The 144,179-nt window shown below is 40.1% G+C and overlaps 1 protein-coding gene across 1 annotated transcript; it reads right to left on the minus strand.

The window, feature by feature from the left end:
- Nucleotides 1-31,342: 31,342 nt before the first annotated feature.
- LOC128640476 (uncharacterized) lies at nt 31,343-113,558 on the minus strand. Its single transcript, XM_053692953.1, has 5 exons — nt 113,298-113,558; nt 71,412-71,596; nt 62,057-62,115; nt 31,449-32,905; nt 31,343-31,359 (listed from the first exon to the last, which is right to left on the minus strand). Exons 2-5 carry the CDS (start codon nt 71,436-71,438, stop codon nt 31,343-31,345), a joined length of 1,560 nt encoding a protein of 519 aa, XP_053548928.1. The 5' UTR covers nt 71,439-71,596; nt 113,298-113,558.
- Nucleotides 113,559-144,179: the final 30,621 nt, after the last annotated feature.

Raw genomic sequence — 144,179 nt, forward strand, 5'->3', positions numbered from 1 at the left:
TCCCTCAGTCCCATCTCTCTGTCCCTCTCCCTATCCCTCTGTCCCTGTCCCTCTGTCCCTATCCCTCTGTCCCTATCCTTCTATCCCTGTCCCTCTGTCTCTATCCTAATTCCTCTATCCCTATCCCTCTATACCTGTCCCTGTCCATCTGTCCCTATCCCTCTGTCCCTGGCCCTTTGTTCCTATCCCTCTGTCCCTATCCATATGTCCCATTCCCTTCCCTATCCCTCTGTCCCTATCTCTCTGTCACTATTCCTCTGTCCCTGTCCCGCTATTCCTATCCCTCTGTCCATGTTCCTCTCCCTCTGCCCCTGTCCCTATCCCTCTGCCCCTATCCATCTATCCCTCTGTCCCTATCCCTCCATCCCTGTCCCTATCCCTCTGTCCCTCTCCCTCTGTCCCTATCCCTCTTTCCCTATCCCTCTGTCTCTCTGTCCCTCTCCCTATGTCCCTATCCCACTGTCCCTCTCCCTCTGTCCCTATCACTATGTCCCTATCCCTCTATCCCTGTCCCTCTGTCTCTATCCCAATTCCTCTATCCATATCCCTCTATACCTGTCCATCTGTCCCTATCCCTCTGTCCCTGGCCCTTTGCTCATATCCCTCTGTCTCTATCCATATGTCCAATTCCCTTCCCTATCCCTCTGTCCCTATCTCTCTGTCCCTATTCCTCTCCCTCTGCCCCTGTCCTTATCCCTCTGCCCCTATCCATCTATCCCGCTCTCCCTATCCCTCCATCCCTGTCCCTATCCCTCTGTCCCTCTCCCTCTGTCCCTATCCCTCTGTCCCTATCCCTCTGTCCCTCTGTCCCTCTCCCTCTGTCCCTATCCCTCTTTCCCTCTCCCTATCCCTCTGTCCCTGTCCCTATTCCTCTTTCCCTTTCCCTTTGTCACTGTTCCTGTCTCTATCCCTATTCCTCTATCCCTATTCCTCTATCGCTGTCCCTGTCCATCTGTTCCTATCCCTCTGTCCCTGGCCCTCTGTCCCTATCACTATGTCCCTATCCCTCTATCCCTGTCCCTCTGTCTCTATCCCAATTCCTCTATCCATATCACTCTATACCTTTCCCTGTCCATCTGTCCCTATCCCTCTGTCCCTGGCCCTTTGTTCCTATCCCTCTGTCTCTATCCATATGTCCAATTCCCTTCCCTATCCCTCTGTCCCTATCTCTCTGTCCCTATTCCTCTCCCTCTGCCCCTGTCCCTATCCCTCTGCCCCTATCCATCCATCCCGCTCTCCCTATCCCTCCATCCCTGTCCCTATCCCTCTGTCCCTCTCCCTCTGTCCCTATCCCTCTGTCCCTATCCCTCTGTCCCTCTGTATCCCTCTTTCCCTCTCCCTATCCCTCTGTCCCTGTCCCTATTCCTATTTCCCTTTCCCTTTGTCACTGTTCCTGTCTCTATCCCTATTCCTCTATCCCTATCCCTCTATCGCTTTCCCTGTCCATCTGTTCCTATCCCTCTGTCCCTGGCCCTCTGTCCCTATTCCTCTGTCCCTGTCCCTCTATCCCTATTCCTCTGTCCCTGTTCCTCTCCCTATCCCTTTGTCTCTATCCCTCTGTCCCTCTCCCTCTATCCCTGTCCCTATCCCTCTGTCCCTCTCCCTCTGTCCCTATCCCTCTGTCCCCATCCCTCTGTCCCTCTGTCCCTCTGTCCCTGTCCCTATTCCTCTTTCCCTTTCCCTTTGTCACTGTTCCTCTCTCTATCCCTATTCCTCTATCCCTATCCCTCTATCGCTGTCCCTGTCCATCTGTTCCTATCCCTCTGTCCCTGGCCCTCTGTCCCTATTCCTCTGTCCCTGTCCCTCTATCCCTATTCCTCTGTCCCTGTTCCTCTCCCACTCCCTTTGTCTCTATCCCTCTGTCCCTCTCCCTCTATCCCTGTCCCTTTCCCTCTATCCCTGTTCCTCTTTCTCTATCCCAATTCATCTATCCCTCTATCCCTGTCCATCTGTCCCTATCCCTCTGTCCCTGGCCCTATGTCCCATTCCTTTCCCTATCCCTTTGTCCATATCTCTCTGTCCCTATTCCTCTGTCCCTATTCCTCTGTACCTGTTCCTCTCTCTCTATCCCTTTCCCTATCCCTCTGTCCCTATCCCTCTATCCCTGTCCTTATCCCACTGTCCCTATCCCTCTGTCCCTCTCCCTCTGTCCCTATCCCTCTGTCCCTATCCCTCTGTCCCTCTCCCTCTGTCCCTCTCCCTCTGTCCCTCTCCCTATCCTTCTGTCCCTATCCCTCTGTGCCTGTCCCTATCCCTCTGTCCCTATCCCTCTATCCCTGTTCCTCTGTCTCTATCCTAATTCCTCTAACCCTGTTTCCCTGTTTATCTGTTCCTATCCCTATGTCCCATTCCCTTCCCTATCCCTCTGTCCCTATCTCTCTGTGCCTATTCCTCTGTCCCTGTCCCTCTATCCCTATCCCCCTCTGTTCCTCTCCCTCTACCCCTGTCCCTATCCCTCTGCCCCTTTCCATTTATGCCTCTGTCCCTATCCCTCTGTCCCTATCCCTCTATCCCTGTTCCTCTATCTCTGTCCCAATTCATCTATTCCTCTATCCCTGTCCCTGTCCATCTGTCCCTATCCCTCTGTCCCTGGCCCTATGTCCCATTCCTTTCCCTATCCCTCTGTCCCTATCTCTCTGTCCCTATCTCTCTGTCCCTATTCCTCTGTCCCTATTCATCTGTCCCTGTTCCTCTCCCTCTGCCTCTGTCCCTGTTCCTCTCCCTCTAACCCTTTCCCTATCCCTCTGTCCCTATCCCTCTATCCCTGTCCTTATCCCTCTGTCCCTATCCCTCTGACCCTATCCCTCTGTCCCTCTCAATCTGTCCCTCTCTCTCTGTCCCTCTCCCTCTGTCCCTCTCCCTATCCTTCTGTCCCTATCCCTCTGTGCCTGTCCCTATCCCTCTGTCCCTGTTCCTCTGTCTCTATTCTAATTCCTCTATCCCTATCCCTCTATCCCTGTCCCTGTTTATCTGTCCCTATCCCAATGTCCCATTCCCTTCCCTATCCCTCTGTCCCTATCCCTCTGTCCCTATTCCTCTGTCCCTGTCCCTCTATCCCTATCCCTCTGTTCCTGTTCCTCTCCCTCTACCCCTGTCCCTATCCCTCTGCCCCTTTCCATTTATCCCTCTGTCCCTATCCCTCTGTCCCTCTCCATCTGTCCCTCTCCATCTGTTCTCATCCCTCTGTCCCATCCCTCTGTCCCTCTCCCTATCCCTCTGTCCCTCTCCCTCTGTCCCTATCACTATGTCCCTATCCCTCTATCCCTGTCCCTCTGTCTCTATCCCAATTCCTCTATCCATATCCCTCTATACCTGTCCCTGTCCATCTGTCCCTATCCCTCTGTCCCTGGCCCTTTGTTCCTATCCCTCTTTCTCTATCCATATGTCCAATTCCCTTCCCTATCCCTCTGTCCCTATCTCTCTGTCCCTATTCCTCTCCCTCTGCCCCTGTCCCTATCCCTCTGCCCCTATCCATCCATCCCACTCTCCCTATCCCTCCATCCCTGTCCCTATCCCTCTGTCCCTCTCCCTCTGTCCCTTTCCCTCTGTCCCTATCCCTCTGTCCCTCTGTCCCTCTCCCTCTGTCCCTATCCCTCTTTCCCTCTCCCTATCCCTCTGTCCCTGTCCCTATTCCTCTTTCCCTTTCCCTTTGTCACTGTTCCTGTCTCTATCCCTATTCCTCTATCCCTATCCCTCTATCGCTGTCCCTGTCCATCTGTTCCTATCCCTCTGTCCCTGGCCCTCTGTCCCTATTCCTCTGTCCCTGTCCCTCTATCCCTATTCCTCTGTCCCTGTTCCTCTCCCTCTCCCTTTGTCTCTATCCCTCTGTCCCTCTCCCTCTATCCCTGTCCCTATCCCGCTATCCCTGTTCCTCTGTCTCTATCCCAATTCATCTATCCCTCTGTCCCTGTCCATCTGTCCCTATCCCTCTGTCCATGGCCCTATCTCCCATTCCTTTCCCTATCCCTTTGTCCCTATCTCTCTGTCCCTATTCCTCTGTCCCTATTCCTCTGTCCCCTATGTCCCATTCCCTCTGTCCCTATCCCTCTGTCCCTCTCCCTCTGTCCCTCTCCCTCTGTCCCTATCCCTCTATCCCTATCCCTCTGTCCCTCTCCCTCTGTCCCTATCCCTCTTTCCCTCTCCCTATCCCTCTGTCCCTGTCCCTATTCCTCTTTCCCTTTCCCTTTGTCACTGTTCCTGTCTCTATCCCTATTCCTCTATCCCTATTCCTCTATCGCTGTCCCTGTCCATCTGTTCCTATCCCTCTGTCCCTGGCCCTCTGTCTCTATCACTATGTCCCTATCCCTCTATCCCTGTCCCTCTGTCTCTATCCCAATTCCTCTATCCATATCACTCTATACCTTTCCCTGTCCATCTGTCCCTCTGTCCCTCTCCCTCTGTCCCTATCCCTCTTTCCCTCTCCCTATCCCTCTGTCCCTGTCCCTATTCCTCTTTCCCTTTCCCTTTGTCACTGTTCCTGTCTCTATCCCTATTCCTCTATCCCTATCCCTCTATCGCTGTCCCTGTCCATCTGTTCCTATCCCTCTGTCCCTGGCCCTCTGTCCCTATTCCTCTGTCCCTGTCCCTCTATCCCTATTCCTCTGTCCCTGTTCCTCTCCCTCTCCCTTTGTCTCTGTCCCTCTCCCTCTATCCCTGTCCCTATCCCTCTGTCCCTCTCCCTCTGTCCCTATCCCTCTGTCCCTATCCCTCTGTCCCTCTGTCCCTGTCCCTATTCCTCTTTCCCTTTCCCTTTGTCACTGTTCCTCTCTCTATCCCTATTCCTCTATCCCTATCCCTCTATCGCTGTCCCTGTCCATCTGTTCCTATCCCTCTGTCCCTGGCCCTCTGTCCCTATTCCTCTGTCCCTGTCCCTCTATCCCTATTCCTCTGTCCCTGTTCCTCTCCCTCTCCCTTTGTCTCTATCCCTCTGTCCCTCTCCCTCTATCCCTGTCCCTTTCCCTCTATCCCTGTTCCTCTGTCTCTATCCCAATTCATCTATCCCTCTATCCCTGTCCATCTGTCCCTATCCCTCTGTCCCTGGCCCTATGTCCCATTCCTTTCCCTATCCCTTTGTCCATATCTCTCTGTCCCTATTCCTCTGTCCCTATTCCTCTGTCCCTATTCCTCTGTACCTGTTCCTCTCTCTCTATCCCTTTCCCTATCCCTCTGTCCCTATCCCTCTATCCCTGTCCTTATCCCACTGTCCCTATCCCTCTGTCCCTCTCCCTCTGTCCCTATCCCTCTGTCCCTATCCCTCTGTCCCTCTCCCTCTGTCCCTCTCCCTCTGTCCCTCTCCCTATCCCTGTCCTTATCCCTCTGTCCCTATCCCTCTATCCCTGTTCCTCTATCTCTGTCCCAATTCATCTATTCCTCTATCCCTGTCCCTGTCCATCTGTCCCTATCCCTCTGTCCCTGGCCCTATGTCCCATTCCTTTCCCTATCCCTCTGTCCCTATCTCTCTGTCCCTATCTCTCTGTCCCTATTCCTCTGTCCCTATTCATCTGTCCCTGTTCCTCTCCCTCTGCCTCTGTCCCTGTTCCTCTCCCTCTAACCCTTTCCCTATCCCTCTGTCCCTATCCCTCTATCCCTGTCCTTATCCCTCTGTCCCTATCCCTCTGACCCTATCCCTCTGTCCCTCTCAATCTGTCCCTCTCTCTCTGTCCCTCTCCCTCTGTCCCTCTCCCTATCCTTCTGTCCCTATCCCTCTGTGCCTGTCACTATCCCTCTGTCCCTGTTCCTCTGTCTCTATTCTAATTCCTCTATCCCTATCCCTCTATCCCTGTCCCTGTTTATCTGTCCCTATCCCAATGTCCCATTCCCTTCCCTATCCCTCTGTCCCTATCCCTCTGTCCCTATTCCTCTGTCCCTGTCCCTCTATCCCTATCCCTCTGTTCCTGTTCCTCTCCCTCTACCCCTGTCCCTATCCCTCTGCCCCTTTCCATTTATCCCTCTGTCCCTATCCCTCTGTCCCTCTCCATCTGTCCCTCTCCATCTGTTCTCATCCCTCTGTCCCATCCCTCTGTCCCTCTCCCTATCCCTCTGTCCCTGTCCCTCTGTCCCTATCACTATGTCCCTATCCCTCTATCCCTGTCCCTCTGTCTCTATCCCAATTCCTCTATCCATATCCCTCTATACCTGTCCCTGTCCATCTGTCCCTATCCCTCTGTCCCTGGCCCTTTGTTCCTATCCCTCTTTCTCTATCCATATGTCCAATTCCCTTCCCTATCCCTCTGTCCCTATCTCTCTGTCCCTATTCCTCTCCCTCTGCCCCTGTCCCTATCCCTCTGCCCCTATCCATCCATCCCACTCTCCCTATCCCTCCATCCCTGTCCCTATCCCTCTGTCCCTCTCCCTCTGTCCCTTTCCCTCTGTCCCTATCCCTCTGTCCCTCTGTCCCTCTCCCTCTGTCCCTATCCCTCTTTCCCTCTCCCTATCCCTCTGTCCCTGTCCCTATTCCTCTTTCCCTTTCCCTTTGTCACTGTTCCTGTCTCTATCCCTATTCCTCTATCCCTATCCCTCTATCGCTGTCCCTGTCCATCTGTTCCTATCCCTCTGTCCCTGGCCCTCTGTCCCTATTCCTCTGTCCCTGTCCCTCTATCCCTATTCCTCTGTCCCTGTTCCTCTCCCTCTCCCTTTGTCTCTATCCCTCTGTCCCTCTCCCTCTATCCCTGTCCCTATCCCTCTATCCCTGTTCCTCTGTCTCTATCCCAATTCATCTATCCCTCTGTCCCTGGCCCTATGTCCCATTCCTTTCCCTATCCCTTTGTCCCTATCTCTCTGTCCCTATTCCTCTGTCCCTATTCCTCTGTCCCCTATGTCCCATTCCCTCTGTCCCTATCCCTCTGTCCCTCTCCCTCTGTCCCTCTCCCTCTGTCCCTCTCCCTCTGTCCCTATCCCTCTATCCCTATCCCTCTGTCCCTGTTCCTCTCCCTCTGCCCCTGTCCCTATCCCTCTGCCCCTATCCATCTATCCCTCTGTCCCTATCTCTCTGTCCCTCTCCATCTGTCCTTCTCCCTCTCCATCTGTCCCCATCCCTCTGTCCCATCTCTCTGTCCCTCTCCCTATCCCTCTGTCCCTGTCCCTCTGTCCCTATCCCTCTGTCCCTATCCTTCTATCCCTGTCCCTCTGTCTCTATCCTAATTCCTCTATCCCTATCCCTCTATACCTGTCCCTGTCCATCTGTCCCTATCCCTCTGTCCCTGGCCCTTTGTTCCTATCCCTCTGTCCCTATCCATATGTCCCATTCCCTTCCCTATCCCTCTGTCCCTATCTCTCTGTCACTATTCCTCTGTCCCTGTCCCGCTATTCCTATCCCTCTGTCCATGTTCCTCTCCCTCTGCCCCTGTCCCTATCCCTCTGCCCCTATCCATCTATCCCTCTGTCCCTATCCCTCCATCCCTGTCCCTATCCCTCTGTCCCTCTCCTTCTGTCCCTATCAGTCTTTCCCTATCCCTCTGTCTCTCTGTCCCTCTCCCTATGTCCCTATCCCACTGTCCCTCTCCCTCTGTCCCTATCCCTCTGACCCTTTCCCTATCCCTCTGTCCCTGTCCCTATTCCTCTTTCCCTTTGTCCCTGTTCCTGTCTCTATCCCTATTCCTCTATCCCTTTCCTTCTATCCCTGTCCACCTGTTCCTATTCCTCCCTCTGTCCCTGGCCCTCTGTCCCTATTCCTCTGTCCCTGTCCTTCTATCCCTATTCCTCTGTCCCTGTTCATCTCCCTCTGTCTCTGTCCCTATCCCTCTGTCCCTCTCCCTCTATCCCTGTCAGTATCCCTCTGGCCCTCTCCCTCTGTCCCTATCCCTCTCCCTATCCTTCTGTCCCTATCCTTCTGTCCCTATCCCTGTCCCTATCCCTCTTTCCCTGATCCCCCCTCAAACAGTTCTCTACCCCCCCCCCCCCCTCTAACTATTGCAGCCATTTTAGGTACCGGCAGCTGTCTAACAGTACCTATAACCCCCTTTTTTATTCTTATTTTCTGTAGTGTAGTGGTCCCACCACCTCCCCCTTCCCGCGATCACCACCCCTCTGCTGCTGAACAACCCACCCACCACCCGTCTCCTGCCCAGACCTTCCGCCAGCACCAGCAGAAAATCGTTAGACAGTGACACACACAGTGTCACCGTCTGTAATGATCAGACATCTGCCCTCATATGGAGGCGGAGCACCGATCACGCTCCGGCTCCATATGTGGCAGATGCCTAAAGCTTCAGGAGCTCCAGCTCTCGGCTGTAACTTAACAGCTGAGAGTGCTGGAGCTTCCTGAAGCTGTCCAAATTCCTGCAGCGCACGCAACCTATGACGGCGACGGACGCATTACAAACGCGATTATAGTATAGATATGAATATTACATCATCATACTTTAACTAGAAACCTGTTTTTTTTATTATTTGGGACAGATACTATATGCAAATCTTTAAAGGGGCAGTCTACTCATACATTTTTATATTTAAAAAAAGATAGATAATCCCTTTATTACCCATTCCCCATATTTGCATAACCTGCACGGTTATATTAATACATTTTTTTACCTCTGTAATTACCTTGTATCTAAGCCTCTGCAGACTGCCCCCTTATTTCAGTTCTTTTGAATGAGTCAGTGAGCACAATGTTATCTAAAGGCTTTCATGAACTAGAGCTATCTGTCTGTGAAAATTCCCTTCAAGGGCTTAATTATTAGCATATGAGCCTACCTAGGTTTAGCTTTCAACAAGGAATATCAAGAGAACAAAGCAAATTTGATAATAAATATAAATTGGAAAGTTATTTAAAATTGCATGCCCTATCTGAATCATGAAAATTTAATTTTGATTAGACTGTCCCTTTAAAAAAGGAAATACATTTGTAATATGAAAGGTAATAAAAATAATACAAGTAAAATATTTAATCACTCTATATATTTATTTATTTATTTATAAAATATTTTACCAGGAAGGATACATTGAGATTTCTCTCGTTTTCAAGTATGTCCTGGGTCCACAAAACATTGCATTGATACAATAGGGTACAATAAAACTCAAAAACAATAATAATACACAATAGATGCAAACATTTTACATAGAACAGGTAGGAAATATATAATCAACCATGACAGGTGCATTCTGTTTTGAGATATGTAGAGAGGGATCTCTTAAAGGATATTAGGCATGGGGAAGGTTTGAAAGTGTGCGGGAGGTCATTCCATAATTGTGGCGCTCGGTAGGAAAAGGAGGATCGAGCTGCTTTCTTTTTGTATTGAGGCAAGCTAAATAATGTGCTGGTACTGGATCGGAGGTTATAGGAGGTGGGAATAGCAGGGGAGAGCATTCTGCTCAGGTAGGGTGGGAGCTTCCCAGAAAGGCTCTTAAACACAAGGCAGGAAAGATGGAGGGTGCGTCTGGATTCCAGCGTCAGCCAGTTTAGTTCTTTTAACATGTCACAATGGTGGGTCTTGTAATTACATTGTAGCACAAAGCAGCAGGACGAGTTATAATGTATTAAGTTTATTAAGGTGAGTTTGCGGTGCAGGTACATATACTACGTCCCCATAATCCATGATAGGCATCAGCATTTGCTGTACAATATTTTCCTTTACTGTAGGGCTTAGGCAAGATTTGTTTCTGTACAGGGCACCTAATTTTGAATAAAGTTTAGATGCAAGTTTTTCTATCTGGAGGCCAAAAGATAGATTAGGGTCTAAGAACATACCCAAGTATTTGAAAGAGTGGGCTGCTGTAAGCGTGCAATTGGATTTTGTTTTGATGCGTAGATGGGAATTTTGTAATTTGTGTAATTTAGGCCCAGTTCCAAAGATCATTGTGACAGTTTTGTCAGTGTTTAGGAAGAGTTTGTTTTTTGAGATCCACTTTTCTACCTCTGTGAACTGGTCTTGGAGCACTGCTTCAAGCTGCGGCAGATCAGATTTGTTTGCATAGATTACCGTGTCGTCTGCGTACATGTGTACAGTTGAGGATTTGCAGACATTAGGCAAATCATTTATAAATAATGTGAATAGTAGGGGGCCGAGAATGGAACCTTGGGGAACACCACACGTGACTGGGAGAGGGAGGAGTCACTGTTAGAAACAGAGACATATTGTGATCGATCCGATACATATGATCTAAACCAGGTTAACGGACGATCAGCAAAATTTTTTTAGTTATCTATCTATATGTATATAGAGAGAGAAAGATAGAGATATAGAGAAAGAGAGAACATTTTTTAATAGTGTTTAATTCAGTGTAATATCACTTTAAATATTTTGATTAAAGTATAGGGTTATCATTTTAATTATGTTTGTTTAGTTATTAGATATTAAATAACATTACTATTTTCAGTCATTTGTTGATGATATTATGGCATAAATCACTTGTAATATATTATTATATATTTACAATGAACATTTACAGAATTTATGTATTATCAATTATTATTTTTAAATTTAACCTATTCATTTAACTACAGTATATATAAGGATGGATGATATAATCATTTGATATAATTACTTCTATTTTCTTCCTTTTTTGTAGTTTAAAAGTAATGTATGTCATAATGCATGCATTTTCCTACGTACTAATGGTTTTAGAAAGTGAAAGTTATATCTCTTATGTACAGTGGCGTATTTAGGTTTTGTGCTGCCCTAGGCACTCAAAATTATGCTTGCTGTGTGCCTGCTGCTGCTACCTCCCTCTTAGCCCTCTTCTCGCGCGCGTGTGGCTACATAGGAAGCTGTCACGCTGGGAGGAAGTAATGAGGGAGCAGGAGTACAGTGTCTTTTTCTCACTCAGTCATTTCCTACCAGCCAGCACAGATCTCGGAGGCCCCTGTTTAGGATCTATAGCAGGCAGCTAGCAGCACCTGTCTCTCCTGCATACAGCGACTGTTAGTGAATACTCAGTCTCACAGCCGCTGTATGCAAGACAGTATGTCTCCTGCTCAATAGGCAGTGCGGCTGTTGTATAGTGGATCAGGTAATGCCCCTGACTGTTAAACACAGCGGCATGGCACACACAATAATAAAAAATATATAGCACATTTTTTTTTCCAAGTTGCTTTATTTAGTTTCTCACTCTGACTGTAGAGTGAGAAAAATTGCCGCCCCCTCCCAGGCTGCCGCACTAGGCCCGTGCCTTGTCTGCCTAGGCGGTAATACACCCCTGCTTATGTAACTGCATTATTTTTAATATGTATCTAATTTTTGGTGAATTTAGTCATATGTGTTGCCATTAGGGATGGGCGAATGTGCTGCAAGTGTAATTTGTTTGGTAGAACAAATAGTCCTGTGGACATTCGTTTTAGACAATGAAAATCTATTAAAATTTTGGGATCGAATGTCACTTTCGTTTTTCGAATGTTCATAATTAGATTGAATATCCACATTCAAAATTTTGAATGTAACTGTCAATTTAACAAATACTTTTCAGAAGTTTAATAGTTCATGTAGTAGGGAATTTATTAAATTGATACATAAAAGACACAAATATATCAATTTTAATGTTTCTATTTCGAATCTTGCATAATTTGCATATTTCATTTAAAGAGAGCATTAGAAATACTATTACATTAAACAAATTTGAAATGAATGAACAATTGTGTTAAAATTTGTGTCATTTTTTTAATGTTGCTAAACATTCGTCCATCCCTAATTGTCGTGCTCACTGAGCCCTCAGTGTTTAGGACTACAAAGTGTCACTTCCTAGGGGTTCCTTCTTCCTATCCAGATCCTGGGGACTCCATTGCACTACAGGCAATATTAGAAATTATTATAAACACTATAAAACATTCTAATAAATCCACAGAATATATGTATGTGTGTATATATATATATATATATATATATATATATATATAACAAGTAGCGTGTATGCACTCCCACCATCAAACAATATCCACCAGGGTGCTGTAATGTTCAAATGCAGATTTGTAGAAATAAGCACTCACTTCTATCCAGGCATCCGTGACAAAACTAAATAAAGTATTTTTGTCACGGATGCCTGAAGACCAGTGAGTGCTTATTTCTATGAATATATATATATATATATATATATATATATATATATATATATATATATACACAGGCACTCGCTGACATGAACTTCATCAGTTTTTGCTCATTTTTGGTGCTTCTCGTACATGGGCACCAATCAGCTAAGTTGTGGGTGGGGCGTATATACAGTATACAACAGAAGTCAATACACCCCAGTGCAATATCACTTAAATGATTAAAAATTGTATAGCCTAACAGTAACTGCATTACGTCTAAGTTTTACAGTACGGTATTTGCTCTTATGTAAAATTAAAAACTAACAGTTTAGATTTAATATATTAAAAATACCGGCCCCAAAGCAGGAAATCAATCTAACAAAATTCAGATTCAAATCTTTAATTTTTTTCTGTACTTGTCCACCTTTATTTTTGATTACAGACTTAACCCTCCTTGGCATGGAGGAAACTAGTGCCATACAAATTTCTGGAGAGATGTTCTGCCCTTCTTCAGAGATATTTTTTGCAGTTGCTCTTTGCTGGAGGGGTTGTGTTGCTCTACCATTCTCTTTAAAATACCCCAAAGGTGTTTTAATGGATTCAGGTCAGGTAACATACTTGACCAGGTCATAGTTTTAACTTGTTTCTACTTTAGAAACTCCTTTGTGATTTTGGCAGTGTGCTTTGGATCATTATCATGCTGGAATATTCATCCTCTGCCAAACTTCTGGAGACTGGGAGTCATCTTGTCATCCAGTATTTTGGTATATTGCAGGCATGCATGGTGCCATCTATAAATGTCATCTCCCAACACCTTTTGCAGTCATGCAGCACCATATCGTCACAATCCTGCCTCCATGATTCACTGTTGGGACTATGCATTCACTGTAATAATCCTGACCAGGTTCACATCAAACATGCTGCACCCCCCATCTGAGCCGAAAAATTGTATCTTGGTCTTGGCCATTTTATCAAATAATCTGCTCCCAGTATTCATCAGGCTTTTCATGTTGTTTAGCAAAGTTTAATCTTGCAGTTTTGTGCCAAAGACCAAGCAAGGGTTTTTTCCTTGGATGCTGTCCATAGAAGTTGACATTATGCAATGTCCTTAGCACTGTCTGAGCTGTCACAGAAACTCCAATTTCTAATGATAATCCCTGAGCCAAATCTAAAGCACTTACCTTGATGCAAATCTGAAGCACCTGCCTGTTTTTCAGAGCTAGATTGTGCAAGAAGCGCACTGTTTGTGGCATCATTTTAGGAGGACAGCCACTGCGGCTCTGATTTTTGGCACTCTGTATCGTTCTATACCTCCTGATCACTGCTGCAACTGCGTTTTGACTGATTTTTAGTTGGTCACCAATCTTCCTGTATTTTTTTCCATCTTTGTGAAGTCTCACAATCAGATTTTTCAACTCCTCTGGCAATTCTTTTCCATGTGGGACATGATGCAAACTTGCAGATAGACACAGTCCATTGGTCAAAAACTTAGACTGTTCTGGTAACTATGCTCAGCAATTAGGCTAATTGGAAATCTCAGGTGTACTCAATTTTTTTTCAGTGATCTAACTTGTGTGTCAGTGACCACAGGTGTATTCACTTTTGTTGCATTAAATTTCTACTTTGGGGCCTGTATTTTCAATATAATCTTTCTAAAGTATTTGTTTTTGATTGTTTATAATAGGAAAAATTTCAATATATGAATAGTTTTTATCAGATAGTGTTTATATGAGCGTAACTATATTATAAAATGTATTTATGTTGTGTTTAGTGCAACTTTTCTTAACGTGCTACCCTTTAAGATAGGTTTTCACTTGCGCTAATCTGGGGCGCGATCCGATATCGATCGCAGTTTGCGGCGCAAGCGAGGGAACCGGCGTCGCCCGCAGTTTCAGCTCGCAACTCGAGCCATCCCATATAGGTCGCCGTCAGATGCTAACGTGCCGTAAGTCTCACAAACCAGCGATGTCCAGAAATCTGCGTAAGTACAAATTTCTGGCGTCGCCAGTGACTTGCGCCACGTTAGAATCTGCCGGCGCCTATAAAACCTGACTAAAGTCTAAAACACCCGCACTGTCTAACACGCCTCCCTAACATAGCCCGCACTGTCTAACACGCCTCCCTAACATAGCCCGACACGTCTAACCCTCTATCCGCTATCCCCCCTCACTATCCTAACAATAAAAAAGCTATTAACCCCTAAACCGCCGCTCCCGTACCCCGCCGCCAGCTATATTATATCTATAACCCCCTAAAGTGAGCCCCTAACACCGCCGCCATCTATATTAAAATTATTAACCCCTAATGTAAGCCCCTTACACCGCCGCCATCTCTATTAAAATGATTAACCCCTAATTTAATCTACCTACCCCGCCGCCAGCTATATTATCTATATTAACCCTAAGTATATTATAGTTAATATAGGTATTACATTATATATATTAACTATATTAACCCTAATTATATTAGGGTTAATATAGTTACTATAGTATTTATATTAACTATATTAACTCTATCTAACCCTAACTAAATTTATATTAAATTAATCTAATTCATTTATAAACTAAAATGTTCCAATTTAAATCTAAATACTTACCTATAAAATAAACCCTAAGATAGCTACAATATAATTAATAATTACATTGTAGCTATGTTAGGGTTAATATTTATTTTACAGGTAAATTGTTAATTATTTTAACTAGGTATAATAGATATTAAATAGTTATTAACTATTTAATATCTACCTAGTTAAAATAATTACCCAATTACCTGTAAAATAAATCCTAACCTAAGTTACAAATACACCTACACTATCAATAAATTTAATAAACTACTAACATCTATCTAAAAATACAATTAAATTAACTAAACTAAATTACAAAAAAAAACAAACACTAAATTACAAAAAATAAAAAAAAGATTACAAGATATTTAAGCTAATTACACCTATTCTAAGCCCCCTAATAAAATAATAAACCCCCAAAATAAAAAAAATTCCCTGCCCTATTCTAAATTCAACAAATTTCAAAGCTCTTTACCTTACCAGCCCTTAAAAGGGCCTTTTATGGGGCATGCCCCAAAGAATTCAGCTCTTTTGCATACAAGAAATACAATACCCCCCCCCCCCATTACAACCCACCACCCACATACCCCTATTCTAAACCCACCCAAACCCCCCTTAAAAAAGCCTAACACTACCCCCCTGAAGATCTCCCTACCTTGTCTTCACCACACCGGGCCGAACTCCTGATCCGATCCGGGCGATGTCTTCCTCCAAGCGGCAAAGAAGAATTCTTCCTCCGGCGACGTCTTCCTCCAAGCGGCAGCAAAGTCTTCATTCTTCCGGCGGCATCTTCAATCTTCTTTCTTCGCTCCGCCGCCACGGAGCATCCATCCCGGCCGACTGCTGAACTTGGAATGATGTACCTTTAAATGACGTCATCCAAGATGGCGTCCGCCGAATTCCGATTGGCTGATAGGATTCTATCAGCCAATCGGAATTAAGTTAAAAAAATCTGATTGGCTGATTGAATCAGCCAATCAGATTCAAGTTCAATCCGATTGGCTGATTGGATCAGCCAATCAGATTGAGCTCGCATTCTATTGGCTGATCGGAACAGCCAATAGAATGCGAGCTCAATCTGATTGGCTGATCCAATCAGCCAATCGGATTGAACTTGAATCTGATTGGCTGATTCAATCAGCCAATCAGATTTTTTTAACTTAATTCCGATTGGCTGATAGAATCCTATCAGCCAATCGGAATTCGGCGTACGCCATCTTGGATGACGTCATTTAAAGGTACATCATTCCAAGTTCAGCAGTCGGCCGGGATGGATGCTCCGCGGCGGCGGAGCGAAGAAAGAAGATTGAAGATGCCGCCGGAAGAATGAAGACTTTGCTGCCGCTTGGAGGAAGACGTCGCCGGAGGAAGAATTCTTCTTTGCCGCTTGGAGGAAGACATCGCCGGAGGAAGAATTCTTCTTTGCCGCTTGGAGGAAGACATCGCCGGAGGAAGAATTCTTCTTTGCCGCTTGGAGGAAGACATCGCCCGGATCGGATCAGGAGTTCGGCCCGGTGTGGTGAAGACAAGGTAGGGAGATCTTCAGGGGGGTAGTGTTAGGCTTTTTTAAGGGGGGTTTGGGTGGGTTTAGAATAGGGGTATGTGGGTGGTGGGTTGTAATGGGGGGGGGGGGGTATTGTATTTCTTGTATGCAAAAGAGCTGAATTCTTTGGGGCATGCCCCACAAAAGGCCCTTTTAAGGGCTGGTAAGGTAAAGAGCTTTGAAATTTGTTGAATTTAGAATAGGGCAGGGAATTTTTTTTATTTTGGGGGTTTATTATTTTATTAGGGGGCTTAGAATAGGTGTAATTAGCTTAAATATCTTGTAATCTTTTTTTTATTTTTTGTAATTTAGTGTTTGTTTTTTTTTGTAATTTAGTTTAGTTAATTTAATTGTATTTTTAGATAGATGTTAGTAGTTTATTAAATTTATTGATAGTGTAGGTGTATTTGTAACTTAGGTTAGGATTTATTTTACAGGTAATTGGGTAATTATTTTAACTAGGTAGATATTAAATAGTTAATAACTATTTAATATCTATTATACCTAGTTAAAATAATTAACAATTTACCTGTAAAATAAATATTAACCCTAACATAGCTACAATGTAAATATTAATTATATTGTAGCTATCTTAGGGTTTATTTTATAGGTAAGTATTTAGATTTAAATAGGAACATTTTAGTTTATAAATGAATTAGATTAATTTAATATAAATTTAGTTAGGGTTAGATAGAGTTAATATAGTTAATATAAATACTATAGTAACTATATTAACTATATTAACCCTAATATAATTAGGGTTAATATAGTTAATATATATAATGTAATACCTATATTAACTATAATATACTTAGGGTTAATATAGATAATATAGCTGGCGGCGGGGTAGGTAGATTAAATTAGGGGTTAATCATTTTAATAGAGATGGCGGCGGTGTAAGGGGCTTACATTAGGGGTTAATCATTTTTATATAGGTGGCGGCGGTGTAAGGGGTCAGATTAGGGGATAGATAAGGTAGATGGCGGCGGTTTTAGAGGCTCACAGTAGGGGGTTAGTTTATGTAGATGGCGGCGGGGTCCGGGAGCGGCGGTTTAGGGGGTAATAACTTTATTAGGGATTTCGGGGGGGGGGGGGGATCGCGGTTGACAGGTAGATAGACATTGCGCATGCGTTAGGTGTTAGGTTTATTTTAGCAGATCGCGGTTGACAGGTAGATAGACATTGCGCATGCGTTAGGTGTTAGGTTTATTTTAGCAGATCGCGGTTGACAGGGAGATAGACATTGCGCATGCGTTAGGTGTTAGGTTTATTTTCTAGTTAGTTTAGGGAGTTACGGGGCTCCAATAGTCAGCGTAAGGCTTCTTACGGCTGCTTTTTGTGGCGAGGTGAAAATGGAGTAAGTTTTCTCCATTTTCGCCACGTAAGTCCTTACGCTGCATATTGGATACCAAACTGCGCGGGTTTGGTATACCTGCCTATGGCCCAAAAAACTGCGGGCAACGGCAGAAATATACGCGCGTAACTTCTAGGTTACGCCGTATATGTGATACCAAATCCGCACAAATATTGGCGTCGCCGGCTTTTGCGGGCGACGCTTTATATCGGATCGACCCCCTGATGAGTGTAAAATGCAAGCGCGCTTTCACGATTGCGTTCACTCTCAACTTGTAATATGCGCTTAATTTCCGAAGAGTGCAAAAAGCCGATATCGTTCGCAAGCAACCACTTGTAATCTAGCCCGAAATAAATACTAGATACAATGATATATTCAAAGAAAAGTGTAAAGTTTTATTTTCCATAAAGTATTGGTTCCCTCACATGTTGCAACCGATTTTTCCCTTATCTAATCTCATCTGCTGAGGCCAATTATTGACAACTATATTAACCTTCAAACAATGGCTATGCTGAATATAAATCTAGAGACTGCATTTCCAATTCTCATGGAAATTGGAAAGCCCACAAATTTTTATTTCATGATTTAGATAGATGCAGTTAGGCAAGAATGTTATACATTGACAAAACCACTAGATGGCAGCACTTTTAACTACCATGTAGTTCTTCAGATATGTGCATGCAACGTACCTATGTATCTATCCAACAAAGAATACCATGAAAACGAAGCAAATTTGAAAAAAGAAGTCTCTTAGAAACTTTTTTGAAAGTGTATGCTCTGTTTGAATCAGAAAAGAACAAAAATTGGGTTTCATGTCCCTTTAAATTACAGGATAATTTAAAAAAAAACACAGGTAACATTTCTTTGCTATCACCCATTATCTCTTTTTTCCTTTAAATTACAGGAACAGGTGACAAAAAAAATGAAATTATATGACAAAGATTTTTTTTTACTATGCATTATTAAATCTTTATGTTACAATTACAAAGTGTTTAATGTCCCAAGTATTTACCTTTTTCATCAACATTTTTTCTTGGGTTATTCTGTCTCTTGCCCGGTACCAGACATGGTCCAGTTGGCCAGTACAGCACAAGTGTCTTTCTAACTGGTAATACAGGAAAACATTTGAAAAGGAACTCGTCATTCCTAGCTGCGATCCATTTCTCTGCAAAACAAAAGTTAACTTTTATATATATAAATTAATTTGTTTACCCCAGAGTTTTATGAAAATCAAAATAATACATTTGCTTTTGTAACATAGTAACATAGTAGATAAGGTTGAAAAAAGACCGAAGTCCTTCAAGTTCAACCTATACAAATCTAAAATACTTACAAAAAGCTCCAGTTAAGTTTAAATAACCCCACTAAAAGGTGACCCATTTAATACTAGCAATCATATCCATGAATTTTGTTTATATACAGAAATGTATCCAGCCTATTTTTAAATGTATCTAGGGTATTGGCATTCACTACCTCCTTTCGTAATGAGTTCCACAATTTTATTGCTCTTATAGTGAAAAAACGTTTCCGTTGCAGGAGATTAAATCTCCTTTCTCCAACCTTAAATTGTGACCTCTTGTCACAAACAATTTTCTTGGAATAAAAAGAGCTTCTGCCATCTCTGTACAGGGAGTGCATAATTATTAGGCAAATGAGTATTTTGACCAAATCATCCTCTTTATGCATGTTGTCTTACTCCAAGCTGTATAGGCTCGAAAGCCTACTACCAATTAAGCATATTAGGTGATGTGCATCTCTGTAATGAGAAGGGGTGTGGTCTAATGACATCAACACCCTATATCAGGTGTGCATAATTATTAGGCAACTTCCTTTCCTTTGGCAAAATGGGTCAAAAGAAGGACTTGACAGGCTCAGAAAAGTAAAAAATAATGAGATATCTTGCAGAGGGATGCAGCACTCTTAAAATTGCAAAGCTTCTGAAGCGTGATCATCGAACAATCAAGCGTTTCATTCAAAATAGTCAACAGGGTCGCAAGAAGCGTGTGGAAAAACCAAGGCGCAAAATAACTGCCCATGAACTGAGAAAAGTCAAGCGTGCAGCTGCCAAGATGCTACTTGCCACTAGTTTGGCCATATTTCAGAGCTGCAACATCACTGGAGTGCCCAAAAGCACAAGGTGTGCAATACTCAGAGACATGGCCAAGGTACGAAAGGCTGAAAGACGACCACCACTGAACAAGACACACAAGCTGAAACGTCAAGACTGGGCCAAGAAAAATCTCAAGACTGATTTTTCTAAGGTTTTATGGACTGATGAAATGAGAGTGAGTCTTGATGGGCCAGATGGATGGGCCCGTGGCTGGATTGGTAAAGGGCAGAGAGCTCCAGTCCAACTCAGACGCCAGCAAGGTGGAGGTGGAGTACTGGTTTGGGCTGGTATCATCAAAGATGAGCTTGTGGGGCCTTTTCAGGTTGAGGATGGAGTCAAGCTCAACTCCCAGTCCTACTGCCAGTTTCTGGAAGACACCTTCTTAAAGCAGTGGTACAGGAAGAAGTCTGCATCCTTCAAGAAAAACATGATTTTCATGCAGGACAATGCTCCATCACACGCGTCCAAGTACTCCACAGCGTGGCTGGCAAGAAAGGGTATAAAAGAAGAAAATCTAATGACATGGCCTCCTTGTTCACCTGATCTGAACCCCATTGAGAACCTGTGGTCCATCATCAAATGTGAGATTTACAAGGAGGGAAAACAGTACACCTCTCTGAACAGTGTCTGGGAGGCTGTGGTTGCTGCTGCACGCAATGTTGATGGTGAACAGATCAAAACACTGACAGAATCCATGGATGGCAGGCTGTCCTTGCAAAGAAAGGTGGCTATATTGGTCACTGATTTGTTTTTGTTTTGTTTTTGAATGTCAGAAATGTATATTTGTGAATGTTGAGATGTTATATTGGTTTCACTGGTAAAAATAAATAATTGAAATGGGTATATATTTGTTTTTTGTTAAGTTGCCTAATAATTATGCACAGTAATAGTCACCTGCACACACAGATATCCCCCTAAAATAGCTATAACTAAAAACAAACTAAAAACTACTTCCAAAACTATTCAGCTTTGATATTAATTAGTTTTTTGGGTTCATTGAGAACATGGTTGTTGTTCAATAATAAAATTAATCCTCAAAAATACAACTTGCCTAATAATTCTGCACTCCCTGTATATGGGCCTTGAATATAATTATTATAAATTGCCCTCTTTATTTTTTAAAGGTCCCAAATTATAGCCAATTATATCACTCACGCTTCTTGTTTGATACATTTTAAAGGGACGTGAAACCCATTTTTTTTTTCATTATTCAGATAGAGAATACAATTTTAAAACATTCCAATTTACTTCTATTATCAAATTTGCACTGTTCTCATGTTATTCTTTGTTGAATAGATATCTAGATAGGTAGCACTACATGACAGGAAATAGTGCTCTTGCTAATATATGCTGCCATATATTACTGCAGATATGTGCACACTCCTGAGCTTAACCTTCCTGTTTTTCAACAAAGGATAACAAAAAACAAAGTAAATTTGATAATAGAAGTAAATTGGAAAGTTATTTAAAATTGTATGCTCTATATAAATCATGAAAGAAAAAGATTTTATGTCTTTTTAAACATGTTGGAACTGAGCTGCCGTTTTATAGGTCCACTTACATTTTAGGGATGCATCTAGCTGAAGGTAAGTGACATGTTCACTGTATTAACGTTGTCCTGTTAAGTTTATGGGCTTCATTTATCATACTGCAGGTGGACAAGGTTCTCAGACAGGAAACTGCATACCCAGCATCACTATTAGTGAGCTAGTTCCACCACCTACATTTGCCATTGCACAAGCCACACCCACTGCTCTGGCACAACCAATTGCGTGAGAGCGTGGCTTGTCAATCATGCCAATTGGATCGTACTAGGAATATTTAAAGGAACAGTTAAGTCATAATTATACATTAACGATTTAGATAGATCATACCATTTTAAACAACTTTCCAATTAACTTATATTATTAAATTAGCTTCCTTCTCTTGTTATAATTTGTGGAAATATTTTTTTAGGTAAGCTCAGGAGCAGTAAAGAACCTTGGTTCTAGCTGCTGACTGGTGGCTGCATGTATATGCCTCTTGTCATTGGCTCACCCATGTGTTCAGTTAGAAACCAGTAGTGCATTGCTGCTCCTTCAACAAATTATACCAAAAGAATGAAGGAAATTTGATAATAGAAATAAACTGGAAAGTTGTTTCAAATTGTATGTTCTACCTAAACCATGAAACACATTTTTGGGTTTTATGTCCCTTTAACTCTGCCACCCTTAAGGTGGAAGAGAAGTAAAGTAGCAGCAATCTTAAGGTTGGACATATTTTATTGTTGGTCAGAAATTAGATGATTTCATGGGTTTGTGACAGAGGTTTTTTTTGTTTGTTTGTTTGTTTGTTTTTTTACAATATTTGAACCCCGTGGTTATAGTTTAGAGCAGTTCAAACACTTTGTAAGAGAAATGAATAAATTCCAAGCAAGCATACTCATACTAAGGGCACCTGGGAAATGTCATTGAATAAAGAATGCATGTAAGCCGATGGAAATACACATCTAGCCAAAAACTGCAAATGATGATCTAACAAAACAGAGTACAAAGTAAGTGACATGATGATTCATATAGATGATATATAATGATAGCGTAGAAAAAAATGATTTTACTTCTATTATCAGAGATATTTAATTCTCTTTGGTATCCTTTGTTGAAGATCATACCTAGGTATGTTAAGGAGTGTGCACGTGTGTGGAGCACTATAGCAGCAAATCTGCATCAGTATTTTTATCAGTTACTCACTTTTGAGCACTGGATGTCAGCAGAACACTGATGCATAATTGATACTTGCAGTAGTAGTAAGCAGCGCTTTAAAAAATCAATAAATAATGTGAACAAAACAGTCTTACTGCTCTGTAGCCTCCTAAATATCAAGGGAGGATGTAAATGCAAACAGTAGCCACACTGAGTGAGTTTCGAGTGCTGCTTCTTTAACTCCCTATCAGTCCAGCTGCTGCCGTACTCTGTCCCTGTGTGTTTCTCCTCACACCGGTTGTACAAGCAAGTAGACAAAACGATCTGTGTAAAAAGGACAGCGTAAAGGGAAACAATTCAAGGCAGTTTTATTGACAGATGCAACACTTCAATACAAGTTCTACTTACAAACAGTAAGTTATTTTAAGCATTTCACAATTTATGTTGTGAACATATGGGGTCTCTGTCCGCTGATACAGTTCGCCACGATTAACCGATGATTCTGGCAGGGGATGTTCTCCTCCTGAACTCAGCATACAACAGCAGGGCACCTTCTCCAACAGCGGACTCAACCAGTAAGCTCAACGCGTTTCCCCCAGAGTACGCCCGGGCTTTTTCAAGAGCAGGATGTTTCAACAGGGGTGTGTGTCTCTATTTTAAGCCAAAAATCGCTTCCCATTGGCCGGTATTTTAACCAATCAGAGGCTAACTACTCTTACACACCCACATCACAGCAATAGTACTTTTACAACGGATGATGCTTCAGAACAACATATTCAATTGGGCTACAAGCTCTCACATGAAAAATATACCAATACATTTGCCATATTTAAAGGTTACAGTAAAGGGATTACAAAAACTAAGTTACTTTAAAATACAAACATTCATAATAAAATACATCGTATTAAAAAACAATTCATATTAAAATTGCATTATAAATACATACAACCGCTTTAATCATGCCTTCATTTCATAATAGGCATAATACATATATATTAAAAACAATATCATCACAAGACACATTCTCATAAAAAATACATATTCTTTTTTATCATATACCATATATTAAATTCTATACAATAATATCAAATTATTATATGCAATAATACCCAAATACCCCAAGAACATACATAAGCAGTTTATACAAAAAATTATACAAAAAAATGTTATATATATATATATATATATATATGTGTGTGAGTGTTATTTCAAAGTGATACCCTAAAACGAAATAAATAGATCATAATTAGTTATTAACATAAAAAATATATACAAAAAATATATATATACAGGATACAAAGGTAGACAGAATGAACAGAATGTATCATGATAAAAAGATCACAGAAAGGCTTGAACATCTAAATCGATGTTAAGTCCATATGGATCCAAAGTTTTCAATTTATATATCCATTCTATTTCTTTTTGTCTCAATGATCTCAATCTGTTTTTGGCATCAGGGGGTATCCAATCAATTATCTGGATCTCAAGACCCCTAGGGTCACTACCATGAACCAAAGAAAAGTGGTTAGGAACACTATGTTTTTTGAGGTCATTCTTTATATTATATAGGTGTTCATTAAACCTGGTCCTCGTCTTCCTTTTAGTGCGCCCTATATAGAGCAACTCCCATTTACACCTTAAAAGGTACACAGTATATGTAGTCTCACAGTTGCATCTATGTCTAATTTCAAACTGTTTAGATCCCTCTGAATTTCCAAACACATTACCTGTTTTAACATGTGAACACATATTACATTTACCTTTATTGCATTTATATGTGCCCATAGGTAAGGATAGCCAATTGCATAGAGTACCTCCCTTCTCATGTACCTTTGTGTGCCCAACTTCAGGCTTTTTTAACTTACTGAATGCTTAGTGATTCTTTAGATTTCTATTTTTTCTAAAGGTAATTAATGGTTTATCTCCTATTGTATCACCCAAAACGGGGTCTGATTTTAAGATACCCCAATGTTTCCCCATTATTTTCTTTATTGCTCTAGCTCCCTCATTATAGGTTGTGATGAAACGTGCTTGGTTATCTTTAGGGTATTCTTATTCTTAATAAGATTTTCCCTATCCATCTCCCTGGCTCTTTGTTTAGCTGAATTAAGAAGACCAGAGTCATATCCCTTAACTAAAAACTTTTTATCTAGTTCTTCCGCCTCTTGTTCAAAATCTTTTAATAATGAACAATTTCTTCTAATTCTAGTATACTGACTCACAGGGATATTAGACTTCCAATTTTCTTAAGTGGCCACTATTAGCGTCCACAAAATCTACATTTTTCCTCTGATTTTTAACTATAACCTTATTATCTAAAGAATTATTCATAAGGCATATATCAAGGAAAATAATATTCTCCTGAGAACTAGTACCTGTAAATTCCAAATCAAAATCATTCCTGTTTATGTACTTAGAAAAATGTGTTAGGGATGCTGATGTACCCTTCCATAATATGATAACATCGTCTATATATCTATAGTACTTGACGATGTTATCACTAAGCGGATTGTTATTCCATATGTACTCTTCCTCAAAATTATCCATAAAAATATTGGCATATGAGGGGGCAAAGGTTGTCCCCATTGCCGTCCCTTTGAGCTGTAAATAAAATTTATCTTCAAACTCAAAATAATTGTGAGAAAGAATAAACATAATAGAATCTAAAATAAACTGTAGATGTACATCTGGAATATCGTGATACATAAACGCCTGTTTGATAGACTGAATACCCTTCTCATGTGTAATATTGGTGTATAATGATGAAATGTCAAATGTAGCCCACCAATAATCCTCTTCCCAGTCTATCCCTTCAAAGATGTTAATAATTTCACTGGTATCTTTTAAAAAGGCCTTTGTTTTCTTTACAAGTGGTTGAAGATAGTAGTCAACATATTTTGATAGACTGCAACAAATTGACCAAATCCCCAAAATTATAGCCCTCCCTGGGGGGTTAATTAGGCATTTGTGCACTTTTGGTAGGTGATAAAATGTGGGCACCTTCAGAGTTTTCTGTATAATAAAATTAACCTCATCACTAGTGAGCACCTCCTCATCTTTAGCTTTCATAACCAAACAATTTAATTATTTCTGGAATTCGGAAGTAGGGTCTCTATCCAATCTCTTATAAACCAGAGAATCCCCTAACAACCTATGTGCTTCAGCCACATATTCAGTTCTATTCTGGATAACCAGTCCACCCCCCTTATCAGCTGATCTCAGGACTATATCCCTATTGGTTTTCAATGACTCAAGGGCCTTCCTCTCTCTCCAGTCAAGGTTATCATTGAACTTATTCACTTTACATTTAGAAAGTTCAACATTCAATTCATCACACACTAGCCTATTAAAAACTGGCAATTGATCACCCTGCATATTCACCGGATAAAACAGTAATTTACCTTTAAAATTCGTATGGCGTATTGGCCTCGCTTCTTCATATTCAGATAATGCCGAAAGATCTAAACTTTCAGTATCAATGTCTAACCCTAAATTCACATCCTTAGAGTACGGGGTATGTTCAAGCTCCTTCAAGATTTTTAATGTTCCCAAATCAGTGCTTTCTAAATATGTCTTATTAATTTGATCTCGGTTTGCTTTATCTTTCAAAAAATATCTTTTTAGAGTTAGCTTACGTATAAACTTCTGTATATCCATATAAACTTCAAATTTATTCGACTTAGGTGCAAAATTAAGACCCTTACCTAATAGTCTAATATTATCTTTACTTAATTCAACATCTGAAAGGTTAATTATTTCCTTCTTGAGGCGTTCTAGTTCAACCTCTTTCTGTTTGACTGACCGTACTCTACGTCCTCCTCTTGTCCCTTGTCTATTTCTAACGCCCTTTTGGAGGGTCTTCTCCTGGTTTCCCAGAAGCCTTCTGTTTGTATTTGATTCTCTGGTCTCACGTTTGGGCTGACATAATCCCTCTCTAAAAAATCTAAATTATTAGAGGCTATATGATAAGGTTTTGGCTTAGCCCCTAATCTGTTCCATACTGACTCCCTTGGTTTATCACAATCGTTACCATTAGTAGGATATAGGCTTTCAAATCTATTATATGTATGATAATGGTTATTATTATTACTACCCTGTTTTTTATTTTTAGTATTTGGAGTTCTTCTATAATTTCCATTTCCTAGATAGTCTCTATTACCATTGAAATTTCCATATTCATTATGGTTCCTAAAATATTTACCATCATCCGCTTTACTGTGAGATTTATAATAACTATTTTTATTATTGTAAGATCCTTTCCAATTTCCATTACCTGACCTCTTTTTTTCCATACATTATTCTTAGACCCATTCTGATAGCTAGAACTTGGTCCAGGGGTTACACTTGGGTTAGGAACAGATTGTCCCCTTTTCTTAATTACTATCTACTGACTGAGGCAATTCTCCTTCTGTCCCAGTCTTTTTATGATAGGTATATATTTCATTATTTTTGAAATCCTTTATGTCCCTAACTAATTTCTTTTGTTTCTTAGATTTCAACTCTTTCTCATACTTAGCTGTCCTATTTTGTATGTTAATATTTTAATTAATCCAATTTTCATCATCTTTATATATTTGTAACTTATCCACCACTTCATTAATTTCCTCTTCTAGATGTTTAAGTCTAAATTCCCTGTATTTAATTAAAATGTTAATTAGGGTAATAGAACAGGTGTGAAAGGCATTTTCCCCAATCGGTTATAAATTCCACTTCATCTAGTTTAAAAACACTTTGTTTAAAGAACCTTAAACCTCTTGGAACCACATCATGTAATATATAATTGTCCAATATGAGAAGGTCTTGCCATTCTTTTGTATCACTTAATAACAAGTCTTCTAGCTTGTAAAACAGATCTTTAGGGTTAACATCATCGTTATTAATTTTAGTACCCTCCCCTCCTAATAGAAGGTTAGTAGACCTTTCTCTAGATGTTTTAGATGTGTAATCTCCAAATCTATATTCAGATGCCATAAGTATATATTATAAATAATGATGTTAACCCTAAAGATCTGTTTTCCAAGCTAGAAGGCTTGTTATTAAGTGATACGAAAGAATGGCAAGACCTTCTCCTATTGGACAATTATATATATATTAACCCCCCCAGGGAGGCCTATCATTTCGGGGATTGGGTCTATTTGTTGCAGTCTATCAAAATATGTTGACTACTATCTTCAACCACTTGTAAAGAAAACAAAGGCCTTTTTAAAAGATACCAGTGAAGTTATTAACATCTTTGAAGGGATAGACTGGGAAGAGGATTATTGGTGGGCTACATTTGATGTTTCATCATTATACACCAATATTACACATGAGAAGGGTATTCAATCTATCAAACAGGCGTTTATGTATCACGATATTCCAGATGCACATCTACAGTTTATTTTAGATTCTATTATGTTTATTCTTTCTCACAATTATTTTGAGTTTGAAGATAAATTTTATTTACAGCTCAAAGGGACGGCAATGGGGACAACCTTTGCCCCCTCATATGCCAATATTTTTATGGATAATTTTGAGGAAGAGTACATATGGAATAACAATCCGTTTAGTGATAACATCGTCAAGTACTATAGATATATAGACGATGTTATCATATTATGGAAGGGTACATCAGCATCCCTAACACATTTTTCTGAGTACATAAACAGGAATGATTTTGATTTGGAATTTACAGGTACTAGTTCTCAGGAGAATTTTATTTTCCTTGATATATGCCTTATGAAGAATTCTTTAGATAATAAGGTTATAGTTAAAAATCGGAGGAAAAATGTAGATAGAAACAGTTTTGTGGACGCTAATAGTGGCCACTTAAGAAATTGGAAGTCTAATATCCCTGTGAGTCAGTATACTAGAATTAGAAGAAATTGTTCATTATTAAAAGATTTTGAACAAGAGGTGGAAGAACTAGATAAAAAGTTCTTAGTTAAGGGATATGACTCTGGTCTTCTTAATTCAGCTAAACAAAGAGCCAGGGAGATGGATAGGGAAAATCTTATTAAGAATAAGAATACCCTAAAGACTAGTAAATCTTGGGATAACCAAGCACGTTTCATCACAACCTATAATGAGGGAGCTAGAGCAATAAAGAAAATAATGGGGAAACATTGGCGTATCTTAAAATCAGACCCCGTTTTGGGCGATACAATAGGATATAAACCATTAATTACCTTTAGAAAAAATAGAAATCTAAAGAATCACTTAGCACCCAATAAGTTAAAAAAAGCATGAAGTTGGACACACAAAGGTACATGAGAAGGGAGGTACTCTATGCAATTGGCTATCCTTACCTATGGGCACATATAAATGCAATAAAGGTAAATGTAATATGTGTTCACATGTTAAAACAGGTAATGTGTTTGGAAATTCAGAGGGATCTAAACAGTTTGAAATTAGACATAGATGCAACTGTGAGACTATTTATACTGTGTACCTTTTAAGGTGTAAATGAGAGTTGCTCTATATAGGGCGCACTAAAAGGAAGACGAGGACCAGGTTTAATAAACACCTATATAATATAAAGAATGACCTCAAAAAGCATGTGTTCCTAACCACTTTTCTTTCGTTCATGGTAGTGACCCTAGGGGTCTTGAGATCCAGATAATTGATTGGATACCCCCTGATGACAAAACAAATTGAGATCATTAAGACAAAAAGAAACAGAATGGATATATAAATTGAAAACTTTGGATCCATATGGACTTAACATCGATTTAAATGTTCAAGCCTTTCTGTGATCTTTTTATCATGATACATTCTGTTCATTCTGTCTACCTTTGTATCCTGTATATATATTTTTATATATATATATTTTATGTTAATAACTAATTATGATCTATTTATTTCATTTCAGGGTATCACTTTGAAATAGCACTCACACACACACACACACACACACACACATATATATATATATATATATATATATATATATATATATATATATATATATATATATATATATATATATATATATATATATATATAAAACAATTGTTTGTATAATTTTTTGTATAAACTGTTTATGTATGTTCTTGGGGTAATTGGGTATTATTGCATATAATAATTTGATATTATTGTATAGAATTTAATATATGGTATATGATAAAAAAGAATATATATTTTTTATGAGAATGTGTCTTGTAATGATATTGTTTTTAATATATATGTATTATGCCTATTATAAAATGAAGGCATGATTAAAGCGGTTGTATGTATTTATAAGGCAATTTTAATATGAATTGTTTTTTAATACGATGTATTTTATTATGAATGTTTGTATTTTAAAGTAACTTAGTTTTTGTAATCCTTTTACTGAAACTTTTAAATATGGCAAATGTATTAGTATATTTTTCATGTGAGAGCTTGTAGCCCAAATGAATATGTTGTTCTGAAGCATCATCCGTTGTAAAAGTACTATTGCTGTGATGTGGGTGTGTAAGAGTAGTTAGCCTCTGATTGGTTAAAATACCGGCCAATGGGAAGCGATTTTTGGCTTAAAATAGAGACACACACCCCTGTTGAAACATCCTGCTCTTGAAAAAGCCCGGGCGTACTCCGGGGGATAACGTGTTGAGCTTACCGGTTGAGTCCGCTGTTGGAGAAGGTGCCCTGCTGTTGTATGCTGAGTTCGGGAGGAGAACATCCTCTGCCAGAATCATCGGTTAATCGTGGCGACCTGTATCAACGGACAGAGACCCCATATGGAGACCCCATATGTTCACAACATAAATTGTGAAATGCTTAAAAGAACTTACTGTTTGTAAGTAGAACTTGTATTGAAGTGTTGCATCTGTCAATAAAACTACCTTGAATTGTGTCCCTTTGCGCTGTGCTTTTTACACAGATCGTTTTGATGCATAATTGGTGCCATTTAGTGCTCCAGACATGTGCATGCTCCTGAGACTAGGTATTCTTATACAATAAAGGTTATCAAGAAAACAAATTAAATTTGATAACAGAAGTAAATTGGAATTTTTGCTTTATCTGAAAAAAATGTCCCTTTAAGCTAATGAAAAATAAATCATAGCAGTTTACTAATATAATTTAAAAAAATTAATGGTCCAATTATATTTTTGCTATTTCCAGTAATTAAAAATAACAAATAACAAAATATTTATTTGTGCCATGTAATTTTACAAAATAAAATATGTGTTTTGTACCATTAAAGGGATAGTAAAGTCAAAATTACATGTTTATAATACAGACGTAGCATGCAATTTTAAACAATTTTGCAATTTACTTCAATTTTCTAATTTGCTTTGTTTTCTTGGTATCACCTTTTGAAAAGCATACCTAGGTAGGCTCAGAAGCAGCAATGATTGGCTGCTGCACATATATGCCTCTTGTTATTGGCTTATCTCAGTGTTTCCCAAACCCAGTCCTCAGGACCCTTACTTAGGCCAGATATTTATTATATCTTAACTAGAGCACAGGTGAAATAATCAGCTGATGGGTGAGCTGATTGTTTCACCTGCGCTCTAGTTAAGATATAATGAATATCTGGCCTGAGTAAGGGACCTAAAGACTGAGTTTGGGAAACACTGGCTTACCTGATGTGTGCAGCTAGCTCTGTTCTTTCAATGAAGGTTACCAAGAAAATGGGCTCCGTATATGAAAGGTAGGGCACTCAAGATTCTCTACTGCAAATAATGCCCGCCAGACCTTGCTGCATTGCTTGTTCAATGCCGTCCCCTGCTCACTGGAGGCCAATTGACCTCTACCAGGGGCTGTCAATCATCCTGATCAGATCGTGATGATTTCAATCCGCCACATTTTAGATGACGGACAGGTTAAGCAGCAGTTAAGACCACTGCCGCCAAGGCTCCAAAGCTGTTTTCTAAGCTTGTTAATGGGGCCCAATGAGGAAAATTTGATATTAGAAGTATATTAAAAAGGACATTTTAAATTCTGAATCATGCAAGAAACATTTTGGGCTTCATGTCCCTTCAAATATCATCCTATAGACAACATACCAGTGTGACTAGCGTGAGGTCTCCTTCCCTGTAATTTTCCTCTTTTGTTAAAGCAATTCCTGAATCAAAGAGCGTGAAACCTCGACCATCAGCATCCAAGAATTTTCTTCTTAATTCTTCTAAAAATGAATCGCCATTTTCTTTTATCAGGTTTCCATATTCATCTTCCACAGATGTCTTGATAATAGTTTCAGAAATCATATTGCCCGAATCATTTTGTTCATTAGCTATAGATACATTACTAGTGCACCCATTCAATGTGATACAGGGGTTCAATAGAACGCCTGCATTCTCAAGTATTTGTTCCATCCTATTACAAGGTTCTCCAGGCTCTCTGATTGGATCATCTTTTATAATAGACTCATATAGGATTTCATTTCTAGCTGTGTCTTTCTTACCAGGATATTCTTCTACTGCTGTCTGCAACATAACCTGCATATTTGTGTCATATTCACAACATGGTATATTTGTGTGTTGTTCTGTAAATACTATTTCATCATCATTGACCTTGTCATGATCATCACTAAAATATCTTACAGATTCTACTCTTTCACTGTTTTTGAAAACAGCCTCCTGCTGTTCGGCCTCTTTGAATAAACATATTGTTTCTTCTTCAGAGACATTTATTTTTACCTGTTCATTTTCATAATAAATATCCCTTTGACGCAAGCCGCGTTCCATAGTTTCAGGCAATGTGATTCTTGCTATGGACTCTTCCAATGATAATTGACATGTAATGCTAGCTATATCTATTAAATCTTTTTGTTGATTCCTTGCTACATTCAGATCTAAGCTATCTGCATATTTGTCTTGTACCTCCATCGTTTTAGACTTAATTTCCTCATTTGAATCTACTTCCTTACACATTACATGATAATCCAATATTTCATTATGGTTTTCTAGATACTTATCTTCTTTTTCAGAGGTTGATATATCACTTGGATTCTCAGGCATATTTTTATTGTATTTGACCTTGATAGCTTCTTCTAAAACAGAGTTAATGATCTGCTCAACCTCTTGGTCTTGTGTGTTAAGTATTTTGGGATCTTCCTTTATTATTTCTGAATCAATATACATATCATCCCATCCCTGAGGGCCAACTTGATTATTTATGTTAAAAGTTTCCACTTCAGTACATTGATTATTTTCAATCTTCCAAAGAATGCCAGAATCTCTATGATGCAGTCTGCCAGCGTCCTTAAGCAGGTTATCAATATTAATTGATGATTCATTAGCGTCCAAAATATATTGTTTGGTATTTATTTCAAGGGATTGTTTTGCTGTATTTTGTATTGTTTTGCTGTTTATCGTTTCTCGTATGAAAGAGTCATGTGTCTTGTCTTGTTCAACAAATGTTCCCAAACTAAATGGTATAGTTGATCTTGATATATTAATACTCCCTGAATGTTTTTTAGGAAAATCATATAATTCAGAATGATTTGTATCTTTATCTTTCCTTTGATTTTTAAAATCATAATTGCTATATTGGTGGGGTTCAGTTTCACAGACCGAAGTTTTCAAGGCTTGCTGATGGCTTAAAGACCCCCCAGAGGGCAATAATACTGCAGTAGTATCAATATAAGATTCAGTTGTAACGGGGGATCTTGATAATTCATAAGTCAAGTCATCTGTATCCGCTTCAAATAAATCCTCATCTTGATCAGCAAATGTTTTTATTTCATCACAATAATCATCCAAATCTCTGGTGGATTCCAGAACATCCCTATAAAAGAAATATGAATGTTACTATATTTGCACAAGATAACACAAAATATATCTAATAACCTACCTTATTTTTTATATTGCATTAATGTATTGTGTGGAAATGGTCTCTGATATATTAACATGTTCTAATTTGCTTGTAAATAATTCTATTAATCTAATACAAATAGAATAACATAGGAGTCGATCATAATCCTTTAGAAAAAAATAATGGTTTTCTAATCTAATAGTTTTTAACAGATAATCACTATTGATTTTTTTTAGATAAATCATTTGATCCGTCTTTATATTTCTTAAAGGGACAGTCTAATCAAAATTAAACTTTCATGATTCAAATACTTTTATCATCAAATTGACTTTGTTCTCTTGGTATTCATTGTTAAAAGCTAAGGTAGGCTCATATACTAATTTCTAAGCAGGTTGAAGGACGCATCTTATCTTTAGTGCATTTTGAATTTTTTTCACAGCTAGACGGTGCTAGTTCATGTGTGCCATATAGATTACATTGAGCATATGGAGTCATTTATAAGTCAGCAATGATTGGCTAAAATTTTATCACAGAGGTAAAATTATATTAATATAACGGTGTTGATTGTGCAAAACTGGGGAATGGGTAATAAAGGGATTATCTATCTTTTTAAACAATACAAATTCTGGAGCAGACTGTTCATTTAAAGGGACAGTATACTGTAAAATTATTTTTCCCTTAATGTGTTTCCAATTACTTTTTTTACCAACTGCAGAGTATAAAACGTATGAGAATTTGCTTTTTAAGGTTTATTTGTGTATATTAAATAGCTTATTTTGTGTTTTGAAGCCACAACCTAATAAAAATGAGTTGAGCTTGTAGGTATAATCAGATCTCATTACTTTATCACATTGTGCAAATATACCTGCTTCTTTATCTTATATCTGTCCATAAGCCAATCACCAATACTTGGAGAGAACAATGGAAAATTAACATTTTATTTCCTTATCTTTTCTTTACCCCACTGGGAGTGTAATTTCCTCTGCTGGTTGTGTTTGCACAGCTTATCTGTAGCTGGGACCTAAGCCCAGAAACTTTCAGAATAGGTGGGGATACCACCGGCTAAATCAACTATTTTAAATGCCAATATAAAGGTAAAAGAAATACTTGTAAACAATGTAATACACTCCAGCAGGTAAAGTGGATCATGGGGTACAAATTAAAGGGGAGACATTTTTGAGTAAACTGTCCCTTTAAAGGATTGTGATTGACCCCAAAAATGTCTAGTTCAATTAATCTGCTTTTTTGAGTTTCTGACAAACTATCAGTGATCTGGATTCCAATCTATTAGAATTACAAAGCAAAAATGTTACCACTGTCCCATCCCCCACTTCAATAAACATTGACTGGCACATCCATCTTACCACACTTAGGACTAGATTACAAATGGTGAGTTTACAGTTCCGCATGAGCGATAAGGGGTTTATCTCTTTGCACACATCTGAAGTAGCTCATATTACAAGTTGAAAGTAAATTCGTTCGATTAAGCACAATTGAATTTGAATTAAAGGGACAGTCAAGTCCAAAAAAACTTTCATGATTCAAATAGGGGATGTTATTTTAAACAACTTTCCAATTTACTTTTATCATCAATTTTGCTTTGTTCTCTTGGTATTCTTAGTTGAAAGCTAAACCTAGGAGGTTCATATGCTAATTTCTTAGACCTTGAAAGCCGCCTCTAATCTGACTGCATTTTGACAGTTTTTCACCACTAGAGGGCGTTAGTTCATGTGTTTCATATAGATAACCTTGAGCTCCAATTTACTGAGGAGTGAGAACTGATTGGCAAAAATGCAAATCTGTCAAAAGAACTGAATAAGGGGGCAGTCTGCAGAGTCTTAGATACAAGGTAATTACAGAGGTAAAACGTGTATTATTATAACTGTGTTGGTTATGCGAACTGGGGAATGGGTAATAAAGGGATTGTCTGTCTTTATAAACAACAACAAATCTGGTGTTGACTGTCCCTTTAAATAATACATTTTAAAGTGCATTAACACTCATAATAACACTGTCTAATAAAAATGATTAAACAAAATTGCATAAAAAATGTATAAGGGCTTAAAGGGACAGTCAAGTCCAAAAAAAACTTTCATGATTTAAATAGGGCATTCAATTTTAAACAACTTCCCAATTTACTTTTATCACCAATTTTGCTTTGTTCTCTTGGTATTCTTAGTTGAAAGCTAAAACTAGGAGGTTCATATGCTAATTTCTTAGACCTTGAAGACTGCCTCTAATCTGAATACATTTTGACCACTAGAGGGCATTAGTTCACATGTTTCATATAGATAACATTGAGCTCATGCACTTAAAGTGACCTAGGACTGAGCACTGATTGGCTAAACTGCATGTCTGTCAAAATAACTGAAATAAGGGGCAGTCAGCAGAAGCTTAGATACAAGATAATTACAGAGGTAAAAAGTATATTAATATAACTGTGTTGGTTGTGCAAAACTGGGGAATGGGTAATAAAGGGATTATCTTTCTTTTTAAACAACAAAAATTCTGGTGTTGACTGTCCCTTTAAAGGTGTGAGGTCTCGGGTGTTACAAAAATAAGGCCTGCAAAGGGCTTTAACATAGAGATAAATACATATACATATCTAAATATGTATATATAGCTCACAGTTTGTGCTTCCAAGTACTGTTTTAATAAAAACAGCAATACCCTTTATGGGATAGGGTGTAGCAAAAGAAACCACTTCTGGAAAGCCATTTCACGTTTTTTGATTCTCAATAGCAGAAGGTAGGTTTAACTTGTGGCTTGATGAAGCTTCTTTCCAGAGAAAAAGCAATACTCATATGAGTTATGGTGGAGATAAAACCATGAGATTAAAATCCTCCATTACATAAAAGTAAGAGATATAGAATTAGTTTACAGAAAATTAACAATATCTTACCCAGAGTTCCTTGGTGCATTGGTAACAATGTATATAGAGTACTTCTGAGGGAAAGCAAGCAGGGTTACTTGCCTAGATTTGCTAATTTTCTATACAATAATCCTATTTCTCTTACTTTTTTAATCTCATGGTTTTATCTTCAATATAAATCAAATGAGTTATTACTTGTATACACACACGTACACACACACACACACACAAGTACAAACATACACACACATGGGCACATACACACGCACGTACAAGTATACCTCACTTTACAGAGCTTCACTTTACAGCGCTTCGCTAATACAGCGCTTTGTGAAGCTGAAGTTCAACCTCCAAGGATTTTGAAACAGTGCTGTAGTCATCGTGAGATTGCAAGAAAAGTGACTGGCGCCATTTTGTTATGCTTAGTTCACTCTGTTTACAGCATTACAGTGCAATCATACAGTAATTGTCACTATTTTACAGGTACAGTATTTATTGAATACTGTGCTGTGCGAGTGTTAAACTAAACGTAGCACTATTGCACCGCTAATATAAGTTAGTTCAAACATGTTTTTAAGCACACTGGCAAGTGAAAAGAAAGCTAAAACTGCCTTGTTTCACTTTAAGGCGGTTTTCACTTTACAGTGCGGCTCCGGTCCCTAACCCGCTGTATGATTGGGGTATACCTGTACATATACACACATACATATACACACACTTACTTACTCACTCTCACTCTCCCATAGTCCTCCCAGAAATATCGCTCACCAGACCATCAGTCACACTGTGTCTTTAATTCAAAAAGGCTCATCAGCTCGTTCTCTCGGTTTAAGAAAGGAAAGAGGTACCTGGCTGTCACTCAGCTTCCACTTGTACCGGGACTGCAACTAGCAGTCAAACCTCTTTGCTCCACTGACGACCTTAAAAAAGGGCACTTTGCACCATCTTTCACTCGGCTCGCTAGTTTCAGGGTTATTACTGTCCAACAGACACACCCCCTGCCACGGCTAGGCTTTTTTTTATCTGTTGGACGGTTATAACCCCAGAGAACTAGCTAGTGATTATTTTTTAATTAAAGACACATTGTGGCTGATGGTCTGGTGAACAACATTTCTGGGAGGACTATGCAAGTGATAACTTTACATTTCTCCACACAATTAAAGCTATATTCTGGGCTGTGCATGCAGCGAGGAGGGGAGTGCAAGAGATAATCAATATCACAGACAGTTCTTTTCTTTGGATAATAGCAAATATGGTGCTTGGAACAACATATGGTAACTGAGTTACTTTGTGTCATCTTATTTGTGTCAAATTGTTTTTACAAGGATCCCATCCCACTCTAATTGTAACCGGCCATTGTAACCATTGAGTTACAAATAAGGAATTGATTTGCAACTTAGTAATATTTGGGTTAATTTTAACCATATGCTGTGTGAATTATTCTTTTTAAATTTAGATTGTGAACAGGGATCCCTGTTATCTTTTTATGCCCTATAATTAATTCATTTGAAGATTTTGTAAGTGGTCGCTGTTTATTCTGATAGAGGAGTGATATTTGTTATATTTGGAATTATTTTTCTTTAATATGGGATTGGTGGGTAAGGGTCACTTTTGCTCTATTTTTTTCTTAAAAAATTATATATATATATATATATATATATATATATATATATATATATATATAGTATATATATATATATATATATATATATATATATATATATATATATATATATATATAGATATATATAGATATATATATAGATGTACATACTTAAATACATACATTATAGCCCTTTCCATTCAAATACCTTGTCATATATCATTTATCTTTTAAACCTTAAATACATTTCTTATTAATATTTATATATTATAATATATAATATATAAATAATATATATAGAGATATATATAATAATATATATAATATATAATATAATATAATACAGGTATAGCCCGCTCATACAGCGGGTTAGGGACCGGAGCCCCGCTGTAAAGTGAAAACCGCCTAAAAGTGAAACAAGGCAGTTTTAGCTTTCTTTTCACTTGCCAGTGTGTTTAAAAACTTGAAAACATGTTTGAACTAACAAATATTAGGAGTGCAATAGTGCTGCATTTAGTTTAACACTAGCACAGTACAGTATTCAATAAATACTGTACCTGTAAAATAGTGACAATTACTGTAGTAAAATTTGTCAGACTATAGCACTGAGACACTTATTGCACTGTAATGCTGTAAACAGAGTGAACTGCGCATAACAAATGATGTGAGTCCCTTTTCTTGCAATCTCATGATGATTACAGCACTGTTTCAAAATCTTTGGCGGTTGAACTTCAGCTCCACAAAGCGCTGTATTAGCGAAGCGCTGTAAAGTGAAGCGCTGTAAAGTGAGGTATACCTGTATAGAGATAAGATAATAAGTTTTTTCTCAGCGTAAAGCTCAGCCCATTTTATTGGGTTGTGGTTTCACTTAACAGAAACAGCAGCTTCATAAAAATATATTTAAAGGAGCAATTTCCCATACATTGTATACTCTGCAGGTAGTAGGTAACAACTCACTGAAAACACGTTAAAGGGACACTGAACCTAAAAAAATTTTTTTCGTGGTTCAGATAAAGCATGCAATTTTAAACAGCTTGCTAATTTAATCCCATTATAAATTTTTATTCTTTCACTTGCTATCTTTATTTGAAAAAGAAGGCATCTAAGCTTCTTTTTTTGGTTCAGACCTCTGGACAGCACTTTTTAATTGGTGGATGAATTTATCCACCAGTCAGCAAGAACAACCCAGGTTGTTCACCAAAAATGGGCTGGCATCTAAACTGACATTATTGCTTTTCAAATAAAGATAGTAAGAGAATGAAGAAAATGTAATAATAGGAGTAAATTAGAAAGTTGCCTAAAATGTCATGCTCTATCTAGGTTTAAAGTGTCCCTTTAAAGGAAAACAATCTTACTGCACACTGTACCTTTAATTATGTACAGTAAAAATAATTGCAATAAGCATTCATATTAATTGTGCCACTGTAATTTAACTCTGAACATTGTGGGTTTTCTGATTCTGAGAATTGGGAGTTCACATTGTTGCTTTCACAAGCTTTATCCTGAAAAAATGTCTGTCCTTAAAGGGACATGAAACCCCAAATTGTTCTTTCATGATTTAGATAAAGCATATACTTGTAAATATTTTTCTAATTTACTTCTATTATCAAATTTGCTTTGTACTCTTGGTATCCTTTCTTGAAGGAGCCACAATGCACTACTGGGAACTAGCGGAACACATTGGTAAGCCAATCACACGAGGCATATATGTGCAGACACCAATCAGCAGCTCCTGTGTCTATCTAGATATGCTTTTCAACTAAGGATACTAAGAAAATAGAGCAAATTAAATAAAATAAGTAAATTGGAAAGTTGTTTAAAAATGTATGGCCTATCTAAAATATAAAATAAAAAAATTGAGTTTTAAGTCCCTTTAACCCCTTAGCGACCAAGGACATACAGGGTACGTCCTACAAAAACTGTCAATTAATGACAAAGGACGTACCCTGTACATCCTCAGGGGTTTCAAGCGGTGAAGGCGATCATAATCGCTTCCAGCCGCTTTCAAGGTATTGCAGTGATGCCTCGATATTGAGGCATCACTGCAATACCTTTTTTTACCCACCGATGCAGAGAGAGCCACTGTGTGGCCCTCTCTGCATCGGCCAGCGATGGTGCCAATCGTTGGTGGGTGGGAAACATAGCAGGGAGGCGTGTGGCCGGCCCATTGCTGGATCACTTCTTGATCCAAAGGGTTGAGAAAGCGTGGGGGGCGGGTGGGAGAGGGCACACGTGTGCAGTTGTGTGCGCACGTGTGCGCTAGTACTTTAAGATAAATTACATTGAAGATGATGAGATGGAGGGAGAGGGAAAGGGGGGGTTAAAAATGTTAAGAAAGGTATCTAGGAGGGGGAGGGGGTAGGCTATTGAGGGGCGCCGCAACACTACAGAAAATTGGCTTTTTTGCCAAAAAAATAAATAAAAAGCACTTTTTTTAAGCAAACTAGGTACTGGCAGACAGCTGCCAGTAGCCAAGATGGCGGCAAATAGGTAACGGGGGAGGGTTAGAGAGCTGTTTGGGGGGAATCTGGGAGTTTGGGGGCTAAGGAGGGATCCAACACTGCAAAATAAATAAAATTAAAAATTAAAAATTATATATATAAAAAAAAAAAGCTTTTTATTTTAGTACTGGCAGACTTTCTGCCAGTTCTTAAGATGGCGGTGACAATTCTTAGGGGGGGAGGGAAGAGAGCTGTTTGAGAGGGGTCAAGGAGGGATCAGGGGGTGGGATATGTGAGGTGAGAGGCTGATCTCTACAACCCCTTCATTGCTGGGCATAATACAAGTGTGGTGCGCAGCGGCATTTAGTGGCCTTCTAATTACCAAAAAGCAACGCCAAAGCCATATATGTCTACTATTTCTAAACAAAGGGGATCCCAGAGAAGCATTTAAAACCATTTGTGCCATAATTGCACAAGCTGTTTGTAAATAATTTCAGTAAGAAACCTAAAGATAGTGAAAAAGTTAACGATTTTTTTTGTTTGATCGCATTTGGCGGTGAATTGGTGGCATGAAATATACCAAAATGGGCCTAGATCAATACTTTGGGTTGTCTACTACACTACATTAAAGCTAAAATTAGCCCTACAAGCTCCCTACAAGCTACCTTATTATCTCCTTTACTGCAGGGCATAATACGAGAGTGGTGCGCAGCGGCATTTAGCGGCCTTCTAATTACCAAAGAGTAATGCCAAAACCATAAATGTCTGCTATTTCTGAACAAAGGGGATCCCTGAAAAGCACTTACAACCATTTGTGCCTAAAAAAATATGTACATGTCAAGGGATATTCAGGGATTTCTGACAGATATCAGTGTTACAATGTAACTAGCGCTAATTTTGAAAACAAATGGTTTGGAAATTGCAAAGTGCTACTTGTACTTATTGCCCTGTAACTTGCAAAAAAAGCAAAAAACATTGGGTATTTCTAAATTCAGGACAAAATTTAGAAACTATTTAGCATGGATGTTTTTTGGTGGTTGTAGATGTGTAACAGATTTTGGGGGTCAAAGTTAGAAAAGGTGTGTTTTTTTCCATATTTTCATCATATTTTATAATGTTTTTATAGTAAATTATAAGATATGATGAAAATAATGTTATCTTTAGAAAGGCCATTTAATGGCGAGAAAAACGGTATATAATATGTGTGTGTACAGTAAAAGAGTAAGAGGAAAATTACAGCTAAACACAAACACCACAGAAATCTAAAAATAGCCCTTGGTTCCAAACAGTAAGAAAATTGAAAAGTGCTGTGATGAAGAGGTTAATTGGCAAATGGTGGGGCAGTAAGGCCATTGAAAAAAGATTGCAGCAAACATGGTTCTAATGTGTTCCGATACCTCCATCATTTAAATCACCTATCCCTGAACTTCCTCACTGCACTCTTTCCAATACATTAACCCTAACTATACCCTCTGACGCACACTCATTTAATCCATTAATCTTCTGTATTGACTCAAATCAGTAAACCCTAATGATGAACAGCTCTCCATAAACTCATATCTATATCTAACACCAAGGTCATGGAACCATTGGGTGATTCTCCCACCTATGCACTCATCCCTTGAAAGACCCAACCCTCAGAGCAATATAAACAGCAAAGGACCTCAAACCATAATGGAGTGATACGGTTGTGAAGGAGATAATGGGGCAGGAATGGTCATAGCTAATCAGGGTGAAATTATTTAGGTATTTATTTTCTGTTGGGGGGCTTTGTGCAGTGGTCTATGCAGGGATACTGGGTAAAGTTTGTGCTTAGAGGTTGTATAGTAGAATTTTGGTTACTGTGGGAGGTTTATGTGGGTCAGTCTGTTGCATGGGGGTCCGATTATAGGTGGGGGTCTCTTGGGGCTAGTCAGGAGAATATTATACTGGGGAGTCATGTCTTTTTAAAGGCAGTGAGTTATGGTTTGTCAGGTTTGGTAGGGGTGGTCATGGTCAGAATTTCTTGCAATGACGTGACCTGCCTTGAGGGGTAAGGTATTAACATAGAGCTTCTTGGGTAATGGGTTTTTGGGGTATGCAGTTAGCATTGTGCGGAAAGCAGGTGGAACAGTTAGTGTTTAAAGGTAAACACCTTGACATTTTGTTTATACAATATTTAGTTATGTGTAGTAAAACAACCTTGCAATATACTTCATTATATTTTTTGCCATTTTTTCATATATTTTAACTGCAAATTGTGGATTTTCTCATTCTTAAAACTGAAAAAGCATACTGCAGATTCTTAAATCGACATGAAACACAACAATTTTCTTTCATGATTCTAAGAACATTTTCTACTACGTGAAGAACATTGGAATGTAAAATATTTATAGTAAAAACACAGTAAAACAAGTCAAAAAATATTAAAATTGATTAAATAAGCTTTTTTCAAATTTTAAGCTATTTGAGTGGAAAGGGTTCCAAAGTGTATATTTTTGTGTATATATGTATACACGTGCATATATATGAGTTTATGGGGTCTATTTATTATTGTGCGAGCGGACATGATCCGATATTGCGGATCATGTCAGCTGCACATCGATAAATGCCGACAGCATATGCTCTCTGCATTTATCATTGCACCAGCAGTTCTGGTAAACTGCTGGTGCAATACCGCCCCCTGCAGATTCGCGGCTAATCGGCCGTTAGCTGGGGGTATCAATCAACCCAATCGTATTTGATCGGGTTGATTAATGTCAATTTCTGTCCACCGCCTCAGAGCAGGCAGACAGGTTATGTAGCAGCGGTCTTTAGAGCTTGATAAATATGCCCCTATATGTGTATATATATATATATATATATATATATATATATATATATATATATATATATGTATGTATATACAAATGTATACACATAAACAGTATATACACCCATACATATATTTAGACATAAATATATGCATTATAGCCCTTTCCATTCAAACACCTTGTCAAATACCATATACCTTTTTTTTAAAAAAGGAGAGTGCAGCCACACAATAAGAGACACCAAAGAGCTGTAAAATAAAAAAACAGCTTTATTTAGATAAAAATAGAAAAGTTCATAGTCGTTGTCATCCTGACTAGTTTCGTGCCACAATAAGCACTTAATCATAGGATACTATACACTGCACAGACTCCCTATTTAAAGGGAAATCACCAGCCTGCAATCAAGCAACAATTAAAAAAACATTAACCCCTTAATGACCACAGCACTTTTCCATTTTCTGACCGTTTGGGACCAAGGCTATTTTTACATTTCTGCAGTGTTTGTGTTTAGCTGTAATTTTACTCTTACTCATTTAGTGTATCCACACATATTATATATCGTTTTTCTCGCCATTAAATGGACTTTCTAAAGATACCATTATTTTCATCATATCTTATAAATTACTATAAAAAAAATATAAAATATGAGGAAAAAATGGAAAAAAACACACTTTTTCTAACTTTGACCCCCAAAATCTGTTACACATCTACAACCACCAAAAAACACCCATGCTAAATAGTTTCCAAATTTTGTCCTGAGTTTAGAAATACCCAATGTTTACATGTTCTTTGCTTTTTTTGCAAGTTATAGGGCAATAAATACAAGTAGCACTTTGCTATTTCCAAACCACTTTTTTTCAAACTTAGCGCTAGTTACATTGGAACACTGATATCTTCCAGGAATCTCTGAATATCCCTTGACATGTATATATTTTTTTTAGAAGACATCCCAAAGTATTGATCTAGGCCCATTTTGGTATATTTCATGCCACCATTTCACCACCAAATGCGATCAAATAAAAAAAATGGTTCACTTTTTCACACATTTTGTTACAAACTTTAGGTTTCTCACTGAATTTATTTACAAACAGCTTGTGCAATTATGGCACAAATGGTTGTAAATGCTTCTCTGGGATCCCCTTTTTTCATAAATAGCAGACATATATGGATTTGGTGTTGCTTTTTGGTAATTAGAAGGCCGCTAAATGCCACTGCGCACCACACGTGTATTATGCCCAGCAATGAAGGGGTTAATTAGGGAGCATGTAGGGAGCTTGTAGGGTTAATTTTAGCTTTATTGTAGTGTAGTAGACAACCCTAAGTATTGATCTAGGCCCATTTTGGTATATTTCATGCCACTATTTCACCGCCAAATGCGATTAAATAAAAAGAAAAGTTACATTTTTCACAATTTTAGGTTTCTCACTGAAATCATTTACAAACAGCTTGTGCAATTATGGCACAAATGGTTGTAAATGCTTCTCTGGGATCCCCTTTCTTCAGAAATAGCAGACTTATATGGCTTTGGCGTTGCTTTTTGGTAATTAGAAGGCCGCTAAATGCCGCTGCAGTGGCGTCACTAGGGGGGGGGCGGGGGGGGGCGGGCCGCACCCGGGTGACACCCTCCAGGGGGGTGACACCAAAAAAAAAAAAAAAAAAAAAAATTTTTTTTTTTTTTTTTTTTTTTTTTAAATTTGTATTGAAATTCAAAGAAATACAATGTTGAGATGCATAGATTTTTTTTTTATTAGAGGGGCTGGCATTTGTGAACATTGGTGGGACTGGGGAAGTTGTAGACACACAATTTTTTTGCCCCTTGAGCCAGTGCTGCAATCTCAACAAATAGTTTCCCCGGCTGCTTTTGCTTGTTTGTACTTTGCTTCTCCCGTGCCCAATTTCGCTATGAATGTTGTGGGCATGCCGTGGGCGCTGCTAGCCTAAACCTGCCTGCCTATCTGTGCTCACTGCTCAGTGACATGTGGAGCAGTGGAGTCACTCACTGCTGTGCTGTCTCTCTAAACGGGAACTGGCAAATCATGAGGGGATGCCTGGCACCTGACCGCATGACTGTTTGACACTGTCTTTAAAGTGAAGGAGCCACGTATGATGCCCACCAGACCATTACGATTACGGTACACTAAGTGCACACTGAACAGGTAGGAGGGCGGGCGGGGGTCTGGGGGTGGGCAGAGTGCAGAGGTGATTGGCCATAAGAAGCGGTAGGCACGCGGCCCGGGGCTGTGCACTGACAGGTTTGGAACAGAGTCAGAGAGCAGAATTTTCATAGTTTGCACACCTAAAACTTTTCTTTAGTGATTTATTTTTAGAGTGCTCTGTTTATCTTTCATTTGATGCTCTGCTGAGCCAGGGAGCAGCTCTAGGCATGCGCTTTATAATTAATGCAGTGCAGTTTACATATTTTGTATGTGTGTGTCTGAGTTTTTGTGTGTGTGTGTGTGTCTGAGTGTTTTTGTTTGTGTGTTCGTGTGTCTCAGTGTTTTTGTGTGTGTGTGTGTGTGTGTCTCAGTGTTTTTGTGTGTGTGTGTGTCTCAGTGTTTTTGTGTGTGTGTGTGTCTCAGTGTTTTTGTGTGTGTGTTTTTGTGTGTGTGTCTGAGTGTGTTTCCGAGTGTTTGTGTGTGCATCTGAGTATGTTTTAAGTGTGTCTGAGTGTTTGTATGTGTGTTTGCCTGTGTTTTTGTGTGTGTCTGCTTTCGGGGGGGGGGGGGGGGTGACACCATAACTTACCGCACCGGGTGACACCAACCCTAGTGACGCCACTGTGCCGCTGCGCATCACACGTGTATTATGGCTAGCAGTGAAGGGGTTAATTAGGTAGCATGTAGGGAGCTTGCAGGGTTAATTTTAGCTTTAGTGTAGAGATCAGCCTCCCACCTGACACATTACACCCCCTGATCCCTCCCAAACAGCTCTCTTCCCTCCCCCACCCCACAATTGCCCCTGCCATGTTAAGTACTGGCAGAAAGTCTGCCAATATTTAAAAAAAAGCTATCCTTGATAAAAAAAAAAAAATTTTAAAGGCATATTTACATATGCTGCTCTGGAGGATCCCCCCTTAGCCCCCAACCTCCCAGACAGCTCTTTAACCATCCCCCTCTAACTTATTAGTTGCCATCTTTGGTACTGGCAGCTCTCTGCCAGTACCCAGTTTATAGTAAAACTATTGTTTTTTTTATTTTTTTAAATATTTTTCTGTAGTGTAGCTTGCCCCCCCAAAAGACCAACCCCCCATCCCACTCCAGATCTCTTAGATCGAATATACTTTCGATCTTTTTGGCCCTCACTGACACTTTTTTTACATAATTTTTCTGTAGTGTATTGATTCCCACCCGCTCCTTACCCACCCGCGCCCCCCCGTGCACACGCGTGCACCCGCGCGCGCACCCGCGCACGCACCCGGCGTTCCCGCCCACGATCCCGCCCCCCTCCACATCATACGGCCCATCGATGGCCGCCCACCCGCCTCCCAGACTGGCTCCCACCCACCAACGAAACCGGCCATCGATGTCCGGTGCAGAGAGGGCCACAGAGTGGCTCTCTCTGCATTGGATGGCCAAGGGGGGTTATTGCAGGATGCCTCGATGTTGAGGCATCACTGCAATAACCGGAAAGCAGCTGGAAGCGAGCAGGATCGCTTCCAGCTGCTTTCCAGACCGAGGACGTACGCCATACGTCCTCAGGCGTTAAGTGTATTTTTTTTGAGGACGTATGGCGTACGTCCTTGGTCGTTAAGGGGTTAAAGATAATATATACATAAACAGTATAAGGGGTCTATTTATGAAGCAGCGGATGCTGCTTCCGACCCTCTCCACTTCAGTTCCGACTGAAGCGGAAATTAAGAAGCAGCGGTCCTAAGGCCGCTGTTCCTTAACTCGTCCACTACCTCTGAGGTGGCTGACAGTAATCAGCCCGATCAAATACGATTGGGCTGATTGACACCCCTTGCTTGCGGCCGATTGGCAGCAAATCTGCAGGGGGCAGCATTGCACCAGCAGTTCACAAGAAGTGCTGGTGCAATGATAAATGCTGACAGTGTATGCTGTCGGCATTTATCGATGTGCGGCGGACATGATTCGCTATAGCGGATCATGTCTGTACGCACCTACATAAATAGACTCCTAAATGTCAAATTACTATGAATGATGAAGAAAACACAGGTATACAGAAGATGATGTTACATAAAGTTTCATTCCAAAAAAAGCATTAATTAATGATTAATGAATAAGAATGGTAATGCTTATGATACCAAATTAAAGAGATATATACCATTAAACTCATACATATAAAGTTAAATATATTCAAAAAAATATATATAATAATAATGATAATATAATATATACACAAAGATTACCGTATATGCATGCATACAATAATGCAATTCCAGATATAAAGCTAAAATAAATCAAACAAATTAATATGCCAACTTTAGCAATTGTATGTGCACATACGGAAAGGGTAAGTAATCAAAAAATGCCATAATAATGGAAAAAGTAAAGAAAAAAACAACATAATAACATATACAAACATGGATATGATGAAAAGCAAAAGAAAGACTATTCTATGAAATAACTCATATCCCACTCTCTGTTGAGTGCTAAAGGAGTTATAGTTCTCAGCCTATAAATCCAATATAATTCTTGCTTCTGTAACAATTTATGTCTGTCACCACTTCAAAGTGGAGGCATCACCCTATAAATTACCTTTACCTTCATGTTAAACACATTGGTCATATGAAATAAATTATGATGCCTAGCCACTGTAGACTATTTGACAAATTCTTTGGTATCCCTAATATGTTCTCTTACTCTCTGGAGGTCTGAACTGCATATTGAAGGGAACAAATCTTGCACTCTAAAAGATAAACTACAAATGAGCTTCTACAATTTGCATTGGTTACATGGTTACGATTTCTGGACATCAAATGGGGTGGGGGATTCAGAAGATCCCTAATATATTGGAACAACAACCTATAATGAGTTAGATTACAAGTGGAGTGCTAATTTATTGCATGCCAGCAAACGGGCAAACTTGCCCGTTTACGGGCACGCGATAAATAACCAGCCATTACAAGTGCCTGGTTATTGCTACCGTGAGCTCGCAGTAGCAATTAGCGCTTATAAAATTAACCAGAGATCAGATCTCTGGTTAGTTTTATAAATGTCCACAAATTTCCCCCAAACTTAAGTGTAATATATATATATATATATATATATATATATATATATATATTTATTTCATGTAATTGGCAAGAGTCCATGAGCTAGTGACATATGGGATATACAATCCTACCAGGAGGGGCAAAGTTTCCCAAACCTCAAAATGCTTATAAATACACCCCTCACCACACCCACAATTCAGTTTTACAAACTTTGCCTCCTATGGAGGTGGTGAAGTAAGTTAGTGCTAAGATTTATACGTTGATATGCGCTTCTCAGCATTGTTGAAGCCCGATTCCTCTCAGAGTACAGTGAATGTCAGAGGGACGTGAAGGGAGTATCGCTTATTGAATACGATGATTTCCCTAACAGGGGTCTATTTCATAGGTTCTCTGTTATTGGTCGTAGAGATTCATCTCCTACCTCCCTTTTCAGATTGACGATATACTCTCAATTTACCATTACCTCTACTAATAACTGTTTTAGTACTGGTTTGGCTATCTGCTATATGTGGATGGGTGTCTTTTGGTAAGTATGTTTTTTATTACTTAAGACACCTCAGCTATGGTTGGGCACTTAATGCATTTATATAAAGTTCTAAATATATGTATTGTACTTATATTTGCCATGAGTCAGGTTCATGAATTTCCTTCTGCAGACTGTCAGTTTCATATTTGGGGAATATAAACATTTTTTTAAGAAATGTATTTCTTACCTGGGGTTTAGTCTTTTTTTCAATTGACTACTTCTTGCAAATTGCAGGTGGTATTAGGCCCACAGGTGCATCAAATGCTAAACTTTATTGCCTCATTCTTGGCGCGAAAATATTTTTGGCGCGAAAAAATACGTCATACTTGACGCCGAGACCTTTCACACGGTTGCGTCATTAGTGACGCGAGTGTGTCATTTCCGGTTATTTTTGGCACCAAAAAAAGTTTAAGTTACGTTGTGTGTCATACTTGCCGCCAAAACTTTTTCATTATTTCAATACCCCATGAATGTTTGCCTCTTGCTTTTTACTCTATCAGAGGGCTATGCTATTTGCATTTTTCCCATTCCTGAAACTGTCATATAAGGAAATAGATAATTTTGCTTTATATGTTGTTTTTTCTCTTACATTGTGCAAGATGTCTCAATCTGATCCTGTCTCAGAAGTTTCTGCTGGAACATTGCAGCCTGACATCGGTTCTACCAAAGCTAAGTGCATTTGTTGTAAAATTGTAGAAATTATTTAGCCGAATGTCATTTGTAATAGTTGTCATGATAAACTTTTACAGGGAGTGCAGAATTATTAGGCAAATGAGAATTTTGACCACATCATCCTCTTTATGCATGTTGTCTTACTCCAAGCTGTATAGGCTCGAAAGCCTACTACCAATTAAGCATATTAGGTGATGTGCATCTCTGTAATGAGAAGGGGTGTGGTCTAATGACATCAACACCCTATATCAGGTGTGCATAATTATTAAGCAACTTCCTTTCCTTTGGCAAAATGGGTCAAAAGAAGGACTTGACAGGCTCAGAAAAGTCAAAAATAGTGAGATATCTTGCAGAGTGATGCAGCACTCTTAAAATTGCAAAGCTTCTGAAGCGTGATCATCGAACAATCAAGCGTTTCATTCAAAATAGTCAACAGGGTCGCAAGAAGCATGTGGAAAAACCAAGGCGCACAATAACTGCCCATGAACTGAGAAAAGTCAAGCGTGCAGCTGCCAAGATGCCACTTGCCACCAGTTTGGCCATATTTCAGAGCTGCAACATCACTGGAGTGCCCAAAAGCACAAGGTGTGCAATACTCAGAGACATGGCCAAGGTAAGAAAGACTGAAAGACGACCACCACTGAACAAGACACACAAGCTGAAACGTCAAGGCTGGGCCAAGAAATATCTCAAGACTGATTTTTCTAAGGTTTTATGGACTGATGAAATGAGAGTGAGTCTTGATGGGCCAGATGGATGGGCCCGTGGCTGGATTGGTAAAGGGCAGAGAGCTCCAGTCCAACTCAGACGCCAGCAAGGTGGAGGTGGAGTACTGGTTTGGGCTGGTATCATCAAAGATGAGCTTGTGGGGCCTTTTCGGGTTGAGGATGGAGTCAAGCTCAACTCCCAGTCCTACTGCCAGTTTCTGGAAGACACCTTCTTCAAGCAGTGGTACAGGAAGAAGTCTGCATCCTTCAAGAAAAACATGATTTTCATGCAGGACAATGCTCCATCACACGCGTCCAAGTACTCCACAGCGTGGCTGGCAAGAAAGGGTATAAAAGAAGAAAATCTAATGACATGGCTTCCTTGTTCACCTGATCTGAACCCCATTGAGAACCTGTGGTCCATCATCAAATGTGAGATTTACAAGGAGGGAAAACAATACACCTCTCTGAACAGTGTCTGGGAGGCTGTGGTTGCTGCTGCACGCAATGTTGATGGTGAACAGATCAAAACACTGACAGAATCCATGGATGGCAGGCTTTTGAGTGTCCTTGCAAAGAAAGGTGGCTATATTGGTCACTGATTTGTTTTTGTTTTGTTTTTGAATGTCAGAAATGTATATTTGTGAATGTTGAGATGTTATATTGGTTTCACTAGTAAAAATAAATAATTGCAATGGGTATATATTTGTTTTTTGTTAAGTTGCCTAATAATTATGCACAGTAATAGTCACCTGCACACACAGATATCCCCCTAAAATAGCTATAACTAAAAACAAACTAAAAACTACTTCCAAAACTATTCAGCTTTGATATTAATGAGTTTGTTGGGTTCATTGAGAACATGGTTGTTGTTCAATAATAAAATTAATCCTCAAAAATACAACTTGCCTAATAATTCTGCACTCCCTGTACATGCAGATAGTGTATCCATCACCGTAATAGTACATTACCAGTTGCAGTTCCTTCAACTTCTAATGTGCATGATATAGCTGTAAATTTTTAAGAATTTGTTTCTAATTCTATCATGAAGGCTTTGTCTGCATTTCCACTTTCTAATAAACGTAAAAGGTCTTTTAAAACTTCTCATTTAGTTGATGAAATTTCAAAAGACCAACAACATAATAATTTATCCTCTTCTGATGAGGATCTGTCTGATACAGAAGATCCTTCCTCAGACATTGACACTGACAAATCTACTTATTTATTTAAAATAGAGTATATGCGTTTTTTATTAAAAGAAGTGTTAATTACTTTGGATATTGAGGTAACCAGTCCTACTGACGTTCAGTCTAATAAATGTTTAAATGCTGTTTTTAAACCTCCTGTGGTTTCTCCAGGGGTTTTTCCTATTCCTGATGCTATTTCTGATATGATTTATAGGGAATGGAATAAGCCAAGTACTTATTTTATTCCTTCTTCAAGGTTTAAAAAATGGTATCCTTTACCAGAAAAATCTATAGAGTTTTGGGAAAAAATCCCCAAAGTTGATGGGGCTATTTCTACTCTTGCTAAACGTACCACTATTCCTATGGAAGATAGTACTTCCTTTAAGGATCCTTTAGATAGGAAGCTTGAATCTTATCTAAGGAAGGCCTATTTATATTCAGGTCATCTTCTCAGACCTGCAATTTCTTTGGCTGATGTTGCGGCTGCATCAACTTTCTGGTTGGAGAATTTAGCGCAACAAGAATTGGATTCTGACATATCTAGCATTATTCGCTTACTGCAACATTCTAATCATTTTATTTGTGATGCCATTTTTTATATTATCAAAATTGACGTTAGATCCATGTCTTAAACTATTTTAGCTAGAAGAGCTTTGTGGCTTAAATCTTGGAATGCTGATATGACATCTAAATCTAGATTACTATCTCTTTCTTTCCAAGGTAATAATTTATTTGGTTCTCAGTTGGATTCTATTATTTCAACTGTCACTGGGGGAAAGGGAGTTTTTCTGCCTCAGGATAAAAACCTAAGGGTAAATCTAAGGCCATTTTCGTTCCTTTCATCAGAATAAGGAACAAAAACTCAATCCTCCCCCCAAGGAATCTGCTTCCAATTGGAAGCCTTCCTTAAATTGGAATAAATCCAAGCCATTTAGGAAACCAAAGTCAGCCCCTAAGTCCGCATGAAGGTGCGGCCTTCATTCCAGCTCAGCTGGTAGGGGGCAGATTAAGGTTTTTCAAGGATATTTGGATAAAATCTGTCCAAAATCATTGGATTCAGAGCATTGTCTCTCAAGGGTATCGAATAGGATTCAGAGTAAGACCTCCTGTGAGAAGATTTTTTCTCTCACGTATCCCAGTAAATCCAGTAATAGCTCAGGCTTTCCTGAAGTGTGTTTCAGAACTGGAGTCTTCAGGGGTAATCATGCCAGTTCCTCCTCAGGAACAAGGTTTGGGGTTTTATTCAAACCTATTCATTGTACCAAAGAAAGAAAATTTATTTAGACCAGTTCTGGATCTGAAAATTTTGAATCGTTATGTAAGAGTACCAACTTTCAAGATGGTGACTATAAGGACTATTCTGCCTTTTGTTCAGCGAGGACATTATATGTCCACAATAGACTTGCAGGATGCATACCTTCATATTCCGATTCATCCAGAACACTATCAGTTTCTTAGATTCTCTTTTCTAAACAAGCTTTACCAATTTGTTGCTCTTCCATTTGGCCTAGCCACAGCTTCAAAGAAAGGTTCTGGGTGCCCTACTATCTGTAATCAGAGAACAGGGTATTTCGGTGTTTCCTTATTTGGACGATATCTTGGTACTAGCTCAGTCTTTACGTACTGCAGAATCTCAAACAAATCAACTAGTGTTGTTTCTTCGGAAACATGGTTGGAGGATCAATTTACCAAAAAGTTTCTAGATTCCTCAGACAAGGGTCACCTTTTTAGGCTTCCAGATAGATTCAGTGTCCATGACTCTGTCTCTAACAGACAAGAGACGTTTAAAATTGGTTGCAGCCTGCCGGCACCTTCAGTCTCAGTTATTCCCTTCAGTGGCTATGTGCATGGAAGTTTTAGGTCTCATGACTGCAGCATCAGACGCGATCCCCTTTGCTCGTTTTCACATGAGACCTCTACAGCTTTGTATGCTGAATCAATGGTGCAGGGATTATACAAAGATGTCACAATTAATATCCTTGAATCCCAATGTACGACACTCTCTGACATGGTGGATAGATCACCATCGTTTAGTTCAACGGGCTTCTTTTGTTCGGCCAACCTGGACTGTGATCACAACAGATGCAAGTCTTTCAGGTTAGGGAGCTGTTTGGGGATCTCTGACAGCACAAGGGGTTTGGAAATCTCAAGAGGCGAGATTACCAATAAATATTTTAGAACTCCGTGCAATTCTCAGAGCTCTTCAGTTTTGGCCTCTGCTAAAGAGAGAACCGTTCATTTGTTTTCAGACAGACAATATCACATCAGTGGCTTATGTCAATCATCAGGGTGGGACTCACAGTCCCCAAGCTATGAAAGAAGTATCTTGGATACTTGTTTGGGCGGAACCCAGCTCCTGTCTAATCTCTGCGGTGCATATCCCAGGTGTAGACAATTGGGAGGCGGATTATCTCAGCCACCAGACTTTACATCCAGGGGAGTGGTCTCTCCATCCAGATGTGTTTTCTCAGATTGTTCAGATGAGGGGTCTTCCAGAGATAGATCTCATGGCCTCTCATCTAAACAAGAAACTTCCCAGATACCTGTCCAGGTCCAGGGATGTTCAGGCGGAAGCAGTGGATGCGCTGACACTTCCTTAGTGTTATCACCCTGCTTACATTTTCCCGCCTCTATTTCTCCTTCCAAGAGTGATCTCCAAATCATCATGGAACAGTCATTTGTGTTGCTGGTGGCTCCAGCATGGCCACACAGGTTTTGGAATGTGGATCTGGTTCGGATGTCCAGTTGCCCGCCTTGGCCACTTCCGTTATGGCCAGACATACTATCTCAAGGTCCGTTTTTCGATCAGGATCTCAAATCATTAAATTTGAAGGTATGGAAATTGAACGCTTAGTACTAAGTCATAGAAGTTTCTCTGACTCAGTGATTAATACTATGTTACAAAATCGTAAATCTGTCTCTAGAAAGATTTATTATAGGGTTTGGAAGACTTACATTTCATGGTGTTCTTTTCATAAATTCTCCTGGCATTCTTTTAGAATTCCTAGAATGTTACAGTTTCTTCAGGATGGTTTGGATAAGGGTTTGTCTGCAAGTTCCTTGAAAGGACAAATCTCAGCTCTTTCTGTTTTATTTCACAGAAAGATTGCTATACTTCCTGATATACACTGTTTTGTACAAACTTTATTTCGTATTAAGCCTATTATTAAATCAATTTCCCCTCCTTAGAGTCTTAATTTGGTTCTGAAGGCTTTACAGGTTCCTCCATTTGAACCTATGCATTCTTTGGACATTAAAATACTTTCTTGGAAAGTGTTGTTTCTTTTGGCCATCTCTTCTGCTAGAAGAGTTTCAGAGTTATCTGATCTTTCTTGTGAGTCTCCTTTTCTGATTTTTCATCAGGATAAGGCAGTTTTGCTGACTTCTTTTCAATTTTTACCTAAGGTTGTGAATTCTAATAACATTAGAAGAGAAATTGTTGTCCCTTCCTTGTGTCCTAATCCTAAGAATTCTTTGGAAAGATCCTTACATTCTTTGGATGGAGAGCTTTCAAATATTATGTGGAAGCTACTAAAGATTTCAGGAAGACTTCCAGTCTATTTGTTTTATTTTCTGGTCCTAGGAAAGGTCAGAAGGCTTCTGCTATTTCCTTGGCTTCTTGGTTGAAACTTTTGATTCATCAAGCTTATTTGGAGTCGGGTCAGGCCCCGCCTCAGAGAATTACAGCTCATTCTACTAGATCAGTCTCCACTTTGTGAGCTTTTAAGAATGAAGCTTCAGTTGATCAGATTTGCAAAGCGGCAACTTGGTCCTCTTTGCATACATTTACTAAATTCTACCGTTTTTATGTATTTGCTTCTTCGGAAGCAGTTTTTGGTAGAAAAGTTCTTCAGGCAGCTGTTTCTTTCTTCTTCTGCTTTTGATTTAAGTTTTTTTTCTTTCAAAAATGAAAATTAACTTATTTTGTTTTTATTTTTATTCCCTCCCTCTCTAGTGACTCTTGAGTGGAGATCCACATCTTGGGTATTGATATCCCATATGTCACTAGCTCATGGACTCTTGCCAATTACATGAAAGAAAACATAATTTATGTAAGAACTTACCTGATAAATTCATTTCTTTCATATTGGCAAGAGTCCATGAGGCCCACCCTTTTTATGGTGGTTATGATTTTTTGTATAAAGCACAATTATTTCCAAATTTCCTTTGTTGATGCTTTCTACTCCTTTCTTTATCACCCCACTGCTTGGCTATTCGTTAAACTGAATTGTGGGTGTGGTGAGGGGTGTATTTATAGGCATTTTGAGGTTTGGGAAACTTTGCCCCTCCTGGTAGGATTGTATATCCCATACGTCACTAACTCATGGACTCTTGCTAATATGAAAGAAATGAATTTATCAGGTAAGTTCTTACATAAATTATGTTTTTTTAAATAAAGATGGCAGCATCTTTATTGTTTAATAAAATAACTGAAAAAGGCAGTTTTAGGGCTTTAAAGTTGGCGGCTGTGGTGTTTAAAAAAAAAAAAAGGCACTAAAAAGTGCCATTTCATTGCGGTCTATGGAAACTGTGTGTTCCCAGTAAATATATATGCTTAAATATATATATATTTATGTGTATATACCAATATTAACATATAAATATATATGTATATAAGCATATACATATTTATTTATATTTGCTGCCATCGCTGCATGACTTACCCCCTTTGTTGCGTTTTAGTTCTGATGCAGTGTATGACGGCATCAGAACAAGGCTCCCATTGGAACCTATGGAAGTGACTCTCGTGAGCGCAATGCTTCCTAGCAATGCCAACGCAACTGATTAGCATGCGCTAGTATTACTTAGTGGAGCACTAATATCGCTTTTGCAAAAGCGATTTTTAGCGCTCCACTTGTAATCTGGCCCAATATAGGTACCAAAGATTATTGTGCCAGAGGTCAGATGCTGCTTACTTTGTGTTCATTATGATCAGACAAAGGAGCAAGCATAAAATTGTAAAACTCATAGTTCAGTCCCTTTTCTTATTTAATTCCATTGTGATTGCCTCTGGGAGGTCTCTGAGATGCTAGCTAGGAATATCAAATATTCTTTTGCATCTACCCAACTATAAGCCTCATTTTGTTTTTAAAATAAGTTTTTATTATCTGCTATATTATTTGGCACTGAAATCCACCAACTGAACAAACAAAGAAGCAAAAATACCCCCCCGTTGTGATTAAACATATCCTTATTTAGCCATGTACTTTTCCTGCTTATTATACTAGTGATGTTGAACAAGTGTTTTAGTATTTTGCTCTTTAATTGTACTACAGTATTTAATGAAAGTTTTAATCATATTTTTATTTTATTTTAACAATTTTAAGTTAATCATTTCTTTATATAAACTGAGAACAGTGTTTTGTTTTTTTTCTGTTTTAATCAGAAGTGCTGTGCTACTGGGTTACTAATTACATTTTCTAGTGGTCAATTCGTTATTTGCTTTTAGGTTTTAGTCCATTTTTATTTGACTTTACTTTCTGATAAGGATATCAAATAACACTACACATTTGAACTGAGAAAAGTGTATTCTGAACCTATTTTAAAAGGATAATGTGGTACATTAAGTGACAGCCCTTTATTATCTTTTTCTGTCTCTCCTTTTAGTTACAAAAGGCCCTAATTAATAACTAGCGGGTGGAAAATGTTCCCAGCCAGGGAACCTCTCCACAAGTGGTGAGTAATTCAGAATTTACCACCCTCAGCGATTGCACAAGCATTTTCCTGAGCAGCCTGCAATTGGTTGAGCAAGAGTATAGCTTGCCCATCGTGCTGGACAGATCAATTCAGGATGTTTTAAGTCCCAAGGTGCCGACCATGATAGGAAGCAGCAGATTTTCAACAAAAGACATCAAGAGAACAAAGATAAATTGATCATAGAAGTAAATTAGAATGTTGTTTAAAATTCTATCTGAATTGTGAAAGAAGAATTTTGGGTCTTATATCCCTTTAATTTGTAGTTAAAAAAACACCTTGTGGTTAACTTGTGATTGCCTGCACCACAAGGGTTCCAAAGCTGTGTCAGAAGCTTAATAAATGAGCCTTATATTTTTATATAGAGCCTATTCACTAAATTGCAGAGAGGTGCCTGGACATGCCTGAATTTGTTTTTATTTTACAATTATTATATTTGGGGACCCCCTCACCTCCCCCCTCCAAGATCACTTTTTTCCTGCAGTGTAGGATTCTACCTCCCCCTCTTTAGTGTAGGGTCCCATCCCTCCCTTTCCCGTGCCGTAGGGTAGAGAAACGCCCTTCCTCCTCTGGGCCACCCACCCACTTCACTCCCACTGCTCCCACTCTGCACCAACAGCGGATCATTACAGAGAGTGACACAGACAATGTCACTCTTGGTAACGATCGCTGATGAGTGCTCCCTTACCATATAAAGGCAAATGACTTCAACCCCCTGGTTGGGGCTCCCGCTATCTAAGCTGACAGCAGAGACCGCATCATGCACCACTGTTTTGGACGTAGGTACTACATCAACACAGTATGCTGGGCAAAGTACTGTGTAATGTAGTATCTATGTCCATTTGATGCAAGGGGTTAAACACATAGGTAAAGGTTAAATGTTTTCTGTATATTTTGTGAACTGAGATACCACGTCAAACTTTCCCCTGCTTGTTTTACATAGTAGAGAATATTAATTCAAAAATGATTTTCTAGTTACATTCCTATAAATAAAATGCAAATTGAATAAAACTCTCATTTTCAGTAAGTACAATGATGCACATCTGCACATGTCTGAAGCGCTATATGGCAGCATTTTTGTTCTTTATTCTTTCTTCATGAGCGTATCTAAGTAGGCAATGTGCGCTTGCCTGGAACACTACATGTAAGCAAACACTGCTGTCAGCTAATGCTCTTGCAAATGACTAACATTATTAAAAGTATTATTGCAAATCTACTGGCATATAGGGCTTCAGACATGTGCACACCCCTGAGCCTACCTACCTGCTTTTCAACAAGGAATACCTAGAAATTGGTAACCTTTTTAATATTGTATGTTCTATCTAAATCATGAAAGAAAAATTGTACCCATTTAAAATGTTAAAGTATATTTTTTAAAGATATATTCCACAGAGTACATATCATTTATAAAAACAATTGTCCATAAAATAAATGAATGCAGAATCATTATTTACAAAACAGAATCACTGAAATTCCCTTTAAAACAACATTGTTTCTCCCCTTTAATGTTCCCAATCGTCTATTTTACCTGCTGGAGTGTATTTAATATTTGAGAACAAATCCTTTACCTTTCTTATTTATTTAAAATGGCTGCTTTTGCCAGTTGAAACCCCACCTATATTGAACATATTAATACAGATGTATTCCTTGTAGAAAAGCTATGTAAACAGGATACTAATAGCACTAATTAACCTCCTATTAGGAGAGAGGTTTTGTTTCTGAAATAGCTGATTGTGCTCATTGAACCTCTAGGTGCCAATTTATCAATGTCTGGCAGACACAGCCGAATGCCGACAGCACAAGCATTGCACAAGCATTTCTGGTGAGCTGAATGCCGCCCCCTGCAGATTCGTGGCTAATCGGCCACTAGCAGAGAGCGTGAATCAACCCGATCATACACGATCGAGCGGATTGATGTCCGCAGCTTCAGAGCTGGCAGACGAGTTAAGGAGCAACGGTCTTAATTCCTGATTCTGGCAAGCCTGAAGGCTCGCACAGAATTAGAAGCATTGGGGCTGATTAACCGCTTGGTAAATCGACCCCCCAGTCTCAATTTGCACTTGAATACCTAACTATTTAAGCGCTGTGGTCAGACAGACATAACATGAGCAGGTCTCTGCAGGCTCAGTCCATTTATATGGGTGATGGTCTTTATTATAAAAATTAGATATTTCAAATACAAGAATAAATATGAACAAAACTATTTCCCATATATTAATTAGACATGTGCAGCCGCGAAAAATTTGGTTCGGTTCGGGTCGATTCGGACCGATTCGAATTTCGGTTCGCATCAATTCAAATCCGGAAGAAATCGAATGAATTTGTTTCGGATTCATTCGGATTCTTTCGGATTCGTGTGAAATTCGGTTCGGTTCGATTTGGTTCGAATCGATTCGGATTTTTCAGAATTTCGGCACTGTTAAGTGGGATGTGCTGTGTATTACACTAGTATACTGTACAATACTAGTGTAATATATGGCCATCCGAATCCATCCGAATCCATCCGAATCCATCCGAATAAATTCGAATCTATTCTGATTTATTCTGTAGATTCGGCACTGCCGCAATTCGGAAATTCGAATCGATCCGAATTCCGAATTTGGCAAAATTCGTCCGAATTTCGATTCGGACTGAACCGAATCGCACATGCCTAATATTAATACTCTGCAGTAGGTAATTTGAAACACATTAATGGGGAAACACATTTTATAGTGCAGTTTCCCTTTGAAATATACATATAAATTGGACCATACATATTGATTAACATGTATTCAGCAAGTAAGCCCAGTGTGTGGGCCTGATATTCAACACCTCGCCGGCATGGAAAAAGAATTATTTTTTACAACTTTTATTGTAATGTAGGAGTCTCTGTTTCACATAAAGATCCCTACATAGTAACATAAACATTTCTCAAGATAAAATTTGTGTTTCAAATTTGTTTTAAAGGCCTCACCGTACCAACAAGACTTCTTAGAATATCTCACCTGAGCAGTGAGGTTTTGAATATCAGGCCCTGTGTGTTTTGAACTGATGTCACTTTAGCTTAGTTCTGCAAGAATCTTCTTGATATCTATATATTGTAATTCTAAGTCCAGGATATTCCTTACTTGCTTGTAACAATAACATTTTTAAACTGGTTTTTAATGCAAGCACAGGCTTATTTAAGTTACACAAGCTCTGAGGTAAATAATTAAAGGAGCAGTCTACACAATATTTTTTATTGTTTAAAAAGATAGATAATCCCTTTATTACCTATTCCCCAGTTTTGCATAACCAACACAGTTATAGTAATATACTTTTTACCCCTGTGATTACCTTGTATTTAAGTCTCTGCAGACTGCCCCTTATTTCAGTTATTTTGACAGCATTTTAGCCAATCAGTGCTGACTCCTAGGTAACTCCACGTGCATGAGCACAATGTTATCTATATGGCACACACGAACTAACGCCCTCTAGTTGTGATTTTTTTTCAAAATGCATTCAGATAAGAGTTGGCCTTCAAAGGCTAAAACATTTGCATATGAGTCTACCTAGGTTTAGCTTTCAACTAAAAATACCAAGAGAACAAAGCAAAATTGATGATAAAAGTAAATTGGAAAGTTGTTTAAAATTACATGTCCAATCTGAATCATGAAAGCCTATTTTTTACTAGACTGGCCCTTTAATATGCTGCACAATTACAGATGCCTGAGATGTTAAATTCTTGCTCACTAAAGGAAATAATATGATTATTTCAAAGCATAGGTCAAAAGAGTTGACATGTAGGTGTTATGCTATTGCTCATTAATACAGTGAAAAAAAGTAAATGCATCAACGCCTTACTTGCTGCATCTGTTTTTTCAGTAGCCAAACTCCACCCACCACTTGCCTTATTTGGAGTAGACAAAGGTAGCCTTGTGAATTCTGAAGTGCATGCAAAATAAATAATCTGCATATATTTTGCTATTTTTTATTATGCATTTTTAAATATTTTATATCACATTCTTAAAGTATTTACTGTTCCTTTAAGATCACTAAGTTCTCTCCATGGCATGTTTATTAATAATATAATTATTGGTGTGTGTATCCATGGTTGACTGGATAGGGTGAAAAACCTGGAGACATGGGAGTCCAGAGAATTTTTTTTAAGAGGGGGGAGCTCATTGGCATCAAAAGAGTGACTCAAGTAAGGGACAAATGTTATTTGAAAATCTATGAGCCAGCCTGAAAAGAAATTTGATGAGAATACAGCATTTAGGGTATTGCAGCGATTACTCGATATTGAGGCATCCTGCAATACCCTCTCCACATCAGTGTGGGAGGGATAGGAGGAAGGCAGGTGGGCAGCCCATTGCTAGAGGGAGCTTGAGGAGGGTGGGAGGGTGTGTGTGAGGGGCGGGAGAGGGGCAGGAGCAAGTGGGAGGGGGCGGAAGCGGGTGGGACAGCTACGGCAAATAATTTGTGAGTGGGATAGATGGAGAGGGGGGAGGGATAAGAGTTGGGAAAGGGATCTGGGAGGGGGAGAGGGGTAGGCTATTCGGGGGGGGCAGCTATACTACGGAAAAAATGGGTTAATCAAAAAAAAAACTTGAGCCTAATTTTATTACAAACTGGGTACTGGCAGACAGTATCGGTATGAAAATTGAAAAATGGTCTGGTCACTAAGGGGTTAAAAGCAAAATTAAAAAAAGTTAGTTACAGCATTTGGCCAAATGGTGATAGTCTAGTACCACGTCAAGGTCACTTGCTCCCTTGGTCCCTAACATACAGCCACACAATGCATGCCATCAACCAAACAAATAGATACAAACAAGGGTGACACAGGCCTTTTGCAATTTACCAGGATGCATACAAACCACGAAAATGGACTGCACTCTCAAACCAGACTGGGTGCACGTCCCATGCCGCTGCAAAACTCACAGCCCTGGGTACTCACAAGCACTCACGGGCAGATGCACAGCTCTCAGTAACTTAGGCAGTCAACTGCAGGTCAGCCTGGGTGCAAAGCCCAAATAGAAAATTACATAACAAAAATATTAACACAACACTTAAAAAAGTTTGGTACTGTCTTGCAAACACACGGCTAGATTAAAAGCTAAATGGCAGAGTTAGTTTTAATCTAGCTGTGTGCTTTTTACCTGGAGCAAGTGCCCAACCCCCCTCTCCCCCCCAGACACCCATGCAAGGTGACAATATATTGATATTGGTGTGTTGAGAAATTCAGTCACTTAAAGTAGAATGAAAAAAATAATCTCAAAAACAAACTATGAAAAATATAAATATTCTGTATAAAAAAAATTGATTTGTTTTGTGGCACGTTAAGTGCAAAGTAGTGTGGAAAAAACACTGTGAATATATTATGCAAATGAGAGAAATATTTATATAACACAAAACAGGAATGAATTGCTGAGTACTACATAAGTAATATAATTATCTTTTTACCCACATGTTAAATTCATACTGTAATTGACTTACTCAGAATATATTGTGACACTTTCTTCTGTAGTGCTAGTTGTTGCCATGTCTTGGTATATCTTAAGAAAAAAAAGATTTATTATATTATTTTTTTTTTAGCAATTTAAATGCAATAATCATGTCTGAAATATCTTCTAAATCACTTAAACTACGCAATATCACTTCAATCGAATGGTAATTTTTTCTGGAAAAAAATCAGTTTCCTTTCATTCCCCCATGTCCGCCGCACATCGATAAATGCAGACAGCATACACTGTCTGCATTTATCATTGCACAAGCATTTCACTAGAAATGCTTGTGCAATGCCTCCCCCTGCAGATTTGCGGCCAATCAGCAGGGGGTGTCAATCAACCCGATCGTATGCGATCGGGTGGATTGCTGTTCGCCACCTCAGAGGCAGCGGACAAGTTAAGGAGCAGCGGTCTTAAGACCGCTGATTCTTAACTCCTGTTTCCGGCGAGCCTGAAGGCCTGCGCAGAAACAGATGTATTATGCTGAATACGGGGTTGTTAAATCGGCCTCCATGTATCAATAGCAGACTCATAAACATATCCTGTGAACTCTTGCACCTGCTCGGTCTGAATTATATAATATTGACTTTCATGACCCTTAAACAAACAATTTCTTTCATGATTTAGGTAGAACATACAATGTTAAACAACTTTCCAGTTTACTTCTATTATCAACAGTGGCGTCACTAGGGTTGGTGTCACCCGGTGCGGTAAGTTATGGTGTTACCCCCCCCCTCCCCCCAGAAAGCAGACACACACAAACACAAAAACACAGGCACACACACATACAAACACTTAGACACACTTAAAAACACACTCAGGTGCACACACAAACACTCGGAAACACACACAAAAACACTCTGACACACACACAAAAAATCACTCAGACACACACAAAGACACTCAGGCACACACACAGAAACACTCAGACACACACACACAAACATTCAGACACACACACACACAAAAGCACTCAGGCACACACACACAAAAACTCAGACACACACACATACAAAATATGTAAACTGCACTGCATTAATTATAAAGCTCATGCCTAGAGCTGCTCCCTGGCTCAGCAGAGCATCAAATGAAAGATAAACAGAGCACTCTAAAAAGAAATAACTAAAGAAAAGGTTTAGGTGCGCAAACTATGAAGATTCTGCTCTCTGACTCTGTTCCAAGTCTGTCAGTGCACAGCCCCAGGCCGCGTGCCTACCGCTTGTTATGGCCAAGCACCTCTGCTCTTTGCCCACCGCCAGACCCCTGTCCGCCCTCCCCTCCTATCTCTTCAGTGTGCACTTAGTGTACCGTAACTGTATAGGTCTGGTGGGCATCATACGTGGCTCCTTCACTTTAGAGACAGTTTCAGACAGTCATGCGGTTAGGTGCCAGGCATCACCCTCATGATTTCCCAGTTCCCGTTTAGAGAGACAGCACAGCAGTGAGTGACTCCACTGCTCCACAGAGCAGTGAGCACATATAGGCAGGCAGGTTTAGGCTAGCAGCGCAACTTTGCAAGCCCCAAGGCACGCCCACAACATTCATAGTGACATTGGGCAGGGGAGGAGCAAAGTATAAACAAGCAAAAGCAGCCGGGAAAACTATTTGTGGAAATTGCAGCGCTGGCTCAAGGGGCAATAAAATGAAGTGTCTACAACTTCCCCAGTCCCACTAATGTTCACAAATGCTGGCCCCTCTAATAAAAAAATATATGCATCTCTACATTGTATTTCATTTTTTTTTTTTTTTGGTGGTGGTGTCACCCCCTGGAGGTGTCACCCGGGTGCGGCCCGCACCCCCCGCACCACCCTAGTGACGCCACTGATTATCAAATTTGTTTCATTTTCTTGGTATCATTTGTTGAAGGAGCAGCAATGCACTACTGGTTTCAAAGTGAACACATGGGTGAGCCAATGACAATCAGTATATATTTGCAGTCACCAATCAGCAGCTAGAACCTAGGTTATTTGCTGCTCCTGAGCTTACCTAGATAAACCTTTCAGCAAAGGATAACAAGAGAAGGAAGCAAATTAAATAATAGAAGTAAATTGGAAAATTGTTTAAATTGTATGCTCTGTCTAAATCATGAATGTCTAATTATGACTTTACTGTCACTTTAAAGTAAAAACTGTTTAAAGGGACATTCCAGCCAAAATTGGAGTCCAAATGGATGCATTTGAGTTTTGAATAGAAGCATTTTTGTAATATACATGTTTTAGCAAAAATGATTTTAATAAAAGCTATAGCTGTTTCAAAAGTGTATTTAAAGGGACATTCCTATCAAAATATAAATGCACATAGATGAATTACATCCTTAAAAAGAAATATATTTGCAATATACATGTATTGGCAAAAATAATTCTTTTAAAAGTTATCACTGTTTTAGAGGCCTATCTATCAAGCTGTAAACCGCAAATACGCCAGAATCCCGCATCGTAATTGTTGCAAGATTGATCCGACCTAATTATCAAACCCTCAAGACCAGCAAAAGTTGAAATTTGTGACGTAACATACGATCCGCCAGTCTCAATCCGACGCAGATCGATGCTTACGTCATTACAGATGTTCCGAATACACATTCGGCTCTATCTGACACTTTTTCCCAGTTATCAAAGTTTTAACAGGCACGCTCACGTCTTTTTTGACCCAGCGTACCTGGTTTTCAATCCACAACCCTGGAGGCCGTGGATGCCATAGAAATAAATGGGAGTCTGAACGCAGCGAAAGCTTATGTTCGATGCTGCAAGACAAAGAAATATAACACATTGATTTCTATGGTAGAAAACAAATAACGTTTACACCTAACACACTAACATCTAAACACCCCTAACCTGCCACCCCGACATCGCTGCAACCTAAATAAAAATTATTAACCCCTATTCCGCCGCTCCCCGACCCCGCCGCAACATAACTAAAGTTATTAACCCCTATCCCGCCGTTCTCCGACACCGCCGCCACTAAACGTATTAACCCTTAAACCTAACAACCCCCTAACTTTAAATTAAAATTACAACATCCCTATCTTAAAATAAATTAAAACTTACCTGTAGAATTGAAATAAACTATTTTAAACTATTTATTAACCTATCCTAACTATTATACTACAATTAAATTAAAATACCAATTAAATAAACTAAATTACATATTAAAGAAACCTAACCCTACTCAAATTATTTAAATATACAATTAAACCTTATTAAAAGTACTAAATTACGGGGGGGGCGAAGCTGACTGCCTAAGTGGCCGGACGTGTTTGTGTGAAGCTCCTGGCATGGAGAATTAAAAAATGGAAATATTCAATATTTTGAGCTTTGATCTCCTACCATAAGACTCAAGATTACATATACATCTCCACGATAATGAAAGATAAAGAGAATCACTACTTTGAAGATACGCAAAAACCTAAGCTCTTCATCAACACCATGTTGTAAGCGTCCCCATTTTATGGACTAGGCCCTTTCTACATTGCAATCTTCTATTGACCATAGATCCAGGTGACCACAACATGATCCCCTTATGGATAGCATAGCAGATACTAGACCACACAAATAAGAGCAGAAGTGGAGTGGCAGCTAAGCGCTTTAGAGGTATAAATCTGGAACCTAGCTAATTCTAATCCAGGCTTTGCGCACAGGATCATCATGGAGGCATTGGAGGTCTGGGAACAACATACCCAGCAGCTCATTGACCGGCACTTTCAGAGTCTCAAGATATGCCTTCTATCTCTAATATCCCGCTACAGGGCACGGATGTCTCTGAGCCTGAACAGGGAGATGGAAGCTGTATCACCTTAGCACTAAAATATAAGGTGAATTCAAATACTGTCTCAAGCGGATCGACCCTGAATTTTCTGCGCTCAAATTTTGGGACAACAGTAGGCTTTAGCCGGCTACTGTATGGGGCTTCGGAGGTAGATTTGACAGCAGAGGAGACGCTTGGCTCTGCAGAATCTTTTATTTAAGTTGACGCTGGGACTGCGGGGTCTTGCGACAGCCGACATTTTTCTGTTTCTGGGGCCTGTCATGCTGAGCTTGCTCAATGCGCTAGCCTTGTGAAGCTTCACAGTGTGACAAGAGACGCCAGTCTTTATTCTTTAAGTGAGTTTACAGCTTTGCCTATATCGGGACTGTGGCCTTAACTACTACAGACCTCTTCATGATGCAGCGAGGTACTCCCGCAATGAAGCTAGGCTGGACTCTATGGGAAATCAGTTTCTTCAGCATGTCAAGTCATCTGGGGGCCATTCCCTTACAAGGGAGACTTTTACTCAGTCTATTCAGTCGGATTACATGGTATGCCTGTTTTACACATGGGACTTGTGTTGGGACCCTGGAGGTCTTTCACAGGGGAACTTATTAGAGATCTGGTGGCTTCTCTTGTAAATAAGACTGGGGTGACCAAATTGCAGGACATGACTGTACACTCTGAGGAGTTAAGTTGCAGCACTGCGGGTTGCGTTTCATAACCGTAAGCCATGAAAGTCTACATTTGGTCTTTGAGATGATCTTGAATATGCCTATTCTAAAATAAGCTTAAAACCTGCTCTGCTTTTATTTATATTTGCTAAGTTAGATGTGTTGCTTGGACTTATGTTTCATGTTTCCCTATCAACATATACCTTGGAATTTACTTAATGTTTAATTTTTCATTGTTAGCATATAATTACTTTTCATGCTTGTCGATATTGAGACTATACTTATACTTTCCTGCTGGGTCTTGATATTTACTAGATTAGGTTAAACTATTATGTACAGGGGGATATTATATGCTAGCTTCAATTGTCTTAATTTCAGCACTGTTGTGTGCAGTTATAGAGCAGGGAATATACTACACCTTACACTCTTTATAGTTGTAATTATCTTTTTACTAGGCTTAGGCTAGCTGGACTCTCCGCCTAGTCTTACTGTCAATTAAATTCAGGTGTTTTATTCCTTCTCTTATCGTAGGCATTAAAAATGTTATGTTACTCTAACACCATATATCTTGGAGGGTAGTAGACTATTCTAGCTGTAGAAACAGGAGACACTTAGAAGAAATTCATTATTGGTATGAACTCATTTGGTGTTGGTTGTATAAAGGAGGTAGCCATATTGTATAAAAAAAATTGACAGTCTGAACGTAGGTTTTATGCCACAGGGTACATGCTCATGTGGCGGACCTATTTTTTCCTTAATGTCTATGTAATAAAGCCAAGTTCCGGCAATTGCACATATGAGATTATCTATCGCCTAAACCATACTCAGATGGGTTCTCCTTATATTTACTGATCTAGCTAGTACTTACCCCAAATAACTTTAATACTCTTCACCCTATTAAAATAAATGCAGTCATAGCCACCCAAAAGCTAAGCTATAACCTAACTCAAGGTAACCGCATATAAATATATATGCCTTCTTAAAGCTGTATGTTACCATCTCCATTAGAGATATATTTTTAGACATCACTTGCTCTCATACTTAGAGTGCATCAACTCCAGTTATACTTGAAGTTATTATCAATGACAGACATGCAGCAAAATAACCTGTATGGTCACATAAACGCTATATCTCTCTAGCAACCAGCCCGATAGCAACTAACCTTGTTAATACCACTCTCTACCTTTGTCTCAATATTTGTTTATAATTGTTATCCCTGTAACATGGTAGTAAACTTTATATGTACCATCTGCTAATCTTTAATAGATAATAATTTAATCAAAATATCTCCGCTCCCCCCCCCCCCATATGCTAACGTGGGCCTCTGGTGGACTTCACCCACCTTAGAATTTGTTTATTAGGGGTATTATTATTCATCTATTTTAAAGCGGTGCTCACCCACTGTTTGTTCTGCTTTGACCTGCTGTAAGATCAAAGTGATATCTATCTATATCATATATACAACTAACTTACCTCACTAGTGTTATGTCATAGGAGCCATTATTGGCCAGCTAATTAGTCGTTCATGGAAGCTTTCTAAAACTACAAAATAGAGGTTTCATGAGCTCTTAGTTTATATGTCAGTTCTTTTTTTTTTTTTTTTTTTATTCATGTTTTTGAACTGTGCTTTATGAAAGCTGTTGACATGTACTTTACGTGGCATTTGATGTATTTTCGCATAACCTCAATAAAAGATGGGGGGAAAAAGTACTAAATTACAAAAAACAAACAAACACTAAGTTACAAAAAAATCCCCACTAAATTACCAAAGATAAAAAAGAATTACACCTAATCTAATAGCCCTATCAAAATAAAAAAGCCCCCCCAAAATAAAAAAAACCCTAGCCTACAATAAACTACCAATGGCCCTTAAAAGGGCCTTTTGTGGGGCATTGCCCCAAAGATATCATCTCTTTTACCTGTAAAAAAAAATACAAACACCCCCCCCAACAGTTAAACCCACCACCCAACCAACCAACCCCCCCAAATAAAAAACCTAAAATAACCTAAGCTCCCCATTGCCCTGAAAAGTGCAATTGTATGGGCATTGCCCTTAAAAGGGCATTCAGCTCTTTTACATGGCCAGACCCTAATCTAAAAATAAAACCCACCTAAAAAACCCTTAAAAAAACCTAACACTAACCCCAAGACGATCCACTTACAGTTCTTGAAGTCCCGCTTGAAGGATCCATCCAGCTGGCAAAGTCTTCATCCAGGTGGCAAGAAGTCTTCATCCGGGCGGCCTCTTCCATCTTCATCCAGCCGGAGAAGTCCTCATCCATGCGGCAAGAAGTCTTCATCCAGACGGCATCTTCTATCTTCATCCATCCGGCTCAGAGCGGGTCCATCCTGAAGACATCTGGCGCGGAGCATCTTCTTCATACGGTCACCGCCTTAAACTGGAACTTCAATGCAAGTGACGCCATCCAAGATGGCATCCCTTGCATTCCTATTGGCTGAAAGATTTCAATCAGCCAATAGGATTAGAGCTGCTAAAATCACTTGCATTGAAGTTTCAGTTTACGGTTGCTACCGTATGAAGAGGATGCTCTGCGTCGGATGTCTTCAGGATGGACCCGCTCCGTGCCAGATGGATGAAGATAGAAGATGCCGTCTGGATGAAGACTTCTTGCCGCCTGGATGAGAACTTTGTCGGCTGGATGGATCCTTCAAGCGGGACTTCAAGAACTGTAAGTGGATCGTCTTGGGGTTAGTGTTAGTGTTTTTTTAAGGTTTTTTTGGGTGGGTTTTATTTTTTGATTAGGGTCTGGGCATGTAAAAGAGCTGAATGCCCTTTTAAGGTCAATGCCCATACAAATGCCCTTTTCAGGGCAATGGGGAGCTTAGGTTATTTTATTTGGGGGGGTTGGTTGGTTGGGTGGTGGGTTTTACTGTTGGGGAGGTGTTTGTATTTTTTTACAGGTAAAAGAGCTGATATCTTTGGGGCAATGTTGTAGGCTAGGGTATTTTTTTATTTTGGGGGGGCTTTTTTATTTTGATAGGGCTATTAGATTAGGTGTAATTCTGTTTTATTTTTAATAATTTGTTTTTTTATTTTTTGTAATTTAGTGTTTGTTTTGTAACTTAGTGTTTTTTTCTGTAATTTAGTACTTTTAATAATGCTTAATTGTATATTTAAATCATTTGAGTAGGGTTAGGTTTCTTTAATATGTAATTTAGTTTATTTAATTGGTAATTTAATTGTAGTATAATAGTTAGGGTAGGTTAATTAATAGTTTAAAATAGTTTATTTTAATTCTACAGGTAAGTTTTAATTTATTTTAAGATAGGGATGTTGTAATTTTAATTTAAAGTTAGGGGGTTGTTAGGTTTAGGGGTTAATAGCTTAATTTAGATTTTGGCGATGTGAGGGGCTGACGGTTTAGGGGTTAACAGGTTTAGTTAGTGGTAGTGATGTGGGAGGCCAGAGGTTTAGGGGTTAATACGTTTATTTAGTGACAACAGTGTCGGGGAGCAGCAAGATAGGGGTTAATAACTTTATTTATGTTGCGGCGGGGTTGGGGAGCGGCGGGATAGGGGTTAATAACTTTAGTTATGTTGCGGCGGGGTCGGGGAGCGGCGGGATAGGGGTTAATAATTTTAGTTATGTTGCGGCGGGGTCGGGGAGCGGCGGGATAGAGGTTAATAACATTATTTAGGTTGCGGCGATGTCGGGGAGCGGCGGGATAGGGGTTAAACATTTTAGTATAGTGTCAGCGTTTAGTGACAGGGTATAAATAAAGTTGGGAAGAAGCTGAATAGATGCGAGATCGATGACTGTTAGTTAACAACAGTCCAATGCTCATCGCCCCATACTTGGTGCGCGTCTTTTTGCCGTTTTTTTTTTATAAATATGGAGATCTTATTGAGATCTGCGGCCGCGATGTTATGCGAGCGTACTGATGCCGGTGAATGCAACACAGTTGACAGCTTGATAGATATCCCCCTTAGTCTTAACGTTTTTCTCTGTACATGTATGTGAAGCATAGCTGGATGTTCTCGGTGCACCAGCATTTTAAATACTGCAGCTGCTCAGAAAACCAGTGGGGCTAATTTCATGTCAGCAATTAACAATTTGAGTCATTACCAGATAATACAAGCACCTTAGGCTCTCTGTGCAATGATGCTAGTGCACTGTGCATACTTAAATACACTTTTGAAACAGCTATGGCTTTTATTAGAAACTTTTTTGCTAACACATGTATATTACAAAAATGCTTCTATTTAAAACTGAAATGTTTCCATGTGGATTCCAATTTTGGCTGGAATGTCCCTTTAAGTATGCACCATGCACCAGCATTTAAAATGCAGAACATTCTCCGACAGCCTAAGGTGCTTGTACCATCTGGTAATGACTCAATTTGTTAATTGCTAACATGATACAGACCCCACTGGTGCATTGAGCAGCTGCAGTATTTAATATGCTTGTACACTGAGAATACCTAGCTATGCTTCACATGCACGTGCAGAGATAAATGTTAAAACTAAAACAGTGATAACTTTTACTAGAAGCATTTTTGCTAATACATGTTTTTGCAAATATGTTTCTGTTCAAAGATGTAAGTAATCTATGTTCATTTAAATTGTGACCGAAATGTCCCTTAAAATATAAGTTGGATTTAAATACTACAGAATTCGTTTTGATCTTACTACTAATTCTCATTTTGCACAAAAAGACAACTGCCTCTGTTTTACAGTTGGAGAGGGACAAAAAAAAAAGTTTATTCAGAAGGGGAACATCAGCTTAAAGACAAAGAAACTGAAAATTACTTTGATAGAAAAATATTGACATGTCTGTTATAACTCAGTCATAAAATAAGACAGAGATAGATAGATAGATAGATAGATAGATAGATAGATAGATAGATAGATAGATAGATAGATAGATAGATAGATAGATAGATAAATGTATGATAGATAGATATTTACTGTATGTGTATTTTCCTGGGCCTCCATTTTCTTAAAGTCCCTTTCAGGATAGAGTTGTATCTCTTCAGGCGCCTGCCAAGTCACATGTGTATGTTCAACAAGTCAAGGGAGGGACTGATCAAGGCTGTCTCTTCCACTCTTTGTAGGTCGAGAGAAACTTCAGAGCAGGACAGGAAGATGTTTACCTGTAATTAAAGGACCAGTAAACACAGTAGATTTGCATAATCAACAATTGCAAGATAACAAGACAATGCAATAGCACTTAGTCTGAACTTCAAATGAGTAGTAGATTTTTTTTCTGACAATTTTAAAAGTTATGTCTTTTTCCACTCCCCCTGTACCATGTGACATCCATCATTCAATCACAAATGCATACACGTACCATGTGACAGCCATCAGCCATTCACAAATGCATACACACTTATTCTTGCACATGCTCAGTAGGAACTGGTGACTCATAAAGTTTAAATATAAAAAGACTGTGCACATTTAGTTAATGGAAGTAAATTGGAAAGTTGTTTAAAATGGCATGCCCTATCTGAATAATGAAAGTTTAATTTTGATTGAGTGTCCCTTTAAAGCAATTGACAGCTAGGGCTTGCAGATGGTGTTGTGAAAAAAGTATGCTTTAACAGGTTTAAAGGGATGCTAAAAACGAAATACATTCCATGCATCTCCGTCTAATTATGGATGCTGACATTTGGAACCTAGGTTACACTGCAGATATCTGAAGGAGAGTCGCTGCATATGTGCAAACAGATCAGCACTGGACGCAGTTAAAAATACATTTCAACATGGTGGCACCAATGACTAGAGGGAGACGGGGAATGACCTCGATACTACTTTTATAAAATATATTTAGGGCCAGATTAGGAGTGGAGTGCTATTTAACGCTCCCGCTTGTGCTTTAACTAACCCAACGAGCACAAAAAGCCAAAGTTCGTATATCGTGTGCGTGTTCACATATTCATCCATAGAATTCAATGAAGCAAAAAAAGTGGAAAACACCTAACACCCTACTCAAGTGCGCTAACCCGAAATGAAAATATGAATATTTCACATTTCAATGTTAACTATCTTCCAGAGGCTACCTGATTGCAGAGAGCAGTGGGACAGTTGAAATATGCAAGTCTGTGAATTTCTTTAGACTGTGGCAGATATACTTTAAATTCAGCTGATTGCAGAGGGCAGTGGGACAGATGAAATATGCAGGTCTGTGAATTTCTTTAGACTATATGATGCTGCGGATATCAGAGCAAGTTAAAGTGAAGGTAAAGTTTCAAGCTTTTGAAGACATACATTGATTACTTAATATTAGTATAATCTAATCGCTAACTTAGATTTTCTATTACTTTGCAAATGTTCAATTTATATACATCTATCTAACGCTACGATTTCTATGGTGACTCCTCCCTACCTCTATTTACTGCTTCATTGGTCTGTGATGTATAGAGCAGTCCAACCTGCTCTATACGTCTCTCAAAATCGCGTGCACAATGATCAGATCTGAAGCTCTGATTAACCACGCATGCGCAAATCAGCGATTGAACTCTACTGCGCATGCAAAGCCTTTATCCAAATGTGAAATGGGAGTGCGCAAGGGATTCCTTATGAATAAAAAAAGAGTAGCGCATGCGCAGAGGATAAAGGAGGAGGGTGACGTGGAGTGACGGCCGCCTAACGGCCAGATTATCAATTGGATAATGGAAACATGTGATAGAGCCAAACCCCCTCCCCCCCCCAAACAAATGGGTTGAATTTGTGGAGTAACAGTAACTGAATTATAACGTTGTTAACTCCATTTACACTAAAAAGTTATAACGTTTGATGAATGAAAGTCATACTGATTTTCAACAAAGAATAACATACTGGATCGGCATCAAGGTAAGTTTACCTTCACTTTAAGTAACGAGTCTACACAGTGGCTATAGTGCAGCAAATGCTCTAGGTAATTTTGATTTTTGAGTACAGGCTGTATGAGGTCAATCATATCTTTAACTGCACAAGTAAGTAGATTGCATTATATTGAGGTAACCTAAGGAAAACTAAAACACAGGAGCTCCTAGGACTCCTCACCAGTACCCTAACGTCCCTAACATGTTTCGCCTGAATGGCTTTTTCAAAGGGTGAGCGCACCGCTACAGTGTCGGCTTTTTATAGTGTGTTTAAATATGCTCCCTTTCCTGATGTCATCAACGGACAGCCAATCCGGACAGTGGGGTATATTTATTAAAGTATCATGTCCGCCGCACATCGATAAATGCCGACAGCATACACTGTCAGCATTTATTATTGTGAACTGCTGGTGCAATGCCGCCCACTGCATATTCGCCACTAGCAGGGGGTGTCAATTCTGTTTGCCGTCTCAGAGCAGGCGGACAGGTTATGGAGCAGCGGTCTTTAGATTGCTGCTTCATAAACACAGGGCATCAAGCTCCGTACGTAGCTTGATAAATTGACCCCAGTATCTCTGCCATCCTTGTAAATACATTGCTCAGAATGTATGTGATGAATGGATATACATGTAAGGCAATTATAGATAACAAAATTGTTGCGATTTTGATGTGTTGAATCAAGATTAACTTTTATAGTACTCAACTTGTAGTTAATAGTGTGTATACGAAACTTAAATCAGCATTATGACTTAAAGGGACAGTAAAGTCAAAACTAAACTTTCATGATTCAGATAGGGTATGCAATTTTAAACAACTTTCCAATGTACTTTTATCATCAAATTTGCTTTGTTCCCTTGGTGGTATTTTTGAAAAGCTAAACCTAGCTAGGCTCAAACTAATTTCTAAACCATTAAAAAAACACCCCTTAGCTCAGAGCATTTTGAAAGTTTTTCACAGTTAGACTGTGCTAGTTCACATGTGTCATATTAGATAACATTGTGCTCACTCCTGTGAAGTTATTTAGGAGTCTTCACTGATTGACTACACTGCATGTCTGTCAAAAGCACTTAGATAAGGAGGCTATCTGCAGAGGCTTAGATACAAGGTAATCACAGAGGTAAAAAGTATATTAATATAACTGTGTTGTTTATGCAAAAATGGGGAATGGTTAAAGGGTTAAATAAGAAAAATTTTGGTGTATACTGTCCCTTTAAATATATTGGGATGGTATTAGATGCGGATTACTTTCGTTTGAGGTCTTATATAATGGCTTATTGCGTGTGTATTAGAACCTATTATTGCTTACTGATACATATAAATTTACAGTCAACCCAATGGCCGTCAACCGCAAATACGCTGGAATTCTGCAGCGTATTTGTGGCGAGCATGATTCCCCTTAGTTATCAAACCCTACAGACCGTCAAAAGTAGAATTTTGTGAAGTAACATACGATCCGCAGGACTCAGTCCGACACAGATCGATGCTTACGTCATTACAGATGTTCCGAATGCAAATTCGGCACAATCTGACTACTTTTGCTAGTTATCAGATTTCTACCAGGTACGCTCGCCACTATTCCAGGCCAGCGTACCTGGTTTTCAATCTGCCGCCCTGGAGGCGGCGGATACCATAGGAATCAATGGGAGTCTGAAAGCTGCGAAAGCTCATGTTCGCTGCTGCACGATATCCCATTGATTCCTATGGTAACGTTTACACCTAACACCCTAACATGTACCCCGAGTCTAAACACCCCTAATCTGCGAGCTAAATCCTATTGGCTGATTGGATCAGCCAATAGGATTGAACTTCAATCCTATTGGCTGATTGCATCAGCCAATAGGATTTTTCCTACCTTAATTCCGATTGGCTGATATAATTCTATCAGCCAATCGGAATTGAAGGGATGCCATCTTGGATGACGTCACTTAAAGGAACCGTCATTGTTCAAGAAGACGTCGGATGAAGAGGATGCTCCGCGTCGGATGTCTAGAAGATGGAGCCGTTCCGTGCCAGATGGATGAAGATAGAAGATGCCGTCTGGATGAAGACTTCTGCCCGTCTGAAGGACCTCTTCTGCCCGTCTGGAGGACCACTTCTGTCGGCTTCGTTGAGGACTTCGGCCCGGTTGGGTGAAGACTTCTCACGGTAGGTTTATCTTCAAGGGGTTAGTGTTAGGTTTTTTTAAGGGGGGATTGGGTGGGTTTTAGAGTAGGGTTGGTTGTGTAGGTGGTGGGTTTTAATGTTGGGGGGGTTTGTAATTTTTTTTACAGGTAAAAGAGCTGATTACTTTGGGGCAATGCCCCGCAAAAGGCCCTTTTAAGGGCTATTTGTAATTTAGTGTAGGGTAGGGTGTTTTTTATTTTGGGGGGGCTTTTTTATTTTGTTAGGGGGATTAGATTAGGTGTAATTAGTTTAAAAATCTTGTAATTTGTTTATTATTTTCTGTAATTTAGTGGGGGGGTTTTTGTACTTTAGATAATTTTATTTAATTGTATTTAATTGTATTTAGTTTAGGGAATTAATGTAATTATAGTGTAGTGTTAGTTGTAATTGTAACTTAGGTTAGGTTTTATTTTACAGGTATAAATTTGTATTTATTTTAACTAGGAAGTTATTAAATAGTTAATAACTATTTAATAACTATTGTTCCTAGTTAAAATAAAGACAAACTTGCCTGTAAAATAAAAATAAACCCTAAGCTAGCTACAATGTAACTATTAGTTATATTGTAGCTATCTTAGGGTTTATTTTACAGGTAAGTATTTAGTTTTAAATACGAATTATTTAGCTAATGATATTAATATTTATTTAGATTTATTTTAATTATATTTAAGTTAGGGGTGTTAGGGTTAGGGTTAGACTTAGGTTTAGGGGTTAATAAATTTAATATAGTGGCGGTGACGTTGGGGGCGGCAGATTAGGGGTTAATAAATGTAGGTAGGTGGTGGCGGTGTAGGGGGCAGCAGATTAGGGGTTAATAAATATAATGTAGGTGGCGGCGGTGTAGGGGGGGCAGATTAGAGGTTAATAAATATAATGTATATGGCGGCGGTGTAGGGGGCGGCAGATTAGAGGTTAATAAGTATAATATAGGTGGTGGCGGTGTAGGGGGCGGCAGATTAGGGGTTAATAAGTATAATGTAGGTGGCGGCGGTGTAGGGGGCGGAAGATTAGGGGTTAATAAGTATAATGTAGGTGGTGGTGGTGTAGGGGGTGGAATATTAGGGGTTAATAAGTATAATGTAGGTGGCAGTGGGCTCCGGGAGTGGCAGTTTAGGGGTTAAACACTTTATTTAGTTGGGGCGGGGTCCGTGAGCAGCGGTTTAGGGGTTAATACATTTATTAGAGTTGCGGTGGGCTCCGGGAACGGCGGTATAGGGGTAAAACAGTTTAGTATAGTGTGGGTGTTTAGTGACAGGGTACCAATAAAGCTGGGAAAAAGCCGAAGAGCAGCGAGATCCATGACTGTTAGTTAACAACAGTCCACTGTTCATCGCACCGTACTTGGTGCATGGCTTTTTGACAGCTTTTTTGGTAATTTTGTAGAACGTATTCAGGTCCGCGGCAGCGATGTTAGGCGATCTTAGGCGAGCGTATTGGTGCCGTCGAATGCAAGTAAGTTGACGGCTTATTAAATAGATGCCAATATGTGAAAAGAGAAAGTGACTAAAAATTTAGGGTGAAGCCTAGTGTAAGATCTGAGATCTCTAGTGTTAGTAAAAAACTAACGTAGTGGAGTGAGAAAATATCCCTATTTGTACTACTCGCTATCCAGAATAAACTGTATGATATTTAGAGAAAGGGCCTTGGTATGTGATGTATACTGAAATTAGACCATAATAATATACGGTCCACTAATAGTCTTTGTGTGCAGCTCAATGTGCTAGGAAAGAACAGGAAAAGATGTTGTTATATCACACCCGCTTTCGCCCCCGTCACGCACACTCCCGCCTTGCCCTGCCCCTTTCTGATCCTCACGGCGGTCACTGCTGATCCTTCCTTACGGTGCATGACTGCATCGGACAAACATACCTGGCCTTTCATAATATAGGATGAATATTGCATATATATGCTTTTACATGTTTTCATCTACTTAACTACAAAGGGCTCCAATGCACTTATATATATATATGTCTATATATGTGTACATATGTATTTATGTTTATAGGTATACATATGTCTGTAATTACATATATACAAATATAAATACATAAATACATTTTTACACACATACAGTATGTACATATATATATATATATATATATATATATATATATATATATATATATATATATATATATATATATATATACACACATACATACACATACATGTATGTGTCTCAATGTTAAATTTCCTTTGCCATGCATTTTTTTATCTAACACCTGAGACCTCATGTCTTTGATCACTTATAACTTTTGTGTGCAATATTTTTTTAATACATTTTATTATAGAGTGTTATTATGAGTGTAACTATACTTTATAATGTATTTTTTATGTTTTGTGCAACTTCTTTGTTTTGTGAAATAATTCAAATAAATAAATCAGAGCTCTGAGGACGCGGTAATGATTCTAGCGTAAATTACGTTCAAGCGATCGCGTTTACTTTCAACTTGTAATACGAGCAGTAAACCCGATGAGCGCAAACACGATAAACCCCTTATCGCTTGCGCTTAACTGCTAGTGCTCAACTGGTAACCTGGCCCTTAGTATTTAATGTTCCTTTAATGATGGTTATAAAGTTATGTAGAAACAGTCACAAAGAATTGCACTCAGAAAAACACAGAATATGTGGTTAGTAAAGTGCACTGGTTTTCAAACCTGTCCACAGGTCTCCCAAACAGTCCAGATTGTCAGGATTACCTTGGGTGAGAGCAGGTAAAATAACCATGTTTACTTATCAGCTGATTATTTCACCTGTGCTCTAGTTCAGATATCCTCAAAATGTGACCCGTTAGGATGGCCTGAGGACAGATTTGAAAAAACCTTATTTCCTTTCCTCAGACACCCCTGCCCTCATTATTGGCGACTTTAACATCCCTCTTGACAATCCCACTGCCTCCTCTGCAAAACAACTTCTTCAACTGACTTCCTCTTTCGGCCTGTCACAATGGACTGACTCTCCCACTCACAAAGATGGTCATTCCCTTGATCTGATTTTCACCTATCGATGCACTCTTTCAAATTTGACAAACTCCCCTTTTCCTGTCTCTGACCATCATCTCCTAACTTGCAACATCACTTCCCTACCTACAACTCCCCCTCCCTCTACCCCTCACACCAAACTTCACAGAAGCATAAATCACTAGATCTGCATCAGCTTGCTAGCTCTCTCAAACCTCTCCTCTCATCCATCACCTCCTTTTCCTGCCCTGACCAATCTATCTGCCAGTATAATTCCACCCTTACATCGGTCATTGACACTCTGGCCCCTCCAATCTTAGCTCAGAAACCACACTCTCATCCTCAGCCCTGGCATACTCCTCTGACACTATACCTACACAGATGCTCCCGTACTGCTGAGCAACATTGGAGAAAATCTCGGATTTCAGCTGACTTTCTTAACTACATGTTCATCCTGAACTCCTACTATTCTGACCTTAATCTTTATAAGCAACAATATTTTTCTAATCTCATCTCTACTCTTTCCTCTAACCATAAACGTCTGTTCTCCACGTTCAACACTCTTCTCCGCCCACCCCCACCTCCTAACATAACCTCTCTCTCAGCTCAAGATTTTGCAAGCCACTTCAACAACAAAATTTACTCAATCAGAAGTGAAATCAGCTCTCAACATACTTCCAATCTTCCGCCCCCTCAAAAGCTCACGATCACCCAAAACCCAAATATCCAAAAATGCAGCTCTTTTGCCCCTGTTAATGAGGATGAAGTGTCTGCCCTTATACTGTCCTCCCACCTCACTACCTGTCCCCTTGACCCCATCCCCCCACAGCTACTCCCCTCCCTCTCTTCTTCCCTCACCCCCATACTCACACACATTTTCAACCTCTCCCTCAGCACTGGTATATTTCCCTCATCTCTAAAACATGCACTGGTCACACCTATCCTCAAAAAACCTTCCCTTGATCCAACCTCCCCTTCCAATTACCGCCCTATTTCCCTACTCTCTCTTGCCTCAAAGCTCCTCGAAAAGCTAGTTTACGCACGTCTATCCCATTTCCTTACACTAATCTCTCTTCTTGACCCACTGCAATCTGGATTTCGTTCCCATCACTCTACAGAGACAGCAATTGTCAAGGTTACCAATGACCTACTTACAGCAAAATCCAAAGGCCACTTCTCTCTGCTTATCCTCTTTGACCTGTCTGCAGCCTTTGACACTGTTGACCACCCTCTTCTGCTCCAAACCCTCCAATCCTTCGGCATCTGTGACACAGCTCTCTCATGGTTCTCTTCCTATCTGACTTACCGTACATTTAGTGTAGCCTTCTCCGGAGCATCCTCTGCCCCGTTACCACTTTCTGTTGGGGTACCTCAATGCTCTGTCCTTGGTCCCCTTCTCTTTCAATCTACTCGTCATCACAAGGTTCCTTAATAAAGTCCCATAGGTTTCAATTCCATTTGTATGCCGATGACACCCAAATCTACCTCTCTGCACCAGACCTACCTCCTTCCTTACTAACCCGTGTCACTAACTGTCTTTCTCACATCTCATCTTGGATGTCCTCTAACTACCTTAAGCTAAATCTCTCCAAAACTGAACTCCTTATTTTTCCCCCTTCTTCCAATGTCTCCACCCCCAAAATTTCTATAACTGTTGATAATTCCATCATTACCCCTACCCCGCACGCCCGATGTCTTGGGGTCACACTTGACTCAGATCTTTCCTTCACTCCTCACATTCAGTCCTTGGCTAAAGCCTGCCGCTTCCAACTTAAAAACATCGCTAAAATTAGAAATTTCCTTACACGAGATACAACCAAGATTTTAATCCACTCTCTCATCCTTTCCCGCCTCAACTACTGCAATTCTGTCCTCTCTGGTCTACCTAGCTGCTGCATAGCTCCTTTACAATCCATTATGAATGCCTCTGCCAGACTCATCTTCCTTACTCATCGCTCTTCATCTGCTGCACCTATCTGCCAATCCCTTCACTGGCTTCCTCTTGCCTCTAGGATTAAACATAAAATCCTCACCCTGACATATAAAGCTCTCAACTGCACTGCTCCCCCCTACATCTCAGAACTTGTCTCTAGATACTCTCCCTCCCGTCACCTTCGATCAGCTCAGGATCTCCTCCTCTCCTCCTCTCTTGTTACTTCCTCACATTCACGTTTACAGGACTTATCTAGACTGGCCCCCATCTTGTGGAATTCCCTGCCTCGCTCCATAAGACTCTCCCCTAGTTTTTACAGCTTCAAGCACTCCCTAAAAACTCTACTATTCAGGGATGCATACAACCAACACTAACCTTCCCTAACACCATTGCTTTCCCCTTGAACCCCTTAGATTGTAAGCCTATGGGCCCAGCTGCTTACAGATCGCTTCATAAGAGCCGACTACAACAGTGAAACTCTCGGCAGGGCCCTCTACCCACTTGACCCCTACAAAAGCTATCCTGTACACCGACTATGTTTACAGCGCTGCGGAATCTGTTGGCGCTCTACAAATACCTGATAATAATAATAAGCCAGTGGTATAGTGTGACCTGATGTTAAAAGTTAAAAATGGGATAAACATGCAAAACTTAAAGAATCATGAAAGTTAAAAACAAAGGGATATGAAACCCAATTTTTTTTATTTTATGAGCATGCCATTTTAATCCATTTTCAAACTGATTTCTACCAATTTGCCTCATTCTATCGGTATCCTTTGTTAAAAAGCATACCTCGGTAGACTCAGGAGCAGCAATGCACTACTGGGACCCAACTGCTGATTGGTGGCTGCACATATACGCCTCTTCTCATTGGCTCACCAGATGTGTTCAGCTAGCTCCCAGTAAGGCATTGCTGCTCCTTCAACACAATATATCAAGAGATTGAAGCACATTTGATGAAAGAATTAAATTGGAAAGTTGTTTAAAATAGTATGCTCTATCTGAATCACAAACATTGGGCTATATATCCCTTTAAGCTTTCATGGTTTAGGCAGACCATGCAATTTTAAGAGACTTCTCAATTTACTTTAATTATTAAATGTACTTCATTTTCTTGATATTATTTTTTCAAAAGCATACCTAGATATATAGTAGCAATACACTTTTGGGACCCAGGTGATAATTGGTGGTACACACATGCCTCTTGCCATTCACTAACCAGGCGGGTTCAATTAGCTTTAACATAGTTAAACGCAAGCAACAAGGCAATAATAAAATGCTTTTTGAGCTATTAAATCACTTTAAGCTGGCAATCCTAAACTGAATTGATCTAATGCTCTTTTCACAGCAGCGGGTAATCAGAGTTAAGACCAAAAACAATGCATCCAATAGCTTGCAAAAAGACAAACAATACAAACTAGAGGGTTAAAATGATCATTTTAAAAGGAAAAGAACACACCAGACTAAGGGCTAGCTTACGAGTGAAGCGCTATTTTTTGCTCACGCTCACGCAATAACTTTGCTAAACGGAGGCTTTTTGCGCCATGATAAAGATAAGACGATGGAGTGCCACCGGAATGAAGATGGACCACCGCCGGGATGAAGATAAGAAGATCGCCACTGGAATGAAGATGTTTCTAGATTGGGGGGGGGGGGGTTGGTTGTTTTTTCTGGGCAGCAAAAGAGCTGAATGCCCCTTTAAGGGCAATGCCCGGCCAAATGCCCTTTTCAGGGTATTTTTTAGCGTCGTTTTTTTAGATAGACTTTTTTGTTAATGGTAGAGGTTTTTAGTTTTTGGGGGGTTTTTTTAAGAAAAAGAGCTAAGAAACTTTAGGGCAATGCCCTACAAAAGGTCCTTTTAATTGTTATTAAAGAGTTGCATAACTCTTTTTTTTTTTTTTTGTGGTAATTTGTTTATTTTTTATAATGGTAGGTTTTTTGGGGGTTTTTTAGTAATGGTGGGGGGTGGGGTTTTACAGGTAGTGTTATTTTAGTTTATTTTTTACTTTATTAGGTAAGTTTTATTTGTTTTTAATGTAGTTAGGTTTTTATTGTTTTGTAAAGGTAAGGTTAGTCTATTTTGGAGTAACCTAAGGGTGTTAGGTCAGGGGGTATAGATGTTTGGGTTACTTTGCGGAAGGGGTGTGGTGGTTTAGGGGTAAATAGTGTAGAAGGATAGTTTGAGATGTGGGGTGTGACGGTTTAGGGGTTAATAGTGTAGAAGAGTAGCTTGTGATGTGGGAGGTGGTGGTTTAGGGGTTAATAGTTGTGACGTATACCCCGGCTACCCCAGCTACCCTGACTGGGTAGTTCCGCCAAGAGGGGTTCTGCATCCTCCCTGCCGACTGCAGCTTTGTAGCCGGCAAGTGACCATAGCCTGAAGCCCACCCTGATACCTGGACCGCACCAGTATTCAGGGTTCCACCCTGTGGCAGACTCCGGCTACCCCGACTAGGTAGCTCTGCCAGAGGGTCCTTCCTTTTCCTGACAACAGGTTGTTATGTTGCAGAGAAAGTGATTATTGCAATCCCCACCCAAATAACTAGACAGACTAGCATTCAGGTGAAACAAGAACTGATTTTGTTGTGAAACACACTCACCTTATATACACACACAAAGGATCTTATCTGACTCTCAAACCTCTTGCCATTCCTGGCAGGCTGGCGCCAGCCATAGCAGCCACAGTCCCACAGAGTCCCAGGACCCAAATGTGGTAGTTACGGGGTGATCCCGGGGGAAGCTTTCGGTCCCCAGATGCCACAGTCCAAAAAGCGGTGTGATCCGTTACTGGGGACCGGAGTTACAGCCCGGTAAAGATAGGGGGGTAGAGGTGTCCAAAAAATCCAATTCCCAAAGGAGCTCTCCTCCGGTAATTCTCCCACCTCTTGTACTCCCTAGGGGCTACTGATCCCCATAAGAGCGGAGCTCTGTGGCAAAAGGCTGCTGGAGCGACCAGGGTTAAAGCTAGCGGGTGTTAGGCCTTGATGCGGAGTTCCAGGAGCCCGGCCTGCCTAGGAGGGTTTTCCCAGTCAGAGATCAGCTTTTCTCTGACAAGATACAACACAGCAAAACAACACACAGCAAGAGTCAGTAAGATCTTGTAAGCCAAGAAATGCCCAAATCTGGTGTAAAAGGGAGTTAGCAAGGTAGTAGGGGGGTGGGGGGAAGTATGGGTGGCAATATTATAGAAGGGTAGTTTGCAATGTGGGGTGGTGGTGGTTTAGGGATTAATAGTGTAGAAGGGTAGTTTGACGGTTTAGGGGTTAAAAGTGTAGTGGGGACTTTACAGTGGGATATGTGATGGGTTTAGGGGTTATTAGATTAGGGGGCTTATAGCGATTCGGGTTAGAGCACGAGTATGGGTGTTTGTTAGGGTTTGTTCCACTTTTCTCTCTCCTTTGAAGTCAATGGGAGAGAACATTTACGCAATCACGATATTCTAAGTTCTGCTCTTTGCGTGAGTCGGTTTAGTGCTCAAGCGATAAACATTTACTTTCAACTTGTAATACGAGTGCCACCCTACTTGTGCAAAGTGCAGAAGTCGAGCAGTGTTAGCGTGTGAGCGGCAGTGGTAATTACCGCTCCACTTGTAATCTACCCCATTAAAGCTAAATAAAAATGATATCGCATATTTTAAATTATTTAACTGGAAAAGACTCAAAAGTGTATAAATATTTCTATATATGTATATTTATTTATGTATGTATCGTCCATGCTAACTTGCGCGCATAATGCAAGTTGAAAGTAAACGGTTGTGCTTGAACAAAAACAGAAACTGCGCTTGAAGAATAAGTGCAACCAGACTTGGGATAAACTAAAAAGTTTAAAAAAAAATATTCACAAAACACATTAAAAACATATTAAAACAAACTATTATGGTCATATATACTTTCCTTTGGATATACAGTATATATATATATATATATATATATATATATATATATATATATATATATATATATATATATATATATATATATATATATATATATGTGTATATATATATATATATATATATATATATATATATACATATGTGTATATATACATGTCTATATATGTGTATATATGTGTATTACAATGTTTATATGTGTAAATATGTATGTGCTTCTATACATACATATGAACACATGACACATTTAATATAATTTGTATTCATTCTTAGTGATGTCGCGAACCAAAAAATTTGGGTTCGCGAATGGCGGACACGAACTTCCGCAACTGTTCGCGAACGGTCAAACCGGGCAAACCGCCATAGACTTCAATAGGCAGGCAAATTTTAAAACCCACAGGGACTCTTTCTGGCCACAATAGTGATGGAAAAGTTGTTTCAAGGGTACTAACACCTGGACTGTGGCATGCCGGAGGGGGATCCATGGCAAAACTCTTATGGAAAATTACATAGTTGATGCAGAGTCTGTTTTTAAGCCATAAAGGGCATAAATCACCTAACATTGCTAAATTGTTTGGAATAACGTGCTTTAAAACATTAGGTATGATGTTGTATCGGTCAGGTAGTGTAAGGGTTACGCCCGCATCACAGTGACAGACCAAACTCCCCGTTTAAAGCGACAGACTACACCAGAATTGTTATTGTTTTAAAAGATAGATAATCCCTTTATTACCCATTTCCCAGTTTTTCATAACTAACACATTTATAATAATATACTTTTAACCTCTGTGATTATCTTGTATCTAAGCCTCTGCAAACTGCCCCATTTTTCAGTTCTTTTGACAGACTTGCAGTCTAGCCAATCAGTGCCTGCTCCCAGATAACTTCTCGTGCACTAGCACAGTGTTATCTATATGAAATACGTGAACTAACACCCTCTAGTGGTGAAAAACTGTTAAAATGCAATCTGAAAGAGGTGGGCTTCAAGGTCTAAGAAATTAGCATATGAACCTCCTAGGTTAAGCTTTCAACTAAGAATACCAAGAGAACAAAGCAAAATTGGTGATAAAAGTAAATTGGAAAATTGTTTAAAATGACATGCTCTATCTGAATCATGAAAGTTTATTTTGGCCTAGACTGTCCCTTTAACGCACCGCAAACAACCGCAAACAGTCCATTTGCACAACCGCAAACTCCCCATTTGCACAAGGTTGGATACCAAGCTAGCCATGTCCCGTTCCTTGTACTCACTGATGTCATTGAAGGTCTCTTCCTCCACCCAGCCACGTACAACACCAAGGGTCCCCGAAAGGTGACAACAAGCCCCCTGGGATGCCTGCTGTGTTTGGTCTTCCACCTCCTCAAAGCCACCTTCCTCCTCTGACTCCTCTTCTTCAGACTCCTCTCTCTGCATTGCCTCTCTCTGCGTTATTATAAGGTGTGTTAAGTAGTACTATTCCTATCAGTGTAATCCCTGTTAGGTCCCCTATCAGGGGACGTGTATATGGCATGGATTTTAGGAACCGGGAGATGGAAAAAGATGCTTGGTCGGTCCTCCTACTTCAAATTTGTGGCACTGCGCGTGCAATCTACTGTGCCACCAGATATGAGTGGTGTGTTAAGTAGTACTATTCTGATCAGTTTAATCCCTGTTACGTCCCCTATCAGGGGACGTGTATATGGCATGGATATTTATATGGCATGGCCGAAACACAAGTGTCTGTCAGATAAAAGTCCGGCCACGAGATAGATAGATTTGATAGATAGATAGATAGATAGATAGATAGATAGATAGATAGATAGATACATAGATTAGATAGATAGATCAATAGATGCAATAGATACATTTGATAGATACGATAGATAGATAGATAGATAGATAGATAGATAGATAGATAGATAGATAGATAGATTTGATAGATAAATAGATAGATTTGATAGATAGATAATTTCCCAAACAGAGAATTACAAGACGTGCGGTCTGGGACCCATGGTAAGGTTCCCAGAGGCAGCTGCGGCGCCCGAGGCTCTGATTAGAACAGAGCACTCTGGAACGTATCTGCCCTCAGCCGAAATCGGAACATTCTTTAGCTTTCTGTCTGTCGGCCAAATGTCCGTCTGCCAAATGTCCGTCTGTCAAATGTCCTTCTGCATTTTGTCAGAGCACCGCGTGAAATCTGCTGTGCCACCAGATATGAGTGGTGTGTTAAGTAGTACTAATTTGATCAGTTTAATCCCTGTTACGTCCCCTATCAGGGGACGTGTATATGGCATGGATTTTAGGAACCGGGAGATGGAAAAAGATGCTTGGTCGGTCCTCCTACTTCAAATTTGGGGCACTGTGCGTGCAATCTACTGTGCCACCAGATATGAGTGGTGTGTTAAGTAGTACTATTCTGATCAGTTTAATCCCTGTTATGTCCCCTATCAGGGGACGTGTATATGGCATGGATTTTAGGAACCGGGAAATGGAAAAAGATGCTTGGTCGGTCCTCCTACTTCAAATTTGGGGCACTGCGCGTGCAATCTACTGTGCCCCCAGATATGAGTGGTGTGGTTTTTGAAGCCACAGTGCAGCACCAGAGGCCAGAAAAATTTGGCATGTACACATGCCTGAAAATTTAGGTATTGTTGCAGCCGAAAAATTTATGTTTGTTTCCCAGGCAGAAAGTGCCCTAAAACATTGCGGCTTGAACCCTAGTTGGTGGAGGATAAGTCACGCAAGTCATCCGGCATTCGAAGATAAAATACAGCAGCGTGTGCACCATTTTTAGCCCAAGGCAGCTCATCTCATCAGGCCTTTTTTACTTGAATGTATCGCCCAATGTCAGTCCCTTTGGGATCCATCCCTCATTCATCTCAATAAAGGTGAGGTAATCTAGACTTTTTTGACCTAGGCGACTTCTCTTCTCAGTGACAATACCTCCTGCTGCATTGAAGGTCCTTTCTGACAGGACACTTGAAGCGGGGCAGGCCAGAAGTTCTATCGCAAATTGGGATAGCTCAGGCCACAGGTCAAGCCTGCACACCCAGTAGTCAAGGGGTTCATCGCTCCTCAGAGTGTCGAGATCTGCAGTTAAGGCGAGGTAGTCTGCTACCTGTCGGTCGAGTCATTCTCTGAGCGTGGACCCCGAAGGGCTGTGGCGATGCATAGGACTTAAAAAGCTCTGCATGTCCTCCATCAACAACACGTCTGTAAAGCGTCCTGTCCTTGCCGGCGTGGTCATGGGAGTCAGAGAATTACTTTCACCTCTTCCCCTGTTAGATTCCTGTTGTGCTGTGAAATCACCCTTATACACTGTGTAAAGCATACTTTTTAATTTATTTTGGAACTGCTGCATCCTTTCCGACTTGCGGTAATTCTGTAACATTTCAGGCACTTTATGCTTATACCGGGGGTCTAGTAGCGTGGACACCCAGTACAGGTCGTTCTCCTTCAGCTTTTTTATACGAGGGTCCCTCAACAGGCACGACAGCATGAAAGACCCCATTTGCACAAGGTTGGATGCCGAGCTACTCATGTCCCGTTCCTCATCCTCAGTGATCTCACTGAAGGTATCTTCTTCCCCCCAGCCACGTACAACACCACGGGTACCAGATAGGTGACAATGAGCACCCTGGGATGCCTGTTGTGGTTGGTCTTCCTCCTCCTCCTCCTCAAAGCCACATTCCTCCTCTGACTCCTCTTCCTCACAATCCTCTTCCAGCGTTGCCGCTGGTCCAGCAAGCAATGCTGATAAGGCTGTTTCTGGTGGTGATGGTGACCACAACTCTTCCTCTTCACGCTCATCTACGGCCTGATCCAGCACTCTTCGCAGGGCACGCTCCAGGAAGAAAACAAATGGTATGATGTCGCTGATGGTGCCTTCGGTGCGACTGACTAGGTTTGTCACCTCCTCAAAAGGACGCATGAGCCTACAGGCATTGCGCATGAGCGTCCAGAGGCTGTCCTCGCACCCCGGTCATACAAATACTCGGTAACGGCTTTTTCTTGTTGGAGCAGGCGGTCGAACATTAGGAGTGTTGAATTCCAATGTGTCGGGCTGTCGCAAATCAAGCGCCTCACTGGCATGTTGTTTCGCAGCTGGATATCTGAAAAGTGCGCCATGGCCGAGTAGGAATGCCTCAAATGGCCACACACCTTCCAGGCCTGCTTCAGGACGTCCTGTAAACCTGGGTACTTATGCACAAAGTGTTGTACGATCAGATTACACACATGTGCCATGCACGGCACATGTGTCAACTTGCCCAATTTCAATGCCGCCAACAAATTACTTCCGTTGTCAGAAACCACTTTGCCGATCTCCAGTTGGTGCAGAGTCAGCCGCTGATCCACCTGTGCGTTCAGGGTGGACAGGAGTGCTGGTCCGGTGTGACTCTCTGCTTTCAGGCAAGTCAACCCCAAGATGGTGTGACACTGCCGTATCTGGGATGTGGAATAGTACCTGGGGAGCTGGGGGGGGTGCCGTTGATGTGGAGCAAGACGTAGCAGCAGAACAGGACTCAGCCGAGGAGGTTATGGAAGAGGATGGAGTAAGAGGAGTAGAGGAGGTGGCAGCAGGCCTGCCTGCAAGTCGTGGCAGTGTCACCAACTCTGCAGAGCCACGCATTCCATGGTTGTCAGCCGTCAGCAGGTTTACCCAATGCGCAGTGTAGGTGATATACCTGCCCTGACCATGCTTTGCAGACCAGCTATCAGTGGTCGGATGGACCCTTGCCCCAACACTGTGTGCCAGACATGCCATTACTTCCTTTCGCACAATCGAGTACAGGTTGGGGATTGCCTTTTGTGAAAAGAAATTTCGGCCAGGTACCTTCCACTGCGGTGTCCCAATAGCTACAAATTTTTGGAATGCCTCAGACTCCACCAGCTTGTATGGTAAAAGCTGGCGGGCTAAGAGTTCAGACAAGCCAGCTGTCAGACGCTGGGCAAGGGGGTGACTTTGTGACATTGGCTTCTTACGCTCAAACATGTCCTTGACAGACACCTGACTGTGGGCAGATGAGCAGGAAATGCTCCGGAAGAGAGACAGAGTGGCGGATGGTTGAGAGGGGGCAAGGAGGACGGCAGTGGTTGACGTGGCTGAAGATGCTGGACCAGGAGGAGGATGGCGGCTTTGAGTTTGTGTGCTGCTTGTACTCATGTGTTGATCCCATAGGCGTTTGTGATGTGCGATCATGTGCCTTCGCAAAGCAGTTGTACCTAGGTGGGTGTTGGACTTCCCACGACTCAGTTTCTTTGGCACAGGTTGCAAATGGCATCACTGTTGTCAGAGGCAGACACACACAAAAAATGCCACACTGCTGAGCTCTGCGATGATGGCATTCTGGTGGTGGCAACAGCATGCGTTGATTGGCGTGCTGTCTGGCTGACCCCGGGTGCCAATGCATGCTGTCTGACTGTGCCACTAGCTCCTTGCGACGACCTCCCCCTGCTTCCAACTCGTCTCCTCCTCCTCTCTGTCTCCCCATCTGAACTTTCCCCCTGTTCTTCTTCTCTTCTAGCGGGCACCCACGTGACATCCACGGACACATCGTCATCATCAACCGCTTCACTTGTATCTGACAAATCAACAAAGGAAGCAGCAGCGGTTACAACATCATCATCATCACACTGTACGTCCATGTCTGTAATGCTGCCTGACTGAGACATATCACTATTATCTACATCCTCTGTCAATGATGGTTGCGCATCACTCATTTCTTCCAAATGATGTGTAAATAACTCCTCTGACAGATCAAGTGAAGCGGCTGTGGTAATAGTGTTGGTGGTGGTGGCAGGTGGGTGAGTGGTAACTTGAGAGGTGCCCGAAGATAAGCTGGAGGAGGATGGTGCATCAAGGTTCGGAGCGGAAGCTATAGAAGATTGGGTGTCCTGTGTTAAAAAGTCAACTATGTCCTCAGAACTTTTCGAGTTCATGGTACGTGGCCTCTGAACACTGGGCATTATTCTAGGGCCAAAGGGAATCACAGCACCACAACCACGTCGGCACCTGCGGGGTGGCCTGCCTCTGCCTGTCATTTTTTTTTAAAAAAATACACTTACACTACTATTAAACAAGATATGAGTGGTGGCACTGGGCAAGTGGGCACAGTATACGCTGTGAGCCTGACACAAAAAAGCAGACTGATGTTTCACAGTCCAAAAAGTTTTTTTTGTTTTAAATGTACACTAATATTAAACAAGATATGAGTGGTGGCACTGGGCAAGTGGGCACAGTATACGCTGTGAGCCTGAAACAAAAAAGCAGACTGATGTTTCACAGTCCAAAAAGTTTTTTTTGTTTTAAATGTACACTTACACTACTATTAAACAAGATATGAGTGGTGGCACTGGGCAAGTGGGCACAGTATACGCTGTGAGCCTGACACAAAAAAGCAGACTGATGTTTCACAGTCCAAAAAGTTTTTTTTGTTTTAAATGTACACTTACACTACTATTAAACAAGATATGAGTGGTGGCACTGGGCAAGTGGGCACAGTATACACTGTGAGCCTGGCACTCACGCTGGCAGGCAGGCAACTGCAATTAGATTACACAAGCAAACTGATGTTTCACAGTCAAAAAAGTTTTTTTTTTAAATTTACACTACTGTTACACCAGATATGAGTGGTGGCACTGGGCAAGTGGGCACAGTATACACTGTGAGCCTGGCACACACGCTGGCAGGCAGTCAACTGCAATTAGATTACACAAGCAGACTGATGTTTTACAGTCAAAAAAGTTTTTTTTTTTTAATTTACACTACTGTTACACCAGATATGAGTGGTGGCACTGGGCAAGTGGGCACAGTATACGCTGTGAGCCTGGCACACACGCTGGCAGGCAGGCAACTGCAATTAGATTACACAAGCAGACTGATGTTTCACAGTCAAAAAAGTTTTTTTTTTACATTTACACTACTGTTACACCAGATATGAGTGGTGGCACTGGGCAAGTGGACACAGTATACGCTGTGAGCCTGGCACACACGCTGGCAGGCAGGCAACTGCAATTAGATTACACAAGCAGACTGATGTTTCACAGTCAAAAAAGTTTTTTTTTTTTTAATTTACACTACTGTTACACCAGATATGAGTGGTGGCACTGGGCAAGTGGGCACAGTATATGCTGTGAGCCTGGCACACATGCTGGCAGGCAGGCAACTGCAATTAGATTACACTAGCAGACTGATGTTTCACAGTCAAAAAAGTTTTTTTTTTTAAATTGGGCCTGGCACACACGCTGACAGGCACACAACTGCAATTAGATTACACTAGCAGACTGATGTTTCACAGTCCAAAATTATTTTTTTTTAAATTTACACTACTGTTAAAACAGATATGAGTGGTGGCACTGGGCAAGTGGGCACAGTATACGCTGTGAGCCTGGCACACACGCTGGCAGGCAACTGCAATTAGATTACACTAGCAGGCTGATGTTTCACAGTCAAAAAAGTTTTTTTTTTTAAATTTACACTACTGTTACAACAGATATAAGTGGTGGCACTAGGCAAGTGGGCCTGGCATACACGCTGGCAGGCAGGCAACTGCAATTAGATTACACTAGCAGACTGATGTTTCACAGTCCCAAATTTTTTTTTTTTAAATTTACACTACTGTTAAAACAGATATGAGTGGTGGCACTGGGCAAGTGGGCACAGTATACGCTGTGAGCCTGGCACACACGCTGGCAGGCAACTGCAATTAGATTACACTAGCAGGCTGATGTTTCGCAGTCAAAAAAGTTTTTTTTTTAAATTTACAATACTGTTACAACAGATATGAGTGGTGGCACTGGGCAAGTGGGCACAGTATACGCTGTGATCCTGGCACACACGCTGGCAGGCAGGCAACTGCAATTAGATTACACTAGCAGACTGATGTTTCACAGTCAAAAAAGTTTTTTTTTTTAAATTTACACTACTGTTACAACAGATATGAGTGGTGGCACTGGGCAAGTGGGCACAGTATATGCTGTGAGCCTGGCACACACGCTGGCAGACAGGCAACTGCAATTAGATTACACTAGCAGACTGATGTGTCACAGTCAAAAAAGTTTTTTTTTTTAAATTTACACTACTGTTACAACAGATATTAATGGTGGCACTGGGCAAGTGGGCACAGTATACGCTGTGAGCCTGGCACACACGCTGGCAGGCAGGCAACTGCAATTAGATTACACTAGCAGACTGATGTTTCACAGTCAAAAAAGTTTTTTTTTTTTAAATTTACACTACTGTTACAACAGATATGAGTGGTGGCACTGGGCAAGTGGGCACATTATACGCTGTGAGCCTGGCACACACGCTGGCAGGCAGGCAACTGCAATTAGATTACACAAGCAGACTGATGTTTCACAGTCAAAAAAGTTTTGTTTTTTTAAAATTTACACTACTGTTACACTAGATATGAGTGGTGGCACTGGGCAAGTGGGCCTGGCACACACGCTGGCAGGCAGGCAACTGCAATTAGATTACACAAGCAGACTGATGTTTCACAGTCAAAATTTTTTTTTTTTTTTAATTTACACTACTGTTACACCAGATATGAGTGGTAGCACTGGGCAAGTGGTCACAGTATACACTGTGAGCCTGGCAACTGCAATTAGATTACACTAGCAGACTGATGTTTCACAGTCAAAAAAGTTTTTTTTTTTTTAATTTACACTACTGTTACACCAGATATGAGTGGTGGCACTGGGCAAGTGGGCCTGGCACACACGCTGGCAGGCAGGCAACTGAAATTATATTACACTAGCACACTTACACTACTATTAAACAAGATATGAGTGGTGGCACTGGGCAAGTGGGCACAGTATACGCTGTGAGCCTGACACAAAAAAGCAGACTGATGTTTCACAGTCCAAAAAGTTTTTTTTGTTTTAAATGTACACTTACACTACTATTAAGCAAGATATGAGTGGTGGCACTGGGCAAGTGGGCACAGTATACACTGTGAGCCTGGCACACACGCTGGCAGGCAGGCAACTGCAATTAGATTACACAAGCAAACTGATGTTTCACAGTCAAAAAAGTTTTTTTTTTAAATTTACACTACTGTTACACCAGATATGAGTGGTGGCACTGGGCAAGTGGGCACAGTATACGCTGTGAGCCTGGCACACATGCTGGCAGGCAGTCAACTGCAATTAGATTACACAAGCAGACTGATGTTTTACAGTCAAAAAAGTTTTTTTTTTTTAATTTACACTACTGTTACACCAGATATGAGTGGTGGCACTGGGCAAGTGGGCACAGTATACGCTGTGAGCCTGGCACACACGCTGGCAGGCAAGCAACTGCAATTAGATTACACAAGCAGACTGATGTTTCACAGTCAAAAAAGTTTTTTTTTTACATTTACACTACTGTTACACCAGATATGAGTGGTGGCACTGGGCAAGTGGACACAGTATACGCTGTGAGCCTGGCACACACGCTGGCAGGCAGGCAACTGCAATTAGATTACACAAGCAGACTGATGTTTCACAGTCAAAAAAGTTTTTTTTTTAAATTTACACTACTGTTACACCAGATATGAGTGGTGGCACTGGGCAAGTGGGCACAGTATATGCTGTGAGCCTGGCACACACGCTGGCAGGCAGGCAACTGCAATTAGATTACACTAGCAGACTGATGTTTCACAGTCCAAAAAGTTTTTTTAAAAAAAATTGGGCCTGGCGCACACGCTGGCAGGCAGACAACTGCAATTATATTACACTAGCAGACTGATGTTTCACAGTCAAAAAAGTTTTTTTTTTAAATTTACACTACTGTTACAACAGATATGAGTGGTGGCACTGGGCAAGTGGGCACAGTATACGCTGTGAGCCTGGCACACACGCTGGCAGGCAACTGCAATTAGATTACACTAGCAGACTGATGTTTCACAATCAAAAACGTTTTTTGTTTTAAATTTACAATACTGTTACAACAGATATGAGTGGTGGCACTGGGCAAGTGGGCACAGTATACGCTGTGATCCTGGCACACACGCTGGCAGGCAGGCAACTGCAATTAGATTACACTAGCAGACTGATGTTTCACAGTCAAAAAAGTTTTTTTTTTAAATTTACACTACTGTTACAACAGATATGAGTGGTGGCACTGGGCAAGTGGGCACAGTATATGCTGTGAGCCTGGCACACACGCTGGCAGGCAGGCAACTGCAATTAGATTACACTAGCAGACTGAAGTTTCACAGTCAAAAAAGTTTTTTTTTTTTAATTTACACTACTGTTACAACAGATATGAGTGGTGGCACTGGGCAAGTGGGCACAGTATACGCTGTGAGCCTGGCACACACGCTGGCAGGCAGGCAGGCAACTGCAATTAGATTACACTAGCAGACTGATGTTTTACAGTCAAAAAAGTTTTTTTTTTAAATTTACACTACTGTTACAACAGATATGAGTGGTGGCACTGGGCAAGTGGGCACATTATACGCTGTGAGCCTGGCACACACGCTGGCAGGCAGGCAACTGCAATTAGATTACACAAGCAGACTGATGTTTCACAGTCAAAAAAGTTTTTTTTTTAAATTTACACTACTGTTACACTAGATATGAGTGGTGGCACTGGGCAAGTGGGCCTGGCACACACGCTGGCAGGCAGGCAACTGCAATTAGATTACACAAGCAGACTGATGTTTCACAGTCAAAAAAATTTTTTTTTTTAAATTTACACTACTGTTACACCAGATATGAGTGGTAGCACTGGGCAAGTGGTCACAGTATACACTGTGAGCCTGGCAACTGCAATTAGATTACACTAGCAGACTGATGTTTCACAGTCAAAAAAGTTTTTTTTTTTTTTAATTTACACTACTGTTACACCAGATATGAGTGGTGGCACTGGGCAAGTGGGCCTGGCACACACGCTGGCAGGCAGGCAACTGAAATTAGATTACACTAGCAGACTGATGTTTCACAGTCAAAAAAGTTTTTTTTTTTTAAATTTACACTACTGTTACACCAGATATGAGTGGTGGCACTGGGCAAGTAAGCCTGGCACACACGCTGGCAGGCAGGCAACTGAAATTATATTACACAAGCAGACTGATGTTTCACAGTCAAAAAAGTTTTTTTTTTTTTAAATTTACACTACTGTTACATAAGATATGAGTGGTGGCACTGGGCAAGTGGGCCTGGCACACACGCTGGCAGGCAGGCAACTGAAATTAGATTACACTAGCAGACAAGCTATGTTTGCCGGGAACTTTTCGCCGGCGAACAATTCGAGACATCACTATTCATTCTTAGGGGACTATTTACTATGGTGTGAACGGACATGATCCGATATAGCGGATCATGTCCGCTGCACTTCAATAAATACCGGCAGCATACGCTGTCTGCATTTATGATTGCACCAGCAGTTCTTGTGAACTTCTGGTGCAATGCCGCCCCCTGAAGATTCGCTAGCAGGGGGTGTCAATCAACCCGATAGTATTCGATCAGGTTAATTTCTGTCCGCCGCCTCAGAGCAGGCGGACAGGTTATGGAGCAGCTGTCTTGATAAATATGCTCCTTAGACTACAGTATAGTGTGCACTGGGAAACAAAAAAGTCTTTAGACCGCTGCTTCATAATTTCATAACTTGAGGCTTGCCGGAAACAAGGGGTCTCAAGCTCCATAAGGAGCTTGTTAAATATGCCCCTTAATATGTTTTAGTGTGTAGAAAAAAAAGGTCATTTTTATTTTTAAATAAATATTTATATATACACTAGTCCTAAAGCCCGTTCACACGGGCCATTTTTTGCAGTACAGCGGTCCGACCCCTTGCTCTCTCTCTCTCTCTCTCTCCCCCTCTCTTTTGTGCTCTCTCCCCCTCTCTTTTGTGCTCTCTCCTCCTCTCTTATGTGCTCTCTCCCCCTCTCTTTTGCACTCTCTCTCGCTCCACCTCTCTTTTGATCTCTCTCACCCCCCTCTCTTTTGCTCCCTCTCTCCCCCCTCTCTTTTGTGCTCTCCCCCCTCTCTTTTGTGCTCTCTCCTCCTCTCTTTTGTGCTCTCTCCCCCTCTTTTGTGCTCTCTCCCCCTCTCTTTTGGGCTCTCTCCCCCTCTATTTCTCCAACATTGGTGTGTCCGGTCCACGGCGACATCCATAACTTGTGGGAAATATTCTCCTCCCCAACAGGAAATGGCAAAGAGCACAGCAAAAGCTGTCCATATAGTCCCTCCCAGGCTCCGCCCCCCCAGTCATTCTCTTTGCCGCTCTGAACAGATGGTGAAGAGTATGTGGTGTTTAGTTGTAGTTTTTATTCTACTATCAAGAGTTTGTTATTTTAAAATAGTGCTGGTATGTACTATTTACTCTGAAACAGAAAGAGATGAAGAGTTCTGTTTATGAGAGGAGTATGATTTTAGCAGCAGTAACTAAAATCGATTAGACACCTTCCCAGTCAGGAAGGGCCTTTCTCTGTAGTAGGCAGAGCCTCATTTTCGCGCCATTACTGCACAGTTACTTTTGAGTTCAGTACATGCAGCTGCATGTGTGTGTGTCTGGAATTCATTGAAAAGGTTCCTAGAAGGCTTCATTTGGTATCGTATACTCCCCTGGGTTTGGTAAAGTCGCAGCAAAGGCTGGGGCTGGGACTGTAAGGGGGTTAAAATTGTAAAACGGCTCCGGTTTCCACATTTTAAGGGTTAACAGCCTGAAATTTGGGGTGCAATGCTTTGAATGCTTTAAGACACTGTGGTGAAAATTTGGTTAAGATTGAATAATTCCTTCATAGTTTTTCACATATTCAGTAATAAGTGTGCCCTGTTTAAAATTTAAAGAGACAGTAACGGTTTTGTTTTAAAACGGTTTTTGTACTTTATTAACAAGTTTAAGCCTGTTTAACATGTCTGTGCCTTCAGATAGATCATGTTCTGTATGTATGGAAGCCAATGTGTCTCCCCCTTCTAAAATGTGTGATAATTGTGCCATAGCGTCCAAACAAAGTAAGGACAGTACTGTCACAGATAGTAAAGTTGCCCAAGATGATTCCTCAGATGAAGGGAGTAGACATAGTTCTACATCATCTCCTTCTGTGTCTACACCAGTTTTGCCCACGCAGGAGACCCCTAGTACTTCTAGCGCGCCAATGCTTGTTACTATGCAACAATTGACGGCAGTAATGGATCCATAGCAAATATTTTATCCAAAATGCCTGCATTTCAGAGAAAGCGCGATTGCTCTGTTTTAAACACTGTAGAGCAGGAGGGCGCTGATGATAATTTTTCTGTCATACCCTCACACCAATCTTAAGTGGCAATGAGGGAGGTTTTCTCAGATGGGGAAATTTCTGATTCAGGAAGAATTTCTCAGCAGGCAGAACCTGATGTTGTGACATTTAAATTTAAATTAGAGCATCTCCGCGCACTGCTTAAGGAGGTGCTATCTACTCTGGATGATTGTGACAATCTGGTCATCCCAGAAAAATTGTGCAAGATGGACAAGTTCCTAGAGGTCCCGGTGCACCCCGACGCTTTTCCAATACCCAAGCGGGTGGCGGACATAGTGAATAAGGAGTGGGAGAAGCCAGGCATACCTTTTGTCCCTCCTCCTATATTTAAGAAATGATTTCCTATGGTCGACCCCAGAAAGGACTTATGGCAAACAGTTCCTAAGGTCGAGGGGGCGGTTTCTACACTAGCCAAACGCACGACCATTCCTATTGAGGACAATTGTGCTTTCAAAGATCCTATGGATAAAAAATTGGAGGGTTTGCTTAAAAAGATTTTTGTACAGCAAGGTTACCTCCTTCAACCTATTTCGTGTATTATTCCTGTCACTACAGCAGCGTGGTTCTGGTTCGAAGAACTAGAAAAGTCGCTCAGTAGAGAGACTCCATATGAGGAGGTTATGGACAGAATTCACGCACTTAAGTTAGCTAATTCCTTTATTTTAGATGCCGCTTTGCAGTTAGCGAGATTAGCGGCGAAAAATTCAGGGTTTGCAATTGTGGCGCGCAGAGCGCTCTGGCTAAAGTCTTGGTCAGCGGATGTATCTTCCAAGACAAAATTGCTTAATATCCCTTTCAAAGGTAAGACCCTCTTTGGGCCAGAATTGAAAGAGATTATTTCAGACATCACTGGGGGTAAGGGCCATGCCCTCCCACAAGATAGGCCTTTCAAGGCTAAGAATAAGTCCAATTTTCGTTCCTTTCGCAATTTCAGGAACGGACCGGTCTCCAACTCTGCAGCCTCTAGACAAGAGGGTAATGCTTCCCAGACTAAACCAGCTTGGAAACCGATGCAAGGCTGGAACAAGGGTAAGCAGGCCAAGAAACCTGCTGCTGCTACCAAAACAGCATGAAGGGGTAGCCCCCGATCCGGGACCGGATCTAGTAGGGGGCAGACTCTCTCTCTTTGCTCAGGCTTGGGCAAGAGATGTTCAGGATCCCTGGGCACTAGAAATAGTCTCTCAGGGTTATCTTCTAGAATTCAAGGAACTACCCCCAAGAGGAAGGTTCCACATGTCTCGCTTATCTTCAAACCAAATAAAGAGACAGGCATTCTTACATTGTGTAGAAAACCTGTTAAAAATGGGAGTGATACACCCAGTTCCAACTGTGGAACAAGGTCTGGGGTTTTACTCAAATCTGTTTGTAGTTCCCAAAAAAGAGGGAACTTTCAGACCAATTCTGGATTTAAAAATTCTAAACAAATTTCTCAGAGTGCCATCGTTCAAAATGGAAACTATTCGAACGATTTTACCTACAATCCAGGAGGGTCAATTTATGACTACCGTGGATCTAAAGGATGCGTATCTACATATTCCTATCCACAAAGATCATCATCAGTTCCTAAGGTTTGCCTTTCTGGACAAACATTACCAGTTTGTGGCTCTCTCATTCGGACTAGCCACTGCTCCAAGGATTTTCACAAAGGTGCTCGGGTCCCTTCTAGCGGTTCTAAGACCAAGGGGCATTGCAGTGGCACCTTACTTGGACGACATCCTAATTCAAGCGTAGTCTCTTTCAAAAGCAAAGGCTCACACAGATATTGTTCTAGCCTTTCTCAGATCTCACGGGTGGAAGGTGAACATAGAAAAAAGTTCCCTGTCTCCGTCGACAAGAGTCCCTTTCTTGGGAACAATAATAGATTCTTTAGAAATTAAGACTTTCCTGACAGATGTCAGAAAGTCAAAACTTCTAAACGCTTGTCAAGTTCTTCACTCTGTTCTACGGCCTTCCATAGCTCAGTGCATGGAAGTAGTAGGGTTGATGGTTGCAGCAATGGACATAGTTCCTTTTGCGCGAATTCATCTAAGACCATTACAACTGTGCATGCTCAAACAGTGGAATGGGGACTATACAGACTTGTCTCCAATGATTCAAGTAGATCAGAAGACCAGAGACTCACTCCGTTGGTGGCTGACCCAGGATCACCTGTCCCAGGGAATGAGCTTCCGCAGACCAGAGTGGGTCATCGTCACGACCGAAGCCAGTCTATTAGGCTGGGGCGTGGTCTGGGATTCCCTGAAAGCTCAGGGTCTATGGTCCCGGGAAGAGTCTCTTCTCCCGATAAACATTCTGGAACTGAGAGTGATATTCAATGCTCTCCGGGCTTGGCCTCAACTAGCAAAGGCCAGATTCATAAGATTCCAATCAGACAACATGACGACTGTTGCTTACATCAACCATCAGGGGGGAACAAGGAGTTCTCTGGCGATGAGAGAGGTGACCAAAATCATCAAATGGGCAGAGGATCACTCCTGCCACCTATCTGCGATCCACATCCTAGGAGTAGACAACTGGGAGGCGGATTATCTGAGTTGTCAGACTTTCCATCCGGGGGAGTGGGAACTCCACCCGGAGGTGTTTGCCCAGTTGACCCAATTATGGGGCATTCCAGACATGGGTCTGATGGCGTCTCGTCAGAACTTCAAGGTTCCTTGCTACGGGTCCAGATCCAGGGATCCCAAGGCGACTCTAGTGGATGCATTAGTGGCGCCTTGGGCCTTCAACCTAGCTTATGCGTTTCCACCGTTCCCTCTCATTCCCAGGCTGGTAGCCAGGATCAAGCAGGAGAAGGCCTCGGTGATTTTGATAGCTCCTGCGTGGCCACGCAGGACTTGGTATGCAGACCTGGTGAATATGTCATCGGCTCCACCATGGAAGCTACCTTTGAGACAGGATCTTCTAGTTCAAGGTCCATTCGAACATCCAAATCTGGTTTCTCTCCAGTTGACTGCTTGGAAATTGAACGCTTGATTTTATCTAAGCGTGGGTTTTCGGATTCTGTGATAGATACTCTGGTACAAGCCAGAAAACCTGTGACTAGAAAGATTTACCATAAAATATGGAAAAGATATATCTGTTGGTGTGAATCCAAGGGATTCTCATGGAGTAAGATTAAAATTCCTAGGATCCTTTCCTTTCTCCAAGAAGGTTTGGATTGTCAGCGAGTTCTCTAAAAGGACAGATTTCTGCTTTATCTGTCTTGTTACACAAACGACTGGCAGCTGTGCCAGATGTTCAAGCTTTTGTTCAGGCTTTGGTCAGGATCAAGCCTGTTTACAGACCTTTGACTCCTCCCTGGAGTCTAAATTTAGTTCTTTCAGTTCTTCAAGGGGTTCCGTTTGAACCCTTACATTCCATAGATATAAAGTTGTTATCTTGGAAAGTTCTGTTTTTGGTTGCTATTTCTTCTGCTAGAAGAGTTTCTGAATTCTCTGCTCTGCAGTGTAATCCGCCCTATCTGGTGTTCCATTCAGATAAGGTTGTTTTGCGTACTAAACCTGGTTTCCTTCCAAAAGTTGTTTCCAACAAGAATATTAACCAGGAAATAGTTGTACCTTCTTTGTGCCCGAATCCAGTTTCAAAGAAGGAACGTTTGTTACACAATTTAGATGTAGTCCGTGCTTTAAAGTTCTATTTAGAAGCAACAAAGGATTTCAGAAAAACGTCTTCTCTGTTTGTCGTTTATTCTGGCAAGAGGAGAGGTCAAAAAGCTACTGCCACCTCTTTCCTTTTGGCTGAAAAGCATCATCCGATTGGTTTATGAGACTCTCTTTGCCGCTCTGAACAGATGGTGAAGAGTATGTGGTGTTTAGTTGTAGTTTTTATTCTACTATCAAGAGTTTGTTATTTTAAAATAGTGCTGGTATGTACTATTTACTCTGAAACAGAAAGAGATGAAGAGTTCTGTTTATGAGAGGAGTATGATTTTAGCAGCAGTAACTAAAATCGATTAGACACCTTCCCAGTCAGGAAGGGCCTTTCTCTGTAGTAGGCAGAGCCTCATTTTCGCGCCATTACTGCACAGTTACTTTTGAGTTCAGTACATGCAGCTGCATGTGTGTGTGTCTGGAATTCATTGAAAAGGTTCCTAGAAGGCTTCATTTGGTATCGTATACTCCCCTGGGTTTGGTAAAGTCGCAGCAAAGGCTGGGGCTGGGACTGTAAGGGGGTTAAAATTGTAAAACGGCTCCGGTTTCCACATTTTAAGGGTTAACAGCCTGAAATTTGGGGTGCAATGCTTTGAATGCTTTAAGACACTGTGGTGAAAATTTGGTTAAGATTGAATAATTCCTTCATAGTTTTTCACATATTCAGTAATAAGTGTGCCCTGTTTAAAATTTAAAGAGACAGTAACGGTTTTGTTTTAAAACGGTTTTTGTACTTTATTAACAAGTTTAAGCCTGTTTAACATGTCTGTGCCTTCAGATAGATCATGTTCTGTATGTATGGAAGCCAATGTGTCTCCCCCTTCTAAAATGTGTGATAATTGTGCCATAGCGTCCAAACAAAGTAAGGACAGTACTGTCACAGATAGTAAAGTTGCCCAAGATGATTCCTCAGATGAAGGGAGTAGACATAGTTCTACATCATCTCCTTCTGTGTCTACACCAGTTTTGCCCACGCAGGAGACCCCTAGTACTTCTAGCGCGCCAATGCTTGTTACTATGCAACAATTGACGGCAGTAATGGATCCATAGCAAATATTTTATCCAAAATGCCTGCATTTCAGAGAAAGCGCGATTGCTCTGTTTTAAACACTGTAGAGCAGGAGGGCGCTGATGATAATTTTTCTGTCATACCCTCACACCAATCTTAAGTGGCAATGAGGGAGGTTTTCTCAGATGGGGAAATTTCTGATTCAGGAAGAATTTCTCAGCAGGCAGAACCTGATGTTGTGACATTTAAATTTAAATTAGAGCATCTCCGCGCACTGCTTAAGGAGGTGCTATCTACTCTGGATGATTGTGACAATCTGGTCATCCCAGAAAAATTGTGCAAGATGGACAAGTTCCTAGAGGTCCCGGTGCACCCCGACGCTTTTCCAATACCCAAGCGGGTGGCGGACATAGTGAATAAGGAGTGGGAGAAGCCAGGCATACCTTTTGTCCCTCCTCCTATATTTAAGAAATGATTTCCTATGGTCGACCCCAGAAAGGACTTATGGCAAACAGTTCCTAAGGTCGAGGGGGCGGTTTCTACACTAGCCAAACGCACGACCATTCCTATTGAGGACAATTGTGCTTTCAAAGATCCTATGGATAAAAAATTGGAGGGTTTGCTTAAAAAGATTTTTGTACAGCAAGGTTACCTCCTTCAACCTATTTCGTGTATTATTCCTGTCACTACAGCAGCGTGGTTCTGGTTCGAAGAACTAGAAAAGTCGCTCAGTAGAGAGACTCCATATGAGGAGGTTATGGACAGAATTCACGCACTTAAGTTAGCTAATTCCTTTATTTTAGATGCCGCTTTGCAGTTAGCGAGATTAGCGGCGAAAAATTCAGGGTTTGCAATTGTGGCGCGCAGAGCGCTCTGGCTAAAGTCTTGGTCAGCGGATGTATCTTCCAAGACAAAATTGCTTAATATCCCTTTCAAAGGTAAGACCCTCTTTGGGCCAGAATTGAAAGAGATTATTTCAGACATCACTGGGGGTAAGGGCCATGCCCTCCCACAAGATAGGCCTTTCAAGGCTAAGAATAAGTCCAATTTTCGTTCCTTTCGCAATTTCAGGAACGGACCGGTCTCCAACTCTGCAGCCTCTAGACAAGAGGGTAATGCTTCCCAGACTAGACCAGCTTGGAAACCGATGCAAGGCTGGAACAAGGGTAAGCAGGCCAAGAAACCTGCTGCTGCTACCAAAACAGCATTAAGGGGTAGCCCCCGATCCGGGACCGGATCTAGTAGGGGGCAGACTCTCTCTCTTTGCTCAGGCTTGGGCAAGAGATGTTCAGGATCCCTGGGCACTAGAAATAGTCTCTCAGGGTTATCTTCTAGAATTCAAGGAACTACCCCCAAGAGGAAGTTTCCACATGTCCCGCTTATCTTCAAACCAAATAAAGAGACAGGCATTCTTACATTGTGTAGAAAACCTGTTAAAAATGGGAGTGATACACCCAGTTCCAACTGTGGAACAAGGTCTGGGGTTTTACTCAAATCTGTTTGTAGTTCCCAAAAAAGAGGGAACTTTCAGACCAATTCTGGATTTAAAAATTCTAAACAAATTTCTCGGAGTGCCATCGTTCAAAATGGAAACTATTCGAACGATTTTACCTACAATCCAGGAGGGTCAATTTATGACTACCGTGGATCTAAAGGATGCGTATCTACATATTCCTATCCACAAAGATCATCATCAGTTCCTAAGGTTTGCCTTTCTGGACAAACATTACCAGTTTGTGGCTCTCTCATTCGGACTAGCCACTGCTCCAAGGATTTTCACAAAGGTGCTCGGGTCCCTTCTAGCGGTTCTAAGACCAAGGGGCATTGCAGTGGCACCTTACTTGGACGACATCCTAATTCAAGCGTCGTCTCTTTCAAAAGCAAAGGCTCACACATGCATTGTTCTAGCCTTTCTCAGATCTCACGGGTGGAAGGTGAACATAGAAAAAAGTTCCCTGTCTCCGTCGACAAGAGTCCCTTTCTTGGGAACAATAATAGATTCTTTAGAAATTAAGACTTTCCTGACAGATGTCAGAAAGTCAAAACTTCTAAACGCTTGTCAAGTTCTTCACTCTGTTCTACGGCCTTCCATAGCTCAGTGCATGGAAGTAGTAGGGTTGATGGTTGCAGCAATGGACATAGTTCCTTTTGCACGAATTCATCTAAGACCATTACAACTGTGCATGCTCAAACAGTGGAATGGGGACTATACAGACTTGTCTCCAATGATTCAAGTAGATCAGAAGACCAGAGACTCACTCCGTTGGTGGCTGACCCAGGATCACCTGTCCCAGGGAATGAGCTTCCGCAGACCAGAGTGGGTCATCGTCACGACCGAAGCCAGTCTATTAGGCTGGGGCGTGGTCTGGGATTCCCTGAAAGCTCAGGGTCTATGGTCCCGGGAAGAGTCTCTTCTCCCGATAAACATTCTGGAACTGAGAGTGATATTCAATGCTCTCCGGGCTTGGCCTCAACTAGCAAAGGCCAGATTCATAAGATTCCAATCAGACAACATGACGACTGTTGCTTACATCAACCATCAGGGGGGAACAAGGAGTTCTCTGGCGATGAGAGAGGTGACCAAAATCATCAAATGGGCAGAGGATCACTCCTGCCACCTATCTGCGATCCACATCCCAGGAGTAGACAACTGGGAGGCGGATTATCTGAGTTGTCAGACTTTCCATCCGGGGGAGTGGGAACTCCACCCGGAGGTGTTTGCCCAGTTGACCCAATTATGGGGCATTCCAGACATGGGTCTGATGGCGTCTCGTCAGAACTTCAAGGTTCCTTGCTACGGGTCCAGATCCAGGGATCCCAAGGCGACTCTAGTGGATGCATTAGTGGCGCCTTGGGCCTTCAACCTAGCTTATGCGTTTCCACCGTTCCCTCTCATTCCCAGGCTGGTAGCCAGGATCAAGCAGGAGAAGGCCTCGGTGATTTTGATAGCTCCTGCGTGGCCACGCAGGACTTGGTATGCAGACCTGGTGAATATGTCATCGGCTCCACCATGGAAGCTACCTTTGAGACAGGATCTTCTAGTTCAAGGTCCATTCGAACATCCAAATCTGGTTTCTCTCCAGTTGACTGCTTGGAAATTGAACGCTTGATTTTATCTAAGCGTGGGTTTTCGGATTCTGTGATAGATACTCTGGTACAAGCCAGAAAACCTGTGACTAGAAAGATTTACCATAAAATATGGAAAAGATATATCTGTTGGTGTGAATCCAAGGGATTCTCATGGAGTAAGATTAAAATTCCTAGGATCCTTTCCTTTCTCCAAGAAGGTTTGGATTGTCAGCGAGTTCTCTAAAAGGACAGATTTCTGCTTTATCTGTCTTGTTACACAAACGACTGGCAGCTGTGCCAGATGTTCAAGCTTTTGTTCAGGCTTTGGTCAGGATCAAGCCTGTTTACAGACCTTTGACTCCTCCCTGGAGTCTAAATTTAGTTCTTTCAGTTCTTCAAGGGGTTCCGTTTGAACCCTTACATTCCATAGATATAAAGTTGTTATCTTGGAAAGTTCTGTTTTTGGTTGCTATTTCTTCTGCTAGAAGAGTTTCTGAATTCTCTGCTCTGCAGTGTAATCCGCCCTATCTGGTGTTCCATTCAGATAAGGTTGTTTTGCGTACTAAACCTGGTTTCCTTCCAAAAGTTGTTTCCAACAAGAATATTAACCAGGAAATAGTTGTACCTTCTTTGTGCCCGAATCCAGTTTCAAAGAAGGAACGTTTGTTACACAATTTAGATGTAGTCCGTGCTTTAAAGTTCTATTTAGAAGCAACAAAGGATTTCAGAAAAACGTCTTCTCTGTTTGTCGTTTATTCTGGCAAGAGGAGAGGTCAAAAAGCTACTGCTACCTCTTTCCTTTTGGCTGAAAAGCATCATCCGATTGGTTTATGAGACTCTCTTTGCCGCTCTGAACAGATGGTGAAGAGTATGTGGTGTTTAGTTGTAGTTTTTATTCTACTATCAAGAGTTTGTTATTTTAAAATAGTGCTGGTATGTACTATTTACTCTGAAACAGAAAGAGATGAAGAGTTCTGTTTATGAGAGGAGTATGATTTTAGCAGCAGTAACTAAAATCGATTAGACACCTTCCCAGTCAGGAAGGGCCTTTCTCTGTAGTAGGCAGAGCCTCATTTTCGCGCCATTACTGCACAGTTACTTTTGAGTTCAGTACATGCAGCTGCATGTGTGTGTGTCTGGAATTCATTGAAAAGGTTCCTAGAAGGCTTCATTTGGTATCGTATACTCCCCTGGGTTTGGTAAAGTCGCAGCAAAGGCTGGGGCTGGGACTGTAAGGGGGTTAAAATTGTAAAACGGCTCCGGTTTCCACATTTTAAGGGTTAACAGCCTGAAATTTGGGGTGCAATGCTTTGAATGCTTTAAGACACTGTGGTGAAAATTTGGTTAAGATTGAATAATTCCTTCATAGTTTTTCACATATTCAGTAATAAGTGTGCCCTGTTTAAAATTTAAAGAGACAGTAACGGTTTTGTTTTAAAACGGTTTTTGTACTTTATTAACAAGTTTAAGCCTGTTTAACATGTCTGTGCCTTCAGATAGATCATGTTCTGTATGTATGGAAGCCAATGTGTCTCCCCCTTCTAAAATGTGTGATAATTGTGCCATAGCGTCCAAACAAAGTAAGGACAGTACTGTCACAGATAGTAAAGTTGCCCAAGATGATTCCTCAGATGAAGGGAGTAGACATAGTTCTACATCATCTCCTTCTGTGTCTACACCAGTTTTGCCCACGCAGGAGACCCCTAGTACTTCTAGCGCGCCAATGCTTGTTACTATGCAACAATTGACGGCAGTAATGGATCCATAGCAAATATTTTATCCAAAATGCCTGCATTTCAGAGAAAGCGTGATTGCTCTGTTTTAAACACTGTAGAGCAGGAGGGCGCTGATGATAATTTTTCTGTCATACCCTCACACCAATCTTAAGTGGCAATGAGGGAGGTTTTCTCAGATGGGGAAATTTCTGATTCAGGAAGAATTTCTCAGCAGGCAGAACCTGATGTTGTGACATTTAAATTTAAATTAGAGCATCTCCGCGCACTGCTTAAGGAGGTGCTATCTACTCTGGATGATTGTGACAATCTGGTCATCCCAGAAAAATTGTGCAAGATGGACAAGTTCCTAGAGGTCCCGGTGCACCCCGACGCTTTTCCAATACCCAAGCGGGTGGCGGACATAGTGAATAAGGAGTGGGAGAAGCCAGGCATACCTTTTGTCCCTCCTCCTATATTTAAGAAATGATTTCCTATGGTCGACCCCAGAAAGGACTTATGGCAAACAGTTCCTAAGGTCGAGGGGGCGGTTTCTACACTAGCCAAACGCACGACCATTCCTATTGAGGACAATTGTGCTTTCAAAGATCCTATGGATAAAAAATTGGAGGGTTTGCTTAAAAAGATTTTTGTACAGCAAGGTTACCTCCTTCAACCTATTTCGTGTATTATTCCTGTCACTACAGCAGCGTGGTTCTGGTTCGAAGAACTAGAAAAGTCGCTCAGTAGAGAGACTCCATATGAGGAGGTTATGGACAGAATTCACGCACTTAAGTTAGCTAATTCCTTTATTTTAGATGCCGCTTTGCAGTTAGCGAGATTAGCGGCGAAAAATTCAGGGTTTGCAATTGTGGCGCGCAGAGCGCTCTGGCTAAAATCTTGGTCAGCGGATGTATCTTCCAAGACAAAATTGCTTAATATCCCTTTCAAAGGTAAGACCCTCTTTGGGCCAGAATTGAAAGAGATTATTTCAGACATCACTGGGGGTAAGGGCCATGCCCTCCCACAAGATAGGCCTTTCAAGGCTAAGAATAAGTCCAATTTTCGTTCCTTTCGCAATTTCAGGAACGGACCGGTCTCCAACTCTGCAGCCTCTAGACAAGAGGGTAATGCTTCCCAGACTAAACCAGCTTGGAAACCGATGCAAGGCTGGAACAAGGGTAAGCAGGCCAAGAAACCTGCTGCTGCTACCAAAACAGCATGAAGGGGTAGCCCCCGATCCGGGACCGGATCTAGTAGGGGGCAGACTCTCTCTCTTTGCTCAGGCTTGGGCAAGAGATGTTCAGGATCCCTGGGCACTAGAAATAGTCTCTCAGGGTTATCTTCTAGAATTCAAGGAACTACCCCCAAGAGGAAGGTTCCACATGTCTCGCTTATCTTCAAACCAAATAAAGAGACAGGCATTCTTACATTGTGTAGAAAACCTGTTAAAAATGGGAGTGATACACCCAGTTCCAACTGTGGAACAAGGTCTGGGGTTTTACTCAAATCTGTTTGTAGTTCCCAAAAAAGAGGGAACTTTCAGACCAATTCTGGATTTAAAAATTCTAAACAAATTTCTCAGAGTGCCATCGTTCAAAATGGAAACTATTCGAACGATTTTACCTACAATCCAGGAGGGTCAATTTATGACTACCGTGGATCTAAAGGATGCGTATCTACATATTCCTATCCACAAAGATCATCATCAGTTCCTAAGGTTTGCCTTTCTGGACAAACATTACCAGTTTGTGGCTCTCTCATTCGGACTAGCCACTGCTCCAAGGATTTTCACAAAGGTGCTCGGGTCCCTTCTAGCGGTTCTAAGACCAAGGGGCATTGCAGTGGCACCTTACTTGGACGACATCCTAATTCAAGCGTCGTCTCTTTCAAAAGCAAAGGCTCACACAGATATTGTTCTAGCCTTTCTCAGATCTCACGGGTGGAAGGTGAACATAGAAAAAAGTTCCCTGTCTCCGTCGACAAGAGTCCCTTTCTTGGGAACAATAATAGATTCTTTAGAAATTAAGACTTTCCTGACAGATGTCAGAAAGTCAAAACTTCTAAACGCTTGTCAAGTTCTTCACTCTGTTCTACGGCCTTCCATAGCTCAGTGCATGGAAGTAGTAGGGTTGATGGTTGCAGCAATGGACATAGTTCCTTTTGCGCGAATTCATCTAAGACCATTACAACTGTGCATGCTCAAACAGTGGAATGGGGACTATACAGACTTGTCTCCAATGATTCAAGTAGATCAGAAGACCAGAGACTCACTCCGTTGGTGGCTGACCCAGAATCACCTGTCCCAGGGAATGAGCTTCCGCAGACCAGAGTGGGTCATCGTCACGACCGAAGCCAGTCTATTAGGCTGGGGCGTGGTCTGGGATTCCCTGAAAGCTCAGGGTCTATGGTCCCGGGAAGAGTCTCTTCTCCCGATAAACATTCTGGAACTGAGAGTGATATTCAATGCTCTCCGGGCTTGGCCTCAACTAGCAAAGGCCAGATTCATAAGATTCCAATCAGACAACATGACGACTGTTGCTTACATCAACCATCAGGGGGGAACAAGGAGTTCTCTGGCGATGAGAGAGGTGACCAAAATCATCAAATGGGCAGAGGATCACTCCTGCCACCTATCTGCGATCCACATCCCAGGAGTAGACAACTGGGAGGCGGATTATCTGAGTTGTCAGACTTTCCATCCGGGGGAGTGGGAACTCCACCCGGAGGTGTTTGCCCAGTTGACCCAATTATGGGGCATTCCAGACATGGGTCTGATGGCGTCTCGTCAGAACTTCAAGGTTCCTTGCTACGGGTCCAGATCCAGGGATCCCAAGGCGACTCTAGTGGATGCATTAGTGGCGCCTTGGGCCTTCAACCTAGCTTATGCGTTTCCACCGTTCCCTCTCATTCCCAGGCTGGTAGCCAGGATCAAGCAGGAGAAGGCCTCTGTGATTTTGATAGCTCCTGCGTGGCCACGCAGGACTTGGTATGCAGACCTGGTGAATATGTCATCGGCTCCACCATGGAAGCTACCTTTGAGACAGGATCTTCTAGTTCAAGGTCCATTCGAACATCCAAATCTGGTTTCTCTCCAGTTGACTGCTTGGAAATTGAACGCTTGATTTTATCTAAGCGTGGGTTTTCGGATTCTGTGATAGATACTCTGGTACAAGCCAGAAAACCTGTGACTAGAAAGATTTACCATAAAATATGGAAAAGATATATCTGTTGGTGTGAATCCAAGGGATTCTCATGGAGTAAGATTAAAATTCCTAGGATCCTTTCCTTTCTCCAAGAAGGTTTGGATTGTCAGCGAGTTCTCTAAAAGGACAGATTTCTGCTTTATCTGTCTTGTTACACAAACGACTGGCAGCTGTGCCAGATGTTCAAGCTTTTGTTCAGGCTTTGGTCAGGATCAAGCCTGTTTACAGACCTTTGACTCCTCCCTGGAGTCTAAATTTAGTTCTTTCAGTTCTTCAAGGGGTTCCGTTTGAACCCTTACATTCCATAGATATAAAGTTGTTATCTTGGAAAGTTCTGTTTTTGGTTGCTATTTCTTCTGCTAGAAGAGTTTCTGAATTCTCTGCTCTGCAGTGTAATCCGCCCTATCTGGTGTTCCATTCAGATAAGGTTGTTTTGCGTACTAAACCTGGTTTCCTTCCAAAAGTTGTTTCCAACAAGAATATTAACCAGGAAATAGTTGTACCTTCTTTGTGCCCGAATCCAGTTTCAAAGAAGGAACGTTTGTTACACAATTTAGATGTAGTCCGTGCTTTAAAGTTCTATTTAGAAGCAACAAAGGATTTCAGAAAAACGTCTTCTCTGTTTGTCGTTTATTCTGGCAAGAGGAGAGGTCAAAAAGCTACTGCTACCTCTTTCCTTTTGGCTGAAAAGCATCATCCGATTGGTTTATGAGACTGCCGGACGGCAGCCTCCCGAACGAATCACAGCTCACTCTACTAGGGCTGTGGCTTCCACATGGGCCTTCAAGAACGAGGCTTCTGTTGATCAGATATGTAAGGCAGCGACTTGGTCTTCTCTGCACACCTTTGCCAAATTTTACAAATTTTATACTTTTGCTTCTTCGGAGGCTATTTTTGGGAGAAAGGTTTTGCAAGCCGTGGTGCCTTCTGTTTAGGTAACCTGATTTGCTCCCTCCCTTCATCCGTGTCCTAAAGCTTTGGTATTGGTTCCCACAAGTTATGGATGGCGCCGTGGACCGGACACACCAATGTTGGAGAAAACAGAATTTATGCTTACCTGATAAATTACTTTCTCCAACGGTGTGTCCGGTCCACGGCCCGCCCTGGTTTTTTAATCAGATTTGATAAATTTCTTTCTTAACTACAGTCACCACGGCACCCTATAGTTTCTCCTTTTTTTCTCCTGTCCGTCGGTCGAATGACTGGGGGGGTGGAGCCTGGGAGGGACTATATGGACAGCTTTTGCTGTGCTCTTTGCCATTTCCTGTTGGGGAGGAGAATATTTCCCACAAGTTATGGATGACGCCGTGGACCGGACACACCGTTGGAGAAAGTAATTTATCAGGTAAGCATAAATTCTGTTTTTGCGCTCTCTCCCCCTCTATTTTGCGCTCTCTCTCACTCCACCTCTCCTTTGCTCTCTCTCCCCCCTCTCTTTTGCTCTCTCTCCCCCTCTCTTTTGTGCTCTCTCTCCCTCTCTTTTGTGCTCTCTCCCCCTTTCTTTTGCGCTCTCTATCGCTCCACCTCTCTTTTGATCTCTCTCTCCCCCCTCTCTTTTGCTCCCTCTTTCCCCCCCTCTTTTGCACTCTCTCGCTCCACCTCTCTTTTGATCTCTCTCTCCCCTCTCTCTTTTGCTCCTTCTCTCCCCCCTCTCTTTTGCTATCTCTCCCCCCTCTCTTTTGCTCTCTCTCCCCCCTCTCTTTTGCGCTCTCTCTACCCCCCTCTCTTTTACGCTCTCTATCTCCCCCTCTCTTTTGCATTCTCTCTCTCTTTTGCCCTCTCTCCCCCCTCTTTTGCGCGCTCTCTTCTACCCTCTCTTTTGCGCTCTCTCCCCCTCTCTTTTGCTCTCTCTCCCCCTCTCTTTTGTGCTCTCTCTCTCCCCCTCTCTTTTGCGCTCTCTCTCTCTGCCCCCTCTCTCTCTCTCCCCCTCTCTTTTGCTCTGTATCTCACTCTCCTTTTTTTTGCTCTCTCTCTCCATCCCTCTCTTTTGCACTTTCACTCCATCCCTCTCTTTTGCTCTCTCTCTCCCCCCTCTCTTTTGCTCTCTCTCTCCCCCTCTTTCCCACCTCTTTTGCTCTGTCTGTCTCCCCTCTCTTTTGCTCTCTCTCTCCATCCCTCTCTTTTGCGCTCTCTCTCTCCTCTCTTTTGCTCTCTCTCGCCCCTCTCTTTTGCTCTCTCTCAACCCTCTCTTTTGCTCTCTCCCCCCTCTCTTTTTCACTCTCTCCCCTTCTCTTTTTCTCTCTTTCCCCTCTCTTCTGCTCTTCCCCCTCTCTTTAACTCTTTCCTATCTTTTTTTGTCTCTCCCTCTCTCTTTCTATTTCTCTCCCCTCTCTGTCGCGCAGATTGCGTCCAGCCACACCCCCCGTCGCACCCGACCATGACCGGTCACGCCCGGCCACATCCACTCTCCAGCCACGTCCACATTCCCGCCCGGCCACACCCACTTTGCAGCAAACAGCATGGATTGAGGCAAGGCCAGGTGTGTTTGTCCACGTGCTGTCTCTACTGCGCATGACAGCTTCGGACAAACACACTTGGCCTTTTATATAATAGGATATATATATATATATATATATATATACAATATACTGATAGATATAGATATAGATAGATAGATAGATAGATAGATAGATAGATAGATAGATAGATAGATAGATAGATAGATAGATAGATAGATAGAGATATACATATATAGATATGTAGAAATATATATATATATATATATATATATATATATATATATATATATATATATATATATATATATATATATATATATATATTGTATATATACAGATATTTATAGAAATATATATTTCTATATATGATAAATAAATGAAAAATCTTTTAATGAAAATTAGACACAAGAAATTTTGCAAAACTTTTGTCAAAAACCACTGCAGTAGACAAAAATATTTTTTTTAACATTGCTGTATCACAAAGTAAAAATTTATACATCTCATTTAAAGAACAGACACCTTTTTGACATTTACCTGTTTTTGAATACATTATAAGTGACGTTAGTAGGCGTGGCTAAACAGATACAAAAGAGATAGAAACATCAAAATAACTGAATAAAATTAACAACATTTGTCTATAAATAAAAGCTGAATATCTGAGAGAGAAAAGAATAAAACATATGCAAAACTAAAAACATAAATTGTCTTGTTTGATATAGTTTATTGTGTACCTTTAATAGTTTGATGATTCCCCTTTCCTTGGCCTCTTCTTATTGCATGACAGCAAATCCATACCAGCCACAAGTGACGAGCTGAAGTTTATGTGATTAAGGAAGTGGCTGCACGCACTACTTTAAATACAAATATAAGTGACAATGTTAAAGGTTATTCTAAAGTATTTGGCATGAATCTTCAAGGTTGAGACACCAAGTAATCAGACAAATGCCAACTTAATTAAAAAAAACACCAATCTGCCTCCAACAAAACTACAAATATAGCGATAAAACTGAAAGTAATGTAGATTCACTGAGCATGTGCAAACTAAATAAATAAATAAAGCAAGCACCTTCCTGTTAATGGGACAGTCTACTCCAAAACGTTTGGGCTAGATTACAAGTGGTGTAGTATTTTTTTATTTTTTTGTGTAAGTGAAAACTCTGCTTGAATTTTCTTTTTTGAGCTTGAGGAGTTGCATTACAAGTTCCAAAAAAACGTATTTTGCGCTAGAGGTAAATGGAGAAACATTGCCTTTTCGCATATGTGCATTATAAAATGTGAAATATTTACAGTAATACCTTTATTTCAAATTAATATTACATAAATATGTTTTATCATTTTTTTATCTGCTTAATGGCAAAGGGCTATAATGCATTTACACACATATATATATATATATATATATATATATATATACAGTATATATGACTGTAAATACATATATATGCATATAAATACATTAATATTTATGTACATATATATATAGACATATATACATACAAATAAATATTTAGCAATGTATCTGTATGTGTCTATGTTAAAGCCATTTGCCACCCTTTTTTTTCCAACACCCAAGATCTCCAATTTTTGAGCCCTTATAACTTTTTTGTGTAATATATTTTTAAATCATTTTTATTAGCCAGTGTATAATAAACAGAGCTATTAGACAGAGATCTGAGATAGTGGAAAAGACTGAAACGTAAAGGGTGATTCTGCAAGCGCAATCACGATTTTGCTCCACTTGTAATATCAGCCAAATGAGAATGGCTTGCAAAAACACAATTGCGCTAGCACAAAACCGTTTGCGCCTCACTTGTAATCAAGCCCTTATTGTTTAAAACGATAGATCCTCCCTTTATTACCCTTTCCCCAGTTTTGCACAGCCAACATATATATTATGTATATTAATATACTTTTAACATCTGTGATTACTTTCGGCTAGATTACGAGTTTTGGGGTAAGGTGAAAAAGCAGCGTTAACAGGTCCTAATGCTGCTTTTTGACTACCGCTGGTATTACGAGTCTTGCAGGTTTAGGGACCCTGCACGCTTTTTTGGCCTTATCGCAAACCGACTTACGTAAAGTTCGTAAAGTCTTTTTCTATGAGACTTCCATAGCTCCGGTATTACGAGTCTGTCCTGGGAGGCCAAAAAAGTACCTCCCAGATTCCTATCGCATTCTAAAGTCAGTAGTTATGAGTTTTACACTACAACGCCGTAGCATAAAACTCATAACTAAAGTGCTAAAAAGTACACTAAACACCCATAAACTACCTATTAACCCCTAAACCGAGGCCCTCCCGCATCGCAAACACTATAATAAAATTTTTAACCCCTAATCTGTCGCTCCGGACATCGCCGCCACTGTAATAAACATATTAACCCTTAAACCGCAGCACTCCTGCCTCGCAAACACTAGTTAAATCATATTAACACCTAATATGCCGCCCCTAACATCTCCGCCACCTACCTACATTTATTAACCCCTAATCTGCCGCCCTAACATCGCCGCAACCTACATTATATTTATTAACCCCTAATCTGATGCCCCCAACATCGCCGCCACCTACCTACATTTATTAACCCCTAATCTGCTGTCCCAAACGTCGTCACCACTATTCTAAATCTATTAACCCTTTAAACCTAAGTCTATCCCTAACCCTAACACCCCCTAACTTAAATATAATTTAAATAAATCTAAATAAAATTACTATCATTAACTAAATTATTCCTATTTAAAACTAAACAATGCCTTTTTATTAGCTAATACAACCAATGAAGATCCTAATCAGCAATCAAGCATTAGTGAAACAGTAGAAATGGAAGATAGGTCAAAAAATTTCCACATTAATGGCCAACCTAGGTTTAATGTGAATACAAATAAAAAAAAGAAAAAAAAGAAATGGGTTTAGTAGTAACCCTACAAATTCTACTAAACAATATAAAAAGGAAAATACTAATAATTATGTGATAAGAAAGGAGTATACCCAGGTTAATAGGAATATTGACACCAATTATCATCATGGAGGTTTAAGTAGTAATTTTAATAAAAACAACTTGTACAGAACTTGTACAGAATTTCCATTCAAAGAATCAAGGTACTCCAAAATACAAAACAGGAGTTAGGAGAGATTCAAATAGAAATTACATGTATAATGAGGGAGGACATAATAGACTCATGGATCAAGATAATGATCAAGTTAGGATATACCAACATCCAAATAAAAACAAAAATAAAAATAAAAATACTAATACAAATATAAGGGAAGCAACCGTATATGATAATATGGGTGCTAGGCCCAAATTCCCTAATTGGCAAAATATGAGTAACACTGGTAAACATTTTAAGTCAAATCGGGATATGTATCAAGAACCCTCTTCTTTGTCTTTTTTAGGGGTTTGCAACTCCCCTATGGGGAAAAACCCCAAAAGAGGAGAAAGAGAAGAGGATGTAGAGGAGGAGTGGGACTCCAACTCAAAAAGAATAAAAGGGAGAGAATGGCAATAATAAAAGATAATGGCCAAAAAATATTTAACATAAGTAAGAAAACTTTGACTAAGACAGAGATAAGTGTCCTAGAGAAAGGACTCTCCTTTGCGCCCACTAACAATCCAAAAGATTTTGAATTATTTATAGACCTTGAAAAATTCTCGAGGAAATTAACTCTGAAAAGATTTCATGCAAACAAAAATAAAAATAAGTTGGATTTTGGGGCATGTGTGGAGGACCCATCGCTAAAAGTATTTGATGAGTCCTTTACTTTAGACTCATTACTCACTCTTGAAAGAGAGAGTGAGGAGGCTAATGGAATCGAAAACACTCAAGATATAGTACACATGTTGGAAGAATTGGAGGTAGAATCAACTGATCTCAAGGTTAATCATACAGGTCTTAAACCAAATTCAACTTTTTTTCCACTACAAGCTCAGGGTAATTTTATACCAGTGTTTAACAAGCTAGTGTTGAAAGATTTGGAGTTTATTTGTACAAACTAAAAGAGTAATGAAATATATATTCTTAGTTTGAGTGAAAAAGAGCACTAACTGATTTACAATGTGATAATACAATAGTCATTTGTGGAGCAGATAAGGGAGGAGGAATAGTTTTACAAGATAAGGCTGATTACCTTAAAGAGGCCTATAGAATATTAGGTGACAGTAACACATATGTTAAACTCAAAAATAATCCCACCAAGGTCTTTAAGGAACAATATGATGGTCTGATAGTTACAGCAAGAGAACTGGGCATTCTTGACAAATCAGAGTTTGAATTTCTGAGGGTGGTGGAGCCAAAAATTGCTATTTTTTACCACCTTCCTAAAATTCATAAGAATTTAGAGGATCCCCCAGGATGCCCAATAGTGTCCGGGATTGGGTCACTCACGTGAAAACTATCACAATACGTGGACACTATATTGAAACCCATGGTTCCTTGTCTCCGGTCATATATAAGAGATTCAACAGACATTATTACACAACTCTCCAAATGTATGTGGAGTGATGAGTATATGTGGGTCACTCTAGATGTCTCCTCTCTGTATACATGCATACCACATGATTTGGGCCAATCAGCAATTTAATATTATTTTAGACAGACAGGTTATATAGATTTGTCCCAACGATCTTTTAACTTGATAAGCATTGATTTTATTTTAAAGAAAAATTATTTTTTGTTTGAAGGGGAATTTTTTCTCCAAACCACCGGTACGGCGATGGGAACAAAATTTGCCCCCAATTTTGCAAACTTGTACATGGGGTGGTGGGAGGATCTGTATATTTTTACAAATAATCCGTTCATAGATAAGATTGTGAGGTGGTTTCATTTTATCGATTATATCCTCATAATTTGGAAAAAAACATCTGATGAAGTGGCACAACTTGTAAAACATGTGAATCAAAACCTCCTTAATTTAAAGTTCACCGAGTCACATCATGTTGATTATATTACTTTTCTAGATCTCTCTCTGACTAACAGAGGGGATAAAATAACCACTGGTCTTTTTAGAAAGACGACTGATACTAACGCATATCTACATGCCACTAGTGGACACCATCAAAAATGGATCCGAAACATTCCCTTTGGACAATTTCAAAGGGTCAGAAGGAATTGTACTGATCTAGCCACATTTGAAAAACATTCAGAAGTATTAAAGAAAATATTCCTTATTAAAGGTTATGATCCAACACTGGTTCATAATGCATATACCAGGGCAAAGAATGTAGATAGAAATATGCTATTAATCACAAAAAATAACAGAAAATTGGAGAGAACGAATAAATCTGAGAATCAACCGTTATTTATTACCAAATTTAATAGAGCCTCCAGACAGATAGAGAAAACTTTTAAGAAACATTGGCCAGTTTTGTTGCAGGATCCAATTTTAAAAGAAATTTTTATCAGAGAGACCTCAGATAGTTTTTAAGAAAAATCAAAATCTAAGAAATATCCTAGCCCCTAGCAAATTAAGAGGAAATGTAAAACAGAGAAACCGTTTGTTTGTTTTTTTCAAATGTGGGAGGAAGAATTGTCTAAGTTGTTCACACATAGATAAGGTAAATTCAGAGTTTAAATCCCTAAGAGATAATAAAAAATATCTCATTAAGGAATCTATAAATTGTAAAAGTACCCATGTAGTCTATCACCTCTCTTGTTCTTGCGGGAAAATTTATATTGGTAGGACAAAAAGGAGTCTAAAGACCCGCTTTAGAGAGCATCTCATTAATATTGAAAAAGTGGTATTGTCCCATGGAGTATCAGCTCATTTCTTAGAAGTACATAATAAAGACCCTAGTAGCCTGTAAGTTAAAGCGTTGGAAAGAATAAAGCTTGATTAAGGGGAGGAAATAGACTCCTAGCCTTACGGAAAAGAGAGACATATTGGATCAGAACAATTGGATCCCTTGAACCAAATGGGATGAACAGAGAGATAGATTTGGCAGCATTCTTGGTTGATGAATAGGATCTTACATACTTCTGGTGACTGATAAAGTGGTGTTAACTGTTTCACAGTTTTTTATATAGCTCGGTTTCATGTATCTCTGGAGTATCCCATATTGGTTAAGATAGAGCCTAGCATATTAATTTAACCACTTAACTTACATATGTGGTCACATTAGTTTGATGAAGTGGTAATTATTTAGTTTAATCTTTTATTTATAACAAAGTATTCATTACAACAAAACAATTTCAAACAATAATTACACTCCAGTGGTCAAGATATTTTACATGGCTGGTTCAGTATCGTATTACATGATGGATTCTATAACAATCTTACAAGATCCGGGTTCTGCAAGTCCATATGAAAAATTGCATGTTCACATAAAGCGATTTTGTAATGGGTAATGCTTAATTTCAGTGTGCTAAGAACATATTTTACATATTTCAACCTCATTTTCAACGATATTTAAACTCCAATAGTCAAAAACAAACTACACAGAAAGTTTTCTTGGTGAGGTTGTAGGGTTCATCTGATCAAGGTATATATGGTGATATCTATGCTTATATAACAATACTATAATAGTAGCTTCTTGTATATATCTCCTTTGCTATCTCAGAACTTGAAGTAAAGTTGGACAGTCAGATGGTTATGTCTAGGGTGTGTAGTCGGAAATGGGACTGTGTCGGTTTGGTTCTAGTATAATTTACTGTCCAGGTTCGGCTTCCTATCAGTCACAGCTAGTCCCTATATGACTTAAAGGGTATGTAGAGTGTTGAGGGATTAGATGGTGCGCTTCGTCTCGCTAGAGAGGAACTTTCATCTTTTACCGTGTGGTTCGTCCATATCAAAGGACGTTACTTGAGGAACTTAGTGTTACGGTACCAACTGTGTACCAAGGGTTAACCCCAGATGAACAATGTCCTGCATAGACAATCAGCAATTCACAACCCAGCCAGTTTCAGGTTTAAAACAGAATAACAACTTTATTTGAAGGCAGCACACAGATTTATACAGGTTTTTGACCCCCCCTCAGATGGGGGTTGAAAGAATGTTGTACATTAGATAAAAGGGAGAAGCGCCCTTGACATGATACAATAGGATTATATTACTTAAACACTTCAACCACAAGACACTCTTGACTCTCCTTATCACTTAGGCGTTTTTCTCTCTGGAGGTGATCAAACAATAGAATGCTAAGCATTAATTAGATTGTAGCTGGAGCCAGCCACTTGTGGTTAGAAAATAAAGTTAACACTTTCAGTCCTGACCGAAGGGTCTGTCACATAGCTCCCCCCTTGTGGAACACTCCGGCAGACCCGGCTTGACCCTTTGGCGGGTCAACCTGGGGATGACCGGACTAGGAGGTGGTAGGCATGTCAGTTTGTCAGGACAATCCATCTGTATTTCCGTTATGAGAGAGAATTCCTGTCCATACAAACAAGGGTTTAACTTCCTCAGTGCCCAGACTAGGGCTAAACAGTCCTTCAAAATCTCATCAGCTTCTTTACGAGTTTTCTGTACCTGCTCTTTATAGGTATCCACAATCCCTTCATACTGACATAGGGTGCCCTTGAGTTGCTGCACCTCACTATGAGCCAGCGTCAGCTTCTCCTCCAGTGTCACTAAGTTTGTCTTTAATGTTTCATGTTCCACTCTCAAGCTGGTGTTTTCTGCAGTCTGTCGGTGCAGCCTGTCTAGCAGAGATTCCTGTTCTAAACGTGCTTTTTCCTCTGCACTCCTCTTCTCTCCTGCTAGCACTGTTACATGATTATTTAACGTGACCATTTCATCCTCTACGTGACTCTTCTCCTTCATCAGCGCATTGTAACGGGACTTCCACGTATCAATAGCGGATAGAGATTTACTGAGCTCAGCGTCCTGGGGCTTAGCAGCAGGGGGGTCAGTCTCTGCTGCACGGATCTGAGCACGGGTAGTCACAGGGTTAACATCAGCGGGACCCATGGGAGCATAGGCAGAAACAAGGGGGACCAAGGTATTTCCAAGGAGAACATCAGCTGGTAAATCCTTCATGACCCCCACATTCACAGGTCTAGCGCCCCCTCCCCAATCCAAATGCACCCTGGCAACAGGCAGACGGAACACAGTGCCCCCTGCTACCCTCACAGCCACAGTGTCTCCTGTGTGCTGTTTCTCAGACACCAAGTTCTTTCTAAGCAAGGTCATGGTAGCACCAGTATCCCGTAGACCACTGACCTCCTTCCCATTCACTTTAACCAGTTGCCGGTTATTCCGGTGGGCAGCTTGCACAAGGTCTGCCTCATGTAGGATGCCCCAGCATTCTTGCGCCTCTACGTAGCGGGCCGCAGGCTGAGGATTACGTGGGATTCCGCTAGCGGGTCTTCTCCAGGACTGTGCTTGGTTCGCTGCGTTTAGGGGACACTCTGGTCTTTTGTGCCCTAGTTGCTTACATCCAAAGCACCGAATAGGTTGTGAGTAGCCCCGCGAATTGAACCGGGCTCTCTGAGGGTAGTTCGTGGCCGGAGGCCGTGTGGTATAGCGGTGCGCCGGGGGTTGGTAACTGGCAGCTGCTGGGGTGACTGGGGGTCTGTACTCCACTCTAGCAGGGGGCTTAGTGGTAGCAGTGTCCAGTTTGCGGACATCCATATACTCATCTGCCAGGCGAGCAGCTTCATGCAGGGTGGAGGGTTTACGGTCCCGAACCCACTCTCTAACTCCTGCTGATAACTTGTCAAAGCAATGTTCCAACAGGAATAGCTGCAGCACCTCTTCCCCAGATACGGCTTGGCACCCCGCTATCCAGTGAGCTGCTGTGCGGTGCACCTTACATGCCCACTCAACGTAGGAATCACCAGCTAATTTAACAGTGTCTCTGAACCGCCTCCGGTATGCCTCCGGTGTAACCGCATACCTGGAGAGCAGAGCCTCTTTCACAGTATTATAATCCCCAACCTCCTCATCTGGAATGGCCCGAAAAGCCTCACTGGCCCGGCCGGATAATTTTCCGGATAATATCGTGACCCAGTCCTCTGCGGGTACCTTGTGTAGTGCACATTGCCTCTCAAAATCCGCAAGGAACCCATCAATCTCTCCTTCTGTTTCCAGGAAGTTTTTAAAAGCTGCAAAATTTACTTTTCTCTTTTCCACTTGGGCTGCTGCAGCGCTGCTTTGGCGAAGTAGGTTGGCCTCCACAGCTGCTATGACCCGGTCGATAATTTCCGCAGATGGGTTGGGGCCATAATATGCCAGTCTTATTTTAACCGCCCGATCAAAGCTTGCTTCTTCAGGGGTTCTGTCTGATATGCTGGGCCCATTGGTTCCTTCTGTCCCTGGTACTCTTTCCATCTTAGTCAGTATTGTAATAATCCCCCTCTTCCTGAGGTTACTGGCTTGTGTAGTTGCTCTTCTGGGCGATAAGGATTCTCCCGTCGCTTGCCACCAATGTTACGGTACCAACTGTGTACCAAGGGTTAACCCCAGATGAACAATGTCCTGCATAGACAATCAGCAATTCACAACCCAGCCAGTTTCAGGTTTAAAACAGAATAACAACTTTATTTGAAGGCAGCACACAGATTTATACAGGTTTTTGACCCCCCCTCAGATGGGGGTTGAAAGAATGTTGTACATTAGATAAAAGGGAGAAGCGCCCTTGACATGATACAATAGGATTATATTACTTAAACACTTCAACCACAAGACACTCTTGACTCTCCTTATCACTTAGGCGTTTTTCTCTCTGGAGGTGATCAAACAATAGAATGCTAAGCATTAATTAGATTGTAGCTGGAGCCAGCCACTTGTGGTTAGAAAATAAAGTTAACACTTTCAGTCCTGACCGAAGGGTCTGTCACACTTAGTTCTGCTCAGTGTGATAGTAGGAATCCCAGAAATATAGCATTTCAGCGTAGAACTCTAATCTGCCAGTTTTGTAATAAAAGAATCTTTCTAGTGATAGATTCACTTCCATTTGTGTTTTCCACATTGATAAAGTTGGAGTGGACTCAGTTTTCCACATCCTTGGGATTAATTGTTTGGCGCTGCATATGGCCAGTTGAAATAGGGATGTGTACTGCTTAAACTGGAATTTGGGCGGGATATGAAATAAATATATCAAAGGGTCTAAAGCAATCTCATGATTTAATAACCTGCTCATTTCTTGGTTGATGTCTGTCCAGAATTTTAAAATCCTAGGGCACTCCCACCAGATATGGTAAGGTGTTCCTTCACTCAAGCACTTCCTCCAGCATCTATCTGATGCTTCTGGGAATATATATTTTAATCTATGGGGAGTGAGATACCACCGAAGCAAGAATTTGTAGTTAGTTTCTAGTAGGGTGGCTGAATGTGCTGATTTACTGGTATGTCGAAAGATATCAAGCCATTCTTCCTCCGAGAGTGTGTACGGAAGTTCTTTATGCCAAGATAGTATTGTAGAGATTTGTTTGGGGTCAGGGGGTGTGAGTAGGATTTGATATAGGGTGGATATAACGTGGGCTGAAGGTGAGCTGAAAGTGCAAAGTTTTTCGAAAGGGGTACGATCTCTTGTTGTGTGTTGTTTAAGTTTATGGGTGTGAACAAAATGTGTAAGTTGTAGATATTTGAACCAGTCAGTGAATTGTGTGATTCCTAAGTCCATTAATTGTTGTTTAGATATTAATTTGTTCGCTTCCAGTAGTGTATACAGTGGGAGGAGATTGTCTAGGCTGTTCTGTGATTTAGGTGTAACTAACATCCCTATTGGGAAGTCTGGGTTGGATAGAACAGTCGTCAAGGGAGAAGGGATAGTTGAGATATGTGGGTTTTTGGCTATAGTCCTAGACCAGACGGCAAAAGTTTCTCGTATTATAGGGTAGATTTTTGTCAAGGCTGGGTGATTCCCGTTCGGTTGCCAGCAGTATGCGCCAAGTTGGGGGGATCTAGTCAGGTCGTGTTCTAATAGCAACCAAATCTTGTTATTTTCGTTAGGGGTTGTACACCAGTCTATCACTCTTTTTAAGAAGACTGCTGTTCGGTATTTTATTACGTCTGGTACTCCCAATCCCCCATATGTTTTTGATAGGTAGAGAGTTGTTCTAGCTATTCTGGGAGGTTTCTTTTTCCAGATATATGAGTTCATCACAGATTGGAGTCTATTAAGGTAGGTATCTGATAACGGTATAGGGACCGTTTGGAACAAGTAAAGGATCTTGGGGAGTATGGTCATTTTGGCCACTCCTATCCTGCCCAACCAAGATATATTTTTATTTAGCCACGCTGATGTGTCTCTAGTTCGAGTGTTTAGAAGTGGTTCATAATTCAGTTCAAATAATTGTTGTACAGTACTAGCGAGGTGAACCCCTAAGTACTTCAGTGAGGACCTCTGTATTGAATATGGTACCTGTGAGCTAAGTGCTTGAATGTCAGACTCATTTAGATTTATGGGGAGCAATTCAGATTTATGTTTATTAACTAAATAATTAGAGTGGAGGCCGAATTCTTCCAGTGTGTCTCGTGCCGCAGGTAGGGATATGTTTGGATGAGTTAGTGTCAGTAGTAAGTCATCTGCATAAAGTGCCAATTTATGATGAGTTGAGTTTATAGTAAGTCCAGTTATAGCAGGATTGTCACGTAATTTAGTAGCAAGAATCTCCATCGATAGAACGAATAATAAGGGTGACAAAGGGCACCCTTGTCTAGTACCGTTTAATATGGGGAAGGAGTTGGAAAGTGTACCATTAATTTTAATCTTGGCAGTGGGGTTAGTGTAAAGGGCTAGAATTTTTTGAATAAAACTGTCTGGGAAACCAAATTTCTGTAGGGTAACTTTTAAAAAGGTCCAGTCTAGTCTGTCAAAGGCTTTTTCAGCGTCGGTCGAAAGTAGAATAAAGGGAATGTCATGTATAGCTGCATATTGCATAAGATGTAAAACTTTTACGGTGTTGTCTTTAGCCTCTCTCTGCGGCACGAAACCCACCTGATCTGGATGTATCAATGAGGGGAGTACTTTATTAATTCTGGTGGATAGGATTTTAGCATATATCTTAATATCTATATTCAGGAGAGATATTGGGCGGTAGTTTGATGTAATAGTCGAGTCTTTACCTGGTTTCGGTATAAGTGTAACTACTGCTTCAAGCATAGAGGCGGGTAAGCCATGGGATTTATCAATATAATTAAAAACCAAAAGTAAATGTGGGATCAAAAGATGCTTAAATTTTTTGTAATAACCGCTAGTGAGGCCGTCAGGCCCAGGGCTTTTTCCTTGTTTTAATGAGTTTATAGCGTTGGTAATCTCTTCAGCGGTTATTGCTGAGTCTAAGGGGCTAAGATCTTCCGCTGTTAGTTTAGGTAGGGTCACAGTATCTAAGTACTTACAACAGTCATTAAAATGTGTTTTGTGATTCCTATGTGGCGTCAAGTTGTATAACATGGTATAGTAATCTCTAAAGATTTCTGTGATCCTCTTAGTCTCTACCGTTGATCCACCAGAAGGGTCTTGTAACATAGGGATATAATGGGCTGATTGTCTGGTTTTAAGTGCTCTTGCTAAGAGTTTCCCGGGCCTATTTCCTTCCAGAAAAAATTTCTGTTGTAATTTTAGTGTCTGCTTCTGGGCTGCTAATTCTAGAAATTTTTGAAGTTTCAATTTGGCTTGATCCCGCAATGATTTTAGGGAGTCATCATGCAGGTTGTCCTTATATAAGTTCTCTGCGTTTTGATAAGATGCAGTGAGGTCTGTCTGTTGTGATCTATTACTTTTATTTTGCAGGGCTTTGAGTTTTATCATTTCACCCCTGATGACACATTTATGAGCTTCCCAGAGTGAGAATGGGTTTATATTTGGGGTGCTGTTATGCTTAAAGTAATCTACTAACGACTTCTCTACTTGTTGTAATATTGGTGGTTCATTGAGTATAGTGTCATCAAATCGCCATTGAAATGGTTTAAAAGGGAGTGAGGACCACTGCAGCTTACATGTAACTGCCGAATGGTCGGACCAGCTAGTCGGTATGATGTCTGATGAGGTCACTGAGGAGATGGTGTTATGGTCTATAAATATGTAATCTATACGGGAGTGCGTGTTCTGTGGTGCTGAGTAATGGGTAAATTTCTTATTGTTTGGATGTTGAACCCGCCAGACATCATGGATTCCCATTAATGTCAGATCATCCCTGATGGACTTAAGTGATTTTTTCGATACTAGTGATTGAGCAGTAGAACTATCCATCGTTGGATTTAGTGGGGTGTTTAAGTCGCAACCAACTATGAGGGACCCCTTGTAAAAGGCTAAGATATCATTGGTTATTCTGCGAAAGAAGGGGGCTTGGTGTGTGTTGGGGGCATAAATATTGACCAGAGTAATCGGTTTCCCTTGAAGTAGTCCCCCCAGGGTCAGGTATCTTCCTTCGGTATCCCCATCAGTTTGTTGGACATGGAACTGTAATGAGTTATGAAGCAGTATACTGACTCCTGAGATTTTTTTGGATGGGTGACTGCTGTGAAAGTGTCTGGTATATGTGGATGCGAAAAAACCTGGTTCTTGTCCTGCTATGTAATGCGTTTCCTGCAAAAATATGATGTCTGCTTGTCTATGCTTAATGTCAGTGAATGCTATGCGCCTTTTGTGAGGTGTGTTGAACCCTCTTACATTTTGTGTCATGCACACAATTGTTGTTTTGTCTGTCATTATCTATTTAATGGGTCAGTACCTGTCTGATTGTTAGGTCTATCCATGAGACTGTGCGAACCATTCAATAATAGTATAGAAAGAGCATATACCTGGAGTTTGGTGATTGCATGTAAATAGCGTGTAAACAAAAATATCAAATTAAACGATTTTGATTTAAACTTGAACCGTGTAAACAGTAATAAAAACAACAACAAAAACAATAACAAATAACAAATGGTTTGACATAACATGTCACAATTCAGGGGGAATTTAGTTTGCCCCTAAGTATGACTTATAGTAAATTTTAAACAATTACAAGGACAATATAACATTTGTCGATAAATAATATAGTACTAAATCAATCACTTATGCACACATATTCAGTCTCTTTACTTTAGAGTCCAGCAAATAAGAAGTGTGCTAGTGTTCATAGTGAAATGAGGAAACATAAGATTTAATATTTAGATAACATAGATTTATCTCACCCGATCAGCTCTTATCAACGTTATCCTGGATTATCCACAGGTGTAAAGTCTTGGGAGTTCTTCGGTCTTTTACTTTTCTGCTGCTGCCATTATGCTTTAGGATGCCTCATTGGTTTGGGTGCCCCTGCAAATTCTTCGTCTTCTTTTGATGTTGTTGGCTGGGGGGGGTTCTATCCCCAGTGCTGCACAAATTTCTGGTACCTCGTCTAAAGTTTTACATGACAGCTTATTGCCGCCGTGTGAGATGTTAATAGAGCATGGAAAGCCCCAACGATATGGTATTCCTTTAGTTCTGAGAAGCGCTGTTAAATGTTGGTATTCTTTACGCCTTTGTAGAGTACGAGGGGCCAGGTCTGTGAATATTTGTAGGTGGCAGTTTTGGAAATTGATATCCTTAATTCGTCTTGCTGCTTTCATGATGTCTTCTTTGGCCTGGAAGTGTGTCAGCTTGAGAATGATATCTCTTGGAGGTGCTTGTTCTGAAGGCTTTGGTCTTAGAGCTCTATGAGCTCTATCCATGGATAGATCTGTAGTAGAAGTGGGGCCCAGTAAAAAAGAGAAGAGGCCTTTAAGGAATTCAGGGATCATGTTGGGCAAGATTGTTTCTGGGATCCCTCTAACACGAAGATTCTGTCTTCTTTCTCTATTCTCTAAATCTTCTAGTTTATCTAGCAGTTGTAGAAGCATGGAGTCGTGTACATTAGCTGTAGTTTGCAGATTAGAGATTTCGTGACTCATAAACTCATTATCTTCTTCTAGGGCTTCTACCCTGTTGCCAATTTCTGACATATCTCTTCTTAGGGTAGCTAATTCCTCTTTTATGCAATCTCTAACCTTGACAACTATGTTATCCAGATCATGTTTAGATGGTATGGTGGCTAAGAAGGATTTAGATACCTGAACAGAATCTTCCATATCACTATCCTCACTGTCTGAGAGTGACATCTCAGGTCTCTGTGATGTGGCTTGGTCAGGTAGGATAGACTGTGAGGCTTCAGCAGGTCTAAAGAAAGTGCTCACTGAGTGTTTGGTTGCAGCAGGTTTTTTTGTATCTTTGCCCGGTTTGACAATCTTTTTTGGTGACATTTTCATGCGGTGCTATAATCAGAATCTTTTCCTTTAGAATGTTATCACTTATACTCACTAAAAATTAGGCCAGGATAGAGAGACAGTTCTTACAATGTTGATTGGAGATTATATTAGAAATCTTACTCAGTAGTTGCGAGCTGTGCTTATGTTAAATGAGGTAGTATATCAGCATGGCTTGTACTATGCATTTCTTCAGTTCTCAGGCCATTAATGTGTGCTTTGTAGTGGCTTCAGGCATGCAGCCAAAAATTGTTGACGCAGTAATTAGAGGATAACAAAACTTCCCCTGTGTCTGTATCGTGCTTACTTTTCAAAGTCTCAGTTTCTTATTATTAAGTAGCTGCTTTGCATGTCACAGTTCATATGAGACTAAGCGTTGGCTGATGTGTGCTAATAGTGGGTATATTCGATCAGTGTGATGCCTATGGTGATAGAAGTATTTATGCTCCCATGCAGCGTGTCATATCTTAGCGTTATGGAGTTGGTGGTTACGGTAAAGTTCCGCATCAATAACACCCCACATGGTCCGCATTCTATGGTCAGGTATTACCTATATTTCAATGTCTCCTCCGGGGTCCTTTGCTCCAGTGCGCTGATTGGGATAGGGATCCGGAGGGTTCCGGTGTTACATTTTACCCTCAGGCTTCAAAGATGGCGGCCGCGATTTAGGCCGCGGTATTTAGTGGCGTCAAAGATCCAGCTATGGCAATTTTTGTCACCTCTATTCAGGTCCCCATCCGATCCGGAGGTGGTTTGAGTGTGTTGCGCCTGTAGTCTGTGCTCAAATGTCCCCGTAACAACTATCTTGGGCAATTTTGGTCGGAGCTCACATTAAAGTGCGGCCATCCGTCTCGCCAGCCGGCTCCGCCCGAAGTGGTAATTATTTATGTAGGTTCATCCATCTTACTTGTCATTAAATGAATTGTTTATTTTTTTCCTTTAATTTTTCCTATATTTATAGTACACACATAGAGAGCTATTGAAACATCTACATATTACCATTAATGCAATATGGGTTGTATAAGGACACTAATGTAAGGTGATGAAAATTCATTAGCTGTATCATATACATTAAATATATATATATAATATATATATATATATATATATATATATATATATATATATATATATATATATATATATATATATATATATATATATATATATATATATATTAGAATGGTTTATAGTTGATATTGAATTAAGTTTTAGCTTTACCTGTCATTTTAGATTTTATAAATGGATTAAATAGGTTTTAGATAAGGATGGGGTTTTAGCTGATGTCGAAGTGTGCCTATTAAATTGGCACATTATAGCATTCAATCCAAAAAAATGGTATCACTTAAATCATTAAATTATTGATCTATTTTATGGTGTATCCTAATACAGCTGTGCAACTATATGGAAAATCTGTATTCAAAATATAGATCTGAAGCTCAATTTATATATATATATACACATTTCATGTTAGGTTTTTATTAAATGTTATTATTATTTTTATTAAATGACATTATGCTTGTTACATGTATTTTGTCTGTTATATTGGTTAATGTATGCAATATACAACCATATTAATACAAATTATAAATGGTTGTTGAAGTCACTGTAACCTTTATTATATGTCCTATACATTTCTTAACAATAAGTATCAGGTATAACGAAATTCCCCCTGACAAATAGGAATGCTTTATGTTCTCAAGGGGTGGCCTCTATACATGTATATAACGACGGATGGTGGTTCAAGTGGGCAGCCTCTGACGAAGTAGGGGGAATCCCTACAAAACACGTAAGGCAACGCCCACCGTCTCTACGTCATCACGCTGCTACGTTCAGCATTTGCAAGTTGCCGGCTTTTAAGCTTGCTAAATAGCTGACTGGAAAGTTTTGTGTGGCATATTTTAAACAGAGTAACTGTACTTGTTATATTGAACTCTCCTATTTGGGGACATTTAAAGGACCGGGCTAATGCTGGAAATCGTGAGTAGTGTTGTTGAACATGAGTGTATGGTCTATCTTACACGTGACCTGACATCTGCAAGCCTTTGCCTGTATGGAACTCTGATGCAATATCTTTGAGGGACCTATATGGTTCCCTGGTGCCTTTAACATACCTCATATTGTTTGAGGTTACATCTTGTGAGTTTTAAATTGTGAGATTAAATAAACATATTATTTTATCTTATATATTGCACTTAGAGGGGTTGCGCCCTGTTCTTTCTCTCTTTTTTAAAGCTAAATACTTACCTATAAAATAAACCCTAAGCTAGCTATAATATAACTAATAGTTACATTGTATATATGTTAGGGTGTATTTTTAATTAACAGGCAAGTTTATATTTATTTTAACTAGGTAGAATAGTTATTAAATAGTTATTAACTATTTAATAACTACCTAGCTAAAATAAATACAAATTTACCTGTAAAATATAACCTAACCTATGTTACAATAACACCTAACACTACACTACAATTAAATCAATTCCCTAAATTAAATAAATTATATTAAATTAGCTAAATCACAACAACAAAAAACTCCACTAAATAACAGAAAATAAAAAACAAATTACAAGATATTTAAAGGGACACTGAACCCAATTTTTTCCTTTTGTGATTCAGATAGAGCTTGCAATTTTAAGCAACTTTCTAATTTACTCATATTATCATTTTTTTCTTCATTCACTTGCTATCTTTATTTGAAAAATAAGGCATCTAAGCTTCTTCTTTGGTTTAGAACTCTGGAGAGCACTTTTTTATTGGTGGATGAATTTATCCACCAATCCGCAACCCAGGTTGCTCACCAAAAATGGTCCGGCATCTAAACTTACATTCTTGCATTTCAAATAAAGATACCAAGAGAATGAAGAAAATTTGATAATAGGAGTAAATCAGAAAGTTGCTTCAAATTTCATGCTCTATCTGAATCACAAAATAAAAAATGTGGGTTCAGTGTCCCTTTAAACTAATTAAATCCTAATCTAATAGCCCTATCAAAATAAAAAAGCCCCCCAAAATAAAACAAAACCCTAGCCTAAACTAAACTATGAATAGCCCTTAAAAGGGCCTTTTGCTGAGCATTGTCCCAAAGAAATCAGCTCTTTTACCTTTAAAAATAAATACAAGCAACCCCCCCAACAGTAAAACCCACCACCCACACAACCAACCCCCCAAATAAAAGCCTAAATTAAAAAACCTAAGCTTCCCATTGCCCTGAAAAGGGCATTTGGATGGGCATTGCCCTTAAAAGGGCATTTAGCTCTATTGCAGGCCCAAAGCCCTAACCTAAAAAATAAACCCACCCAATACACCCTTAAAAAAATCCTAACACTAACCCCCGAAGATTCACTTACCGGGAGAAGTCTTAAGCCAAGCGGCAAGATGTCCTCAAGGAAGCCAGCAGAAGTGTAGTGGCTTAGAAACAGGCAGAAATTTAGAGGTTTAAATGTTATAAAGTATATTAATATAACCATGTTGGTTGTGCAAAGCTGGGGAATGGGTAGTAAAGGCGTTATCTACCTTCTTAAACAATAACAATTTTGGTGTTGACTGTCCCTTTAAGAGTAAATTGCTACAAAGTTTGCATGTGATGTTTTACATTGCAGCCTTCTCTGGCAATCAACAGATTAAACTAAATGAAGTACCTGAAACACAAGGTTAACATTGAACTATACAGACAGCTATAATATGCACACACACACACAAAAATGAGTTTAACTTAAGCAACACCTTATTGTCTGTTATATGCATGTCAAGCCATTGGGGCCGAATGATCATTGTCTGGCATACGCTGTCGGCACTTAACATTGCACAAGCAGTTCTGGTGAACTGCTTGTGCAATGCCGTCCCCTTGCAAATTTGCAGCCGCTAGCTGGGGTGTCAAACAGCCTGATCATATAGGATTGAGCGGATTGATTTCCCAGCCTTAGAGGCAGCGGACCAGTTAAGGAGCAGCGGTCTTAAGACAGCTGCTTCATAAAACTGTTTCTGGCGAGCCTGAAGGCTTGCGCAGAAACAGGGGCATCAGGGGGCGATCGGCCCTTGATAAATCAGCCCCAGTGTCTCAAAAGTACTAAAATGACCATAAGCAGTAAACCACAAAGATAGCATAAAACAGATTAGATTCAATTAGATTCAAATGCCCTGTACATTTTTTCAACTTCATGCCCACGATAGTCTAAAAACTAGACTCCTGGCCCTGCAGTCCTTCTGTCAGTAATTTATGTGCATTAGACCTCAAATCAGACCCCTAGGTATCTAAATTATACCTCTGATCAGACCCCAAGGCTTTTCAGCCCTCTTATAGCCATATACACTCATCAGAGCTGACTCTGGAGCTACAGTTTCTCTGAAAATCAATCAGTGAAAGCATCACTTACAACTTACATTTGCAAAATTGGGAAATGTAAATTCTATCAATACAACCTTTGGTAATTTACTATAAGGTCCAAAGAGACAACCCTCTTCCAAACTTTTAGTCATATCTAGAACATGCAAACATAGTATGTGCTTGATATACTCTCTTTTGGCGCCAATTATAACATACATGATACAGCACCACCACATGGTCAAATTTATCATTACAACACATTCACATTAAAGTGTCAGTAAACCTTAAAAATAATGTTATATAATTCTGCACATAGCACTTTATAAAACATAATTTCCCTTTTTAATTTGTAAAAAAAAATGCTGTTTTACAGACCCGCTCTCTGTACTCTGCTGAGCGGGTCTGTTATATTCACATCGCATCGGGCCAGCTGTATAGTCACAGCCCGGCCTGACCGCACCATAAGACTAAGTGCAGCTCGCTCCTGCTGTCAGACAGAGCAGGAGCGAGCTGCACTTAGTCTTATGGTGCGGTCGGGCCGGGCTGTGACTATACAGCTGGCCCGATGCGCTGTGTGAATATAACAGACCCGCTCAGCAGAGTACAGAGAGCGGGTCTGTAAAACAGCTGGGATTTTTTTAAATTAAAAAGGGAAATTATGTTTTATAAAGTTTGGCTAATATAATGTTATATAATTCTGTACTATGTGCAGAATTATATAACATTAATTTTAAGGTTTACTGTCCCTTTAAGGAGACATGAAAACCAACATTTTTCTTTCATGATTTCATAATTAGAGGGAGGTGCATGAAATGTATTTAGTGTGTAGTGTCCCTTCAAAAATTGAGCAAATCAGGAGTATTTACAAACTGTTCTTTAAAACTATTTATAAAAATGTTGGTGTGTTAGTGAGAAGTTGGAGCCCATATTCATTCCCTGGCCCAGGTTTATCAAAGACTGGGCAAAACAGGGCTTTCATCTTTGCCCATGTCTGCCTGGTATGTCTAACTGGCAGCAATATGCTGCCTGCATTTAACATTGCACCCTATGGGCTAGATTACAAGTGTGGCCAGGGCCGGATTTACATCTCAGGTGCCTGTAGGCACAAAAACCTGAAGCGCCCCCCCCACCCCCCCACCCCCCCTAGAAAAAAGTGGAAAAAATGAGGACTTTTTTTTATTATTATTTAGGACAACTAAAAATAAATATTAGATGTAAAATTACATTTTCCCTTTTATGGAGATACACAAATACACACACCAATTGCAATATTTGTTGTAATGGAAGCTACACCAAAAATCAATATTCACTTGACTCAAATGGCCATACAATTTCTATTATGTATAACAAAAACAAATCATGTTAAACTTTTAATGCAAAATATTCTAAAGAAAACCCTATTTAAAGGGACATCAAATGTGACAGTTTGCTGGGCATTTTATTATTGCACTAGTGCTTGCAGAGAAGTGTGTTAGCCTCTTGCAAAAGAGTTAAACACATAGTCAATGTCAGTTCTGAGACAGCAATACACATCTGTGCAGACCCAGATGGGCTCATAGGACATGTTTATTGACAAGCCATTAGTGTATTGCTTTTCTGGAGATGACTTTGACTATGTGCTTAACATTTTGTTGGAGTCAAACACAGTTTTGTGTAAACAATAGCAATATTAAAACTAGCAGCATGCAAGCTCATCACCATCAACAACCTGTGCAGCCAGTGGAAGAAAATATAAAATGTAGGGAAAAAAATCTTGTAAACTCTGATATTTTTGGTACAAACACACACAGATGTTACATTTATTTTGTTCTGAAATATAAATATCATATGATGTTGCTCTCAAAGGAAAACATGGAATGTTGTAGATTATATGTAATCCAGGGGTCAACAAATGTGTTTAAAATTAGAATTTAGAAATTCAATGGGAGGGGTTTAGTTTTAATCTTTGCCCCTCTCTCCTTCATGGCTCCCTCAACTGCTGTAACATATTCCCAATGAAACACTCGACTTTGTAGGCACCTGGCAGCACAATTCTTACTAAAATAAATGCCCTCATAAAAAAAAAAAAAAAAAAAAAAAAAATTTTTTTTTTTTTTTTTTTTTTTTTTTATTATTGACAGGCAGGCGCCCCTCACTGCAAGGCGCCTGTAGGCACATGCCTACTGTGCCTAATGGGAAATCCGGCCCTGAGTGTGGCGCAAATGGTTTTGCGCTAACGCAATCGTGATTTTGCAAGCCATTTTCATTCCGCTGATAGCACAATCGCCTCTTACGCTTCAAACTTTTCCGCATTTTAAGAGTTGTGGTAAACTATCTTCTGAAAATAAAAAGTTGCACAAAACACAACAAAAATACATTACAAAGTAAACTTACAGTCTAAATTAACAGTTTACCTCTAAACCGCCATCCCCCCACATTGCAAAGTACCTAAAAAAAAACAACCCCAAAAAACCAACTAAACCCCTAACATTTACAATCCCCCCAACTCCCCAAAATAAAAAAAATAAAAAAAATTACCCATTGCCCTGAAAAGGGCATTTGGATGGGCATTGCCCTTAAAAGGGCATTCAGCTCTTTTGCTGCCCAAACAAATAAAATCCCTAATCTATCAAAAATAAACACCCCAAAAAAAAAAAAAAACTAATACTAACCCCAAAGTTGGTACTTACCGATAATGATGGGTGGCGCTCCATCTTCATCCAGGCGGAGGTCCATCATCTAACTTCACCCTGATGGCGGCAACGGCGGTGTTCCTCTTCAGACCCTCAACACAGAGGTCCTCTTCATGCGGTCTCCAGCCGCACACTGAATAGTGAATGTGAGGTACCCCGGGATAAGGATGGATGAAGATGGAGCACCACGATAGTAGTTTATTTTTAGAATAGGGTTTTATATTATTTTGGTATTGTTGTTTTTGGAAATTTCTTTTTTTATTTTCTGTAATGTTAGTTTTTTATGTTTTGTAACGGTGGGGGTTATTTTTAAGGTAAGATTAGGTTTGTATTTAATTTTACAGGTAAGTTGTTTTGTTTTTTAAAGGTAGTTAGGATTTTTTTTAGTTACTTTAGGGGTATTTTAATTTGGGTTAAGTTAGGGGGTGTTAGATTAAGGCAGCGGTCGCCAACCAGTGGTCCGTGGACCACTGCTGATCCGCGATAAGATGTTGGGGATCCATGACACCATCAAGCAGGAATAAATCTCCTCTGATGGTTTCACCCCCGTCGCGCCGCAACGCTCTACAGTGCCTGGCTGGACATCAGTGAAAACTGACAGAGGAGGAGTTAAATTACAATCTACCTACACACGTTGGGTAGTACTGCACAACTTGCGTAGCTAGATTGTATTTTTAACTCCTCCCGCCCGGTGCGCTGCTCAGAGAAAGATGCTTCCATTCTAAAGCCAGCAGAGGTTGCTATAGCCTTGGCTTGAAATAGTGGAATTAAAGTATAAAAAAAGAAAATCTTAAAAAAAAGATTTCTCTCTTATATTTCATTTATTTTCTTCTCTTTAACCGTCTCTTTGTAGTAGTTTTCCTAATTCTTACAGATTGACTTACATCCCTGTTTGTCTTCCTCCCCTCAATCTCCTTTTTAAAAAAATATTAATTATTTTTCATTCTAATAATTTTCCCGCGCACAAAGCCATTCCACCTGAATTCTAGTAATTGCCATCCAGCAGATCAGCCATATCCCACCAGTATTATAGTAATTGCCAGTAACATCAGTAGTGGTTACCTCACATCCATATTGAGAGCTCTCTGATATAAACTTAATTTATGACTCCAATGTCTGTCCATGATCATAAGTAGTTTTGAAAAATTCCTAACTGGGGAGGTAACTTAGAAGTTTTGTGTTCCTTTTAAACATAATTCTTTTATTCCCACTTTCTGCCTCTCTGTTTCCAGCTCAAAAATTGGAAAATTTGGAAGTATTCTCTCAGTTCTCTCATTCAGTTAGTTAATTTCAAAAAATAATTCTTAAAAATGTGTAAATATACATAATGTAAACTTAGCTATGGTTATACTAGCTATGTACAGTATGTGTGTGTGTGTATGTATATATATATATATATATATATATATATATATATATATATATATATATATACATTATAGAGGTTTGTACCTTTAAAAAAAAAATCATGTTAGTGGTCCAGGGGATTCAAAATTGTGAATTTAGTTGTCCCTGAGGTCCGAAAGGTTGGCGACCCCTGGGTTAGGGGGTTTAGATGTTAGTTTATAACTTTGTGTTGTGGGGGCATGGGGGTTTAGGGGTTAATAGTATTATTTAGTGTTTGCTGTAATGGGGGGTGGCGGTTTAGGGTTTAATAGTTTATTTCGGTACTTTGCAATGTGAGGGGATGGTGGTTTAGGGGTTAATAGTTTTAATTAGTGTTTGCAATGTGGTAAGATGGTGAATTAGGGGGTTAACAGTTCATTTAGGTACTTTGGGATGTGGGGGTGGCGGTTTAGGGGTTATTAGGCTAGGGCTTATGGTAGGCTGTGGCGGACATTTTTCAAAGTAAAGACCTTAGTGAAGGACACCAAGGTACATTTCAAATTAAAAACATAATTATATAATGCTGAATGTTATTATACTGATGCAGATACCACTGATCCTATAACCAGCCCTCCTCTGGCTATACCCATGTGTCAGTGTCACTACTGTGTCATTATATAGTGCTGGGAGTTATTATACTGATGCAGATACCACTGACCCTATAACCAGCCCTCCTCTGGCTATACCCATGTGCCAGTGTCACTACTGTGTCATTATATAGCGCTGGGTGTTATTATACTGATGCAGATACCACTGATCCTATAACCAGCCCTCCTCTAGCTATTCCCATGTGCCAGTGTCACTACTGTGTCATTATATAGTGCTGGGAGTTATTATACTGATGCAGATACCACTGATCCTATAACCAGCCCTCCTCTGGTTATACCCATTTGCCAGTGTCACTACTGTGTCATTATATAGTGCTGGGAGTTATTATACTGATGCAGATACCACTGATCCTATAACCAGCCCTCCTCTGGTTATATCCATGTGCCAGTGTCACTACTGTGTCATTATATAGTCTTGGGTGTTATTATACTGATGCAGATACCACTGACCCTATAACCAGCCCTACTCTGGTTATACCCATGAGCCAGTGTCACTATTGTGTCATTATATAGTGCTGGGTGTTATTATACTGATGCAGATACCATTGATCCTATAACCAGCCCTCCTCTGGTTATACCCATGAGCCAGTGTCACTACTGTGTCATTATATAGTGCTGGGTGTTATTATACTGATAAAACGAGGAAAAAGGAGAGCTGAGTCTTGAAGTGAATAAACAGAGTTTATTAGGAGCAGGTTTCCATGAGAGACACAAGGTAAGCTCCTATCTAACGCGTTTTGCACATGAGCACATGCGCTTCATCAGAGATAATTGATCCTATAACAAGCCCTCCTCTGTCTATACTCATGTGCCAGTGTCACTTCTGTGTCTTTGTATTATGCTGGGTGTTATTATACTGATGCAGATACCACTGATCCTATAACCAGCCCTCCTCTGGCTATACCCATGTGCCAGTGTCACTACTGTGTCTTTGTATAGTGCTGGGTGTTATTATACTGATGCAGATACCACTGATCATATAACCAGCCCTCCTCTGGCTATACCCATGAGCCAATATCACTACTGTGTCATTATATAGTGCTGGGTGTTATTATACTGATGCAGATACCACTGATCCTATAACCAGCCCTTCTCTGGTTATACCCATGTGCCAGTGTCACTACTGTGTCTTTGTATAGTGCTGGGTGTTATTATACAGATGCAGATATTACTGATCCTATAACCAGCCCTCCTCTGGCTATACCTATGAGCCAGTGTCACTACTGTGTCTTTGTATAGTGCTGGGTAATATTATACTGATGCAGATACCACTGATCCTATAACCAGCCCTCCTCTGGTTATACCCATGTGCCAGTGTCACTACTGTGTCTTTGTATAGTGCTGGGTAATATTATACTGATGCAGATACCACTGATCCTATAACCAGCCCTCATCTGGCTATACCCATGTGCCAGTGTCACTACTGTGTCATTATATAGTGCTGGGAGTTATTATACTGATCTGGATTGGATGAGACTCTTAAGCGCTTGTGCTTAATTACCCAATAAGGAAAGATAGTCTTACTATGTAGTTGGATTCAATGAGATCTATTTATTTTTAGAATTATAAATACATACAATAAAATTTAAAACAATAGAAATTGATTCTTAAAACAAATCTAACTGGTTGGCCAACCATACAGTGTGAATAAAATGATATAATATGTTTTCCAATCCCTGTTACTTAGTGTGTTATACAAACATATCTGTATATTTGAATTTTTGAATTTTGGTTTAATTGCAGATATTTTTTATGGATTTGATATAGTGGACTTGTGAAGAAGTATGGTATCCACAAAGAATATTCGCAATATTAATTCTTAATTACCATATTTACCATATTCGTTTGTTTAAAGCTGAACATACATAATTAAAATAGCGTCAATGGTATCAACAATATAATTAAAATAGCGTCAATGGTATCAACAATAGTAACAAATAATAAAAGTGAAACAAAAATAAAGTGATACAGTAAAAATCGTATAAGTTATGAAAGATAAAGTCTTTCTGCCGTGATCGTTAGAGTAATTGTTAATTGCTTTTTGTTAAAAGCGCTGTTGTTAAGTCCTCCGTGGGGATAGTATGTGCGGGCGTGCTGCAACACGTTTTTATCTAATTGCTATATATATTGCGATTATAAGTCACTGTTAAGTAGTTTTGGTTATCTGTCCTTCACATTAACTTCCTTAGTTGGTGTAGGTATAATAAATCTTACCCGTTGTTTCTTTTGGGATACTTTGTTTCTGGTCTAGTTTCTTTTTGTACCCAATTCAATCTTTACTGTGATGAATGTGGATCGGAAGCCGGGATAGCCGCTGCCGGTGTTGTAGTGGTTTCAGTATGTCGAGTTGGTTTGTCTCTGCGATTACACACACTTGAAGAAGTAGATGCTGGGGTATTGTGGTAGTGTGCTTTAACCGTTAATCCTTTTGTCAGATGGCTGGGCTTTTTGCCTGGTTCAGGTTTTCAAAACCTCTTGAATTGTTGCGAATGTGTTCTGTTTAGATCCGTACTCTATTTGTTTCAGAGTATCCGATCTGCAGGTGTCCACAGGTTTCTTTAGGCCCAATTATTAGGTAAGGTATTTCAGTTGTTCTTGGCGGTCCTTTGAAAGGAGGACTAGGTGCTTTGAAGGTTGTTCTTGAACGCTTCAGAATATCTTTCAAGCGTATTTGTTGGTCCGTGGTTTGATGTAGTCTTGGCGGTCCACTTCGAAAGTGGACTATGAAAATGTTCAGTGTAGCAAGGAGTAGGCAACGCGTTTCAGCTGATTAATACAGCCTTTATCAAGCATATCCTTGCAGTTGTAAACAGTGGGTTTTTGTATTCTGTGATTTGATTCTATTGGATCCCCTAGGTAGTTGTATCTTTACAATCTGGTGATCCTATTGGTTGTTGTGTCGGTGCTTTTGATTGGTCATTCCTTAGCATGTGACCTATTAATGGTTCAGTTTATCACGGTGATGGGGGAATTTTCACTTATTTGTATCAGATGACCAAGTAAATGCATAAAACGTTATGAAAACTTGTTCCAGTAGTAAACACAAATACGAATGTATTGTTATAATAAAAACATAAATAACTTTTTGTACGTCAGAGAATCTGTCCTTACAGGGTTTGTGAGTCAGTATAAGGTTTTTGGTATATGCTAATTTGAATATTTATTATGTTCTATTTAGTCCTTTAGTGCAAGAATTCATATTTTATTGTTGGTTCAATTCTAGGGTTGGTAAATTAGAGGTTTAGTCATTTGTTTTGATGATGCAATTTAATATAACAGTGGAATGGGAAATTTCAATTTTGCGTGTTCTTGTTTGATCTTTAGTAATCGTTTGTTAAAAAGCAGTTTTTTTATTAATAATCGTTATTTCCATTATTATTGCTTTGGTGCAAGTATATGAAACATGCATTATTGGTTCTGGAATTTTTATTCCTATTTTTGTAATTTATTTATTTTTAGTGTTCGTTCTTTTATAATCTTTTGTTGAAGAGCAGGTTAATCTTTTGGTATTCATCATTTCAATTGTATTGGTTCAAGGATATAAAACATCCATTATTAATAGTTGTGTATCAATCTGTTGGGTTTCTCTTCCGAATTTGGAGTGTTTGTTCTCTTTTAGCCTTTGTTGAAAGAGGGTATCATAAAACGATTTCTTAAAATGTGGTGAAATTTTGAATTGTTTATGAAGTGTTGTTATCAGATGCATTATTATTGGTTCTGGAATTTTTATTCCTATTTTTGTAATTTATTTATTTTTAGTGTTCGTTCTTTTATAATCTTTTGTTGAAGAGCAGGTTAATCTTTTGGTATTCATCATTTCAATTGTGTTGGTTCAAGGATATAGAACATCCATTATTATTAGTTGTGTATCAACCTGTTGGGTTTCTCTTCCGAATTTGGAGTGTTTGTTCTTTTTTAGCCTTTGTTGAAGGAGTGTGTCATAAAACGATTTTTTAAAATTTTTGGTGAAATTTTGAATTGTTTATGAAGTATTGTTATCAGATTGGGTTTTTGGTAAAACATGCATTATTATTGGTTCTGGAATTTTTATTCCTATTTTTGTAATTTATTTATTTTTAGTGTTTGTTCTTTTATAATCTTTTGTTGAAGAGCAGGTTAATCTTTTGGTATTCATCATTTCAATTGTATTGGTTCAAGGATATAGAACATCCATTATTATTAGTTGTGTATCAACCTGTTGGGTTTCTCTTCCGAATTTGGAGTGGTTGTTCTCTTTTAGCCTTTGTTGAAGGATTGTATTATAAAACGATTTTTTTAAATTTTTGGTGAAATTTTGAATTGTTTATGAAGTGTTGTTATCAGATTGGGTTTTTGGTGTTGGCATGCAGGATTTTTTGTGGTTCAAGTATTCAAGAAACAGTTTAGACTGAAGTCTATATTCAGACCTTTTGGTCTTAAGGTTTGCATTTCGAAGATCCATTTTGCTTCTTTTTTAAGTAGGTTGTTTGCCTGGTTACCACCTCTTATATTTTGTTTAATTTTTTGTATAGCTGTGTAGTTGAAATATTTTAGATTGCTGTTATTGCAAGTTCTGAAGTGTTTGGGAACTGGCAGGTCTTTATTTCTTTCTAGTTCCGATTTTTCTATTGATAATATGTGTTCCCTTATTCGTTCTTTTATCATCCTTTCCGTTTCACCTATATATTGTTTGTCACATTTTGTGCATGTTATAAGATATATTATGTTTGTGTCTGTACATCTTATAGTCTCTTTTATTTTATATTCCTTGTTTGTGATGCTGGATTTGAATGATTTAGCTTTTTTTGCATGTCTGCATGCTTTGCAGAAACCGCAGGGATAAAATCCCTGTAATGTTTCACCTTGAACTCCTTTTTGGATTTTCGGTTTGTTATGTTTTATGGTTGGAGCTAGTGAACTTTTTAGGTTTTTGGCCTTTTTGTAAATGAATTTTGGGTTTTGTGGTAATTTCTCTCCTAAGTGTGGATCTTGTTGTAGTATTTTCCAGTGTGATTTGATAATTTTTTCTATTTCACCTCTATCCTCACTGTACTCTGTGATGAAAGGGATGAACCATTCTTTAGATTCTTCTATAGTGTTAGTTTTATCTTTGGGTTTATATTTGAGTATGTCCTTTCTGTTGGTTTTTTGTACTTGAAGTCTTTCCACTTCTATTTCTTCCTCTGTGTATCCTCTTTCTATGAATTTCTCTTTAAGTCTCTTTGATTGGATTTCAAAATCTGTGTCTTTTTTACAGTTTCTTTTGAGTCTAAGGAACTGACCCTTTGGTATATTTTGTTTCCACCGCTTGAGGTGACCACTTGTTTCGTGTATGAAGTTGTTTGCATCGACCTCTTTGAAATAGGTTTTTGTGAGAAGCTCGTTATTTTCTATGCTAATTTCTAGGTCTAGATAATGTATTTTCTCTGTACTGTAGTCTGCAGTGAATTTTAGATTAAGTTGATTGTTGTTCATATGTTCTAAGCAGGTATTTAAATCTTGTGTTGTGCCTTTCCAGACAAAGAAGAGATCATCAATAAATCTTTTATACATGATGAAATTATTTTTGAAGGGGCTCTCTTGTAGGAATTGTGTTTCCCATATTCCCATGAACAGATTTGCGTAACTAGGGGCAAATTTAGTGCCCATAGCTGTTCCGCAAATCTGTTCATAGTATGTGTTTTCGTACATAAAAAAGTTATGGGTTAGAATAAATTCTATACAATCTATTATGAATTCTCGTTGTTCTTTTAACATAGTTGGGTCATTTCTTAAATATTTATTGATGGCATGGAGGCCATCTTCGTGTCTAATGGAGGTATACAGTGCCTGAACATCGCATGTCACTAGTATATATTCATCAGTCCATTTGAAATTATCTAACATTATTAATAGGTTTGTTGAGTCTCTTAAATATGAGTCTAAGTTTATGACGTATTTTTGAAGATATTTGTCGATATAGGCTGATAAATTTGACGTTAGTGAGTCAATCCCTGAAATAATTGGTCTGCCTGGTGGGTTAGTAAGTGATTTGTGGATTTTTGGAAGGACGTATATGACTGGAATAATAGGGTGGTTAGGGAGAAGGTAGTTGTGTTCTTTCTCATTAAGAATACCTATATTAGATGCTTTATCCAGAAGGTGTTTTAGAAATACTTTGTAAATGATGGTTGGATTACACCGTAATTTTTTGTAGGTGTTCACATCTTGTATAAGTGAATGTACCATTTCTTTGTATTTGTTTGTATCTAAGATGACTATCCCTCCTCCCTTATCCGCTGGCTTTATTGTGATTTCGTTGTTTTCTTCTAGTTCTTTTATAAGGTTTTTTTGTTTTAGTGTGATGTTATGTTTTATTTTCTTTTGTGCGATGTTGCTTATATCTTCTAAAATCAGTTTCTCAAAGGTTTCTATGTAGTTGCCTTTTTCATGTTTAGGATAAAAGTTTGATTTTTCTTTTAGCCCTGAGTGTATGAAGTTGTCTGTTTGGGTGTTTGTGATGTCATTAGTTATTTCTCTTTCGAGAGAGGTCTTCTGGAAATATTTTTTGAGGGTTAATTTCCTAATAAATTTGCTGGCGTCTATATATGTTTCAAATTTATTTAGTTTTCTTGTTGGTGCAAAAGAGAGGCCTTTATTCAAGATTTCTATTTGGGATGTATTTAGAGTGACTTTGCTAAGATTAAAGATGCCATTTTGCTTTATCTCATTCTTTTCGCTTGTTGGTTTTGGTATTGGGGCTCTCCTCTTTCTCCTCTCTGTTCCCCTCCCTCTGTTACCTCTTCTTCTGAATGGTTTCTTTTTCTTCTGGTATTTGGGTGTGGTCCTACCTCTAAAAAATGTTGTTCAGTAGTTACAGCGGAGTGTTCACCTTTTGTGATAGTATTTCCATTTTCTAAAGGGGCATATCTGTTGTATGTGGGCACTGTCCAATTCTCTTTTTCAGTCCTGTTATTTTTATTTTTGTTGTTCCAACCATGGTTGTGAGTTGTGTTGGTTGTATACTCTTGGTTTCTATTGTAGTAATTGTGGTTTTTGTATTGTTCTCTGTAATAAGTAGGTTGGTGTAAATATTCTGTTCTATTTTCTCTGGAGTAGTCTGTTTCTTTCTTATTTCTCTGGTAGTAATTTTGGTGGTTGTGCTGTTTATGGTTGTATCCTGTTGTTTGCCAAGCGGGTCTGAAATTTTGTTCTCTTGTAGAGAAAGTTTCTTGGTTCCTTTTAAAAGTGTTATATGAGTTGTGGTTATATGGTTTATAGTTGATCTCTCTTTCATTGTAATTTTGATATCTGTTGTTTTGTGTCCTGTAGTCTCTGTAATCGCTATTATTATTGGTGGGATATTCATTTTTAGATGTATCACTATGTTGAGTGTCCTTAAATCTGTATTGTTGTTTTTCTGTAAGGGGCGGTTTATTTATCCCTGATGGGAGGTCAGTTTTGTGTTCTACTGTGGTTTTCATAGTGTCTCTTCTCCAACTGTGGCTTGTGTATTTATTTGA

This window comes from Bombina bombina, chromosome 9 (genome assembly GCF_027579735.1).
Source record: "Bombina bombina isolate aBomBom1 chromosome 9, aBomBom1.pri, whole genome shotgun sequence".
Taxonomy (NCBI): Eukaryota; Metazoa; Chordata; class Amphibia; order Anura; family Bombinatoridae; genus Bombina; species Bombina bombina.

What these genes read in the sequence shown, in the direction of transcription:
- LOC128640476 (XM_053692953.1), bottom strand. Translation starts at nt 71,438, where the DNA reads ATGGAGGCCCAGGAAAATACACATACA. An exon ending in CCCAGGAAAATACACATACA is followed by an intron (nt 62,116 to 71,411) that starts GTAAATATCTAT and finishes TTTTTTCTTAAG; the next exon opens with ATATACCAAGACATGGCAAC. An exon ending in AGTGTCACAATATATTCTGA is followed by an intron (nt 32,906 to 62,056) that starts GTAAGTCAATTA and finishes TTTCTTTTATAG; the next exon opens with GGATGTTCTGGAATCCACCA.